Source organism: Bos grunniens, chromosome 2 (genome assembly GCF_055505025.1).
Source record: "Bos grunniens cultivar Pamir isolate PY7600 chromosome 2, Bosgru_T2T1.0, whole genome shotgun sequence".
NCBI classification, from domain to species: Eukaryota; Metazoa; Chordata; class Mammalia; order Artiodactyla; family Bovidae; genus Bos; species Bos grunniens.
In genome coordinates, this window is record NC_141166.1 from 118,435,124 (window position 1) to 118,536,353 (window position 101,230).

At 39.4% G+C, this 101,230-nt stretch overlaps 4 protein-coding genes and 1 pseudogene across 14 annotated transcripts; 2 read left to right on the forward strand and 3 right to left on the reverse strand.

Moving 5' to 3' along the window:
• The first annotated feature begins 579 nt into the window (after nt 1-579).
• Nucleotides 580-44,740, forward strand: PJVK (pejvakin). 4 transcript variants are annotated; one of them, XM_086360258.1, is made up of 7 exons: nt 36,551-37,032; nt 38,555-38,622; nt 39,354-39,549; nt 40,070-40,211; nt 41,294-41,411; nt 44,041-44,139; nt 44,328-44,740. In XM_086360258.1, exons 4-7 carry the CDS (start codon nt 40,140-40,142, stop codon nt 44,618-44,620), a joined length of 582 nt encoding a protein of 193 aa, XP_086216384.1. In that variant the 5' UTR covers nt 36,551-37,032; nt 38,555-38,622; nt 39,354-39,549; nt 40,070-40,139; the 3' UTR covers nt 44,621-44,740. The 4 variants fall into 4 exon arrangements, with proteins under 4 accessions (XP_086216366.1, XP_086216377.1, XP_086216356.1 ...); XM_086360240.1 differs by lacking the exons at nt 36,551-37,032; nt 38,555-38,622 and adding an exon at nt 580-828; XM_086360251.1 differs by having other exon boundaries at nt 36,541-38,622; nt 44,041-44,184.
• PRKRA (protein activator of interferon induced protein kinase EIF2AK2) lies at nt 19,484-36,460 on the reverse strand. 3 transcript variants are annotated; one of them, XR_015148239.1, is made up of 9 exons: nt 36,250-36,460; nt 35,544-35,713; nt 32,109-32,190; nt 29,606-29,684; nt 28,449-28,566; nt 26,849-26,943; nt 23,831-23,980; nt 23,060-23,234; nt 19,484-20,150 (listed from the first exon to the last, which is right to left on the reverse strand). XR_015148239.1 is itself a non-coding variant. In XM_086360269.1 (8 exons), exons 1-8 carry the CDS (start codon nt 36,312-36,314, stop codon nt 19,993-19,995), a joined length of 942 nt encoding a protein of 313 aa, XP_086216395.1. In that variant the 5' UTR covers nt 36,315-36,460; the 3' UTR covers nt 19,484-19,992. The 3 variants fall into 3 exon arrangements, 2 of the variants coding, with proteins under 2 accessions (XP_086216395.1, XP_086216402.1); XM_086360269.1 differs by lacking the exon at nt 23,831-23,980; XM_086360276.1 differs by lacking the exons at nt 23,060-23,234; nt 23,831-23,980.
• A 3,150-nt stretch (nt 44,741-47,890) lies between the features above and the next one.
• FKBP7 (FKBP prolyl isomerase 7) lies at nt 47,891-55,649 on the reverse strand. 5 transcript variants are annotated; one of them, XR_015148269.1, is made up of 5 exons: nt 55,333-55,649; nt 53,851-54,002; nt 50,731-50,846; nt 49,361-49,491; nt 47,891-48,227 (listed from the first exon to the last, which is right to left on the reverse strand). XR_015148269.1 is itself a non-coding variant. In XM_086360316.1 (4 exons), the coding sequence occupies exons 1-4, from the start codon at nt 55,539-55,541 to the stop codon at nt 48,066-48,068; spliced, it is 654 nt and encodes a 217-aa protein (XP_086216442.1). In that variant the 5' UTR covers nt 55,542-55,649; the 3' UTR covers nt 47,891-48,065. The 5 variants fall into 5 exon arrangements, 3 of the variants coding, with proteins under 3 accessions (XP_086216442.1, XP_086216436.1, XP_086216447.1); XR_015148267.1 differs by having other exon boundaries at nt 49,361-49,494; XM_086360316.1 differs by lacking the exon at nt 50,731-50,846.
• Nucleotides 55,650-58,943: 3,294 nt separating this feature from the next.
• Nucleotides 58,944-87,362, forward strand: PLEKHA3 (pleckstrin homology domain containing A3). Of its 2 annotated transcripts, none has more exons than XM_086360290.1 (8): nt 58,944-59,383; nt 64,839-64,955; nt 70,270-70,425; nt 72,799-72,935; nt 74,438-74,602; nt 79,740-79,783; nt 81,402-81,517; nt 85,281-87,362. In XM_086360290.1, the coding sequence occupies exons 1-8, from the start codon at nt 59,344-59,346 to the stop codon at nt 85,406-85,408; spliced, it is 903 nt and encodes a 300-aa protein (XP_086216416.1). In that variant the 5' UTR covers nt 58,944-59,343; the 3' UTR covers nt 85,409-87,362. The 2 variants fall into 2 exon arrangements, with proteins under 2 accessions (XP_086216416.1, XP_086216423.1); XM_086360297.1 differs by having other exon boundaries at nt 58,963-59,383; nt 81,402-81,566.
• LOC147378644 (small ribosomal subunit protein eS26 pseudogene) lies at nt 65,695-66,171 on the reverse strand (annotated as a pseudogene).
• Nucleotides 87,363-101,230: the final 13,868 nt, after the last annotated feature.

Below are 101,230 nucleotides of genomic sequence, written 5' to 3' on the forward strand. Positions count from 1 at the left end.
GTTCTGCATGTGGCTCAGTAGCTGTGGCCTGCGGGCTCCAGAGCTCAGACTCAGTATCTGTTGCACATGGGCTTAGTTGCCCAGAGACATGTGGGATCGTCCCAGAACAGGGCTCCAACTTCTGTCCCTTGCATTGCAAGGCAGATTTTTGACCACTGGGCCACCAGGGAAGCCCCTGCACTAGCTTTTAGATTGTGTACATTTTCTTCTAGGAGGTGGTACCTAGATATGCAGGCACCTACCTAGGTGACCACACAGGACGATGGCATTCCCAGCAAAGCTGCTTCAGTCAGTAATTTTCAGACTCAGTATCAGTCCCAAGAGGTCAAAGTTATCTTCTAAATTCCTCACAGTTTTGCCGAATATAGTTACCAATACTTAATGAAACATTCTGAACTTTTAAGTTTTGTTCATTGAACAAGATATTTTTCCACAGTCTAGCTGAATTGGCCCAAGTGCTTATATCTAGCGTTAGGTGAGAATCTGTCTTATCTGGCTGTTCAAGATGGCTTGGGTGCGCTCAGTACTTCTCAGTGCCTGCTTCACCTAAATTCAATTCACATGATTAATACTCATTTCCTACATACTTGCCCCAGGCCCCAGCTGGTAATTGTTTTCTTCAAAACATCTCCACCTGGATAGTTATGGAAGGCTTAGTGAGAGGCACGTCCCTCTGCTAGTTCCCCTGGTAATCAATGAGCCAACCAGAAGTCAAGTCTCCTGTAAGGGGTAACCTCGGCCTCCTTTTCTGGGAGCAAGGATGCCCATCATCTCCTAGCCAGCTGTGCACACAGTGGGGTGTCCATTTAAGGACCTTGGTTCAGACAGGTAAGCTTCCCCCAACCCCACCCCAGCTCTCTCTTCTTCCCTGGCAAGTACAGGGCTTGCAAGCCTGCGAGGTGCAGCACAACAGAAGCCCTTAGGTTATAAATTTTAATGTTTTATCTCTAATTTGTTAGTATCTGGGACAAATCCTGACAATGTATCAGTGCAGCTATTTTTTTGCACTTCAAATCTGACAGATTCTGGAAAAGCCGGTCTCCAAAGTGCCATGTCACATGATACCACCTTCTCAGTAGATTGGAGGACCCACAGGCAAAACTTTTACTTTTTTCTAGTCAGTGGGGTAAATTTGCAAAACTGCTAACTCGTGGATGATACTAGCGCCTTTAGTTACACCCTGAGTCCACTTGTGTAAGTTACAGTTATACTCAAAACCTAGGCCTATACCTGTATCAGTTTCTTTTTAAAAAATTGTTTTTTGGCTGTACCAGTCTTAGGTGTGGCAGGTGGGATCCTCGGTCTTCATTGCAGCGTGCAGTCTCTCCAGTTGTGGCGTGTGGACTGTCTAACTGTGTGGGATCTAGTTTCCAGAGGAGGGATCGAACCCAAGCCCCCTGCATTAGGTGCACAGAGTCTTAGCCACTGGACCATCAAGGAAGTCCCTTTTATTAGTTTCCTGTTGGTGCCTTAACAAGTTGTTATTCAGTCGCTAAGGCATTTCTGACTCTTTTTGATCTCATGAACTGCAGCACACCCAGAGTCCTTGTCCTTCACTATCTCCTGGAGTTTGCCCAGACTCATGTGCATTAAGTCAGTGATGGCCATCCAACCATCACTCTGTCACCCCCTTCTCCTCCTACCCTCAATCTTTCCCAGTATCAGGGTCTTTTCCAATGAGTTGGCTCTTCACATTAGGTGGCCAAAGTATTGGAACTTCAGCTTCAGCATCAGTCCTTCCAATGAGTATTCAGGGTTGATTTCCTTTAGGATGGACTGGTTTGATCTCCTTGCTATCCATGGGACTCTCAAAAATCTTCTCCAGCACCACCTTTCAAAAGCATCAATTCTACTGCGCTCAGACTTTTTATGGTCCTGAGAGGGCAACAGGCAGGAAGGCCAGGGGTCTCCAAAGGGAGGAAATAGGCTGCAAGTGTCAGACATTTTTTATCTCTGTCTTAAGTGGCAGGAGGAAACAAACGTTAGATATTTTCCCCTTGTCTATACAAATTTAAAAAGAGGGTTCTCTTAAAATTCTGTGTTGCTGTGATGACACCTGGTTCCACCTAAACTTTTCTGAAACCTTGAGCTAACCAATGCATTTTTCTTACGGAAATGTTTGTCTTAAGCTATGTTAATGAACTGTGTATTTACCCTGGACTCTGTTTTCCTTCTAGTCAGCTCCACTTAAGACTCAGAGCTGATGAGGGCTCAACAAGCCAGTATGTTTTACTCATACATTGTTCTCCTAATCTATGTTAATGAAACTATATATTTACTTGGAAACCTGCCCCTCTTCAAGATTCATGTCAATTGTCTTATGGCCTGGGATGACTCACTGGTGCCAATGTTATCTCAAAATGCATGTTGTAGGTGAGGGGCCCGGTGCCATTCTGAGTTTTGAGACATCTTTCTATAATTAACAGTTTGCTAGTAGCTATATAACATCTGACTAAAGACTTCTGCCCGCTTCTGATGTCTATGTCAGAAGCTTTCTATATCTCTTTTATACTTTAATAAAACTTTATTACACAAAAGCTCTGAGTGATCAAGCCTTGTCACTGGCCCCAGATTGAATTCTTCTCCTCCAGAGGCCAAGAATCCTGGTGTCTTTCGTGGTTCAGCAATAATCTTTCAGTCCAACACATGTCCGTACATGACTACTGGAAAAATCGTAGCTTTGACTATACAAATCTTTGTGGGCAAAGTGATGTCTCTGCTATTTAGTATACTGTCTAAGTTGGTCATAGCTTCTCTTCCAAGGAACAAATGTCTTAATTTTGTGGCTGCAGTCACCATCCACAGTGATTTTGAAGCCCAAGGAAATAAAATCCGTCATTGTTACCACTTTCTCCCCATGTATTTGCCATGAAGTGATGGGACCAGATGCCATGATCTTCATTTTTGGAATGTTGAGTTTTAAGCCAGATGTTTTAACTGTCCTCTTTCACCTTCATCAAGACGTTCTTTACTTCCTCTTTGCTTTCTGCCATTTAAGTGGTGTTACCTGCATATTTCTCCTGGCAATCTTGATTCCAGCTTGTGCTTCATCCAGCCCAGCATTCTGCATGATGTACTCTGCATAGACATTAAATAAGCAGGGTGACAATAAACAGCCTTATAGTGCTCCTCTGCCAATTTTGAACCGGTCAGTTGTTTCATGTCCAGTTCTGTTTCTTCTTGACCCACATACGTGTTTCTCAGGAGACAGTTAAGATGGTCTGGTATTCCCATCTCTTTAAGAATTTTCTGCAGTTGTGATCCACACAGCCAAAGGCTATGCGGTCCCTACCATCAAGAGTAGAAATCTGAACACTTTTGCCAGTGCAAATGGGTTTTGTTTTGATGACCTGTTCGTGAAACAAATAAAAATGATGATGTTTAAAAGATAATGGGTTTTTATTTTTTCCTTTGCACATTTTCCTTTGGGAAAAATACAAGCAAGGTGAGAGACTTCAAAAAGCATTTCTAAATGATATCAGAGAATGTAGAGCTGTACATTTTGTTGTGCACACTGCCTTTACCACTCTGTATATTACTGCTCAGAGCGATTGTACTAATGCATTTCTCATTGAGCGCTCTTTATTCCAAGTGATTATCTTTCCTTCAGGAGAAGTCAAAACATGAATAGGAATTTTCAGGAATGTTACTTAAAGAGACAGATTCTTCAGGTTTTGTTGTGACTACTTATCAATGTTTAGAGAAATTAAGAGGTACTATTCCATACCAGGAAGAAAATTTTACTATTGGGTGCACAATCACTCACAGAATTCAAAGATTGATAGGAAAGAATTTGTAAAGCAGTAACTAGCACTGAAAGTTAAGTACCAAATTTCTGTTTCTCAGGAAAGTTGATGAAGAATAAGTAACACACAAAATGTTATCAACCATTTATCATCCACCATTGGTAATATTATCCACCAGGAAATCAGTGACCACACTGTGGAAATGAGTGAAAACCATCCACATGAGCACACAAGCTGTTTATTCAGAGCTTGCTGTAGCAAAGGAGCCACCATCGCTTGGCTTTGGCAGAAATCCAAAGACAGATAGGGGAGTGGGAATGTTGTATAGTGAAAAAACTTTTCTGATATGCTTGGATTGGAAACTGTTGACATGAGGAAGATGGAGGCCGGCTAACTAGAAGTACTCTGTCTCACATGCTTAACTTGGAAAGTGTATTTGGCTTTCTCTGGTTGGTCTGAGTTGGAAACCAAGGCAAAAATAGGCAAGTTGGCAGCCATTGACTAAGTCCTGACAGTTTTGGGCCAATTGCTGCAGAGGTTGTGGACGAGAGTTCTGTTCTCATAAAGGGTATGGCTGTTGCCTGTTTGTCCATTCCGTCTCTCAACGTGAAAATCAGAATATGAAAACCACAAAAAGTCAGATGATTCAAATCTGCTGAAAAGGCAACATACACTTGAAAAGCTGATTGTTACTTTAAGAATGTCATGCCTGAAGACGATTTCATACTCGGCAGCAGAAGGCGCATTTTCACATCACTCTGAGAAGCATTACTTTTATTCAGGTCATGTGCATCTATTTCTAAAGTACTTTTACTCATGTTGAGTCCAGATATCTTACCTGCACACTAGCATGTAGCCACAGCTCTCAGTGTGTTGGCTCTATTAGCAAAAGAATTTTGCAGATAATTAAATTAACGTCAATTTTTTAAAACTGAAGTATAGTTGATTTACAGTGATTCAGTATGCAACAAATTTAATCAGTTATCCATCTATCTATATCTGTTTTTCAGATTCTTTTCCATTATAGGTTATTACAAGATATTGAATATAGCTCCCTCTGCTATCCTTGTTCCCTCTGCTATCCAGTAGGTCCTTGTTGTTTATCTATTTTATTTATACCAGGTTGGCTATGTTAATCCCAATCTCCTAAACTATCTCTCCCCCTGACATTTCCTCTTTGGTAACCATAAGTTTGTTTTCTATATCTATGAAGATATTTGGGGTTTTTTTAAATTAATTTTTACTGCAGTATAGGTCATATACAATATTGCATTTTTGCTGTACAGCAAAGTGAATCAGTTATAACATCTGACCCCATTTTTGTGAATAATATTATAAATTCAGTCTAAAAATTCAACTTTGCTATGAAAATGAAAATATTGGTGAGTACGGTACTGTGATAAAAATAAAGTTCTGAATAAGTTATGAAACCTCCAGAATAGAAATATGCAAAGAATTGGCTATTGTACAATCTAATTTATAACTGTGTTCAAGCAAGCTGACAAATCAAGATTTGTCTTACCAATTTAAGTTATCAAATTTAACAAATATTTTTATATACTCAAAATACCAAAATTACAAAATTTTTGTAACAAAACTGATGTTGAATAAAAAATTCACAGTTTTCAGATGGTTATATGCTATTTTCACTAGCATCAATTGAATTTTAAAATGTTTGAGTAGTACTTTGAAGTACTACTTTGTAAATCATTCTAAGTATCTTGGCAATGGTATCAAACATTTTTACAACAAGTTCTCTAAATTTTGGCTTCACTTTGCTCAAAGTTAATTGGAAGTTGTTAATTTAAATATTCAGTGCACTGGGACGACCCAGAGGGAGGGGAGGGGAGGGGAGGGAGGAGGGAGGAGGGTTCAGGATGGGGAACGTGGGTATACCTGTGGTGGATTCATTTCGATATTTGGCAAAACTAATACAATATTGTAAAGTTTAAAAATAAAATTAAAAAAAAAATTCAACAAGTAGAAAGTGCCAAAAACTTCCAGCTTTTGAAGTTTTTAGTGAATTGCAATTATTGAAAACAAAATTTCCAAACAGGAAGACAATTTTATCCCTCCAAGCACAAGAAAGGAACTGACCAAATTGAATGCTGAGAGTTCACACAAAGTAGATGTAATCTTTAAATTCTCTGAGCTTTTGGAAATCTGGACATATAAGAAGAGCCTTTTGATGGCACTCCTATTAATATTTTTTAATTGGATAAATTTACATTCTTTATTTGAATGGAATGAACAAGAACAACCAATGGTTTTACAGTATTTAAATTTGGCAAAATATTAAAAGTAATTATAGAGACCATTTATTAGAGCATTGGATGAACCTTGGGGACATTGTGCTAAGTGATCTGAAACAGTCACAAAAAGACAAATATTGTAATTCTACTTACATCAGTCATCTATACAGTTAATAGAAACAGAAAGTACAGAGTGGTCCCCAGAGACTGGGGGAGAGAGGAATGGGGAGTTAGTGTTTAATGGGTATGAAATTGCAGTTTTGCAAGGTGAAAGAGTTCTCGAGATTGGCTGCACAACAGTGTGAAAGTACTTAACACTACTCAACTGTACACCTAAACATGGTAAAGTGGTGAATTTTATGTTGCTTAGACTTTAAAAGTTGCATAAATGAGCTGTATATACATGTTGTACTGTTGTAGCCACACATTCTGGGAAACAAACTCACTCAGAAGGACAATGCAGATAGTGGAGTGCGGTTTATTACACCAGGGGCCCAAGGCAGAGTCTCCTCTTAGCCAAGGACCCTGACCAGTTTTTCTGAAAACCTGATATACCCTAAGTGTACATGCCCAAACCCACCTCCCCAAATTCCCTGAAACTAGTCTGAACAAAGGAAAAGAAAGATACAATCAAAGTTAACCCATGATTCATATGCCTTAAGCCTAGGTAGTTGCTGCTACTGTTGCTGCTAAGTCACTTCAGTTGTGTCCGACTCTGTGTGACCCCATAGACGGCAGCCCACCAGGCTCCTCTATCCCTGGGATTCTCCAGGCAAGAACACTGGAGTGGGTTGCCATTGCCTTCTCCAATGCATGAAAGTGAAAAGTGAAAGTGAAGTCGCTCAGTCGTGTAGGATTCTTAGCGACCCCATGGACTGCAGCCTACCAGGCTCCTCCGCCCATGGGATTTTCCAGGCAAGAGTACTTGGTGGGGTGCCAAAGCCTAGGTAGTTAACAGTGGACAATTATCAATAGGCCTGTGGTCATATCCCAATAAGCATAATAGAATTTATGATTCTATCTGGTTACACAGATAATTAGAGTATTCTTTTAGGCAACAGAGAGTCTAGGTACGAGCCCTGGGGCTCTTCCATCCAGAGGGCCTGGTTTTCCAGTCGATATGTCGTTTCCATAGATACTGGGCATCTAGCTCAAAGTCCACCCAAGTCTGGCCCAAGATGGAGTCCTGCTGTCAAGATGGAGCCTGTTCTGTTTCCTCCTTCAGTACCATTATTAATTTCCTTGTTCTGATAATGTATTATATTTATGTAAGATGTAATCATTTAGAGACACTGAGTTAAAGGTACAGGGGACCTCTCTGTACTATCTTTGCAACTTCCTGTGAATGTTTTATTGCTTCAAAGAAAAGTTTTTAAAAATTATATTCTTGTGTTTAAAAAAAATAAGGAATTTAGAGACTGCCAATTCAATCTCTTGGACTAGGATAATAGAACTTCATGAAGACAGAGATTAAAGTGTTTAAACACAGCTTACCCAGGGACATAACTTTGATCAGAAAAAAGCTTACACACTGAGACCCAGCAGGACCAAGTAACCCATGTAATGACTATTACGAGTTATTAGCCGCCAAGGGAAATTGCATTAACAAGCTCTCCTTTTGGCATTGGGACCTTGATAATGGCTTCCTATTGAGCAAAGTTCTCAACAATATTTCCCCACATGTCAAATGCCCAATATTGCCCAAAAGTAAACCATAAAATGTAATTCAGATTCTCTCCATGCATATCATCCAGTGTCACATGAGGGCATTGCTGTTTTTGTTCAGTCGCTCAGTCATATCCAGCCCTTTGCAATACCACGGACTGCAGCATGCCAGGCTCCCCTGTCCTTTGCTATCTCCCAGAGTTTACTCAAACTCATGTTCATTGAGTCAATGATGCCATCCAACCATCTCATCCTCTGTGGTCCCCTTCTCCTCCTGCCCTCAGTCTTTCCTAGCATATCACCCAGAGGGCATAGCTATAGTAATGCCTCTGACCAAGGACAACTTGCAGCAGCAGGCTTTTACCTCCAAATTGAGACACAAGATTTAACCTTACCTTGGGAAAAAGCTATTGCTGTACAATTGTTCATGTTGATTTACTCTTTCTTAGAATTTGCTGTATCTGAAATTATTTCCCCCTTTTTATTATACATTTTGCTTCTTGCCATTTTTTCTCTTCAGGCTGGTTTGTTTGCTGTTTTCTCTAAAATTCTGCCAGAGGTCTGTGTAGCAGGCTTGTCTATGGTTTTATTAATGAACCCCAATGTTTTGCTCCCTCCGGGGCCCTTAGCTTATTGTTCTCGGCTTGGTCATTCTTGCATGAGCTCCACCTTGCCTGATTCCTGTCTGAGCACACTGACCACAAGAGGGCAAAGCAGAAGGTAGCTGATACCTTCTACCTAAGACGGGGTATCGTTTGTGAATGGGTGAAGTAAACAGTGATGGGTTCAGTGGATTGGAGGAGGCCCATTTGGGGTGGCCCACATGCGGTGTGTCTCCCCTAAGTGACCAGTGTGGTACAGTTCCTCTGGTAAAAGGCAGTTGCTGTCTACAGCTGATTCATGTTGAGGTTTGACAGAAAACAACAAAATTCTGGAAAGCAATTATCCTTCAATTAAAAAATAAATACATTTTGGGAAAAAAGGATAGTTGCTATATTCTAAGTTATTGACAACAAGGTAATACTCACCAGTATGAACACACCCTGTGTGTATAGCAACAATTCTAGAAACTTGACATATGAAAAGATACGACACACTATACAGATACCCAGGAGTAAGACTAGATCTTAGGAGTAAGGCTAGGAAAGAAATGCAATCAAAATGTGCACATACTGTGTCAAAACTGTGTTATGAGCTAATAAGAATTATAAAAACTTAGAGAATGAGGTAAGAGAGTGTTTTCCAAAGTGTCTGTTCCTCTCAGCTAATCTGACAGGGTGTTTAAAGAACTCTGGCATCAAAATAAATTTGGAAAATTCTCCCAGCTGTGATATTTTTTAAAGGACCTGATAAATAAGTTTGTTTAACCCAAAGTTTACCAGATGTATTTATATGTGGAATCTACATATGTGGATTCTTTTAAAAAGTATTATTATTAGTAGTAATAGTAGTATAAAATCTATTAAACCTAAGCTGTGGAACAGGCTTTCTGAAACACAGTTCTAGAATTACCATTGTATATGGCAGTAAGAAGCTCAGTGAGTGACCCTGAGGAAAACTGTGAGAATGGTGGGATTAAACTGTTATTAAGATGAAAGAATAAGGTGAGGAAATAACAGTGATTATAACCTGTAGGCTGGAGTTCCCAATGAAAGAAAGAGATGAGACAGAAATTAAAGGGGATGTAATGGTTAATTCTTATGTGTCAACTTGGCTGAGCCATGGTATCTAGCTATTTGGTCAAATATGATTCTGAGCCTTTCTGTGAAGGTATGGATACTTTTTGGAAGAGATTAACATTTAAATCTGTAGACTTTGAGTCAAGCAGATTGTGCTCTGTGGTGTGGGTGGGTCTCATCCAATCAGTTAAAGCCCTTCACAGAGCAAGGTCTGACTTCTCCAAGAAAAAAGGAATTCTGCCAGCACACTGCTTTTAAACTATGCGATTCTTCCTTGAGTTCCCAAGCCTGTTGGCCCAACCCCATCAGATTTTGCATTCAGGAAGTCTCTCAGTCTAATGAGCCAATATCTTAAAATAAATCTACCCCCCCTAACTCCACCCCACCCATATTTATTGGGTGTTTGTTGTGGGGTTTTGCTTCTTGTGTGTGTGGCTTAGAAATTTTTTGTGAATGTCTCACATGTAATTAAGAAGAATATATATCCTTTCTTATGAAATGTATATGTATCATCTATCTCCTGTTGTTAATTCAGTTTTTATGGAGAACCCTGACTAACACAAGGCAGTGTTGTATCGGGTCAGAAGAGAACTAACTAACCCAGCTAATGGGAGAAAGAAGAATTGATGATTCGGACGAGAAATGGACTTACTGATGCCACAAGGTCCATGAGGGAAGAGTAGGATGCAGAGTCAACATTGCAATTAGAGTATTTAACCAGATTCCTCTGAGACATGAGCAAAGGAAGAGTGACTAGGAGAAAGTATAAAGTTTGAGGTGGTATAAGAAATGTAAGTAACTGGAGCCATCCGCGTATTGCCAAGGGTGACAGCTTAACATGTTGATTCTAAGACATCTCATTAATACTACAACTAAATGCTTTCCTAGAGCAATATACTGTGGTGGGAAAGAGTCCATCCAGAATCTCAATCTTCTCTGTGATAATAGAAGCATCTGTCTGCAATTAAGTGTTATTTGGGGTCCTAAACAACACAGGAAAATTCTGTAGGAGCAGTTGCACAAACTCCTTTGGAAGTAGTGAAGGCTGAATAAGAGGAAGTCAGGTGGGGCTAGTGGTAGACTTAAGAGATGCAGGTTCGACCACTGGGTTGGGAAGATCCCCTGGAGGAGGGCATGGCAACCCACTCCAGTATTCCTGCCTGGAGAATCCCAGGGACAGAAGAGCCTGGTGGGTTGCAGTCCATGGGATTGCACAGAGTGGAACACGACTGAAGCAGCTTAGCACAGCACACAGGAGCGGGGCATAGGAGGCCTGCCTCCAGGGAACTGGCATTTCCGTGTGAGAGGTGAGCCTTAGTTGCCCTGTAGTCTAGTCACTTCTTACATGGGACTGTTGAGCGCTTGAAATGTGGTTAGATTGAACAGACATGTGCAGTAAATGTAAATTACAGGGCAGATTTCAGCAACTTAGTATATAAAAATGTAACAGTTTAGATCAGCAGCATTGTCCCCCCAAAAAAGCCATATTACAAATCACATATGTAAATGTTCTAGTAGACACATATTAAAGAAAATAAACAGGTGAAATTAACGTTAATATTTGTATTTAATCCCAGTTGAAATAATAATATTTTATATATATGTGGGGTTAAGTAAAAAATGTTAACGTTAATTTCACCTGTTTATTTTCTCTAGTAATGTGTCTGCTAGAACATTTACATAAGTGATTTGTAATATGGCTTTTTTGGGGGCCAGTGCTGATCTAAACTGTTAAATAGCAACCAAAGTGCTCGGTATCATTTAAAGAAAAAGGCCAATCATCAGACAGTACAGTGCAGATTCTAAGAAGAGGAGGTGCTGCAGAGAATCAGACAATGCTATAAACAAACTTGGGTCCTATCTTTGGGCCAGACTTTTTAATGTATTCTCTGCTGATCTCATAAGCATATACCTCAAGGCTTGCTGAAATGTTATAGAAGGAATTTGTTTGAGTGAGTCACCCCAATTTTATAACTTTGTAAAGAGAATGCTTTATACTGTGTGTATCTTCAAGGTTTTCAAAGTACTTGCACATTCATTATTTCATCTTTTTAATGATCTGGGAGGAAGGTAGAACTGGTTATCTCTATTTTGATGAGGAAATTGAGCCTCGAAGAGTCAGTGTGATGCAAAGAACATTGGAATCAAGGATGCTGCAGGACAGTGACTGAGAGTGACCAAATATTACGAGGTCCTAGAAAAAACACTGGATTTGGAGTCAGAAAGTTCAGTTCTTCCCAGATAGATGGCTTTAAACAGATATTCTTAGCAAAGTTTCATTTATTCAAGTGTAAAATGGGATAACCAGAGTACCTGCTTCAGAGAATTGTTGTTCAGTTGCTAAGTAGTGTCTGACTCTTTGAGAGCCTGTGGAGAGCAGCACACCAGGCTTCCCTGTCCTTCACCACATCCCGGAGTTTGCTCAAATTCATGTCCATTGAATCAGTGATGCCATCCAGCCATCTCATCCTTTGTTATCCCCTTCTTCTTCTGCCCTCAATCTTTCCCAACATCAAGGTCTTTTCCGATCAGTCGGCTCTTTGCATCAGGTGGCCAAAGGATTGGAGCTTCAGCATCAGTCCGTCCAATGAATATTCAGGGTTGATCTCCTTTAGGATTGACTGGTTTGATCTCCTTACTGTCCAAGGGACTCTCAAGAGTCTTCTCCAGCATCACAGTTCGAAAACATCAGTTCTTCAGCACAGCCTTCTTTACGGTCCAACCCTCACATCTGTACATGACTACTGGCTGTGTAGTCATGCACCATGTGGACGTGCACCTATGCACCATAGCTGTGACTTTATGGACCTTTGTCAGCAAAGTGATGCCTCTGTTTTTTAATACGCTGTCTAGGTTTGTCATACCTTTTCTTCCAAGGAGCAGGTATCTTTTAATTTCACGGCTGCCGTCACCGTCTGCAGAGATTTTTGAGCCTAAGAAAATAAAATCTGTCACTGTTTCCATTGTTTCCCCATCTATTTGCCATGAAGTAATGAGACCAGATGCCACGATCTTAGTTTTTTGAACTTTGAGTTTTAAGCCAGCTTTTTCACTCTCCTGTTTCACCTTCATCAAGAGGCTCTTTAGTTCCTCTTTGCCTTATGCCATTAGGGTGGTGTCATCTGCATATCTGTGGTTGTTGATATTTCTCCCAGGAATCTTGATTCCAGCTCGCGATTCATTCAGCCCAGCATTTTGCGTGATGTACTCTGCATATAAGTTAAATAAGCAGGGTGACAGTATACAGCCTTGATGTACCTCTTTCCCAGTTTTGACAACCAGTCTGTTGTTCCATGTTCAGTTTTAATGGTTGCTTCTTGACCTGCATACAGGTTTCTCAGGAGGCAGATAATGTGGTCTGATATTCCCATCTCTTTAAGAATTTTCCACAGAGGGCTGAGGTGAGCATTAATTGAGATAATCCATGTAAAACATTTGACATAGCAACTAAATCCCAGGAAACTCTTGGTCATTTAACTATTAGTATTATGTAGCATGAAGTTCAGAGAGGCAATGGCACCCCACTCCAGTACTCTTGCCTGGAAAATCCCATGGATGGAGGAGCCTGGTTGGCTGCAGTCCATGGGGTCGCTAAGAGTCGGACATGATTTAACTTTCACTTTCACTTTTCATTTTCATGGGTTGGAGAAGGAATGACAACCCACTCCAGTGTTCTTGCCTGGAGAATCCCAGGGACGGGGGAGCCTGGTGGGCTGCCGTCTATGGGGTTGCACAGAATCAGACATGACTGAAGCGACTTAGCAGCAGCAGCAGCAGCATGAAGTTATATTTTAGTGTCATCCAAATTAAGGATAAATACATGGGTGTAGCTAGGTTCTAGTACTATTCTTTAGTGTTTCAGTCCAGGAGGTAATCCTTCTAAATGCTTTCCAAAACTGTTCTGCAGATCCCCTTATCTGATAGCAAAATTTCCATTCAGAATTACTTTGCAAGCATGACAATAGGATTCAGAGAATTATAAACGAATATGCCTCCTTTTCCAAATAAGGAAATAGAAGTTAAGATAAATTATCTAATACTTGGATATGAGACCAAAAAAAAAAAAAAGTGAGTGGCACATCCTTCCAGTGACATGGAGGTGAAGGCTCCTCCAGGATTAGCCGGGATGGTGTACTTCAGCTTGCTATTTATTCTCTTTCTTCGGCTGCACTAGGTCTTCGTTGCTGCGCAGGATTTCTCTCGTGGGGCGAGCGGGGGCTACTCTCTCGTTGCTTTGTGCAGGCTTCTCTTGCTGTGGCTTCTCTTGCTGTGGAGCACAGGCTCCGGGGCACTGGGACTTCAGTAGTTGAGGCACACAGGGGCTTAGCTGCCCCTCGGCATGTGGAATCTTAGTTCTTAGATCAGGGATCAAGCCCATATTCCCTGCAGTGGCAGGTGGACTTCTAACCACTGCACCACCAGGAAGGTCCCTTGTTACTTATTCTTGATGTAAGGTTCCAGACTTAGTGATGATGCATGTTAACTTGTAGACTTTTTTTCCTGATAAAAGTGCAGATTTCCATCTAGTGGAACAGACAGCCCCAAGTTATGCTTTCAACAGTTTTGTATCTCACCCCCCAATCTCATTCTCCCATAAAGAAATACCCTAGCTCTACAAATGCTCTTTGAACTGGGCAGGGCATCTTCCTAGCCCCTCCTTACTGAATAAGTTGAAAATCTTCTACATGCACCGTCTCGAATGTGCCCCTGGGTTCACTGCATCTGTTTTGCCTCTCTCAGGTTCACAGTCTGTGCAGATGTCCAGTGTCTGAGAGACCTGCCTTGTGTCTTTTGTCCACTTTCATAGTTATTTACTGAGGGAGCACTGACCTGGATCTGTTACTCTTTCATATTGGAAACAGAAGTCAATTATTTTTGTATTAGAGATGAGAAAACTGAGGGATGCAAACATTTAGCGACTTGTCCAAAATCGCACAGCATTTCAAACCTAGGTAGTCTGATTTCAGAACTCCTCACTTAATTACTGTACCATGTGGCTTCTCAGAAAAATGGTTTTATGTATATACAGGTGTAAAATGTTTTGTCTAGTGTCAGGAAACACAGTAAGTCTGGGTATTTTATCCTTTAAAATTCTAAAGGTCAGTATAAATGTTTTCTTAGCACAGTGTTTAGAAGCAGGAAAGAGTGGATAGGACAGAAACACCTCCACAGGAGTTGGTATTCTTGATGAGTACTAAACGTTATCATTTTCCTACCACTAGTGAAAAAAGGGCATTTACTTAAGTCCTTTACTGCTCAAGCACTATTTATTTACAGGAAATATTAAATCCTTACTATGCTTTCTTTTGGGGCTTCCCCGGTGACTCAGTTGGTAAAGAATCCACCTGCAATACAGGAGACCCAGGTTCAATTCCTGGGTGGGGAAGATCCCTTGGAGAAGGAAATGGCAACCCACTCCAGTATTCTTGGCTGGAAAATCTCATGGACAGGGGAGCCTGGTGAGATACAGTCCATGGGGTCACAAAGAGTCGGACACAGCTGAGCATCTGAGCAGAGGCTTTCTTTTGCCATTGAAACCAATCTTTATTCGTTAGAAATATAGAGCAAAAAATAAAATGCTCCAAGCAACCAGGCTTAGGTGATACTCCTATCAATTTTTGAAGTTCAAATCAATAAATACTGTATAGTAACACACCCATCTGGCCATGAAGGAGATTGCAGTGGAATGAAGGTACAAGCTCATGAATAGGAACACAAATATCTGTAATAGCATCCAGCACCGAATCTACTGTTTAATTCTTAATGTTTAATCTACCCTATGTGTGCTCTAACTTTTCATCTAAAAAAATGTATAATGGAGATGTCATTAAGCCCGGGCCTTTCTTTGGTTTTAGCCCGTGTACTTGAAAATAGTTTGCGTCTGTCTTGTGCTATTTTTTCCCCCCCTGAGATACATGCAAATTTTTTCCAAATTTCAGTTATATCTACTAGCAAAAAAATGCAACAAACACTTTGCAGTTGTCCATTCACTCTGATTAGCACAGGAAGGAGAACTAGCTTATTCTGGGCTTCTTTCCATGGTGCCCCCTCTTGCCTCAGATCAGACAAGCCCACAGGCATACGCATCCATCAACTTTGACCTCTCTAAATAGGAGCTGCCAGATCTTCACTGCACATTGTTCTCCGTAGATGGTTAGAATTGATAAGTTCGAACCTAAACAAATTTACAAAGGGAAATGCAAAAATCAGGAAATGGTAGATTAAGTAAAATAAATGTAAGACTAGGTTTATTAACTTCCCACAAGCCCAAACTTCCCTTTTCTGGGATCAGCTTTATCTGTGGTGGAAAATCATCATTATCTCCTATCTGTCAATAGTTCTCAGATGTCCAGTTAGTAAAACGTTCAAGTAAACTGTACTTTAATGCATTAAATTTATTGTTTCTACTCTATTAATATTACTCTATTAGCTCTCATGTGCTAAGTCACTTCAGTCATGTCCAAATTTTTGCAACCCTATGGAGCCTGCCAGGCTCCTCTGTCCATGGGATTTTCCAGGCAAGAATACTGGAGTGGGTTGCCATTTCCTCCTCCAGGGTATCTTCCCGACCTAGGGATTGAACCCACGTCTCCTGTGTCTCCTGCATTGACAGAGGGATTTTCCAGGCAAGAATACTGGAGTGGGTTGCCATTTCCTCCTCCAGGGTATCTTCCCGACCCAGGGATTGAACCTGCGTCTCCTGTGTCTCCTGCATTGACAGATGGTTCTTTACCATTAACGCCACCTAGGAAGCCCTTAGTTCCAATACTGACAAGCTTCCAGAATTGGTGTCTCTCTCTACTTTTTAGAACTCATATGGACTCTTCCATGATTTTTAACTGTCCTTTGACTCTTTAAGTGTAGTGTTAATCTAGATGTAGCCTTACTCATAGTAGGCTTTGTTCTCAAATTAGGATTCTATTTCATTTCCTATATATCCTTTTGGATGTAAAGAAGAGTCTTTTCAAAATCCAAGTATACCCTGCCACTGAAGTAATACATACACCAACCACACAGATCTGCAAAAAAAAAAAAAAAAAAAAAGTAATGAAAAGCTAAAGATACATAATCCAAAGAGAAAAGTAAGAGTTGTAATTTTACATATAAATAACATGATTGATCTTATTTTCCTATTATTATCTTTTCACCTTGAACTCAACTGTGTATTTCAGGTTGGGCTCTGTAGGGAGCAGACTCTGAGGAAGAGACAGTGGCAGAGGCTTCTTTAGGGGATTCTTTGGGAACCACCATCTGTGGAAGGGATAATAAACTGGGATTGGACAGGAGGAGAAGTTGGATTGTGATACAGTCTCAACAAAGTGGTCAGCTGAACTCCTAGGAAACTCTGAAGCTGGTGGGCCCTTTGGAATTGTTGCAGATTGGAGCAAGAGGATGAGGTTTTTGTTGACCGGTCAAAGGAAGCAGGCTGCCCAGAAAAGGGGATGTGACCTTGGATGCAGTGGCTCTTGTCAAGTGAAGCCACTCTGAAGAGGGTTGATCGCCAGAATTGGCTTCATATACATGCAATTCATGTAGTCACACAGGACCCCACACTTAGTTTAGCACTCTGCTGCCTCTGTCTTGAAATTCTTGACTTTTGGCCAAGGAGCCCTATATTTTCATCTGGCACTGGGCGCTACACATTTTGTAATCAGTTCTGCTGGCAGCTGAGGGCCACAGCACACACTATAACTGGGGTAAGTCCTTCAGCCCTAAAGTGGCATCTGCGTGACAGACCAGTATTCACTACAGCCCATACCTTGCATGGCTTGAATCCACTTATCCTTAGAAGAAAGCAGAATAAATTACAGTCCCTAACACTGAAACTGGTTTTGGGGCTACAACTGAAAATCATCATCTCTCTCCTGATACCACTGTGAGGCAACATGCCACCAAGTGACTGATGGGTTTCCTCAAGGACTGGGGACTCAGCACTGGTCTCTGTTACTGGTAGGATGAACATTCAGCAGTGAGTGAAACTAGATCAGCCTTGGTAGGTGGGCACCCATCCCACTGGGTCCACTCCAATCCTGCTACGTGGCTCTTCACCCCAGACGCTGATGTCATTTTGTCGACTTGGCTGTTCGGGGCCTCTTCCATTGTGGATTCCTTACGGTATGGATCACATGTAGGACCAAGCTCTCCCCTCTTTGTGCCTGTCCACATACCTTTATCTCAGATCTACTGGTGCCCAATCTTCCAGTCTATTTCTTTTCAGGCTCCAGGCCAACTGGTCATGCCAGTTGCCACTGCCCAAGTGTATTCTAATCTTGGGCCACCTTCCACACGAATAGATGGCAAGGTGTACTGCCTGAAACTCTGTGCTTTTTAGAGGATTTCAGCTCATCTCTAATTTTCAAGGCCACCCCTTTGTGGGCTGTAGTATAACCATCATGTATTTTTGCTTTGTACCATGTACAGCCTTACCTACCCATCAGTCATATTCAGGCATTTTTCTCTTCCATCAGTTGGCCGTAGAGGATCCTTGGCAACAGGTGTGAACTGAGGGAGAGCTATTGGTGCGACAGTGGTGGGTGACATGGGAGTCCAGCCTGCCTGCTTGCCCTCTGGCCATACTTGTGTTTGATCCTAGATGTAGCTTCTATTTTACAATGGATTGCAGCATGACTCAACCCAACCTTATGACTTGATGGGACAGATAGAACCCAGCTCATTATTGGTGGTTTTGGTTACATGGTTACCAAGTATCCCATCATCAAGTGCTCCATTTCTGCCAGGGCACACTAGCACATCACAACTGTTTGTTGAAAGGTGTTCATTTCTCCACTATAGATGGCATGATCTTCATCCAGAATGGCATCCACATTGTGACTTTCCCATTGGAACTTGGCATAAACTCCACACGACGTCTCCCCACTACTGATACATCTAATACAACAGGCATAGTTGCCTGTGTCAGCCTATTTCAGTCACTCACCTAACATGGCTAATGGTGATTGGCTAAGAGCCTTGACAAAATGCAGTTAATAGCACCGGATGGTGCAGCTAACTCCTTAGAACACTGGACGGTCTGACAGAGGTGACATTTGAATGCTATCTTGAAGAATGCTTGCTTCCTCCAGAGCGAGAAGCAGAGAAATCATAGCAGAAGGAAGGGCATGACTTCTGGGTAACTTACACAGATCTCGTTTTATCAATACATTTGACTGTTTAGAACTCAACTACATTGTTCTTTCCCCAGTTGCACCTCATCCTCTTCATCTTACGAAAACTCTTTCATGAAAACTCTCCCCAACCTGTTCTCTCTACAATGAGCATTTTCCTGCGCAGGAGTCTGAAGTTATCTCTAGAGTGAGTTCATTGTGCTCTCTCTATATTCCAGAACATTGATGACCACCCAAGGCTAATTCAGTCTTAATGACCCATAAGCTCTGCTGTATGGATAAACTTTGTCTCCAGTCTGTGTGTTCCTGTGTGTAACCTCACCCCCCAAAATGCCTAAAACCCTTTGATTTAACTGATTTAACTGATGTATAAGGCTTATAATTTGAAGTGAAATGCTCTTTAGAGCTTTAAATAAGTTACACATACTGCTTTCCCTTTATTAGATAGCTTATTATTCTCAAAGGATTGCACTCAGGATAGGATTTTTTTTTTCCCCCAGACAGAAAAACACTTGTTACGTACTTCCCGCTAGATTAACACCTGAGATTATCAAAAGCTACCTTCATCACTGAGAGCTCTCTTCCTCTCTGAGGTTTTCCCTGATCTACGGAGGTAGCACTACCAGCTGGTACTGACAGATGCCAGACTTGAGTTGTTGGGCGATATATGAAAACATGAGAGGCAAAATTAAAATGGGCTCATGAAACTCATTTCCTAACCTTTTAGGGACTCAGTTTTGTTTGAAACATTCTTGTAACTGAACTGAACACACTGGAAAGTTTTGTTTTAGTAATACTAATGCTTTTTCAACTACGCATTCATCTATGAATGGTTATATCAAAAGACAGTACTGTGTATGACTAGAGAAAATATGGACGTGATTCATCACATATTATATATTTGTCAAGTTTTGCTTGTTTTTTTGGTCTACATTATAACGTTACTCATAGGAATGGCTGAAAAGAGCAGGGCCACAGTCAAGTCAGTAGTACTTTAATAAAATGAACAGAACCCATTATAACAACAGCTCTTTATTACATGGATTCAAATACACAGACCAATCATATTCTCTGATATTTAACAACTGCATTCAATTAAAACCTGTTAGTGCATTCCTCAACACTAATTCTAAGGGGCTTCCTTTGAAATCCCTTTACAAAGCCTTGTGCAAAGAGGTTAAGCACCAGTAGTAAAGACTGTTGCTAGCAGTTTTATTTCACCATCATCATCAACAACAAACATGCAGTTTTTCCCTTCTATGTACATGGCATTGGAAAATGGGTGCTACACTCTGCCTATGGTACAAAGTTTATAAATACAATATACCAGTACAAAGTTGATGCCATTAAAAACACCTTAGTAACAACGACTGGGAGATAATTAAATCTGGAGTGTTGATGGAATCTATGAAGAGATTTAAAACCAACACACAAACTCAAACATTATAATACATGTTTTCCTTGGGAAGAGGTGAAAGGGGAACTTCTTAGGTGCTACTGAAGGGTTTTCTCAGTTGTTCCAAGTTTACTTTCTTTCTGCTATTATCTTTAAATACTGCAAAGCATTGTGGGCTGCATCACTCTGCGCACTGCTGCAGGAGATCCCCGAGCCATGACAGACCGTAATGGGACTGGTGGACAGTTCAGCAAGACACTGGTACTGTCCGTTGGCACTCAGTTCTTCTGCAATGACACATTCAAACATGATGATTAAGGCCGCATGCAGAGAAAGCAGATTTTTTTTTGTAAAAACAATTTTTGTTACTGTCCCTCTCCCCAAGCACCTTTTTATTTGCTACTTCACATATCAGGTGCTAGTCTCTATTCATAGGAACCACTTAGTTCTTAAAATTAGTAAGAAGCGTTTCAAAGTCATCATTAATTTATTATCTAAAAATCATCTCAGGTTTCCTTTTCCCAAATTCATAAATATTTTTGAATGCATGGTCTCTTCATCAACCACCTTTCCTGATCATCTTTCTGCATTCATCCTCAGGTTCTGCATCATTCCCAGTATATTAAGACACTGCACCTGACTCATTATTCAATCCCGAAGTAGCAGACAAAATCAAAAGTTCCTTCAGCCCCTAAATACCCTATTTTCTCAGTAGTAGTAGCTCTGATGAGCTAGGTTCCCCCCAGGTCACTGGGGCTGGGCTGCTGCTGCTAAGTCACTTCAGTCGTGTCCGACTCTGTGTGACCCCATAGACGGCAGCCCACCAGGCTCCCCCATCCCTGGGATTCTCCAGGCAAGAACACTGGAGTGGGTTGCCATTTCCTTCTCCAATGCATAAAAGTGCAAAGTGAAAGTGAAGTTGCTCAGTTGTGTCCGAGGCTGGGCTAAGGGATACCAAATTCCTCACATACAATACTGATGTTAAATCAAGATACCAAACACACACATGAACACACAAATTAGCCAGTTATCCACTGCATTAAAAGAAAATCCACGCTGACTTGCTTTCCAATATGTCCACATTTGTCTATCTGAATGATCATGGGCTAGAAAAAATATAGAAGTTGACAGCTGGAATGAGATAAAGTTGTAAACTGTCCCCATTTATCTACCAGAACTGGAACACAGTGATAAGTGGAGAGAAGATGTCTGGCCCAGCCGCCACAGACTTGGTATTTGTTTTAGAAAGGTGGGTACCTTTTTATTTGTCAAGCTGTCCATCAGGGCTAGTTTAACAGATATACCGGCAGGGACTCTTCTTCTAACCTGGCTCTACTGACCAGCTATGTCATCTCAGACAAGTTTCTCAACCTTTCTTTGTCTTACTTTCTTCACTTATACCTAAGATAATAGAAATTCCAGATGTTCAAGCTGGATTTTGAAAAGCCAGAGGAACTAGAGATCAAACTGCTAATATCTGTTGGATCATTGAGAAAGCAAGAGAGTTCCAGAAAAATATCCACTTCTGCTTTATTGACTATGCCAAAGCCTTTGACTGTGTGTATCACAAAAAACTGTGGAAGATTCTTAAATAGATAGGAAATACTACCACCTAACCTGCCTCCTGAGAAATTTGTATCCAGGTCAAGAAGCAACAGTTAGAACTGGGCATGGAACTACAGACTGCCTCCAAATCAAGAAAGGAGTACGTCAAGACTGTATATTGTCACCCTGCTTATTTAACTTATATGCAGAGTACATTATGCGAAATGCCAGGCTGGATGAAGCACAAGCTGGAATCAAGACTGCCGGGAGAAATATCAATAACTTAGATATGCAGACGACACCAGCCTTATGGCAGAAAGTGAAGAGGAACTAAAGAGCCTCTTGTTGCAAGTGAAAGAGGAGTGAAAAAGTTGGCTTAAAGCTCAACATTCAGAAAACCAAGATCATGGCATCTGGTCCCATCACTTCATGGCAAACAGATGGGGAAACAATGGAAACAGAGACAGACTTTACTTTTTGGGGGGTCCAAAATCACTGCAGATGATGACTGCAGCCATGAAATAAAAGATGCTTGCTCCTTGGAAAAAAAGTTATGACCAACCTGCTGCTGCTGCTAAGTCACTTCAGTCGTGTCCGACTCTGTGTGATCCCACAGACGGCAGCCACCAGGCTCCCCAGTCCCTGGGATTCTCCAGGCAAGAACACTGGAGTGGGTTGCCATTTCCTTCTCCAATGCATGAAAGTGAAAAGTGAAAGGGAAGTTGCTCAATCGTGTCCGACTCTTAGCGACCCCATGGACTGCAGCCTACCAGGCTCCTCCGCCCATGGGATTTTCCAGGCAAAAGTACTGGAGTGGGGTGCCATTGTCTTCTCCGATGACCAACCTAGACACATATTAAGAAGCAGAGACATTACTTTGCCAACAAAGGTCTGTCTAGTCAAAGCTATGGTTTTTCCAGTAGTCATGTATGGATGTGAGAGTTGGACTATAAAGAAAGCTGAAGGCCGAAGAATTGATACTTTTGAACTGTGGTGTTGCAGAAGACTCTTGAGAGTCCCTTGGATGGCAAGGAGATCCAACCAGTCAATCCTAAAGGAAATCAGTCCTGAATATTCATTGGAAGGACTGATGCTGAAGCTGAAACTCCAATACTTTGGCCACCTGATGCGAAGAACTGACTGCTTTGAAAAGACCCTGATTCTGGGCAAGATTGAAGGCAGGAGAAGCAGATGACAGAGGATGAGATGGTTGGATAGCATCACCGATTCGATGGACATGAGTTTGAGCAAGCTCCGGGAGTGGGTGATGGACAGGGAAGCCTGGCATGCTGCAGTCCATAGGGTCGCCAAGAGTTGGACATGACTGAGTGACTGAACTGAAGATAACAGAATGTACTTCATAGGATTAGTTTGAGGATTCTATGGTTTGAAATATGTAATGTCCCTAGAACGGTGCCTGGCACACACTAACTCTATAAACCTTCACTATTGTTGTTTATTATTACAACTGTACAGATATTATCTCTCTTTTTATTATTTATAAGAATGGGATACCTCAGTGATATATATTACCACTCTGGTAACTGTATATAGTCAGAATCCTCTATTATAATAGACGTTTTGTTTGTCAAACATATTTTGAAAAGAAACAACAGGTTTTGGGACAAGCCAAAGGAAAAAAAAATCATACCTATATCCAAATATGTTATATTAAAACCTTGTTCCTTTGCAATTTCACTAAGCAGCTGGATGTAATCTGTATTTGGAATACTGAGGAGGCTTCTTTTCAGTAAGTTGATCTTTTCACCAGGAGAATTCCTTAAGGAATGCCACGTACAACCTAAAGAATGCCCTACCATATTTGTCTGAAAAACACAGATTAACATTAAGACTCTTAGTTTGGGTTCCAATGCTACTATGAGTATTAATTAAGCAATCAGCACTTTATAGAGCATATTTAAATGAATACCATTTGGTTAACTTTCCAATTTAAACTAGGCAGCACTAATACGCTCACACATTTATCAAACAACACAATATTAAAGAAAAAAGAATGTGCAATGAAATACTGGAAGTATTTCAAAATACTTTTACATAGCATAACGTTCTTGTTAATACGTATAACATATTTAAGAGCATGATAAACAAATCTGCAAATACAGCTGACCCTTGAACAATGTCACAGACTATCTTCCTATATATGGATTGGCATTTATACTTATCCTCTATTCCAATACAAATTTCAATATTATCAAGCTGAATAAATTTTGTTATTCAAAATAATACACAGATAACAAAAACTCAAGTAATACAGAATTATAAAAGCAACAATCCCCACACCTACCTTTAGTCCCCTTTCCAGAAGCAATATCAACTTTTTAGTTTTAATTATTCTGGTGGTTACCTTTGTAACAGAAATGAGAAAGCTATTGATCTTGTGTATTAACTTTTGGTCAGTTACCTTGATGAATTCTCTTATTATTTCTAGTAGTTTTTCTCTAGGGCTTTATAGGGATACAATTATATTATTTGTAGTTAACGATCATTTTTATCTCCTCTTATTTCCAACCTCTTATTGTTTTCTCTTCTCTGGTTACGCTGGTTGATACTTCTAGAACAAGGTTTAAAAAAATGGTATCAGTGGGCATCCTTGCCTTATTTCTGAAATTAATGGGAATGGATATAACATATAAACATGTACCCAAGATTTTGATTTTTTTTTCTGAGGTATATATTTAATTTTTAAAAAATATTTATTTATCTGTGCCAGGTCTTAGTTGCAGCACCTAGGATCCTCAATTTTGTAGCGGCATGCAGGATCTTAGTCGCAACATATAAAACCTAGTTCCCCAACCAGGGATCGAACACCTGATCCATATTTTAAATCACAATAGGGATATTTTTGAAGCATTTATCAGTAGTGACTACCCAATATTTTTTTGGCATCTACTGAGAGGATTATGTTTTCCTTCTTTGACCCGTTAATGTAATTCATTATAGCAATAGATTTACCAATGTTGAAACACCCCTGCGTTCCTAAATGAATTTATATAGAAATTTCTCTCACATAATATATATTGCCTGGAAGAGTTTAAACAGCACTGAAGATTATCTCTTCCTTGAAGATTTAACAGAACTCACCAGCAACCTAACTGTTTTGTGACTGTGGTGTCATCTCTGATCCAGTCTTAAAAGAAATGAATGCAATGTTTTATATTTTTTCTATTAAAAAAGTGAAACCAAAATTATATTACTTACCTAGATATAGTTGTTTCTTCCTAGAACAAGCCCTTTTTATAAATCATAAGCTTAGGACACTCCTATAGTCTTCACTTCTCATTTCATACCTAACATCCTATTCTCAGATAATGGACCATCATACATACCTACCTACATTTTGTGTAGCCCAATCTCTTATGCTCTCTATCTGAATGCCCAGTTGCCTACTCAATTTCTTCACTTAGCTACTCCACAAACACTTCAAATTCAATATATCTCACATTTAACTCATTATCTGCTCCCCACTTAGACCCTACTCACCTTCTGTGTTCCCCATATCACTGAATGGTACCACCATCTAGGTAGCTGCCAAGCTAAAACTGTTTACTTCTTCCTTTTTCCCTATTCTCTACATCCAGTTATTATGCCCCCATTCACTTCAGTTTTCTAAGTAAGTTTTAAATTGACCATTTCAATTGCTACTACCTTTGTCTAGGTCACCATCACGTCTCATCTGCTCTTCTGTAACAGCATTATAGCAGGTTTCTATGACTCTAATATTCATTCATCCACCATAATGCAGCTAGTCATTCCCTTCTAATGTATAAATTAGATTCTCTCCTTCCTATATTAAATTTATTTAATGACTTTATGCTACCTTCAGGATAAAGTTCAATCTCCTGAACACAGTACTTCCTGCAAGATTCAACCCCTCTTTACCTTTTCTGCCTCACTGTTTGAGACTCCCTCCCACCAAATTCAATGCTCCAGCCATCCACAATTACTCTGGATAACATAAAATGTTTCACTCCTGGCCTTTGTACATGGTCCTCCTTCTCTCTGGAATTCTTTTCACTGCTGTCATCCTATAGGTCTCAGCTCAGATATGACTTTCTCCAGTCAAGTCTTCCTGAAACCCTATCTTGGTTGGATTCTTCATCTATGTTCCCAAGAAGCCCTTGTAAGGCCTAGTCTGTAGGGTTCTTTTCTTTCTCAGTAGGCTGGCTGCAAACTCCTTAGGGCCAGAGACTATCTTATTCACTATATGCCAGTATCTGGCCATCAGTTTAGTTCAGTTCAGTTCAGTCGCTCAGTCGTGTCCGACTCTTTGCGACCCCATGAATCGCAGCACGCCAGGCCTCCCTGTCCATCACCATCTCCCGGAGTTCACACAAACTCACATCCATAGAGTTGGTGATGCCATCCAGCCATCTCATCCTCTGTCATCCCCTCTTCCTCCTGCCTCCAATCCCTTCCAGCATCAGAGTCTTTTCCAATGAGTCAACTCTTCACATGAGGTGGTCAAAGTACTGGAGTTTCAGCTTTAGCATCATTCCTTCCAAAGAAATCCCAGGGCTGATCTCCTTTAGAATGGACTGGTTGGATCTCCTTGCAGTCCAAGGGACTCTCAAGAGTCTTCTCCAACACCACAGTTCAAAAGCATCAATTCTTCGGCACTCAGCCTTCTTCACAGTCCAACTCTTACATCCATACATGACCACTGGAGAAACCATAGCCTTGACAAGACAGACCTTTGTTGGCAAAGTAATGTCTCTGCTTTTCAATATGCTATCTAGGTTGGTCATAACTTTCCTTCCAAGGAGTAAGCATCTTTTAATTTCATGGCTGCAGTCACCATCTGCAGTGATTTTGGAGCCCAAAAAAACAAAGTCTGACACTGTTTCCCCATCTATTTCCCATGAAGTGATGGGACCGGATGCCATGATCTTCGTTTTCTGAATGTTGAGTTTTAAGCCGACTTTTTCACTCTTCTTTCACTTTCATCAAGAGGCTTTTTAGTTCCTTTTCACTTTCTGCCATAAGGGTGGTGTCATCTGCATATCTGAGGTTATTGATATTTCTCCCGGCAATCTTGATTCTGGCATAAATCTGGGCAAATATTATCACTTTCCTAAATGTTTGCTGAGTGGATAAATGAATGGACATCAAGCGATGGGAGTGAAATGTCAATCTGAAGGCAAAAACAGCACTACTGACCTACCATCTTTAGAAACCATCATATTATTCTGAATTTGACTGTGCTTCCCAAGCTCTCTTTCTTGGCCACCCCTGTGATTCTGGCTCACATATAGCAAGCAGCTAAAAACTGGGGTAGTGTATTACTCAACAGTTGAGAGATTTTTGAAAAACCATGACTCTGTAGTATACCTATACAAAATGAAATCTACAATCACATGTTGTTCTGACAGCAACACATGTTTAATCACATTAACATGACAGACCTCTGATCATTACTCACCAAAGAAATGTGGTTCTCTGGAGAAATATTACTGAATTTTGCAAGAAATTTCTCAGCAGCATTTCTCTTGGCTTGTTTCTTTGATGCCCCCTTTCCTAAATAAAGAAAAAAAAAGTGCAGTAGCTTAGAAAATAAATTAGTGTCCATAGAGAATGACCAAATATTTAAAGTACTATGTTTGATCAGAGAACTATCTCATGGTTTTTATATACTATTCTTTTACTGACCTGACATCTTTACTTGTTCTGCTTCATGCAATTATTAATTGTTACATTTTTGAAGGCATTTCTTTAGCAGTTTATCTTTAATAGTTAAACTTTCTGTTTTTCTTCAACAGATGTATCTCCCTATGTCTAGCTTTAATGAACCGTATTTGGTTTAATTCTGATGAAATATTCAAATTTACCAAGGCAGATTTGAATTACATCTCCCATCTTTCAACCTCTACTCCTGGCTTATAATCTCCTGCACACTGATAACTATGTGGAATTTCTTCAACATGAATAAGAAGGGCATAGGAGAGGCTGGAGTTGAAAGATACCATAAATATAATCTATTTCCATGTTTAGAGATTTAAAAACTCAGGCCTAGGCATGGAGATTAAGCAATTTGCCTAACCTTGCAAATCAAGGACTGCATCAAGAACAGAGGTGAGGTTTCTGCTTCTGGCTCAGGGCTTCCTGCACTGACCCACACTACCTCTTGGGGGGCAAACAGCTTCTTAGTACTTCAGACTAATATCTAAGCAACTTAAAATTTCATTTCAAGCCACTTTTAAAATGATAAAAACTGCTCAAGAAATTAAAATAGAAATCCTTAGGAGTACTTTATTAAGTGACTTTTTTTCTCGTAATTTGTGGCCTTTACAACATCAAAGTTGCTATAAGACAAAAGGTTAATTTCTACTTTATTTTTATTTCACTATCAGCCTCTTTGGAGAAGGAAATGGCAACCCATTCCAGTATTCTTGCCTAGAGAATTTCGTGGACAGAGGAGCCTGGGGGGTGGGGGTCGCACCAGAGTTGGACACGACTGAAGCGACTTAGCATGCATGCATGCATTGGAGAAGGAAATGGCAACCCACTCCAGGATTCTTGCCTGGAGAATCCCAGGGACACAGGAGCCTGGTAGGCTGCCGTCTATGGGGTCACACAGAGTTGGATATGACTGAAGACACTTAGCACCAGCAGCAGCCTCTTATCGATTATCTTGTTTTTAAATGTAATCTTCTCCTAGTCCTTCCATCTTCTGAAACAGCTACTGAAGCTCCAAGAGATTTACTACTGCTTTTTTCTCCAAAATGATGTTTAAGTCCCTATTATATCAATGAAGACTGTTTAAAGAGTCAATTATTTATCTGTATTTCCATTACCAACCCATGATTTTTTTAAAAAAATCAAATTAAGAAGTATTCTTAAGCCAACTATTTATACTTATTAATTAACTCAACAGCAGAAAGTTAGAGACAGTAGACTAGTAGTGTGTCAATTTTTTTTTCCCCCAAAGAAGTATTTGAGACAAAATCACAGCAGAAATTTTTTCATCCTCTCAAAATATTTCAAAGGTCTTCAACTGTATCAGAGTAGAAAGAAACAAATACCAGTTTCCATGAATGACTCAAGCCTGCAAATTGTAGTGTATTCTCTCTTATGAGCAGGTCCTCCCTCCTGGGAAAGGGTATATTCAGGCAGTCTCCAGCCATGATGAATAGCCAATTCCTAGAAAATCGAGATGAGCCTTTAGTAGTAATTTTTACTATGCAATGGCTCAATCACATTAATGATATTCTCTCATGGTTTTGATCCCACTTCTATTTATATGTTTGCAGAGAACAATGATATTCTGCAGTATTTAAGATAAGGTCCTCTATCCCCCCCAGATATTCCTGCATTTTACATCTTATAAGCCCACGACACCAAAACTGAAGCAGTTTCCTGCTGTGAATGGTGCTCTTCCGTTAAGCTATAGTGAGCTGGTTATCAAAGAGGTCAGGCAGAAGGATAAGCTCCTCTCACCCTCTTTGGGAACATGGGAGAGGACATTACTGGTCTCATGGCCATCAGTCCCCAGAGTCTCTTCCTAACTAACCTTCTATACCCATGGCTGCCTAACTGACTGCATTCGATCAAGAGCAGGTGAGGAGCAGAGAGCAAACACACGCACTGGATGAGACTGAGGAAAGACGGGGACGAAAACTACAGAAAAACTCATGGAGCAGGAAAGAGACCAAATGACTGGCTGGATAACAGGGAGGGGAGTTGTCCAGCAGAGCACATGGATAATCTGCAAGAAGGATATTCTCACATAGAAATTCAAAGCTGAATATATTTTTTGGTAGAATAAGCAAGTAAGTGGATGACTTCCCTTGTCCTGTGTTAGGTAAATCAATTTCGGTTCTTTATAGTCTTCTGTCTCAACAGAAGTAGAAAGAGATTTGTCACAAGAGTGGCAAGAAATATTCTTAAAATATAAAACACTCTACCCATATGCACTGAGGTCCTGTTGATCTCAAATTAGAATTCCACAAACCAAAGGCAGATACTGTATATGGAAGAAAATCCAAAACATAAATAATTATGAAAATAACTTCAAGTTAGCACTTTAATATCTAATGATTGTAACTTGGAACACAAAATGTTGTACCACCTAATCTTTAAAATATTAATTCCTTCTCTTAGCCCTTATGATATAATCAACATTTATGACATTTTTTTCCAGTAGACACAAAGTTAAGTATGGAAAAACTGTGCCATTTACCTGTAATGAGCCAATAGGATTAAGCTGGTTCTTTGGTTGCTTGGAAGGGTCAGGCATTAAGGGATCAGGAACTGCAAAGCTGAACATTTTTATAAAGGGTTATAAAACAAAATAATCTTCCCCAAATTATTACACAAAGGATAAGCATTTTCTATTTAGCTCTCCATGCCTTTGCTCTTGCATTCCTTCCACATGGAATACCCTTTTCACCCACCTCTTCTATGGGAATCTGATCTATACCTCAGCCAAGGTACACCTCAGCCAAGGTACACCTCAAATGCAACTTTCTCTCAGAAGCCTATTCTTTTACCCCAATGGGACATAATTTTTCCCTTCTTTGAACCATTGTAATATTTGGTTTGATACTTTCTTAAGCAATTATTTTACCATTAAGCTGTATACTCTTACAAATACATGCTATTTGTCTATCCATCACCATACCACTCTCCTGTTCAGACTGTAAAATCCTTGATGGTAGGGCCTATGTATTACTTACCTTCATAAGCTTTGCTGTGCTTTATATAAAACAGATGCTCAATAAAAAATGTATTTAAATAAACACACTACTGTTACAACCACATGAAAAGGGAAGACTAACAGGATGTTTATAGCTCGGCAGTGTAAACCATACACATCATAAATGTAGCTTTTTCATCCAGATAATTATAGAAGAAAGACTTGGCTTGATCTACCATCTGCTCTTCGCTAGGACAATCTTCCTAAAGTTTACGCATGTGTGCTCAGTTGCTAAGTTGAGTCCAACTCTTTGCAACCCCATGGACTGTAGCCTGTCAGGCTCCTCTGTCCGTGGGATTTCCCAGGCAAGAATCCCGGAGGGGGTTGCCATTCCCTATTGCAGAGGATCTTCCTGACCCAGTGATCAAATCCGCATCTCCTGCATTGCAGGTGGTTTTTTTTTTTTGATGGCTGGCATGAATCTGATTTGAACATGTAGGGACTGTGATTAAGGAAAAACAGAACAATCTCTTCTGAGTAGTGTGAGCTTACTAGTTATGTGGATGATGGGTGTCTAACGTGGAACAAGATGCATTTCAAGATTATTGCCACCTTGGCAGCTAGAGTCATTTCTTCCATACTTAAGTTTCTTTTCTATCTGCCAGAATTTCAAGCTTTACATAGGCTGATGAGATACGAACATTCATTTACAATGCTGTACACTGAAGCTACCCAAATAATTATGATGGAGGAGTGAGAAAGTCTCTTTATCCCATCAGGCCACTTTAGGCCTGATTTATAGCTTAGTATTTCCATCTTATCTGTCAAGAAGCACAAATACATAGTAAAGTTTATTAGCCTTTTTTTGCAGACAAAGTGCCTGCGTGCAGAAAGGACACTCTGTATGTTCATTTCTACAAATATATGCAACACTCTGAGTTGACCTTTGGGTTGCATAAAAATGGCATGGCCATCACCAGCAAGCAGAAAATCTAAAACCCACCATGCCATCTGGCATGTCCAGAAAACTAGCATAAACCAGTTTTAATGTATGACCCTAGAGAATCAAAAATCATGTTATGAGATCCAAGGCTTTCACTGGTTGGTTCTAAACTACCTGAACAGTTTAGAACTACTAAGTACACAGGAAGAACACTGCAGGAGAACCTAAACATATCCCTAAACAGAAAGTTTTTCTAGGACTGGGAAACAAAAAAACCCATCCTAAATTCTCATAGGCCTCTGCTGTCAGCTATAAACAGACACACCAGAATGCACTCCCAAGTATACTTGAATGCATGTAAAGTGAAGAATGTGAAGGCAAAACATGCTCCTCTTGGATATGCCCAATAGAAACCAAAAGACACCACTTAACGATACAAGAGATGCTCCAGGGCCAGTGCTCCTTCCAAAAACAAATAATGTGATAACAAGTTTATTTTGGAAAGATATGTCAAGAATAAACATCCCATTTAACATCCTCCTATATTTGGTATACGTTCTCTAGTAGAAGGAAATCTCTTTGTCTCCTTACAAATTCAAATTTCTAAAAGAGTACTTTTAGCTGATATTTTTCTGTCTCACACTTTGTTTTCTTCAGTGTAGAAACAAAACTTAATACAATAAGATATTTGTCAGAAGCACTCTGGTTTTCTACTCCTGTACCTCATCTGGAAAAAAGAAAAAAACCTAGTTTATGAGAGCCTTCATCTAATAATATTGTTGTTTAGTTGCTAAATCATGTCTGACTCTTGCAACCCCCTGGACTGTAGCCCACCAGGCTCCTGTGTCCGTGGGATTTCCCAGGCAAGAATGCTGGAGTGGGGTGCCACTTCCTTCTTTGTCATCTAATAAAAGCTGGATTTAATTTCTTACGGATAAAGTGTCTTTAGGGGATGACAGGTCTTCACAAGGAGATAGAATTTTATTAATAGAGCTAGACACTATCAACTGTTTACTTTGTTGCTTTTGTGAGCACGTTCAAACTTTTAATCTTACCTCAGCCATGATATTTTTGAGCTGCAGAATACAAAGAAATTTAGCTCACCAAATACTTGCATTGGCTTTCAAAATGTTTATGGCAGCCTCTGCAGCTCTATGTTTCGCCAGCTTCTTACTTGTACCTTCACCTGAATTAAGGTTAAAAAAAAACAACAAAAACAACTCTTTACATGCTGAAAAAATGTGAGGCTTGCATAGAGGTTTGCATAGTACAAAACAAAGTCACTACATGTATTATATATACACACTAGGTATACACACTGGGTAATAAAAACATACACTGCATACAGTTATACATTGAAATAAAATATCATAAAAATTAATATATTAAAAATCCCTTTGATTTTAAAAGTGCTAAGTATTTAATTCTAAGTATGCTTATATAAAAATCTTTATTATGTCTACTTTGTACATGTTTATTACATAAAATGATAATACAGTAGACTGTCGCTATGTATGCTAATGAAAGGCAACTTACTTCCATTATTCCTAGAGAGGAAATTCTTCTACAGGAAGAAATTTTCTTTAAAAGAGGCACTTAGAGCAACATTATTGAATGGCAAAATGTACACATTTTACTCTAACAGCCCCTCCTATACTGGATGAAACCCCTCTGCTTGGCTAAGCAGTCACTGGCTACCTGTTGGATACAGCAGGGGAAGGTGTATATAGGGAATGTGAGAGATTACATTGTTACGGTCTTTCATACAATCTGTATCCCTTACATGAGTAGCTAAGGGGGTAGAAGAGACCAGGCCTGACTAATAATCACTGAGACTGACGCCTAATATCAGTAAGCAACCACACAAGTAAATTATAAATTCAGTCTTTTTCCTTCTGAGTTCAAAGTAGGTGTTGAGAACCTGTCCAAAGTTGTGTCAGAAAGGCAATATTCATTCCTCTGATGCAGAGTAAAGAAAAGGCACATGGAACAAATGTCAGGTGTGGTTCTCAAGCATCAGAGAACACAGTAACCACACTCATTTATCCATTCACATAGGTATTATGGATACTGTATTCCTTTGAAAAATGTGGGCATTAGGAGCACTGAGGCTCTGCACTGAAATATATGGGAATTAGGGGCACCGACCCTCTGCACTGAAAATTCATGCATAATTTACAGTCAGCCCTCCATATCTGTGGTTCCTCCATCTCTAGCTTCCTCGGTATCTGTAGATTCAACAAACTGTGGATTGTGTGGTCTTGTAGTACTTACTACTGAAAAAGATTGACATCTAAGTGGACCTGTGCAATTCAAACCGTGTTGTTCAAGAGCTAACTGTAGTAGAGAACTAAGCAGAGTCCCTGTCCTTCAAGAGCATACAGCCTAATGTGTGAGATTTTGTCTATAAGAACGATGTCTGAAATATGAAGCATCAGTCGGCCTCAGTGCAGGTTGTTGGGTAGCCTACAGAAGGGGTAGCTCCCCTACTTACTAAGGACTCAGAAAGGTTTCATGAAGGAGGAGATAACTAAACCAGGATCTGAAAGACCAGTAAGTCAGTGAGGTAAGCAGAGCTGGGGGACAGGAAGAGCACTGGAGGCAGAGAAAGAGCCACTGTGAAGGCTCAGATGCAACACAGAGCACGTGTTCTCAAGCCCCAAGTTGCTGGGACAGTACGAGCTTGAAGGAGGGACCTTCGAGATAAAAGGTCAGAGAGCTGAAGGGCAGAAGGAGAGTTCAAAGAACAGTCTCCTCAACTGTGCTTCTCTAACTTTAGGACTTGCCTGGGAATTTTCTTAGAACACATACTAAGAGTAGGTGTGCCTGGGTGATAGCAAGGCTGCTGTTGACCACACTGTGTGAAGTAAGGTTGTCAGTCATGTTAAGAAATTTGTATTCATCCAGAGGGTGATGGAAACACCACTGAATGGGTTATAAGAGTTTTAATACTTCAGATGAACAGATCTGAATGCCAGAAAAAATACTCTGTTTTTTCGTGTGGAAAGTGGATACCACAAGACAGAAGCTAAAAGAGCAGCTACAAGACTGCAGCTATATTCCAAGTGGCTCAGACAATAGCAACAGGAAGAGGAGAGAAGCAGACAGATTCAAGAGATATTTAGAAGTAGGATCTGGTGGCATAATGGACAGCACAAAGAGGGAAGAGAAGGAATCCAGAAGGTGAAACTCCAATCTCCACTGTGAGCAAATGAATGATGGTGGTGCCTATACTGAACTGGGGAATGCAGGGGAAATGGATTTGAGAGAGAAGATGGATTCAGTCTGGGACAATGAGAGATGGAGGTGTCTTTGGGTCATCCAAGCAAAAATGTCTAGCAAACTCAGGCTGATGCATTGTTTTGTAACTGCGCCTGGGCTAAAGACAGAGATTTCAGAATTATTAGCCATTAGATAGTATCTGAAACCATGGAGGTAGATAAGCTTGCACAGAAAGACAGGCCAGCCTGAGAAGAGGAGGGGGACTAAGCAGTTGCCACAGGTTGTTAATCTTTCACATAAAACACACTGAGAGGGGGAAAATGCTACTTTTTCTTGAATTTTCACTGAACACTTAAAGACAGACCAGCTAAAGCAGTAGTGCAATGTTGAGTCTGTCATTCATATGAGAAACTTCCAGCTAGAATCTAACTACAATCCACCTGCCCCACATAGACAAAAAAGCTTCAAAATTTTCTTAAAGGGACTTCAATGAAAATAGCGGACTCCATATTTTTGTGGACACAAATGATGCCTTCAGGCTACCAGATGGTGGAACTTCAGCCTTCTTACTGAATTTCTTTCTTGGCATTCTTCCAAATTAAATTTAGTATTCAATATTTCATGTTTGCAATTAAATAGATACATAAGAAGTAAAATGTCTACATTTACAAATGGGCTACTTCAGTTATCATTTGCTGAAGCTCAGTGACCATAATCTGAATTTTGAAACTTCGCTGCCATGTGACCTTGGGCATGTTTCTTATAATCTCTCTGGACCTATTTCCTCATATATAATAAAGGCGATAACATCTTATTAAAATATCTGTATAGTGTCAGGAACTAGAAGCTACTCTGCAATACGGTGTAGTTGAGCCTTCCGCCTTCCTCATTTTGCTTGGATACAGGACCAAGTGTGGTACTGTGGATCCAGAGTGCCAAACGAGTCCGTACAAAGAGGGGAGCAGGTCAGAAAATTCTGGGGTCGTGCCTCCTGGCATCTACTATAACCTATGGAATCTGACAGCACCTTCTGATTCAGCTATGGTTGCTCCAAGAACCTTTCCTGCTTCTCCCTAATTCTTGGAAGAACCTTAGGAGGATCTTAGGGTATGTTCCTGAGCTTCTCTTGATATCTAGGGAAGAGAAAATTAGGGAGAGAATCAGAAAGTTGCAAAATCCAAATAACCTGAGAAAGGCATCAGTTTCAAGAGACTGCTCCTCACTGACGTCTCTGGCAAAAAGGGCACTTTTTCCGAACTGAGAAGCAATACCCAAGTCTGGACCACCAGCCCACATGGTCATGGGGTTAATACAGACCTGTGCAGGTTATGTCACCAACGGTTACTCTGAAGGTGAAAGTGGGCACGTGTATTTGCACATCGGATCTTTCACATTCATAAACCGGGATGTTCTTGGTCTTCATGCCGTATTCGTGTAATACCTGAATTGGTGTTTTCCCTGGCTTAGCTGTAATCATCTTCCCCAAACTGCAAAAATCAGAAAAAGCTGTGCGTTGCATGTCAAAGCGGGGAGGGAAGCAGAAGCAAGCAGAGACTAGTTTTAACAGCCATCACCGGTGACGCCGGAGGCACCGAGCCTCTGGTCGGACAGGGTTAGAGCTGGCGAGGCGCGCCAGTCTCCGGGCCCCGCTGCGGAGGTCTTAAAGAAGATAACTTGAATGCGGGTAGGAGGGATTCGCAGGGGAATCGAGAGGTACGGCTGATGCTGCAACCTCCCAGGTCCAGCCTGCAAATCCCTTTCCCTCCGCGGCAGCCGCTCACCACCTCCGTCCAGCCGGCGCTGCCCGAGGCCGCAGGGGGGGCGGGGTCCCCGGCCGGCTGGCGGCCGAGAGGACGGGGTGGAGCGCTCGCTGGTCCGCCCGCCCGCCTTCTTGCTGCCGCTAGGACGCGAGCGCCGGGAAGGGGCTTTACCCAGAATGCTGCTGGATAGCCGGCTCCCCCGCCCCCTGCTGCCCACCACTCCGGGCCCTGCCCGGCTCGGTCCCGACCGCTCAGAAACTGACCTGAAGGTTCCGCTGTCCTCGCGCTCCATCGGCGGAGCCGCGGCGCGATGCCTGCTCTGAGACATGGCGAGAAGGGACAGCTTTGCGGGAGCAAGAGCAGTGCAGAGCGACGTCCTCGCTTCCCCGGTGGGCTGGTGCCCGAGAGGAGGGATGCAACGCCGACGCCGCTACCTCCTCCCCTCTCCTCACTGCTTGAGTTCCTCCCGGGGACGGGCGGGGCTGGAGGCGGAGCCTCGGTGCGGCAGCGCAGGTCCCGCTCCCGGCCACGCCCCCTGCTGTCCCTGCTCGGCCGCGTTCCTTAGCGGCCCCGCCCACCGGCTCGCCGGGCTCCTTGGCGCCGGGTCCCTCCCTCTCTCCTAGTCCGGGCTTCCTCGGCTGCAACTGGTGCCCAGCCTTCGGCCCACCGGCTCGGGGAGACCGCGGTTCTGTGTCCTTAAAAGGAGGCCATTCCCTGGCCAGAAAGAGGCTTGTCGCCAGGCAGGCAGGCTTGAGTCTTTGAGGCCTTAAGCTCAGCCTTTTTTTTTTTTGGCCAGGTTATGGGGACTGGGGAGAGGAGGGGTACGTCACTTTAAGAAAATAATTTCAAAATTCCAAGTGCAGAATTGCTGGAGAGCCTCCCCGGGCCTGGGCCCGAAGCCTAAAACTCGCAGTATATCCGCTCCTGAGGGCTCGGGTGGGTCCTCCTGTCCTGGAGCCCCGCGTTTAGGTGCTCCCGGGGACGTCCGGAGACCCGCGCCTCTCACCCGGGGTGGGCTCCATTGTCTTCTAGGCTTTCGTCGCCTGGTGAATGCTGGGCCAGCGGATCCCAGCAAGGCACGTTAGGAGTAAACGAAGGATTTTCTGTGGAACTGTTTCTAATTAATGCTGTTTCTGAACACCTATGTTGGTTGTGATGGCATATGCCTGGGATGTACCACCTTTGTTGGGGATCAGACAGCGACATTAAGTGTCCTATGGCTTCTAGGGGTTTTGCTTGCCACGTGCAGAAATGACTCCTTGTGTCTTCTCATTTCTGGAGATTGCCTCGCACAATTCTATTCACACGAAGGGACATTATTAGAAACTTTTTGTTTGTTACTCTGGAACCCTGGATACTAGAGATCAAATGAAAAAAAAATTATCCGGAATCTAATCAAGCTGATTGAGGCTTGAATTAAGCCTGTTTTTGTCTTCCTCCACCTCCCCCTTGTATAGATGTTAGTTTATCAATTGCTTTTCATTGATATATTTTAATGAATATCTTACTTTAAATACCACGTAGCCACTATTTCAGAATGTTAACATCCACGTAGCTGTGGCAGTACATTATTTCAGCACTCAGATTTGTTTATAAAATTTATTTTTAGCCATAAAATTCCTTAAGAACAAGCCTCAACTTTATACTGCTCTCCTTAAATGTTGAGTAACTGGGATAATAATGGTGAAACAAAAAGAAAATAAATGCAGCAGGACTGTATTTCAAAGAGATACTATGTAATAGCTTAAGATAAGAAACCCCTGTCAGAGTTGATGCAGTTACATTAAATATGTTTCATTTAGTATTTTATAAAGTTCTGCATGCATTTGTTTCCTTATATTCTGTGAATTTATTTTTATATTAATCACTTGGTTTTGTAAACATACAAGGAAAATGAATGAAATGTTCAAAGAATAAACTGGACTATAACAGAAACAGTACTTTTCTGTTGCCAATATTGGCATGATGGATTCGTGAAGGACTCCCCTTTGGACTAGGTCCACTGTAGATGGTGTCCAGGGCTAATATTAGTGGCTAAATTGTATTGTTCCCCAAAGGGCTATTTGCTTCCTTCAAACCTGGCAAACCACTATCAACTGTGAGCCTCATCAAGGACATTGGTGATATTTAAAGATTACTAGTTTTCTGTGTATATTTTAGTATTATAGACTGCAATTCCAAATTGACTTGCTTTTAGTGTATCGTTTTACACTGTTAATCTATAATTCATTGCCTGAGCATACCAGGGAGGCAGTGTTGTGAATTGTATAGTGGTAAGCTACTTGCTGAGACCATGCTTTGTATTTTTTACGTGTACAATTATATTTAAAATCAAGCAAGGCTTAGTTTTATGCCCGATTTTCTTTGAAAATATGGATTTGTTATCTGAGGGTTGCAGTGGATGACATTTTGATTCAGTATTAATATGTTTGCTGCTGCTACCAAGAGCTTTGTCAAACAGGTTGGAGATGGAGGGAGATTAGTTCCTGTTCCAAGCCTCAGTGAGGCTGACAAATACCAACCTCTAAGTCTAGTGGTAAAAAAGAAGCGATGTTTTCTGTTTCCTAGATATAAATTTACCTCAACACCTTTTACACTGAAAGATATTCTTCTAGGAGACAGAGAAATTTCAGCTGGTAAGTTTCAATGTTTGTTTGGGAGTGATTTCTCATTCATGTATATTATTCATAATCTAAATGAAGGTGGTCTGTGCTACTTATGTTCGTAATATTTACACATTTTCATTGATGAAAGCAACTTTTATTACTGTAGCAGTAATAATGTTAACAATGCTTAGTGTTTGTATAGTAGCAAATCTCTTATTGATTGAATAATTTCAAATGTATTTTATAAGTATTGTATAATTTAATTTTAGTTATTTTATAAGTTGTTTTAATCAGATCAGTTTAGAATATGGCATAATAATATATTTCTTCATTTATAAAATGGGGCTGCTCTTCAGTCTTACCTGTCTCACATGGTTAAATGAGATTAAATTAATTTGTGTTTATTTTTTAATTCTCTTATTATGGTTGGTAAGCTGAAATGTATTAACAGGCTAGTTTAGAAAGTAAATTGACATTTTGCCAAACTTTTCTTATAAACACTTGTTTTTCTTTCAACTAGTCATTGGATCTTGATGCTTAAGTGTTCTGTTGGCTGAAAGAAAATTTGAGTTCGTTTAAAGTACTCTGGATATTTATTTCTCTTGTCAAATTAATTGAATTGCTCTTTTTCATCTTGATTTGAGATGGTACCATTCTAAACATTTGGGTAATCAAGTTTTAAATGATAAATTAATGTATTACTCTATATTTACATTAGATGAATTCGAGACATTTAAAATATTGATTTCTTTTTTTTAAAGGTATTTCATCTTATCAGCTACTGAATTATGAAGATGAATCAGACGTTTCACTCTATGGAAGACGAGGCAACCATATTGTGAATGATGTTGGGATTAACATTACTGGATCAGATTCCATTGCTGTAAAAGCTTCATTTGGTGTAGTAACCAAACATGAAGTGGAAGTATCAACGTTACTCAAGGAAATTACTACACGGTCAGTATAATAATCCTTAATAGACTTCCATGTTTTCTTTAAACATTTTAATTGTATAAACTTCATGACAAAGTGTTTAAAACATTCCAGTTATATTTTACTAGAGTAATTTGTTTGATTTATTTGAAATTCTACAAATTAGTCATACACTCATACTTTGGATAAGTGTAGATATCCAGAATCATTTGGTTTAAACAAAATTTAATTGTTCTGCAAGATCGCTTCGACTCTGCACACATTTGCTAAATTATGAGATTACAAGACTTCAAGAATCTGCTTGCAACAAATACACTAAAAGTTTCCTCCAACAGACTCCTCTAGTACACATGTTTTAACAAAATAGGAGAGGCAGATTATTAAATTTCTTTTGAGCATACTTTCTGATTTGTATTAGGACTGCCTTGATTTACTTTTAATTAAGGTGGATCATGAATAGTAACACATGTTAAGCAAAAGTGTACTTGATTATACATAGTTAGATGACACAGATTCTTGTGAATGTCTGTCTTCTTGATTTTAGAAAAATTAATTTTGACCACAGTTTGATACGTCAGTCAAGGAGCAGCAGAAAGGCAGTGTTGTGTGTGGTCATGGAAAGCATCCGAACCACACGGCAGTGCTCACTGTCTGTGCACGCTGGAATTCGTGGGGAAGCCATGAGGGTAAACCATTAGATGCCTTGGATTTCTCGTACTCAAAAGCTGCAATGGGAATTTAAGTATTCAAGAGCCTTGTATATTTTGTCAAATGTTGAAATTAAAGAGCTGCAATTGTATATAGGATTTTGCACGCTAATGGTTTTGTTTTAGAATATGAAGAAAGGAATCCAAGAAAATTTGAATTATAAACATGTAAAGTAATGTAAAAAAACACTAATCTTTGTGAAATAATGTGCACAATGGAGTCCCTCAGGGTACTGTTTAAATGCTATTTTAAGAATACAGACTGAGTGTGTTTATGCAACTCTTCGATTTTATTTTTAAGTGATAGAGTTTATACTTGAATTTTAAAAGTTGAGTTTATATTTTTATATTAATTTCTAAAATAACATTGTCAATGGCCAAACATGCTTCATTCAATGTTAAGTCCTTTAAAAAATCTTGGAAAGTTATTTGTGTTTTAATTTTTAGCTCAATTATGACATTATTTGTCATTGCCATTCACCTAATAATGACACATAATGATGATTTGTTCTATTAAAATGAATTATTAGAAAGATAGAATACAGTGATAATCTTTTCAAGTCTTTGCAAATGAAGTGGCTACATTTAAGTGCCCACCAAATTGTTTAATATTGGATCGTTTTGGGGGCATGAACTGAATGAAAAACACTTAATTGTTGGTGATTGCTTTGGAAAGCTGCAGACAGCTCTGGGGGCTTTGAAACAGTGGATACAATAGGCTAAAAACAAATGTAGCCCTTAAAGGCAGTGGATTTACCTTGAAAGGAAAAGGTTCCTATGACCCAAAGCATCACCCTTGTGGTAGCACTAGTCATTGGCTTGGATACAAAGCAAATGAGAAAGTGGTAAGTATTTCCTAATATAGATCAGGAGTCCCCATTGAATCATTTATTTGAACCTCTGCTATAAACAGTTGAATTCAAGTAGGATAGTTCTTTACTTGGAGGGGTGGAAGAGTTTGTTTGTTTTTGGTAGGATTGTAGGGAATGTTTTGTTTTTCCAAAAATATATCCTTTACATGTTATACTCCTTAACAATGTTGTTTAATTTATTTAATATAGTTTCATTTTATGGATGAACAGAATCCCAAGGGAAGGGACAAAGCTATTGTTTTTCCAGCACATACAACCATAGCTTTCAGTGTTTTTGAACTCTTCATTTACTTGGATGGTGCCTTTGGTGAGTGAATGATTTACGTGAAACACTGAAATTATTGTAGTGAAAATCTCTGTCTCTATCTCTCCCTGAGTGTCTAGTGATGCAGAGTGATGCTGTCAGCACTGTCGATATTATGCTTGGGTGAAATGACTGGGAAAGACCCAACAGTCCCTCCTTCCCTATAACTTCATTCCTGTTTCTTGGGGAAAGCTGTAGACTTCCCAACACCCCACTTCCAGTTATAGTTGAGAGCTAGAATGCAATCCACTGGCAAAGTATTTCCTTGACTAACATGGGAAAATAAAAAAAATAACCTTCTAAAAGGTAGTTTTTGGGCTTTTCAGGTGGCATTAGTGGTAAAGAACCTGCCTAACATTGCAGGAGACATTAAGAGACACGGGTTTGATCCTCGGGTCAGGAAGATCCCCTGGAGGAGGGCATGGCCACCCAGTCCATTATCTGGCCTGGAGACTACCGTGGACAGAGGAGCTTGGCAAGCTACAGTCCATGAGGTCGCAAAAAGTCGAACACAACTGAAGTGATTTAGGACTCACGCAGGTAGTTATTGAAGATGGCAAATAGAGGAGGTATACACAGTAGGAAAGTGTCAGGGCACCCAAGCTAGCATAAGACAACCTTTCTTCAGGTTTTCTTTTCATAGACCCAGCTCTCCTGACCCTGGACTACCTAAAACCTTAAACCGTCATCGTATATGATGCCGCAGTTCAGGTCACTTTAAATTTCTACATTGCATCAAGTTTTAGTATTAGGAGACCAATCAGCTCAAGTCTAGGTATAACCCAAGGATTAGGCAAGGCCATTTATAAACATTTTTGTTGTTTTTTATTTCCTTTAAACTTTTGATTTTGTATTGGAGTATAGCTGATAACTATAACAATACTATACTATAACAATGTTTCGATACGGACAGTTTCAGGTGGACAGCAAAAGGACACAGCCATACATATTCATGTATCCATTCTCCCCTAAACTCCCCTCCCATCCTGTCTGTCACAGGACACTGAGAAGTGTTCCCTGTGCTATGCAGGAGGATCTTGTTGGTAATTCGTTCTAAATACGGCAGAGTATACATGTCCATCCCAGACTGTCTTAACTATCCTTCCTCCCATTCTTCCCCACCCCTCCCCTGGCAACCATAAGTCCGTATAAACACTTTTATAAACATTTTTAGGCCTGTTTTTGTTTTTGCAGTTCTGTTGGAAGAGAGAATGTGGAGTCAAAAAAACAAAACAAAACATGTTAAGTAAATTTTGTTTGGGACACTAAAGGGTGTAGGTTTTTACAATTATATTGATCATTAGAGTATAAACTGATACAATTGATAATGTCCATCAGAATCTAAAATTACATATATTTTAGTCTTATTTAAACTTTTAGGAATTTATCCTACACATATACTTACACATATGTGAAATGACGTGTATAAAGATAGTTCGTAATAGTAGAAGCTTGGAAATAACCTTAAGATGGAGGGATTGAAACAAAAAATTAAAAAGCTTAATGTCTAAGATTTACAAAACTAAATGAGTTTAGAAGAAATTCAAGTAAACTATCAAGTAATGTTTTGCCAGTTTGTAGCATTTCTACTTCGGCAGCAGCAGCCTGGGGTATCCAAGCACAGTGTATTAAAGTTTAAAATTGCACTGAGTCTTTTGAGACACCTTCTATTTCATTACCTGCTTATTAATTCCTAGATCACCATGTTGGCTGGAATTATGAAAATATCCTTTAACACAGGTATTTAACATAGAGGTAACTCATCAGAAAATGAAAGCACCGTTAAAGTTAATAAAAAATGCGGCACAGACCCAATAGAAGTAGATAATAATGTACTTGCTCTGTTTATGACCCCAGACATGCTAATATGCTAATAAGTAATGCTTGCAAAGAATTGGAATGACACGTGTTTTTCAGCAGCTTTTTGGTTTAAATTGATTGCCAGTAATGACAGTGATATAGTAGCGAGGAAGAATCCTTCAAAACCTGACAATGTTACAGCAGTCTGTTCCTCAGTATAAATTTCACATGTGTGTACATATGTCTATAGGATAAATTCCTAGAAGTGTAAATAAGACTAAAATATATGTAATTTTAAATTCTGATGACTGTATCAATTCTATCAGTTTATACTTCTAATGATCAGTATAATTGTAAAAACCTGTTCCCTTTAGTGAACTAAGGTACTTCCACACAATAGAATACTGTGAAGCTGTTAAGAATTAGCACTAAAGATACTACTGACATGGAATAATCTCTATGATATTTTAAAGAGATGTATATCTATTAATCTTGGAACCTAAAATTTTATATATGTACATACTTACATACATAGGTACATAGCCTTTATGCCTGTGAAATACGGAGTATTTCTGTAAGTACACACAACAGTAGTTACCCCTGGGGTATAAAGCTGAAGCTGGGGTCAGTGAAGAGACTTATTTATCGTTGTATCCTCTTTTTGTACTCTTTGAATTTTGTACCATGTAAAATGCTACCTTTTCTAAAAATATGTGAAATTTAACTTAAAAAATAAAGTGAATGGCATGTGCCAGAATTCAACCACAATTAAAACTCCCAATAAAATATGAGTTGTTCAGATTATAACATCTTCTAAAATTTTTTTTTATAGACCTTTGTGTCACTTCAGTGTCAAAAGGAGGATTTGAAAGGGAAGAAACAGCAACATTTGCACTGCTCTACAGATTGAGAAATATACTATTTGAAAGAAGTATGTCCATTGAAGATTTTGTTCCTTCTCAGATTAACACTTGAGGTTCTCTTTATTAATCTTGTCTTTAAAAATTTTAAAGCCAAATTTCACGACTGATTGTTTAGATTTACACATAGTTATAAATGCAGTCTGGCTATACATTTTTTTATTTGACTTTTAACACATGTCTGTTTTTATCCTTTTAGATAGAAGAGTGATGGATGCCATTTCTCGTTCACAGCTTTACTTAGATGATCTTTTTTCTGACTATTATGACAAACCTCTCAGCATGAGTGATATTTCACTCAAAGAAGGTACTCACATCCGTGTTAACTTACTTAATCACAACATTCCAAAAGGACCTTGCATACTCTGTGGAATGGGGAACTTTAAAAGGGAGACAGTTTACGGGTGTTTTCAGTGCTCTGTTGATGGGCAGAAGTACGTGCGACTTCATGCAGTTCCTTGTTTTGATATTTGGCACAAGAGAATGAAATAAAATGGAAAATGAATGTACCTTGCTGGTGTTTTGGGTGCAACTGTGCCACACACCTTTCCAAAATTATCTTGGTTCACTTTGATGAATTGTAGCAAATTAAAGAGGAAGAGGAATGAGAAATTAACCTGTCTGGGCATCATTTTTCCCATTTATAACACGGAGATGATAATAGTGTCTACCTCAGAAATTGTCATGAAGATTAATAATATTGTTTATATTGCAAAGGCTTACATATAAAATTCAGAATATAGACATTCCTTCATAAAATCTGCCAGTTGCATATACTTTGGAACTTAGTCTACCATTTTACATATAAAACTTTTGAGATATGTGTTATTTTTAATCGACTTTTAATTCAATATTTGAGGATGACAGGAAGGCACAAGTGGCAACTTTTTGATGCTTTAACTATTGCCCTAGGTCTGGTAAAATGAGAAAAATGTGTTAATAATTTAATGTAATCCTAAATGTTTAATTGTGGTATCAAATTAAAAGCACACTGAGCTCAGTATGGGGTTTTGTGTACATAGTTAAGTGTGACTGATAGTAGTAATGGGCTGCCATTCAGTGATGTAGGTATATATGTGCGCACCAGCTTTGTCTTTATAAGAACTCACTATGAAAAAAAAAAAAAAAAGAACTCACTATGGTCATTTTAAAGTTAAGGCAGCTGGGACACATTTACTTCTCTTCTATGAAAGTGTTTAAAACATTTAACATACTTGGTTCTCAGAGACCTTTTTCATCTAGTCTGTAAGACGTATGAAATTTTTTCATACACAAACCTAAATAATTGGCTCAGCTGGTAAAGAATCTGCCTGCAGTGCGGGAGATCTGGGTTCTATCCCTGGGTTGAGAAGATCCCCTGGAGAAGGGAAAAGTTACCCACTCTAGTATTCTGGCCTGGAGAATTTCATGGACTCTATAGTCCATGGGGTCAGAGAGACTCAGACACAACTGAGTGACTTGCACTTGCACTTACTTGCATTATTAAAATAATTACAGAAGTACTGTTAAAATTCCAGAACTCAAAGTATATAGTACAGCAGTCACTACTAGGCATATGCCAATGAAGGTGTTAGGCAATTGTGTAAATATGAAATGTTTACTTGTTTACTGTATGTATGTAGAAGGGTTAAAATTTTATTTATTTAAACGTGAATAGTTTTCAAGTAAATTTCCATATTCATATGACATCATCTATGATTTTTTAAAACCTAAAAGTACTTGGTATGAAAACAATGGGATAGAAAGGTTAGAATTAGAAACATTATCATAGGATAGTTTCCAGTGTAGCTTTCATGATATTTTCATTTTGTAGAGTATATAATTCAGATGCAAATATGAGTATACTGATCAAAAAAGACTCTAGTGACTTTTTTTTTATATGAATATTGACATGGGGACAGTTTCTAAACCAAAGTATAATATTGTGTTGTCAACCTAAGTTTACTACTGAGCAGGGTTTTCTGAGGAAAATAAAGGGATGAAAGTCGACGATTAAGTGAGGAGGAGGTATAAAACTGGGTTATGGGAATGAAGAAATATTGGGAGACAGGAAAAGATAGTAAATGTTTTTATTTTTTGAAGTGTCCAGCTCTGTGCTACACATGTGAGATTCACTAACCTAGTGGGATTTGTGTTGCCCTTATGCTGTAAGACTTTTTTTTTGATGTGGAGTATTTTTGAAGTCTATATTGAATTTGTTACAATATTGTTTCTGTTTTTTTTGACCAGGAAGTGGGATTTTAGGTCCCCGATCAAGGATCAAACCCCCACACTCTCCATTGGAAGGCAAAATTCTAACCACTGAATGGCCAGGAAAGTCCCCTTATACTTTTAAATTGTAGGATTTCTAGCTGTATATATAAAGAGGTTAAAAGATAATCAGTAAACAGTGGTTTAGAAGGAGTATAAGTTTCATAAAATGGAAAAAACTGTTTTAAACTTACTTGTTTTGAATAGAGCTATTTACTACCTAAGCACACTTTTCTATGGGCTTCCCTGGTGGCTCAGATGCTAAAGAGTCTGCCTGCAATGCGGGACACCTGGGTTTGATCCCTGGGTCAGGAAGATCCCCTGGAGAAGGAAATGGAAACCCACTCCAGTATTCTTGCTGGAGAATTCCATGGACAGGGAGCCTGGTGGGCTACACCCCATGGGGTCACAAAGAGTCGGACACGACTGAGCGACTAACACGCACACACACACGATTTTCTACATACACAGTAGGCAAATCTTACTTGATCCAATAAATATGTGTCCTTTCTTGGGTACCAGCATGATCTTCTACAGCATCTCTTACCTCTTATTCTCAACATGTTGGACCACAATGATTTGATGATGACACAAAATTGCCATGGCACTTTATATCCTCAGTAGATATCCTCATGTATCCTTCATGTGTAAAATAAGTTCTACACATCTACCAAAAATTTGATGGCATACCAGTTTGTGCTGTTCGCTCATGGTTAATAATAAGAACATTGTGAAATGAAATGACATCGGATAGAAAAACCCAGAGAAAGGGAGACTTGAGAAATGCCATAGCATCAATTTAAAACTATCAAGACAAAAAGTTAGGGATGGTAGATATAAAGGCCTACGAGAAGGAAGCGGTGTAGCACATTCATAATGATGTCTGAGGGAGTGCACAAGTCAGAGCAGCGCAGACTTCATGACGCATGCTCTAAGACAGAGGCACAGAGCCTTTGGTCTGATCAAGTCTCTTTCAAACATTAGCCACTGGAACAAATACCCAAGGCCAGAAGCTTGCACCATAAAGTACAGACACTGTGTTGAGGCTCGCTGTGGGACATATTATTATAACTAGTACTTTCCTGCACGCATCCTAAAGGAAGATTCCTGGGTCATATGATTTTACTTTTGGCTGTGCCATGTGAAATGTGAACCCATTTCCCCTGTAGTGGAAGCTCAGAGTTTTAACCACTGGTCACCAGGGAAGCCTGGTAGATTTTTATATCTTACTGTCTGTAATGCTATGAAATGTATAAAACAAGTGAAATGTTAATTCTTGGGTTCCTATTAAATATGTTTAAAATATGGGGTACTTTAAATATTAAAGATTGAGTATTTACGTATCTATACATGCTGTTAAGGTTAGAGTTGGGAAGAACTTGTAAATTATGACAGAGGTGTCTTCCTATAACTTGAAGGGGAAAAAATTGCCTAATACGATGCAGAGGTCGATTTCATGGTACTGCAATTCATGTTAACAGAATAAAGCAATAGGAAACACAATCATGCCTATTTGAAAGTTAAATTTTGCAAAAAAGCCTCACATTTATTATTCCAATATTACATGTATTGAAGGATCAAAATATGTTCATGAGGGAAAAACAGAAAATACAATGCAGAGAAAAGTGACTTTGTTTTATATATAAAATACAGTAAATAGCTAAGAAAATTTAGAAATAAAAATATGCTATAGTTCATCATGTTGATAGACATTGTATTCCTTAGAAGAAATGAAGCCATCACCATCATGGTCGTTCTTCTTAAAAAAATCCTCTAAAACTGCAGTCTGATATGACTGGTCACGTGGCTTCTCATCTTTTTCAAATTCCTTTTTCAGGTAATGACTTATCTAGAGGGCCAAAATAATGTTGCTTTAATAAAAAAGACACCACAATAAATTTCCAGAAACTCTGAGAAAACTTTCAAGAAACATATCTCAGACTACTTATTATACGTGATACAAAAATTTAAAAGGCTATTTGAGGTTTTATTTTTTTCAACCTTTGAAGCAATTTTCTGAAGAGAAACAGATCTTCAAATTAGCTTCCCCTGAGGTTATAGATGGTTAATGGTACATACTCAGAGATTAACATCTGAATGTTAATGGCAACCTGTTCCACTGTACTTGCCTGGAGAATTCCATGGACAGAGGAGCCTGGCGGGCTACAGTCCATGGGGTCAGAGTCAAACATGACTGAGCAACTGAGCATGCATGCACACACATGCTGTACAATAGGTCCTTGTTTATTTTATATATAGTAGTGTGGATCTGTTAATCCCAAATTCCCAGTTTATCCTTTCCCTCTTCCTTTCCCCTTTGGTAACCATAGTTTGTTTTCTATGTCTGTGAGTCTGTTTCTATTTTGTATCATTTTTTTAGATTCCATAGGTAAGTGATACCATATGATATTTGTCTTTCAGCTCATTTAGTATGATAATCTCTATGTCCACTTACGTTGCTGCAAATGGCATTATTTCATTCTTTTTTATGGCTAAGTAATATTCTATTGTATGTATGTATGTATACCACATCTTTATCCATTTGTCTGCCAGTGGACATTTAGGGTGCTTCTGTGTCTTGGATATTGTAAATAGTGCTGCAATGAACAGGGGTGCCTGTTAGCTTTTCAAATTATAGGTTTGTCTGTATCTATGTCCAGGAATGGGATTGCTGGGTCACATGACTCTATTTTTAGAGTCATGATGCCTGTAGAGATTAGTTTGGTATTTTAATGACCCTCTTGCAGGGAAGAAAGGAAATTAAACAGGTTGACTCCCTTTCAACTTTTATATTAAACAAGAACAACAACAAAAAAATAAGAACATTTTCTTCTTAGAATTTAATATTTCTGTAATTAGCTCTATGAAAGCAAATTAATTAGCCCATGCTAGATAGAAGTAAACATAATAGCTTTAACACAGATGTATCTAAATGGGAATAACAATTTAGAGTACTGTCCATATGAAATCTGTTTGAATTACCTCAATTTTAGAAAGTTGCCTGTCATTGTCCGTGTCTATCTGTTTAAACGTTTCAACGCTTCGTGGTCCTTTGGTCACAGCATAAAGTTCAATCTCAAAAATCAATGTTGCATCAGGTGGAATCTTGCCTTCTGCTAAAGGTATGAATTTTAACAGTTTAACTTTCATGAGGATAATGGTCAAATATTTATTTACAAATAGCCATGATAGCATTATGATTGTATTATTTCATATTTATAAAAATTGCTTTCTAAATATTTCTTAGGAACACTTTTCTCATATGTTTTCAAAACAAGTAAGTTCTAAAGACTTAGGGGACCATTTCCTGATTAAATTTAAATAAATATAATTCATGTAATTTTTAATAATATACTCCAGCATTATACAAGAAAGAGCTAGCGCAGAGAAGAAATTCACAGTCAGAAATATTTCAAAGATCAGTATCTTTTAGAAAATGATTTTGTTCAGTTATTTGGAAATATGAATAAAATATATGTCTTAATATACCTGTTTGTCAGATTTGTCATATAGACAAAAAATACTGCAATAACAGAACAAACTAGTAACAATTTCATGAAGAAAATTCTAATCACAAAAAAACTCTTTTAAGTATTAAGTTAAATAGTTCCCTTTAATAAAGTTAGCCAATTAAGTAATGTCACAGATGATTTTAGCAAGCTATGGCCTCTTCAGATGGCCATTCATAAAAGTGACTGGCAGTGGGTGGCTTTTGTCACCACTCAAATATATAGGTACTCAAAAATATAGTTACTCAAATATTTGTTGAATGAATGGTGTCTATCACTTATCTTAAAAAATGGCTGTTTGTTCTTCAATGAAAACTAATTTTTTAATGAAAAAGTGGAGGATTCTTGCTAAAATATTTATATAATTCAAAGAAAAAAGCTCGAAAGTTACAGCCAAAGGAAGTACTGGAGTGGGGTGCCATCGCCTTCTCTGGAAGTAGATCAGTCATCTCCAAACCAGGACACACAAAAATCTACCCATATATCACATGACTAATGTGACCATCCCAACCAACATACATTACCTAACTTTTAGAGTAAAAGATTGAGTCAATGATAATTTTACAAGATCCATCCCCATTCTGTCTCATTAAGATCTCTTTATGACAGAAGAAAAACTTTTCCTGACAATAATTAAAAACAAATTCAAAATTCTTAAGGAAAACTATTACAAGTTGAAGTTCCCCCCAAATTCAACTGTAAACATAGAATAAATTGCCAGTTAGTTTTATCTTACTAAAAAAATGATAGTATAAAGAAGAGAAAAACATGCATTTACTATAGAATTACTTGTATTTAGAAGATCAGAAGACTTAGGAGTTAATGTAAAGAATCTATACATACCACATGTACTGTTAGTTAAAGCACTAACAAATCACATGCATTTCAAGACATGCAGAGGTGCTCTGTGACATTAGGCAAGAATATTGTGCAGAAGAAAAGACTTCTTCAAGTACTACCTAAAATAAAGTTACAGCTTAGGTTAGGTCTTAATAACTATTTATTTAGAAAAGCTTATTCAATCAAGATATTGTGTGTTAAGCAGTTGCTTATGGTCTGCACAGCAGCTTTTAAAATTATTGAATTCAAGCTATTAGTAATTTATTATAAATAATACAGGTAAACTAGCAGTTAGCTACATTCCAAAGAACACAGTTTTGTTGGGCTTCAGTTTCCTTACATGTAAGATGGAGGTTTTGGTGACATTGTTATACTAGTGAGGTTCATTATATTTATTGAAGACACCTCAAACTGAGTATGAACTAGCTTCTTCACGTCAAATTTATACATTTTTGCTACAAGGGTCTAGCTTATTAATAGCTTAGGTTGCCTGGGTAGTCATTCATATATAAGCATAAATTAGTTTACAATAAGGATAAAATTAGTAATCATTTGCCATGTGGTAACAGGACCTAGTATGAGCACCAGTTGACAAGAGATGTGGGTGCTCTTGTAGCAGGTAGAATGCTCTCTTGTCTACAAGACAGCAAGAGAAACTCTGAAAATGAGATTTAAGGAGGCTGAAAGGCGAACTCTGCCTGTATTAGTTTATCTAGAATTGGGCTCAGTCTATGACACCGTTTTTAGGACAAGATTACATTCAATTTAACTTATCTTCAATTCTCTCTCTCCTAGGCTCCTTTACAACTAAAAATAGGATACCTTAATTATGGTTTTGTGGGAGCTATTTTGATGGAATCAAATGAGTGGCAAAAAACTTTGAAAGTGAAGATGTAGTTATCTGGACTGTCTCTTTAGGAGTTTTAAATCTGAGTCTGATTTGTATCACTAACATCCCTCCAGTCCAATTTGGGGGCAGTGATCCTTGTTCCTGCTGGAAAGAATAGGCAAGGGAACCAGCTCTTCTAATGAGTAAAACAACAGCCTTAAAGAGGGCCTGCCATTTCAATGAAATATTAGGGTGTAAAGACAATATTTCATTTAGAAACCCTTAATTACTTTATATACTAAATATTTCAAATAGCTGGGGTTAAGAAGGACTCAAACTAAAATGAGGTGGTAAAAATTCTTTAGGGAATTCTCTGGAGGTCCAGTGTTTAAGATCCTGTGTTTCTACTGCAGGGAGCACAGGGTTTGATCCCTCGTCCGGGAGCTAAGATTCCTGCAGACCACAGGGCACAGCCAAAAAAAAAATCTTTCTAGTTTTCACACAGTAAAAGGAAGAAAGGACCCAACTGAGAATGCTAGAGACCAGCTCTCTGCCATACCACCCATACCACCCATTTTCCCCTCTTAAAAATTTTTTTCTGTTCTGCTCCACTTTTGTGTTTGGTAGTCGGTTAGTTGTGTCTGACTCTTTGTGACCCATGGACTGTAGCCCACCAGGCTCCTCTGTCCATGGAATTCTTCAGGCAAGAATACTGGAGTGGGTTGCCATTTCCTTCCCCAGGGGATCTTCCCAACCCAGGCATCGAACCCAGGTCTCCTGCACTGCAGGCAGACTCTTTACCATTTGGAGCCACCTGGGAAGCCCCACTTTAGTGATTTTTAAAAATTTAATTTTGGAAAAATTAATACATGCCTTTGTCTGTCTGGTTTATTTTCAGTTAGCATAATACCCTTTAGGTCCATCCATGTGGTTGCACATGGCAAGATTTCTTTCCTCTTTATGGCTGAGAAATATTCCATTGTGTGTGTGTGTGTGTGTGTGGTGTGTGTATCTATAGCACATCTTTATCCACTCATTTATATTTTTTGGTGAGTGGGCCACTTGTTTATGAAGTTGCCTATTTCTAGGACAGGTCATCATATATGTTTATACATGCTGCAAACATTTTCCTCATTTATCTGCTTAACCTAGGTTCTCATAGCTTACTCAAGGATTTTAAAAATAGCAATATATTGAAAGAAGCTGTTCATTTTTCTATATTTCAAGGCTTCTCCTGAATTTGGATAGTAGTGACTAATAGCTTGTTATGTTTCAGATGTTCTTTCTACAATGTTCCAGTGCTGTCCTTTTACTTTAAAATCATAAGTTCCAGTTTCCTGAGTTTTATGAATTTGACTTTGGTACTCCTTACAAAAAGTTTTTTCTATAGACATTTATATAATAATTAATAAAATAACATACTTAAATGACTAAGGTAGAGTTGATAAAATATACACTGTAATTATGAATATTGCCTCTGTGGGGAGTAAAGAACTCTGGCCAGAGACTTGTATTGGGACAATGGCTTAATTTCTCGATATGTAAAAAGAGAGAACTGGGCTGGACTGGATTCCATATAGCTAAAGTTTATTGGACCCTATCAGATCAGATCAGATCAGATCAGTTGCTCAGTTGTGTCTGACTCTTTGTGACCCATGAATCACAGCACGCCAGGCCTCCCTGTTATGATTTTTCATTTTTTTAGTGATTCAAAACTTTTAATTGTGGGAAAACACAATTAAAATAAAATTTATCATTGTAACCATTTTAAGTGTAGAATTAGTTCAGTGGTGGTAAGTATATCCACATTGCACCCAGTCTCTAGAACTATTTCATCTTGCAGAACTGAAACTCTACACCTATTAAATAACAACTGCCTATATTCCACCCTCTCTCCCTTGGCTCTGGCAACCACCCTGGTCTTCCTGGCTCTATGAATTTGACTATTCTAGGTACTTTATATAAGTGGGATCATACAGTATTGGTTTTGTGTTTGGCTTATTTCACTTAGCATAATGTATTCAAGGTTCATCCATGTTGTAGCATATATCCGAATTTCTTTTGTTTTTGAGGCTGAATAATATTCCACTGAATGTATATACCACATTTTGTTTATCCATTCTTATGCCAATCGACATCTGGGTTATTTTCAGTTTTTGGCTATTTTGACTAATGCTGCTGTGAACATAGTTGTAACGATGAGTTACTCATAGTAACTTTGAGAGTCTGCTTTCAATTTTTTTGACTATATACCCAGAAGTGTATGATTTATTTTTACCATATTTTTACCTTACCATAGCCTTCCTTTCCATATGCAAATGAAGGAGGTATAATCAATTTTCGCTTCTCTCCAGGACACATATCCATCATCCCAATGTCTAGGCCTTTTATGACTTGTCCAACACCAAGAACAAACCATTTGGGGTGGCCTTCATTTTGTGTCCGGCTGTAATTAAAAACAGCAACCAGGTAAGTTGATTTGAAGGAAAATAAAATCAAACTTTAAAATACAGCTGAATATTTAGTTCCTATGTAAAACTGGAAACCTCTCTAACCATGTCTTTTCCTATATTAAGACTCATTCGGAATCCCATTGTGGGGTCTTTGGCTCAAACTTTCCTCATAATAGCCAGACAGAGGTTTGATTTGCCCAAAGCTAGTCATTAGGAGCGGAGAAGGCAATGGCACCCCACTCCAGTACTTTTGCCTAGAAAATCCCATGGACGGAGGAGCCTGGTAGGCTGCAGTCCATGGGGTCGCTAGAGTCAGACAGGACTGAGCGACTTCACTTTCACTTTTCAATTTCATGCATTTAAGGAGGAGGTGGCAACCCACTCCAGTGTTCTTGCCTGGAGAATCCCAGGGACGGGGAAGCCTGGTGGGCTGCCGTCTATGGGGTCGCACAGAGTCGGACACAACTGAAGTGACTTAGCAGCAGCAGCAGTCATTAGGAGTCATCTCATTTTCTTTTTTCTTGTCATCTTTACAAAAACTACTCAACAGTTAACTTTTTAATGGGTCTCCTGCCCCTAACTGCATAGTTTGTCCAAATTACGTATTTAACCATTCTGTATTTATTCCAAAAAAAAATGGATGGTCCAGGTTTAGCCTCAAAAAGTCATTTGAATCACGATTAAAATTTGTATCTTCTTAATAAATCTCTCTATTTTCTTCTAAATGGAAAGAATTAACTTTCCCCAATCTTATTTTTATAGGGAAGTAGCACAGAAGGAGAAAAGACATTCTATCTCTGAGTAATAAAACATCAATTAAATCAGAGTAAGTAGTGGTGGGACGAAGGGGCAGGGCACAGAGACACAGGGTCTGAAAATCACCAGAGAAAAGTCATTGTAGTGGCTTCTAGTAGTGGAAAGCGGCCTCCAGTCAGTAAATATTGTGCTTCTGAAGGCCAGATAAACTATTCTACATAATCCTCTGTAAGGAGACTCCAACCCACAGCAAAGGAAAAGTGTGAACATTCTTAAAAACAGTACCTTGACTTACTACGATAGGCAGTGGTGAGGAGAGCGTATAGATGTAGTGTATTTTTAATAATTTCTTGGGCCAACATTTTCCGTAATTTAAAAAATAATATTCCACATAATAGGGAAATACTGTGTCAAATCCTATTTTCCTCCTAGAAAGTTCAGAAAGGCTGAACTCTTACTGTTCAAAATCAACCTCAAACAACCCAGTAAATTAGGCTTCTGGTTGGTGGAGGGAGGTTAGATTTAGTGCATCAACTGGACTCGGGAGCTGTTCTCATCATATCCTACCTGCAGTAGAATTTCGAGCCGTCTTTAGCCAAGAAGCCGTCGTAATGGGCATTTAGCAGGTCTCCCTTTTTGCTTGTCTTAGAACAATTTTCTGGACGATGCAAAACTTCTATTTTCACTTCCTCTGTGGTCTCCTCTGCCTTTTGTCCCTGAGCAGTAAAAATGCCCCACACGTAAAAGAAAAGGATTAATCTGAATAAGAAATGCATGATTCCTGGATTCACCCCCCAGATGATCACTGCGTTCCCGCAAGCGTGTCAGTTGCAGGCGGGTGGTAGCAGCTGTAGCCCATTTCCGACGCGTGGCAGGCGAGCATTGTCCTACGTCACAAAGGGCCAGGAGCGGGGTGAAGCGTAGCACCGCCCCTTCCCCCTGCGGCGAGCCCAACCCTTGGAATTTGTGTCAGTTGGCTGCTGGCTGCACCCCTGTGGTACCCCGCGCTTTCACGGACGGTTCTCAGTCCCTAAGGCAACACTGTACTTTTGCATTGCATCTCCTTTCCAAGTCCTCATATTTACAGCCAGTTTCCTCAGGGTTCGATAGTAAAGTTCTCTCTTTTATTTTTTTGAAACTGGCGAAAAACGAAATAAAAAGACTACGGTGGGAGGTTGTAATCAGGAATACACGATTGGCTGTGAAAGGCTTCTCCTCAGATTCCTAGAGAACTAGTGCGCATCGGGAGAGGCAATCTTGTTTTGGGGGTTTCCCTGAAGCGCCTTCTTAAGGTCAGAGTCATACATTAAGAGGTTTCAGGCTAAGCCACATACTAGTAAACAGGTGCCCCTGCTCCCTCTGGTTAAAAGCCTTTCCGCAGAGCTGACTAGCGATTTGGGACCGGCTACAGGTTTGCATTTTCCTTCCTTCCCCACTTGGGGTCGCCCTTGATTTGAGGGCTGTGAAAGTGCAGCACTCAATATGCCAGCAAATTTGGAAAACTCAGCAGGGGCCACAGGACTGGAAAAAAATCAGTTTTCATGCCAATCCCAAAGAAAGGCAATGCTAAAGAATGCTCAAACTACCGCACATTTGCACTTATCTCACACGCTAGCAAAGTAATGCTGAAAACTCTCCAAGCCAGGCTTCAACAGTTCGTGAACTGTGAACTTCCACATGTTCAAGCTGGATTTAGAAAAGGCAGAGGAACCAGAGATCAAATAGAAAACATCTGTTGGATCTTCGAAAAAACGAGAAAGTTCCAGAAAAACATCTGCTTTATTGACTATGCCAAAGCCTTTGACTCTGTGGATCACAACAAGCTGTGGAAAATTCTGAAAGAGATGGGAACACCAGACCACCTGACCTGGCTCTTGAGAAATCTGTATGCAGGTCAAGAAGCAACAGTTAGAACTGGACATGAAACAACAGATGGTTCCAAATTGGGAAATGAGTATGTCAAGTCTGTATATTGTCACCCTGCTTATTTAACTTATATCATGAGAAATGCTGGGCTGGATGAAGCACAAGCTGGAATCAAGGTTGCTGGGAGAAATATCAATAACCCCAGATATGCAGATGACACCACCCTTATGGCAGAAAGCGAAGAACTAAACAGCCTCTTAATGAAAGTGAAAGAGGACAGTCAAAAAGTTGGCTTAAAACTTAACATTAAAAAAACTAAGCATCTGGTCCCATCGTGGCAGATCAATGGGGAAACAATAGAAACAGTGACAGACTTTATGTTCTTGGGTTCCAAAATCACTGCAGATGGTGACTGCAGCCAGGAAATTAAAAGACACTTGCTCCTTGGAAGAAAAGTTATGACCAACCTAGACAGCATATTAAAAAGCAGAGATATTACTTTGCCAACAAAGGTCAGTCTAGTCAAAACTTTGGTTTTTCCAGTAGTCATGTATGGATGTAAGAATTGGACTATAAAGAAAGCTGAGCGCTGAAGAATTGATGCCTTTGAACTGTGGTGTTGGAGAAGACCCTTGAGAGTCCCTTGGACAGCAAGCAGATTCAACCAGTCCATCCTAAAAGAAATCAGTCCTGAATATTCATTGGAAGGACTGATGCTGAAACAAACTCCAGTCCTTTGGTCACCTGATGTGAAGAACTGACTCACTTGAAAAGACCCTGATGCTGGGAATGATTGAAGGTGGGAGGAGAAGGGGACAATAGAGGATGAGATGGTTGGATAGCATCACCGACTCAATGGACATGAGTTTGAGTAAGCTATGGGAGATGATGGACAGGGAAGCCTGGTGTACTGCAGTCCATGGGGTTGTGTAGAGTCAGACACAACTGAGCGACTGAACTGAACTGAGGTGCGGGTAAATTTCATGCTGTTGCTTTTCTTACCAACTCTTTGAGATGTCATTATCCACGTTCCACAGACGAGAAAACGAGGTAATTTGAGTCTTGGGCATTCTATTTTAATCTCACACAGTTAATACGCAGCAGGGATATGACCAAGTCTGACACAAAAGTCGTATATGAGTTTTTGAGTCGTATATGCTCACCTTCGACATTTTAGTAGAAAAACTTTATAATATATACAATGAATTTTACTATCCCATCACCGCGGTCTTAAACCCACTACTTGTATATTATCATATCCATCTGGCCATCTAACCATCAATTCACTGTATTTCCAGGCGAATACTCTTACCCAAACTAGGACTTCAGCTAAAGCCTGGTTCTCCAATGGGAGATATTACCTACCTCGGTGATGCTAAGAAAAGCAGCATCAGTGAGGCTGCTTTAAGCTTTAAAGTGTGCAAAATTCCATACATCTGAAAATTATTGTCAGTTATACATGGGGATAGGGCTCCAGATGTGGGTTCGATCCCTGGGTCGCGAAGATAACCCTGGAGAAGGAATGGCAACCCACTCCAGTATTTTTGCCTGGGAAATCCTGTGGACAGAAGAGCTTGGCGGGCTATAATCCATGGGTCGCAAAGAGTTGACACAGTTTAAGATTAAACAGCAGCAGCAGCATACATAAGGATGGTCATTTCCAAATAGAATTTTAAAAAATCCTAAAAGCGAGGGGAGACTTTCATTTTTTAAATAAACTCCAAAGCTTGCTCCCATGTTTTATGTTCTAAATGAAGTAGTGGCTAAGATATATTGCGTGGTGACAATTCCTTGGGGCCCCTCTCTGTTCCCTGCCGGAAGACTCTCAGAGGCACACCACCTTCCTAGGAGATAATTTCTCAGATCCCCCGAATGTGAAGAAGATGCAAAGTTAACATAAATAGGAAATCTTTAATTTTTTTAAAAGCAACCACCGGAGGGACCGGAGGCTCAATAACGGGAAAACCTGAGAGACCTAAATCAGCGCCTGACTGACGAATGCGCTGGGGGCTAGTCCTCGGGTTGGTTCAGGGGCTGCGAGCACAGTGGAGTCTGCGTGCGCTAGTTCTGGGCCCTGAGGCTTAGGCCCCAGAATACCGGGGAGCGGTCGGCCCAGGACTCAGCGTCCGGGATGAGAGTGGGATCCCGTAAGACGCCAGCCAAGGGTCTGTAGGAGAATGAGGAGGAGTCAGGACTCTGGCCCGCCCTCTTCGCGTAGCCTCTGGCTCGGTGAAGGGGCTGTAGGCCGCGCCCGCTCCTCCAGCCCCGCCGCCGGGGAGGGGTTTCCCGGGACGCGCCGGCCCCTTTCATCCAGGAAGTGAAAGCGACGTCGGGGTCAATGAAAATAAACGGGCAACCCGGGGTGGAAGGAAGGCGGGCTAGAAGGAGGGAGCGCTCGGCAGCGGAAACGCGAACGGAAGGCCGGCCGGGGTCGCGATTTTGCCGCCGCCTCCTCGGGGGCTAGCCCGGGGATGCCTGAGCCCACGTCTCGCGGCTCCCGAGCTCCACGCAGCGGCCGCCGTCCGGGCCTTTGAGGGCCGCCACGTCCCTGCGGCGCGCGCGGCCTGAGGGCGGCTTGGTGCCGGCTGGGGGCGCTGGGGGCGCCGGGGGCGGGGCCCGGGCGGGCGGGGAGGGGTTGCCCAGGCTCTGCGTTTCCCGCATCACTTCGGCTGGCGCTGGGCCAGGAGGATGCTCGGCGCAGGGCTGTGAAGCATGGAGGGGGTTCTGTACAAGTGGACCAACTATCTGACGGGTATGATGGGGTCGGGTGTCCCGGGGGGCGGCGGGGGGCTCCGGCGGGCAGGCTGAGGAGAAGGCGGGTCAGGGACTCCTCCTTCCTTTGCCTGCCAGGGGGAACCCCACAGCGAAACCGGCTGTTTGGTTTCCGGGTTTAATCCCTCTCTCTGTCCCTTGTAAGTACCCATTTGGCTTCTTGAGGGGATAGTTCGAGACTGCGCACCATCCTCCTGACGGTGGGAAGTGCACCTGACCACTTCTTTGCCTGTGTAATAATACTTCTCTTTCCTCCTCTAGCTTCCGGAACCATTCTTACTCTACATATGTTGATGCAATCTCTGTCTTTACTCGCACTTAATGCAGTATTCTGTTAATAACTGAGTTGTTGGGACATAGGACTGGAATGAACCCTTTAAGATCAAGTTTTCGTTTTAAGAAATCTTTTCACTATATCTTTTAATTTTGTTTAGCAACACGGTTTATTTTAAAAGTTCTCTTGTTGAAGTCGTTCGAGCATAACAAGCAAGATTTTGGAAGCTTTTCCAAGATCATATTCTCTTAGAGGTTGATTGTCAATGAGTTATGCTTGTGCTTTGGAATTCAGTTAAGTGTGCGAGAAATTGTGGGAGAAAGTACAGGAAAGAAGGTGGAGCCGGCAAGTCAGTTTCACTCGTGAGGTGGATTGAAAGGAATAATTCCAAAAAGCTAGGTGTTTCTGCAGCAATGAGAGACCAGCCGGGAAGGGCTCTTTTCCGTAACACCAACAGTCTGGCTTATTAAAAGAGACTTAAATCTGAGTTGTAGTCCCATCCCTGCCATCAACTAATGGTAAGAACAAATCATTTTTTCTCTCAAGATCTGAGACTGATAGTGCCAGGGTGATCAACTATCAACTAGTTTATCCTGAAGGTGTTTTTCAACTCCAGAATTCTATGATCTCACTAAATTAGAGGAAAAGGAATGGATTTAAAATATGGTTAAATGGCAAACAGGTATCTTGGTTTAGTGTAATAGGCCAGTATTTGCTGCCTGCTTGTTCACTCAGCCAAAAGCAATTGTATGGTACGTTCATCTTGTGTACATCTAAACTTGTGCAAAATCTGCACATGAACACTTTTTAAGACATAAGCACTGAGCTACAATTGTCTCTTTTTTTTATTAATTGGAATGCTAAAAACAGATTTATAGCAGCAAATGCTTTATATGATACATAGATGTTTTGTTGCATTAAAATGTCAAACACTTTATTTCTATAACATGTTTTAAGGAAAAACATTAGAAAAATGATGCAAATTTTTTTTTATTACGAATTTTCACATGGGCAGTTGTGAGAACAGATATACTGTTGAGTTTAACTTTGAGACCCTAGCTACTATGTTTTGAGATGCAAATGAATCATCTCATTGCAAATATGCATAAGCACAGTGTCTTGGGAGTTCATGTGAGGAACCTCTTATGTGTAGCCCAGAGCAATGGGTGATTACTAAGATAAGTCATAATTTATTCCAGGAACGAAGTGTAGTCTAGTGACCCTCCAGCTAGTTGTGCTTTTAACCTTGTGTGCTTGAAGTTTTTATCTTTGTAGAGCATTTAAGTTCACTGCTAGTATGGCGCATAGGAGTTTGATAAAATGAAATCTTTTATTTGGAAGAGCTCTTCTTAATATTTAAATTTGGCTCAGTGGCATGCTTATTATTACTTTTAGTTCATCTTAGGTCAGAAGGATGAGTGACTGTTCATACTGTGATCTTTAAGGAACCTTCCAGTTCCATGACAGTGTTCTTTGAGAATCCTTTGTAGAGAATAAGAATTTCAGTAACATTTAATAGTTTGAGATTAAAAAACATGTGTTTTAAAAAGGTAGTAAAAAAGGGAATACCTATGAATCTTTTTTGCAGATATAGTCCTCATATATATGTGTGAATCAGTTGAGATGATTTTATTAATTATTTCTTCAAAGAGGTATGTAGAGAAGGTCAATAGCAGTCTTTACCATTTGAGCCACCAGGGACGCTCTTAATAGCAGTCTTAATTAGATTAATATATTTAACTATAGTCACCTCTCAAGTTGGTATAAATTCTAAATGAATCATTCTGCTCAATATTTATTTGAAAGAGATTCTGAATCACAATAACGCAAGCTTACAAAATCACAATGTGTTCCATAAAGACAATGGACCTGGGGTAGAGGAGTGCATTTTCACCGTACGCTGCTTACAGTTTGTCAGGCTGAATTAATGTTTGGAAAGAAACCATTTTCATCATTTCTATGCATGCCCAGTACAGTATACTCTCGTGGATAAACTGCATATCTCTGCTCTCATATGTGCGCTCAGTCGCTCAGTTGTGTCTGACTCTTCAACTCCATGGACCACCAGGCCCCTCTGTCCATGGAATTTTCCAGGCAGGAGTACTAGAGTAGGTAGCCATTTCCTCCTCCAGGGGATCTTCCCAACCCAGGGATTGAACCCACCTCTCCTGCATTACAGGTGGGTTCTTTACCACTGAGCCACCTGGGAAGCCCCATACTCTCATGGGTAACAGGCAATATCTTAATTTTCTAGTATTTAATTATTCATTCACTCAATCACATTTTTTTTTTTTTTTTAAAGCACCTGGTATCTGCCAGGCATCTTTCCTACGTTCTGGGAATGTAGTGATGAACAAGATAAAGTTCATGTACCAATTTGCTAGGCCTCATTAAGGAATATAGTGTTTCATAAAAAGAATTTTCCAAGCATCTGAAACTTGGTTTTGGATATCCATCCCTCTGAACGATATTACCATGTTCTCTACTGTGAAATTTAATCTTTTTATGATAACTCAGCATTGTCATTTCGAAAGCGTAACCGGTAAAACCTTTTGGGGAGGTAAATCCTGAGTCTATATCAGGGTTTAAGAATGAATTCCCTATCTGTCTCTGTCTTGGTACTATTTGACCCATAAAAACTGAACTGATTAATCATATAGCAGTCAGTGTCTAAAGTGACCAGGCTGAATGGTGATTTAATAGTCACAGAAAGAACAAGGGCAGTCATACTGCCTCCAGCATGGTCACCCTGTTATTAATCAGTGAACCGTTGTAAATCAGTGCATGCTTGATAAGATTTCAGGGAACACTTGAGTTTGATTGCAAAGAGTAGAAGTTAAGCTTCAAGGAAAGCCCTCATCCTCATCCCCACCGTTGCATTGGAGCCAAATCTGTGATAAGTTGTGTTCTGTAGCACTGAATAAACACTAATTAAATGAATTATTTTCAGTGTCTAGCACTTCTGCCTGTGCTGTGTAAGCAGGGCAAAGAGAAAGGAGTGATGGGAACCCATGCTCTCACCACAGGGTATGCAACTTCTCTGTAAGAGACTGGAATTCTTTTGGCACTCACTGTGTGCAAGGGGGTTGGTGGTGGTGTTCTGGCTGTTGTTCAGTTGCTAAGTTGTATCCAACTCTTTGCAACCCCTGGACTGCAGCATGCCTGGCTCCCTTCTCCTTCACTGTCTCCTGGAGTTTGCTCAAACTCATGTCCATTGAGTCGGTGATGCTCTCTACCATTTCATCCTCTGTCTCCATCCCCTTCTCCTGCCCTCAGTCTTTCCCAGCATCAGAGTCTTCTCCAGTGAGTCAGCTCTTCGCATCAGTTGGCTGAAGTATTGGAGTTTCAGCTTCACATTCAGTCCATCCAGTGAATATTCAGGGTTGATTTCCTTTAGGATTGGGACTCTCAAGAGTCTTCTCCAACACCACAATTTGAAAGCATCAGTTCTCTGATGCTCAGCCTTCTTTTTGGTCCGACTCTCACATCTGTACATGACTACTGGAAAAACCGTAGCTTTGACTGTACCTTTGTCGGCAAAGTGATGTCTCTGCTTTTTAATATACTGTTGAAGTTTGTCATAGCTTTCCTTCCAAGGAGCAAATGTCTTTTAAATTTCATGGCTGAAGTCACCTTCTACAGTAATTTTGGAGCCCAAGAAAATAAAGTCTGTCACTGCTTCCACTTTTTCCCCATCTATTTGCCATGAAGTGATGGGACCAGATGCCATGATCTTAGTTTTTTTGAATGTTGAGTTTTAAGCCAGCTGTTTCACTCTCCTCTTTCACCTTTATGAAGAGACTCTGTAGTTCCTCTTCACTTTCTGCCATTAAGGTGGTGTCATCTGCATATCTGAGGTTATTGCTATTTCTCCCAGTAATCTATATTCCAGCCTGTGATTCATCCAGCCTGGCATTTCATGTGATGTACTCTGCATATAAGTTAAATAAGCAGAGTGACAATATACAGTCTTGTCATACTCCTTTCCCAGTTTTGAACCAGTCTGTTGTTCCATATCCAATTCTAACTGTTGCTTCTTGATCTGCGTACAAGTTTCTCAGGAGACAGGTGCGGTGGTGGTTTGGTATTCACATCTCTTTAAGATTTTCCACAGTTTGTTGTGATCCACACAGTCAAAGGCTTTCGTGTAGTCAATGAAGCAGATGTTTTTCTGGAATTCTCTTGCTTTCTCTATGATCCAATGAATGTTGGCAGTTTGATCTCAGGCAGTTTCCTCTGCCTTTTCTAAACCCAGCTTGTACATCTGGAAGTTCTTGGCTCATGTTCTGCTGAAGCCTAACTTGAAGGATTTTGAGCATTACCTTTCTATCATGTGAAATGAGTGCAAGTGTACCATAGTTTGAAGTTCTTAGGAGTTTGCTTAGGCAAAGTGTTTTATAGAAGAGAGGAAGATCACATTGCAGAATTAGACAGCTGGATGGCACCTGAGAGGACTTCTTGTTCAATCCACTTATTTTGAAGATTGGAAATTTTTGATATTTATTAGATGAAAAGATTTTTCCCAGGTTATTCAACTAAAGGGCTTCCCAGGTGGCTCAAGAATCCGCTTGCTAAGGCAGGAGACGTTGGTTCAATCTCTGGCTTGGGAAGATCCCCTGGAGAAGGAAATGGCAACCCTCTCCAGTTTTATTGCTTGGGAAATTCCATGGACAGAGGAGCCTGGCGGGCTGCTGTCCATGGGGTTGCAGAAGAGTTGGACATGACTTAACAACTAAACAACAACAGCAACTCAACTGAAAAATGAAAGTAGAACTGGAACTAGCATCCATGTCTTCTGTTGCTTTTTCCATTACATCATAACTCGTTCCATTAGAAAAAATGAGCAGTTTGTGTTGCACTCTGTATGTAGAGCGATTATTAAAGATAGATCTGATGGGTTGTTGATGAGAGGATTGTGAGGCAGGATAAAGGTGTCGTTCCCCATATTTATGCTGCTCTAGAGGTTTCTCCAGAAATCTCTCCCAACAAAATGGAGATTGATGCAAAAGTATTTCGGGCAGATCTTGGCAGTTAAAAATTTCATTGTTAGAATGTTATTTTAGAATCAAGAAATGACGTGGATAGTAAATTTTGCAATCCTAGTTTTCAGTGTGAGGAATGTAACTTTTTATCAATCTTTTGTTGTTTATGATCTTTGTAGGTTGGCAGCCTCGTTGGTTTGTTTTAGATAATGGAATCCTGTCCTACTATGATTCTCAAGATGACGTTTGCAAAGGAAGCAAAGGAAGTATAAAGATGGCAGTTTGTGAAATTAAAGGTAAGTGAATATATTGAACTAGATGAATCTGAAGTTAGGTAATTGATAGTTTCTTCAGCATACTGCAAAAAGAGGAGAAAACCAGGTAGGTATTTTCTAGTGCCATTTATCTCCATAGCATTCAGAAATGGTACTTAGTGTTGTTAAGCACGAGTTTTTTATGTTTCTCCCTCTATAAAAATACTTAGACATGAAATTCAAAGTACAAGTGTTAGTCTTCCAATTTGGACTTGAATAACAGTTTCTTGTGGATGCCACTTTGAGCGTCCATGCTAAGTCTACAAGTGTTTTTTGTTTTTTTTTTCTCATTCTCATTGAAAGGTATTGTAAAGATTGGGAGCTCAACTCAAAGAAGATGAGGCCAGCGAAGTAGATTTGTGAAGTATGAACTCAGAGTTGTAAACTCTGGTTTTTTGCTAAACTGCAGATAAGCTCTTCTGGGTTATAGAGATGTTTTCCTTTTCTTCTTTTTTTATGATCTTGAGAGTTTCCAGGAGTACTATCAGGAATATTGTAGGAAGTCCCTTTATTGGAATTTGTCTGATGTTTCCCGCATGATTAGACTGGGCTTCTGGGTTTTAGGGAGGAAGATCACAGAGGTAAAGTGCCCTTCTCATCACATTGTACCAGGAGTACTTGCTATCAACATGATAGCCCACTTTTTTTCCCCAAAGTATAATTTCTATTTTAATTTTTTTGGAGAGGATGGTTTTTCTTCAGTGTATAAGGACCTAGCTCCTTACATGGGCTTTGGTGGAGGTCATGGGGCAGCTCCTGCAGGTCTAAACTGGGGTCGGGGTGTTTGGTCCATCTGGGCTTCACGAGAATGAGTCCTGTGCCTCTGACTGGCACAACTCATGCAGGAATGTAGTTTCAACATAAGTACAGCTGGGGAAGCACATAGGCATAGAACACTTGCTTCTGAAATGTCCCTGATGGCTGTGGCCTCTACTGTGTTTTCAGTGATGAACTTTTGAATGGCCTTAATGGTGTCGTTGGGCACACAATGGGCAGAGCTGGTGCAGTGAATAGGCTGCACGTGGCTATAGCCCTTTTAGGAACGGCTATTGTTCCTTCTCTTTTGGTCATCTTGGTAGTTAGGACCTGAGAGAGCTGACACATTACTCTTGACATTAACCTTGACCACCTGGCTAAAGCAGTGTCTATCAGATTTCTCTACTGTAAAGTTACCCTCCCCATTTTTTTTTTTCCCCATACTGTGCTTTTTCAAAAGGGGAGAAATAAAGCAGTTTAAGTCCTGCTGTAATTTTCATAAAGGAAGGTTTTGTGGACCATTGATTCATTTGTGTGCATAGTTGGGGTATGTGGGGTACAGGCAGGTAGGAGAGAGCAGAGAAAATGATAATGAAAAGTATTGAATTCTTTAAAGAGAATTGAAGGAAAAGATAAAGCACTAGAGCAAGGAGTGTTAAACCACACAGGGGTTCATGGCTACGTAAGATATAGGAACACTTCACCCTGGTGGGCCTGTTACATGCGTAGTCCCTGAACTATATGAGGTTTATCCCTGAACTAATTTTGTTTATTTTTATAAATCACACAAGAAAAGCACATTCAAAGCATGAATTTTTATTTTTAAAATGATGGTTTTATTTAATCTTATTCCTCAGATTTGATTCCAAATGAGATACTGACTCTTGTCATAAATCAAATTGCATTCAAAGTTCAAAGATTTGACAACCTTGAGGATATTTAAAGACTATTAGTGGCAGAATTCTAAGGCAACTCTAGAACTTTTTCAAGCCATGGCAGCATTTTTATTGTCCTTGTTTGTTTAAAGAGTAAGATACAGAAGTGGGCATAAATCTTCCAATATTCAGCCTTATGAATGCCAAAATACTGAATATAATCATGTAATTACAGTCCAAATCAAGAATTAGAATATTGTCAGCATTCCAGATGCGGGGATAATAATCATGTTCCCTGAGCCACTAATCTCTCTAAAAGGTTACCATTAATCTGACTTTTACCACCATAGATAAAGTATTGTCTGCTCTTGAGCATTTTATAAATGGAATAGATCAGTATTTTTTTGTGTGTCCAGCTTCTTTAACTAAATATTATGTTTGTGAAAGCCATCTAAATTGTTCTGTGTAACAGTCACCATTCTTATTGATATGTAATATTTTTATTGTGTGATTAGCTCTCCATTCTAGTATTGATGGGTGTTTTTTCAGTTTAGGGACTGTAATAAGTAAAGCTGCCATAAGCATTCTCATGTATTTGTTTTGTTGAACATATATCTGTGTTTCTGTTCAGTATATATCTAGAACTGGAGTGGAGTTGCTGAGGGAGGCATTTCTTATTCATACATTCAACATTAATGGATATTAAAGAAACTGTCCTTTTTTTGGCTCCTCCATGAGTCATGTGGGATCTTGGTTCCCAGACCAGGGATTGAACCTGTGTCCTCTGCATTGGGAATGTGGAGTCTTAACCCCTGGACTGCCAGGAGGTTCTAGAAAAGATTATTCTTGACCTTTGTTAAAATAGTAAGGTACAAGGAAGCAGACTTAGAGATGTAGAAAGCAAGCTAGTGGTTACCACTGGGGAGCAGGGAGAGAGAAGGAATAAAACAGGGGTAAGGGATTAAGGGGTACAGACTACTGTGTATGAAATAAATAAGTTACAAGGATATATTGTACAGCCAGGGGACGTAGCCAATATTTTATAAAACTATAAGGGAAGTAGAGGAACTGAAAGGCCTCTTGATGGGGGTAAAAGAGGAGTGAAAAAGCTGGCTTAAGACTCAGCATTCAAAAACGAAGATCATGGCATCCAGACCCATCACTTCATGGCAAATAGATGGGGAAAAAGTGGAAGCAGTAACAGATTTTATTTTCTTGGGCTCCAAAATCACTGTGGCAATGACTGCAGCCATGATATTAAAAGGTGCTTGCTCCTTGGAAGAATACCTATCACAAACCTAAACAATTTATTAAAAAGCAGAGATATCACTTTCCTGACAAAGGTCCGTATAGTCAAAACTGTGATTTTTCCAGTAGTCATGTACGGATGTGAGAGTTGGACCATAAAGAAGGCTGAACTCCAAATAATTGATGCTTTTGAATTGTGAATTGTGCTGAAGAAGACTCTTGAGAGTCCCTTGGACAGCAAGGAGATCAAATCAGTCAGTCCTAAAGGAAATCAACCTTGAATATTCATTGGAAGAACTGATGCTTGGCTGAAGCTCCAGTACTTTGGCCACTTGATGGGAGGAACTGACTGATTGGAAAAGATCTTGATGCTGAGAAAGATTGAGAGCAGGAGAAGGGGGTGACAGAGGATGAGATGGTTGGATGGCATCACTGACTCAATGGACATGAGTTTGAGGAAACTTGGGAGATAGTGAAGGACAGGGAAGACTGGTGTGCTGCATTCCATGGGGTCACAAAGAGTCGGACATGAGTTAGTGACCAACAACAAAATACCCAAGAATGGTTTTTATAAGTAGAATAATAGGATAACAGAGCTTTTGTGGTACTTATTTGCCATTGTACACTGAGCATCTGGTCAGTATTTTCAGTAATTGATCATCTAAGTTAGGGCTTCTGCCAAACTTTCTGGGCTCCTCATCATTTGACTCCACCCAGCTTGTTTATTCATGAATGTATCATTTTGTAATCCAACACAAGGCTCTATTTAGGCCTATCTCCTGATACCCTCAGTACATATTGTGTTCAGTTCGTTATCTAGGCCTTTTCTTGTGCTATTTTTCTCTTAACCAAGTTCTGCTGTCATCAGATCCTTAAACTTTTTTGCTTTCTGCTGCTTCTTACCTTTCGTTGTAATCACACATGATGTCTCTGTACCAAAGAGTTCAACATTTCAGTGCTTTATTTTTAGTGTATTAGTTTGTTGCCTGGATAAAATTATTTCCTCTGTTAGAGCAAAGACACCTTTTTTTCCCCTCTTCTATCTTCCTCTCTACAAGCACTGCTCTGAGCAGAGTAAATATTTGTTGATTAATGACAATATAACAGAAATTAATCTTACAGCAAAGATTGAGGATTGGCTCAGTATAATTCTTGGTTAGCTTTCTTTTGTCTGAGATCCAGGGTGGGGGTAGTGTAGGAGAGGAGGAGGAGGGTGGAGAGGAAGAGGAGATCTTCAAAATGCTCATGTTTTCCCGGTTATTATGAGATGCTCATTGCTTGAGGACTATTGTTCTGATGGAAGGTTACTTTACTTAACCATTTATTGCACTTTATGCCAAGCAAAGCTCAACATTCAGAAAATTAAGATCATGGCATCTGGTCCCATCACTTCATGGGAAATAGATGGGGAAACAGTGTAAACAGTGCCAGACTTTATTTTTTGGTGCTCCTATTTTTTGGTGCTCCAAAATCACTGCAGATGGTGATTGCAGTCATGAAATTAAAAGACGCTTACTCCTTGGAAGGAAAGTTATGACCAACCTAGATAGCATATTCAAAAGCAGAGCTATTACTTTGCCAACAAAGGTCCGTCTAGTCAAGGCTATGGTTTTTCTAGTGGTCATGTATGGATGTGAGAGTTGGACTGTGAAGAAGGCTGAGCACTGAAGAATTGATGCTTTTGAACTGTGGTGTTGGAGAAGACTCTTGAGAGTCCCTTGGACTGCCAGGAGATCCAACTAGTCCATCCTAAAGGAGACCAGTCCTGGGTGTTCATTGGAAGGATCGATGCTGAGGCTGAAACTCCAGTACTTTGGCCACCTCATGTGAAGAGTTAACTCATTGGAAAAGACTCTGATGCTGGGAGGGATTGGGGGCAAGAGGAGAAGGGGATGACAGAGGATGAGATGGCTGGATGGCATCACTGACTCTATACACATGAGTTTGGGTGAACTCCAGGAGTTGGTGATGGACAGGGAGGCCTGGCGCGCTGTGATTCATGGGGTCGCAAAGAGGGACGCGACTGAACTGAATTGAATTGATCCTAGGTTTGGGTGGGGGGTGGGGAGTGTTCCAAAACACAAACTGCTTTCAGAGAAATTAGTAAAAAGTATGGGAAGTGTGGCAGTGGTACAGGTGGCCCCAAGGGAGGGAGTTCTTAGATCTCGCATTCAGTAGTTAATTTGTTGGCTGTTTTCTCTTCATGTGCTACCACCACTTGACTGCCCATCTGGGTATATGTGAGAATGGTGGCTTGGAGGGTGCCCCTGGATAGCCCCTTAGGGAGGTGGTACTGCCTGCATCTTGAATCAAAGTTTGTTGTTTTAGGTCTCAAATTTCTAACAGTAAGTGATGATTTGATTTTCCCCAAATTACTTAAGTCCGTGACTGTATCTCGCCTTTGTTTATCATCATAGTCCATTCAGCTGACAACACGAGAATGGAATTAATCATTCCAGGAGAGCAGCATTTCTACATGAAGGCGGTGAATGCAGCTGAGAGACAGAGGTGGCTGGTTGCTCTGGGGAGCTCCAAAGCCTGTTTGACTGATACAAGGACTAAAAAAGAAAAAGGTAACTATACATTTTTCCTTCATGGTGGAAATATTTCTTAAACATAAATGTTTAAAAAACATTTTTTAAAAAACACTTTAAAAAAAAAAACATAAATGTAAATTGTTATGTTCATTTATAGTAATTCATTCCAGATAAATAATCAGAAATGTTGATCTGTGTACATAAGTGTTCATTATAATGAAAAATTTCTAAATATTGCCAAGGTTTAAATTTAGGGGAAAGGTTCAGTAAACGATATAGTGCTTCTGTAGGCTGATATATTTTGTAGCCTGTAAAATGTTTAGGAGGGATTTTGATGATGTGAGGAAATGCCCAAAGTCATATGATAATTAATTAAAAAGAGCAATATTCAAAATTACATAGCCATTCCTTGGCCAGCTCAGGAAAAATATGTAAGTATTGGTCAAGTTCTTACCTTTTCAAAGGGAATTTGTAGAAGAAGACTCACTTTTCACTTTATACCCTGTGGCTGTACCTTTTGACTTTACCATGTTCACATATTGCCAATTCAAAAGCCAAGCAAGGGAATTCCATTGCAGTCCAGTGGCTAGGGCTTGCTGCTTTCACTGCCGTGGCCCCAAGTTCAAGCCCTGGTCAGGAAACCAAGATCCCCCAAGCCTCGCAGCAAGGCCAAAAAGAAAAATAAAAAGCCAAGCAAATACTTTATGGTATTGGTTCAGTTATGTGCAAATATAATGTGAAAATAATAACAGTATTTATATCTTGGTTGTGAGATTGCAGGGTTTTTTTCTATGTATTTTTTATTATATATTTTTCGATTTTCAAAAATTTTCAGAGTATGTATTATTTCTATAATTAAAAACAGAAGTTATTTAAATTAGTGAAAGCAACTAAATATGGATATTGCAAAATGAAGGCTAAGGGTTGAATGTAAACACTTTTCAAATATATGGAAGAACATCATGGATAAAGTATGGTTAAGGGTAGGATAAGAGAGAATGAGTAGTCAAAATAGCCACAAGATAGAAACAACCCAAATGTTTATAGTTGGGTGAATGGGTAAGCACAATATGATATTACATACAGTGGAATATTATTCAGCCTTGTAAAGGAAGGAAATTCCCATGAATCCTACATTGATGAGTGTTGAATATATGCTAAATGAAATAAGCCAGTCACAAAAGGACAAATATTGTATAATTCTACACCTGTGTCTTTGTTTCATAGAGACAGAAAGAATGGTGATTTCTAGGGATTAAGGGAGGGGGGAAAGGGGAGTTAGTGTTTAACGTGTGTAGAGTTTCAGTTGGGAAAATGAAAACGTTTTGCAGATGGATGGTAGTAATGGTTGTGTAATAATGTGCATGGTCTTAATGCCATTGAATTGTATATTTAAAAATGGTTAAAATAGTGAATTTTGTTATATATGTATGTGTGTGTGTGTATATATAATATAACTACAATAAAAAAGAAAAAATGGCCTTAAACTTGGGTAGAAATTAACTTACGTTAGGTTAAATGGGCAGCCAGATCTGAGCTGCTGTGGTCCAGTCTGGCTACAGGGGCTTTGTGGCTCGCACCAAAGCAGTGCCACTGGCTCCAGGAATATGCAGAAGCACCAGGATCCACTGTGTGCACTACTTTTCCTTTCTCTGCTGCCCACACATCTATTTAGAAGGTATTGCTAAGTGAGTGGCCAAGATTATGGCTGATGTTTAGTGTGTCTGGAGATAATAAAGAAAAGTAGGTTCTTAGTTAAAACAGATTCTTAAAACAATATTATGTGAAAATAAAGCTGTGAAAGGAACAAAAGAAAATAAATAAATGCTTACATAGAGCAGTTTAACAACATGAAAGTTAAAAACTCCTATATACCGAAATACAATAAAGAAAAGTGAAAGACAGCTGAAAGATCTTGAAAAATATCTGTAGTATTTTGAATGGATGAAAGATTGCTATTATTAATGCATAAGCACTTTTACAGATTTTCAATTTATTTATTATTAAGAGAAAAACAAAAATCAGAACTGGAAAAAGGACTGTAAAGGACAATTATAAAGGACAAGAAAAGCCAATTTACAAAAAAAGAAATACAATCACTTATTAAATGAAAGATGAATAACGGAATGGAAATATCCTGTATAAGGCATTCATTGTCATCAACTCCTCTCTGGAAATTAATCTACCTAAACTTCGTGTCAGATATATGACTGCCAGCTTTTTCTAGTTATCCAAAAAGATGATGTTTCCTCTAAAGGGAAAAACTTTACATTCTATTTTCAAGATCTCATACCTCCTAAGCTATAGGTACTTATATCTATTGCCTTACTTTTTAATGATTCCATTTTGTTGCTTAGCCCCTAAAATATGAAAATGGTCTGTTTGAATGTTTGCACATGTTCCTTTCAGAAATAAGTGAAACCAGTGAGTCTCTGAAAACCAAAATGTCTGAACTTCGCCTCTACTGTGACCTCCTAATGAAGCAAGTTCATACGATCCAAGAGTTTGTTCACCACGATGAGAGTCATTCATCGCTCAGCATAGAGGTACATCCAAGACGGCCCTTTCCTGTCTGGTTGTGCTTTCCTGACACACGGTGGGTGAGCACCTTCACGTAAGGTGACCGAGGAGCACTTTCAAGACAAGTTATTCTCAGCTTCAGACCTCTTGTACTGTAGACTCTCTGGAAACATGTATGATCTTTTAGATTTGGTCTGTAGAACCAGAATAAAGCAGCAGGCAGCACATTTCTCCAAGGAATCAAGGTCTGTCTTTGTAGCCAGTTGATAATTTGATAGGTGGGGTGGGGAAGAAGCATTACAGGCTCTGTTCCCTAGACTGACTGCGTGAGTTCACTGGACAGCTGCTATGTTCTTTCTTTTGTAATAAGGTTCTAGCTTAGCTATTGAGGGTTAATAATTTGGCTTTATAAAAGAACTTGAAAAAAAATCCTCTTATCCTCTTAGAACAGTGATGTAAGAATCAAAATTCAGATTTATGAGACCTGTCTATGAAATAGTCTCATTCTTTCTGATAAAGTAGGACAGTGAGCCTTATTGCTTGCTCTCTGGGTGAAAGGCCAGCATGGTTCCCAGTCCCCTTTTGCCTGACTTGGGAGAAGTGGAACACGAAACCTTTCTGCTTCTACTGTGGCCTTCTACTGGGGAAGGATCATGGCAGTTGTCTCTGGATGTAGGTATGTTAAACTTAAAGCTACTTGCTGTTTCATTGCAGGCTCTCCAGTGGCAGGTGCCCTCGCATCTGCTCCAGTGGCTCAGGGACAGTGTCAGGGACCCAGTCTTGTTCCTTCCTTCCATTCTGCCGTTCTTGGTGTGTTGGTTTTTTCTCCTCATGCTGAGCCTTCTATGCTACTGCAAGGTCTCATAGAAGCAGGAGGCAGTGGGTGGCCATAGTAGAGAGAGAGTCTCTCTACCTTGGCTTTTATCAGAGGATGAAAATTCCAGAACCCCAGCAGACTTCTCATTATCTTTTTGGTCTGAGTCAGTGGAAACTAGGAAAAATGAGTATTTGACAAAGGATCGTGGAATCGACGTGACTGACTTATACCAGTCTATATTCATCCCCCAGGAGCAGGGCACTCTGCTGTCTTACAAAAAACCTTGGGAGTTTGTATTCTACCAAGAGGGAAATGGTATGATAATGTGCGTGGGGGAGACATGAATTCTGCCTGCCTCTTCAGTCATTGTCTCCACTACGGTGATCACCTTCGGAATTCTGATGCTTAGAGGCTTACAGTCTAGGTTAGGTTTTTTTAAGATAAATTTTTGTACACGGTTTTTCAATATGATGCTTGGTTTAAGTGTAAGAGTTATTTTTTCATGGAGTCTAATTTCATATATTGTTTGCCTGAGAGAATTTTTATTCGTTCACTGATTTAGTTTTCTAAGGTAATGTATTTTAAATAGATTTGAACATAATCTAATAAGGTGTCTATTGAAGGTAATGATTATTACTTGATTATAAGATGGTATATGAATCCACGTAATTGTGTATGAGTCTGTTAAACTCTTGGCATATTATTTTTCAGAACATGAATGAAGCCTCTTCTCTACTTAGTGCCACGTGTAATACATTCATCACGACGCTTGAGGAATGTGTGAAGATAGCAAATGCCAAGTTTAAACCCGAGATGTTTCAGCTGTGCCATCCGGACCCCTTGGTTTCTCCTGTGTCACCTTCCCCTGTTCAAATGGTTAGGACTTGTGGTTTTTCTTCCAATGATACTGCATGTAGCTTTGTTTTTGTGTTTATTTTTAAGGCTGGAAACCGGCAGTGGGAGGGAAAGAGTCAACAGGTTGAACTTCTTTTGACTGTACTCAGATTTTGTATGGGGGCCTCTCAGTTGACAGGCTCCGTGTGTGCCAGGGTCCTGACCCCCTCTCCTTGGAAGGGCTGTGCCATTTACCCCAGCATACCAGGAAAATATAGAACTCTGGGCAGCTGTGACATTAAAGATTGGGAAGCATGCTTCTGTCTGGTAAAAGCACTGCAAGAGGGTGACGACTTACTCATAAGGGGTTAAAATTAAGCAGATCTTTAAAGGAGTTGTAAGAGTTTGAAACACCATGTTACAGGGGACACAGTATTTTGTAGTTGGCATTTGGATTTGAACCTTCCAAAGGGGCAAGGTACTTAATCTCTCTGGACTTTATTTTTCTCATCTCTAAAATACATGTGTTATTTTTACATCAGAGGAGATCTAACCTGTTTAAATGTTAGGTTAAACATTAGGTTCTTACTCCGAACAGCAAGTACTCTTTTTGCCAAGGGTGGTGGCTTCATTGAGCTTTTCAAGGTAATAAACTTACTCGAGCATGCTGTGGGGGAACTTGGAGATGAGATAAGTTTTGATGAAACCTTACATTTTTTCAAATCAAACTATTTTCATGAGCCCTTTTTTAGGAGGAAGAATGCCACCTGGCTTATATTTTAGTAGTTACCTGAAGGCTTAATTGTTGGCAGAAATAATAGGGTACAACTTATTCCAAGATTTTCTTACCCACCACAGCAAATTTAATGATATGAGAATTAGTAACGATTATTACTTACATTTATTTAGATCGTGGGTGCATACTAAGTGTCCAACTCTTTGCAACCCTGTGGACTGTAGCCCACCAGGCTTCTGTGTCCATGGGATTCTCCAATCAAGACTATGGGAGTAGTATTATGCGTTACCATGTCCTTCTCCAGGGGATCCTCCCAACCCAGGGATTGAACCCGCATCTCTCAGTCTCCTGCATTAGCAGGCAGGTTCTTTACCAGGAGTGCCACCTGGGAAGCCCCACTTAGATCATAGTTTTCTAATTAATTTATGGTGGACTAACAGCATCCTCTGAGATAAATGTACCATGAAAGTGAGTTTTATGGCCAGATTAGTCTGGGAGTGCTAGGTTAAGTTAAATTGGGTTTCTCTGTCATAGGACTTCTTCAGTTCAGTTCAGTTCAGTCGCTCAGTCATGTCCGACTCTTTGCGACCCCATGAATCACAGCACACCAGGCCTCCCTGTCCATAACCAACTCCTGGAGTTTATCCAAACTCAAGTCCATCGAGTCGGTGATGCCATCCAGCCATCTCATCCTCTGTCGTCCCCCTTCTCCTCCTGCCTCCAATCCCTCCCAGCATCAGGGTCTTTTCCAATGAGTCAACCCTTCACATGAGGTGGCCAAAGTATTGGAGTTTCAGCTTCAGCATCAGTCCTTCCAATGAACACCCAGGACTGATCTCCTTTAGAATGGACTGGTTGAGTCTCCTTGCAGTCCAAGGGACTCTCAAGAGTCTTCTCCAATACCACAGTTCAAAAGCATCAAATCTATGGCACTCAGCTTTCTTCACAGTCCAACTCTCACATCCATACATGACCACTGGAAAAACCATAGCCTTGACTAGACAGACCTTTGTTGGCAAAGTAATGTCCCTGCTTTTGAATATGCTATCTAGGTTGGTCATAACTTTCCTTCCAAGGAGTAAGCGTCTTTTAATTTCATGGCTGCAATCACCATCTGCAGTGATTTTGGAGCCCAAAAATATAAAGTCTGACACTGTTTCCACTGTTTCCCCATCTATTTGCCATGAAGTGATGGGACCAGATGCCATGATCTTCGTTTTCTGAATGTTGAGCTTTAAGCCAACTTTTTCACTCTCCTCTTTCACTTTCAAGAGGCTTTTTAGTTCCTCTTCACTTTTTGCCATAAGGGTGGTATCATCTGCATATCTGAGGTTATTGATATCTTTCCCGGCAATCTTGATTCCAGCTTGTGCTTCTTCCAGCCCAGCGTTTCTCATAATGTACTCTGCATATAAGTTAAGTAAGCAGGGTGACAATATACAGCCTTGACGTACTCCTTTTCCTATTTGGAACCAGTCTGTTGTTTCATGTCTAGTTCTAACTGTTGCTTCCTGACCTGCATATAGGTTTCTCAAGAGGCAGGTCAGGTGGTCTGGTATTCCCATCTCTTTCAGAATTTTCCACAGTTTATTGTGATCCACACAGTCAAAGGCTTTGGCATAGTCAATAAAGCAGAAATAGATGCTTTTCTGGAACTCTTGCTTTTTCGATGATCCAGAGGATGTTGGCAATTTGATCTCTGGTTCCTCTCCCTTTTCTAAAACCAGCTTGAACATCTGGAAGTTCACAGTTCACATATTGCTGAAGCCTGGCTTGGAGAATTTTGAGCATTACTTTACTAGCATGTGAGATGAGTGCAATTGTGTGGTAGTTTGAGCATTCTTTAGCATCGCCTTTCTTTGGGATTGGAATGAAAACTGACCTTTTCCAGTCCTGTGGCCACTGCTGAGTTTTCCAAATTTGCTGGCATATTGAGTGCAGCACTTTCACAGCATCATCTTTCAGGATTTGGAATAGCTCAACTGGAATTCCATCACCTCCACTAGCTTTGTTCCTAGTGATGCTTTCTAAGGCCCACTTGACTTCACATTCCAGGATGTCTGGCTCTAGGTGAGTGATCACACCATTGTGATTATCTGGGTTGTGAAGATCTTTTTGGTACAGTTCTTTTGTGTATTCTTGCCCCCTCTTCTTAATATCTTCTGCTTCTGTTAGGTCCGTACCATTTCTGTCCTTTATTGAGCCCATCTTTGCATGAAATGTTCCCTTGGTATCTCTCATTTTCTTGAAGAGATCTTTAGTCTTTCACATTCTATTGTTTTCCTCTGTTTCTTTGCATTGATCACTGAGGAAGGCTTTCTTACCTCTCCTTGCTATTCTTTGGAACTCTAGAACCTCTTTTATGCTCAAATGCATGTGACTCTCTGAGGAGAGGTGACTCTCTGAGGAGAGGTGGTGTGTTTCTGAAATTTATTTGATGGTTGAACCCTTCTGTATATTTTTAAATAACAACCCACAGGATTGTGGCATTTGATAGAATGCAGTTTGACAGTGTTGCTTTTTAGAGCAATTTTAGGTATACTGTGAACTGCTAAATAACATTATAATTGAACAGAAAACCCTAATCTTTTGGGATGGATGTAGTGTGTTCCTGAGCTTGATATACAAGGGGTACACAGTACTTTTTTTAAGGTGTCAATTATTTTTGTATAAGGTATTTTGTTTTATAGAGTCAAATATAATGAAAACACCTCAGACCTACCTGATTTCTGCATCAAACTTCTGAGGAAAATGCTTTCTGTTAGAAATATTCTATAGTCCAGAGAAGTCATATGTGTATTTTATGTAAACCATAATAACTGTCTCTTTTAAACTAAAGTCCTTTATCAGTGGAAACATTACAAAAAATCCAATAAGTAATCTAGAAAGTGTTGGTTAGAGGTTACTTATTTTTCCTCACTGTGCCATTTTACTTCATTCTTAAAGCAAAAATTGTGGCTTATGGTAAATAGTTCTGGAGACACATAGCATAGAAAGTAAGGTCAGATAGTCTTCAAGGGGAATTTTTCTTTTTTTTTTTTTAATGACATGAGTAAACGAAAAAGCTGAAAGATCTGAGAATTCAAAAATTAACTTGATCTTTGTAACTGCTTAGCATAGTTAATCTCATGTCTCTCTTTAAATTAGCTTGCATTCAGTTATATCTCAAATCATCATGGAGGTTTAAACACTTGTCATTTTTGATCCATAAATTGAGTGATAATTGTAGTGGGAGTGTTGCTGGGTGAGTAATCCTAAAGGAAATGATTTCTCTTAAAGCAGCTGTTAATATCCAGTTGAATCTTTATTTTAATCATATTAAGTATCCCTGGACTACAAATTGGATGGGTCTTAATTCTCATTTCAACAGGGATTTCTCAGAGCAACTGTAGAAGGCCTTTATGTAACACAACTGTTAGACTTGAACTTACTTCTAAGACTTTTGAGCTCCTGTATTTAAAGGAAGTATCCTTAATTTTAGTAAAAAGTTTGCTTTTCTGCTACCTCGCCAAGCATTGAAATAATCCACTTAGCTGCTTCTGTCTTCTGGGGGGAGTAGTTAAATTGTGTTTTGTATTTTTCATAATAACTTTCTGATGAATCAGATTTTATTTATTTATATTTTAAGTATATGATTTTAGAAACCTAGTCAAGGCTTAGGGTTTCTCTTCTGGTTTCTTTAAAGGCTTGAATTATTAATGCTGTTTTCCATGAAAACCACCCACACTTTAGAACATCTGTGTAATAGCTACGTGAATAATGAATGGCGAGGAGAAGCTCTGCCTTTTAAAAAAGAGACAGAGAGAGACATTTATTAGACTGTTTTCTTTTCTGACTTTCTAAATACTTCTTTTCATCATAAATAGTGTGATTTTCTTTGAGGGGTCTAGTTAGGTATACTGTTTTATATATATTTATATATATACGTGTGTGTGTGTGTGCGCGCACGCGTGCGTGCATGCATGCTAAGTTGCTTCAGTCGTGTCCGACTCTTTGCAACCCTATGGACCGTAGCCAGCCAGGCTCCTCTGTCCATGGGATTCTCCAGGCAAGAATACTGAAGTGGGTTGCCGTACCCTCCTCTAGGGAATTTTCCTGATCCAGGGGTTGAATCCGTGTCTGTTATGTCTGCTGCATTGGCAGGCGGGTTCTTTACCACTGATGCCACCTAGATACATATATAAAATAAAATTTGGTTTTTAATATTGAGAAAATAATCCAGCATGTTTTTGTATGCTTTGAGAAAGATTTCAGTTATTAGTTACTAGGGAGAAAGCTTTATCTTGTGCTAATGTTACTTGAGTCTGTAAAAAAACAAATTTTTTGGCCAGCTATCTTTTCCTTGAGTAAATTTATGTTAATTATCATCACCATAAAAATATATTAGAGCTGTCTTGTTCTACTTGACCTGTGATTAAGCTTATTTTCTTTTAAAATTTCTAGATGAAGCGTTCTGTCAGCCATCCTGGTTCTTGCAGTACAGAGAGGTAAAATAACCTTTTCTTTTGACCAAATTCTCTCAAAATTCTACCTACTTAGGGAAATTTTTTTTGTCTTTCATAAAATGGAATATAAACTCTGTATGGGCAGAGTCTTGTTCTGATTTGCTCATCACTGTTTCTCTTACTGCTTAGTATAGAGCCTGGCCCCACTAGATAGTCAGTAAAGAACAATAATGAGTGAATAAAATTGCCAGTAAGGTAAGCAACTTGGCAGCTATCATACTTTTTTTAAGCTGTAAATTATAACAAGTGACAGTTAATGGAAATCCATTTTCAATGTATTAAGGCTTCAAACTTAGGCTTATTTTACTATAGTTTATTATAGAATCATATATTTGTTCTGAGCTGTTTTATTTGGAGCTAAGGCTGTTACTGAAAAGAGAGAAAAAGCAATTGATATTTTAAAGTATATATTCATATCAACACATGTAAAAAATTTACCTTTTTGATCTTGCCAGGATATCCCATGCTGTTTATCTTAGCAGGTAATATTCTTTCGAGTTGCTATGGTTGTCTTATTGGTTCTTTGGAAAGTGATGAAATTATAGTGACATTAGCATTTATGTCTCTACATTAATATGGGGTAGAGGCAAAAAATGGTTATTATAGGATTATATGAAGTCATGTATGTGAAACTTTAGAAATTTGTAAAGTATTATAGAATTTAATGAATCTTTCTTTCAGTAAATGTCTACTGAGTGGCTACCAAAAAAAAGAATAAAAGCTGAGACCCCTTATTATTTTGTCACTATTTTTTACCCTCTCATGATTATGTTATTGATTGAACTATTATGTGCTCATAGGAGTCCAGTATTGTATCTAATTCTATCAGGAAATGAAATATTTCACCAACTGAATTTTCCAGAAAAATAAAAGCTTGATTCCTTTAACAAAGTTTTAATTTTTTCAAATTTTTATCTTAATGATCGAATTTTTTGACCTGTATTTTATCCATTTTGCCTTATTAAATAAGCTACAATATGAGTCTTTAAACTTTATTTTTTCTTGGTGAATCAAGTTTGTCATTAAGAACAGTAATGTTGGGCTGTCATCCAGTGATAATGCTGTTGAGGGGTGGTGATTTGCTTCTGCGTTGAATTTTTTAGTTTAATTTTTCTAGTTTTCTGGTTTTCCAGATTGATTTGTGAAAACTAGTTTTTCTAGCCTTCACTTACTGCTGTCAGTGAGTTGGCTCCTAGCACACTCCCATACTGCTGGCCCATCCCCTTTGCTCTGCTGTTTTAGATTGGGTATGAGTGACACCAGATACATGTACTTGTGAAGCCGGTAACTTTTAGTTTTCAAGTACTTGTTAACCATAAGACATGTTACTCTCTAGCTGGACCTTCCTCTATAAGTAGTCACTTCATTGTACCTCTTTTCCTTTCAGTTTGGCTCAGAGGCTATATTCCCCAGCTTACCAGCTGGGTTCTAAGTGCTTTGATTTGTTTATGGTCTGACCTCTGAAGGAGTAGAATGTTGCTGAAATAGAACTTTGAGTATAAAAACAGTTCCTCTTTCATTTAAAGAGAAGTCACTGAAAACTGCAGTTGAGGGTGTTTTCATTTGTTGGAAGTCCTTAATGCTTTTAATTTATTTACAGGAGTAGCCACTCTATAAAAGAACCAGTGTCTGCACTTCACCGACTCTCCCAGCGACGCCGAAGAACCTACTCCGATACAGACTCTTGTAATGATGTTCCTCTTGAAGACCCAGATAGTAAGTTAGAAGGGGTATGACTCTCCCTTTGGCCTGTTCAGCAAAATAGGTAAGGGGCTCTGTAATTGTTGAAATGAAGAATACTGGCAGTGAATAGGGTCAGTACTGCTGCTGTTGCTGCCAAGTCGCTTCAGTCGTGTCCAACTCTGTGCAACCCCATGGACAGCAGCCCACCAGGCTCCCCCGTCCCTGGGATTCTCCAGGCAAGAACATTGGAGTGGGTTGCCATTTCCTTCTCCAATGCATGAAAGTGAAAAGTGCAAGTGAAGTCGCTCAGTCATGTTCGACTCCTAGTGACCCCATGGACTGCAGCCCACCAGGCTCCTCCATCCATGGGATTTTCCAGGCAATAGTACCGGAGTGGGGTGCCATTTCCTTCTCCAAGGGTCAGTACTAAGAAGTACTAAATATCTCTTTGTAAATACTGTATCTTAGATTTACATATGTAATATCAACATTTTTATTCCCATTGCATTTTAGTAATTTCTTATTAATCTTATATTCCCACTATATTTGCATTTAAAAAACATTTTAGAAGGAAGCATAAATTGTGAGTTGGATTCTAGGGAAAGATAAAGGCAAGTTCTAAGTTCAGAGAAAAATAAATCAGCTGCTACTGCTGCTAAGTCCCTTCAGTCATGTCCAACTCTGTGCGACCCCATGGACAGCAGCCCACCAGGCTCCCCCGTCCCTGGGATTCTCCAGGCAAGGACACTGGAGTGGGTTGCCATTTCCTTCTCCAATGCATGAAAGTGAAAAGTGAAGTCGCTCAGTCGGGTCCAACTCTTAGCGACCCCATGGACTGCAGCCTTCCGGGCTCCTCCGTCCATGGGATTTTCCAGGCAAGAGTACTGGAGTGGGGTGCCATTGCCTTCTCCAAATAAATCAGCATTGTTACTTAAATAATTTGAAATGGCCAAGGTAAATAATTATTTTCTGGTGGTGATGGTGAATTATACTAACATTTATTCCTGTGCCTTTTTCTTCCTTCTTATTAAAGAGACAGCATACTATGATTGAATAGGAAAGATTTTGTGATTTCTGTTGATTATTTTTTTCTTCAGAGGAGAAGCTTTGAAAGTCTGTCAGAACATATACTTAGACAGTAGTGACCATGATTTCCAGTGAATGCAAATATGGTATTATTATTACAACTCCATTAATAGACTTTTGCTTTCCAAAGTCTTTACTATTTTTCCACGAAACATGTGGGGTAGAAATTACATATTATTCTCAGTTAAGGAACAGGTTGTGTTCCAAGGGTTTATTTGTAAGTCAGCTGCTTGGAATAAGATTTTATTTCCCTTATGGAAATGAAATGGTGAATGGTAGTTAGATTCTTTAGACTGCATGGAGGAGCCCAGCTAATTTGTAGTGTGGCTGAAATGAGATGAAACAATAGTGTTGGATTTCTAGTATTTGATTATATTGAAAACATTCATTAATATAGAGTTGTTTGACTTAATCAGAACATTAAACAGGTTTAAGTAGAGGGGAATGTGAAGTTCATGAACATGGTTGAGATTCTAGAAGGAACTGCTGCTCACTTTCAGATCTCAAGAAGTTGTTGGCATCTTTTTTTCTTAATGCCCATTTTTCTTACAGAACTAATCTATTTATTGATGTAGAACATTACTGTGTACTCATTATCATTTTGAATTTATGTTGGGGCAACAAGTGAATAAACAAAAGAAGGAAATGGATTGAGTAGGGGAAGGGTATGGGAGAAAGAAACTTTCCTAGGCCAATTTAGTACATCTTTGAAGTGATAAGAACAAGAGAGAGATGGTTAAAGAGGTTAAGTATGGGGAAAAAAATGTCACCTGAGGCAGGTTCTATACATTGCAATTTACCTCTGCCTTTAAAAATACATGACCCTTTTCATCTAGAGCTTATGAAGCAGTTTTGTACTGCCTTGTACTTTTTTTTTTAAATGCCATTTCTCTTTTTTAAGGGTGTCAATTTCATTTGTGATAGCTAAATTAATTTTTTAAGCCAGCCATTTTCCTTAGCTGTCTTTTCTTTTAGAGCCTCTGGTTCTGAATTGTTGAAAACTGTTTTCATAAGATCTAAGTGTAAATGGCCTATTCCATTTAACAATTTAGCTGTTAAGGAGTGTAACATAATTAGTTATACACCCGTGTATGCACACTCACACACATACCTGCATTAATATGTGCACATGCATTAATCTTTATATCCATACATATATCTCAACTCTTTAAAACTTTTTAAAGTTGGCAAGTATAGGATAGGTCAATTTTAGCCTTAGATTTCCTTCTTTTTACCCTAAAATTAGTGTCCCAGTTAGCTGACAAAGCAGAGACTGTATTAGTTCTGTTTCTTAGAAAGTGTGGGCTTCCCTGATACTCAGTTGGTAGAGAATCTGCATGCAATGCAGGAGACCCAGATTCAATTCCTGGGTCCAGAAGATCCCCTGGAGAAGGGATAGGCTACCCACTCCAGTGATCTTGGGCTTCCCTTATGGCTCAGCTGTAAAGAATCCACCTGTAATGTGGGAGACTCTGGGTTCAATTCCCGGGTTGGGAAGATCCCCTAGAGAAGGGAACGGCTACCCACTCCAGTACTCTGACCTGGAGAATTCCATGGACTGCATAGTCTGTGGGGTTGCAAAGAGTTGGACGTGACTAAGCGACTTTCACTTTTTAGAAAGTGTACTGGGCAAATAGACAAGTCTTAGTTGAAAGTCTTTATGTCAGCACATACTTTCCTTTGAGAGATGCAGCTGCTGCTTCTGCTGCTAAGTCGCTTCAGTTGTATCCGACTCTGTGTGACCCCATAGACGGCAGCCCACCAGGCTTCCCCGTCCCTGGGATTCTCCAGGCAAGAACACTGGAGTGGGTTGCCATTGCCTTCTCCAATGCATGAAAGTGAAAAGTGAAAGTGAAGTCGCTCAGTTGTGTCCGACTCTTAGCGACCCCATGGTCTGCAGCCTACCAGGTTCCTCCGTCCATGGGATTTTCCAGGCAAGAGTACTGGAATGGTGTGTCATTGCCTTCTCTGAAAAATTTATAAATTTTATATTAAATTAAAAATATATTCATGTGAAAATGAACAGGACCATGCCAGTGTGTTTCATGTGCTCGCTTGGAGCTGCAGTTCTAGTTTTGTGAGCTGCATCCCAAATGGAGATGTGAGAACTTGCAGTGTGAGGTACCTGGTCAACTTTGCTCAGAAAGTCTTGTGATGCTTTGCTGTATACCTGAAACTAACAAAACATGATACATTAACTATACGCCAATAAAATCAAAATATTAAGGAAAACAAAGTCTTGTGATGAAAAGACCAAGACCTGAGTTAGTCCAAGTTCTGTTGTTACCAACTGTGTGATCTTGGGTTAGGCCTGTGATCTTTTCAGAACTTGGTTTCTTTGCCTAGAAAATCAGGAGGATGCCAGCAGCATTAAAACGATAAGGCTGAAAAAGCAATAGTTAATGAAGACTAAATTCAAATTCAGCAAATCCTTATTCATTACTCCATTATTTGTGAACCTTGGTTCTAGCAATGAACAAAACAAGTATCTCTACTACTTCAGATAGTTTCATAACTTCTCATGAATTTTTCGGTTTCTCCTTAAAACTGCCAGTATTATAAAAGTTAGATTTTTACTCTTTTAAGCAAACCATCAAAAGCTTGGCAGGAAGCTACAGTGATTTCATGTCCCTGAATAGAAAATGTTCTTTTACAGAGGACTGGAGTTATACTGGTAGGATGTTTACCTTTTTAATCAATTTCTTAATAGGACCTGTTCACTGTTCAAGAAATACGCTTAATGGAGATTTGGCATCAGCAACCATTCCTGAAGAAAGCAGATTTATGGCCAAAAAGAAATCTGAATCAGAAGATCCTCTTCTATCCTTCTCTTCCTGAGGAAACGGAAGTGTCCAACTTCCGCTAAGTATTGCTATGCAAAAGCTGCTGTAATTAAACTATGTTATAGGGAGTAGTTTTTCCCTTAGGATTTCTCTGCACTTTATAGAATATTGTAAAACAAACAAAAAAACAACCCACATACCTTTGAAGTGTATTTTATCTTTATATAGTTTATTTGCAAGAGTATTTTCCTAATAACTTCACAGTATGAATGTGCATCTTTTTTTTTTTTTTTTTTAAACAAATGATGGTGTAACATTTTGACATCCATAAGGACAAATGTAGATATTTTTCTAAAAAACTGTGAGGGACTGACAGCTTAGTCAGTGTGTATTGTAGCTTATAAACATGAAATCTTATAAACCTAAGGTTTCAGTTTGACAGAAGTGTGATATATATATAACTTGTGCCATGGACCAAATGGTCACTTTACCCCAGCTGAAATGAGTTACGATTGCAGCTTGATGGTGTTTGTATTATATTCCTTTAAGCAAAAAGGAAACATTTAATATTCTAGATATTTTTACCCCAAATACTATGACATTGAGGATTTTTAAAAAACCAGACTGTGCTGTCCTTCGTATATGAAGTTGACACTACTGACTTATCAATACCAAATGTTGTGTTAAAGTATTTAATTTTTACTTATTTATTTTTCTGTTGCATCAAAAAAAAAAAAAGATTGCATCCTAACTTTTATGACCTACCAAATTTAAGATGTGTGTGCATTGTTATTTACATTGTTCTAGAAAGAAGTTAATGTTGTAGTGACCTTGCTCACTTCACCAGAGAAATAAACGACTTGCAATGGAAGAGGATTTTAGTGCTTTTTTCCCAGAATAGACGTTATTAAGCTACTGTTGTAAGGTATTGATATTTGCAGCTCTTTAGAATATCTAGACTTTTTTATTTATGAATATTTATAAAAAGAGGAATCTGTCAAGGTGACTGCCCTACGTAACTTGAGAATGGCATTATTTAAAGAACAAATAGCATTTTCTGGTAGCACCTGTCCACGCCGTCAGTGTTTGCCTTGTAAACTGTTTTTTCAATTCACTTTGGAGTGACGGTTTTGTCCAAGGTTTTAGATGAGGAGCACTTTAAAACAAACTGGTTTGGTGTTTTTAAGTTAATCATATGTTTAATAAATATGTGGTTTTTGCATTCAAACTCATCATATAATACATTGTATTTTTTACATTTATTGGTAGTTTGTCTAATCTTTATCAAATGGTAATAATATTCTTTATTGCTTTGATTTTGTTTGTATATTTAGATCTCATAGTAAATACACAAGTAAGGCATATTTTTAGCTTTTTTGCCTGTGAGCTTAGAATGTTATGTCCTATTTCATTTTAAATTTCTCTTGTAAGTTTATGTGGGAATTGTTTTAAAAGATTTGTTTAAAATATTTTTTAAACAAATTAAAAAAAATTTGTTATTTCCTTATTAAAATAAGTGTAGTTATAGGCTTTCTTAAGTTTAAAATGGACATAAACAATCTATACACATTAATATACATTTTAGATAAACTGTATGCTACTTAAAGTATTTGAAATTTTAAATAGCACACAGGTCATTAGACTATATTAGGAGGAATCTTTTCTGCTCATGTTGTACTTCATATGTCTAGTTTGAGAAAAATGAAGTTTGATAATATAGTAAGCTTTCATGTTGAGTGAGTTATCAGGTTTTTGGTTTCTTTTTTTATTTTTTGTAATAGGAATGAGTAGTGATAAGACCATGGAGATCAAGGTGCTACTACTGAGTGTGGGAGTTTTTCTAGTAGTTTTTTTTTTTTAATCAATAGGTTTATAATGGAAACACTATAACAAAGCTTTTGAACTCATGGAAAATAAATCCATTTTATATTGCTTTATCCAAAAATATGAGTTCCTGAACAGTTTTCTGTAAATATTTTTAAAAATAAAATACAGTTATTTCTGGCTCATATCATTTTTTTCTCCTTGAAGTAGGTGCTTTGAACAAGTTTGCTATATTCCTAAATATGGATTTTTATTGTGACTGGAATCACCTTTTTTCCCTTAGGAATCAACTCATTTGTGAAATCTTTTTTTTTTTTAGGGAATATCAGTGTATCTGGAATTACACCTGGGTTTTGACCAGTGAGTTGGTATCATGAAGCAAAGCTTCAGGGAACCTTGCATTTTGAGGAGCCCAGTGTATTTTCAAGGGTGCCTGACTTTTCTGAATCTTAAGAAAAAGATGAACCAAATAAGAAAAATTTCATAAGAATTTTGGTTTGTTATGATTTTTGTAGTGTCTAATTATTGGTTGTTCTTGTTTTACTTTATCTAGGCCTTGGGGTTGAGAAATTTGGAGACTCTTGGTATATCAATGATCTAAGCAGAACCAGTGCTTGCTTTCTGTTGTGTGGGAATCCAAGGCTTCTATGCTTAAAACAACTCTGATGAGAGTTCTTTTGTAAGTGGACCAAATTTGAACTTTGTTACATTACACTGAATTATTGTGTTATCTTCAGTCAGGACAAGTCCAGAAATGGATGCTATTTAAACTTAAATTCCAAGGCAAGAGATAAAGCATCTTCATTTTGACAATCTCCATGGAACCTTTCACCTTGAATTGTAGGTTTTCTCTGTATGTTATTATAATTAGTGTTTAGAAGTTATCATAAGATCTCAGGAAATACAGTCTTGTAATATGTGACTCCGTGCATGTTATTAATTTGGACTCCACCAATTCTTGACTTACTACATGAAGTGCCTCTGGGTCTGTCCTTTGAACCTTGCTCCTGCCTCTTGGTGCAGAGGGTATGTGCTGGCCTGTAAAAAAGCCTGGTTAGGCTGCAGGAGCTCCTTGGAGGAGGTCTCTCTGAATAGCCCTGATCAGGTAAGTAACTGGAGCTGGTAGATGGGGCTTCCTTCTCATGCTTTCCACTTCCACAGTCCTCCTTTCTTTGAATTCATACTGAGTTTGTAAATTTGAATTATTTTTTTAAATTAGCTTTTTTGTTTTTTAAGTAATTCATGCACATAGTTAAAAAAAATCAAATAGAAGCTAGAAGGCTTGGAGTGAAAAGAAGTAATTCCTCCTCTTAGTGCCCTAGAGGCAAGTACTTCTAGCTCTCAGTGGTTGGTTCTAGTATTTACCTTCCTATTTTAAAATACGTTTTATTACTCTTTCTTGATTTGTCGATTTTTGAAATGTTTTTTAAATTCCTTTTATGGCAGGCAGGCAGGATTACTTTGCTTATATCCTCACCTCCCCTATACCCCCAGTGTAGATTAATCACAACTATTTGTTAAATCTATGGATATAAATATTGTTTATTGATCATTATCAGTTTTTCCTATCATTATTTACTTTCTACTCAGTTCAGTTCAGTCTCTCAGTCATGTCCGACTCTTTGCGATCCCATGGACTGCAGCACCCAGGCCTCCCTGTCCATCACCAACTCCCAGAGTTTACTCAAACTCATGTCCATTAAGTTGGTGATACCATCCAACCATCTCATCTTCTGTTGTCCCCTTCTCCCGCCTTCAATCTTTCCCAGCATCAGGGTCTTTTTAAATGAGTCAGTTCTTCACATCAGGTGGCCAGAGTATTGAAGTTTCAGCTTTAGCATCAGTCCTTCTGATGAATATTCAGGACTGATCTCCTTTAGGATGGACTGGTTGAATCTTCTTGCTGTCCAGGGGACTCTCAAGGATCTTCTCCAACACCACAGTTCAGAAGCATCAATTCTTCGGCGCTCAGCTTTCTTTATAGTTCAACTCTCACATCCATACATGACTACTGGAAAAACCAAAGCTTTGAGTAGACCGACCTTTGTTGACAAAGTAATATCTCTGCTCTTTAATATGCCATCTAGGTTGGTCATAACTTTTCTTCTAAGGAGCAAGCGTCTTTTAATTTCCTGGCTGCAGTCACCATCTGCAGTGATTTTGGAGCCCCCCAAAATAAAGTCTGTCACTGTTTCCACTGTTTCCCCATCTATTTGCCATGAAGTGATGGGACCAGATGCCGTGATCTTAGTTTTCTGAATGTTGAGCTTTAAGCCAACTTTTTCACGCTCCTCTTTCACTTTGAACAAGAGGCTCTTAAGTTCTTTGCTGTCTGCCATAAAGGTGGTGTCATCTGCGTATCTGAAGTTATTGATATTTCTCCTGGCAATCTTGATTCCAGCTTGTGCTTCATCCAGCCTGGCATTTCACATTATGTACTCTGCATATAAGTTAAATAAGCAGGGTGATAATATACAGCCTTGATGTACTCCTTTCTCGATTTGGAAGCAGTCTGTAGTTCCATGTCCAGTTCTAACTGTTGCTTCTTGACCTGGATACAGATTTCTCAGGAGGCAGGTCAGGTGGTCTGGTATTCCCATCTCTTTCAGAATTTTCCAGTTTGTTGTGATCCACACAGTCAAAGGCTTTGGCATAGTCAGTAAAGCAGAAGTAGGTATTTTTCTGGAACTCTGTTGCTTTTTCGATGATCCAGAGGATGTTGACAATTTGATCTCTGGTTCCTTTCTACTAGAATCTTATTTTTCCTTTAATTGATAATTGCCTACTTTTAAAATGTGCTTAGTTTTTTTATGTATCTGTTACAATGATTATCCAAAGGCTTAAATGGTAAAAAAAAAAAAAAAAAATCAGATGATCTGTCAATTTCTTTTTTTCTTTTCCCTGTGGGGACATTTTTTCCACAGTCCTTCATCTTCTCCCATCCAGACAATTGCCCTCCAGACCCGTGCGTGATTTGGTGGTCATTCTGGGGTCATTTTGTTTTTCAGTCTTATGTTGGATCTCTTGTTCATTGGATCTTTATTGAGATTTGCTTTACTTTTTTTTGCCAAAGCATATCCACTACCAAAAGCTTCCTGGGGAAAGGTGGATGAGAGGCAAAGATTTTTAAGGCTTTACAGGTCTGAGTATGTCTCTTGTCTCGATTGTTTGGTAGTTTTGAGTCTCTGTTGAAAATAAATTTTCTCTTAGAGTGTTGAAGGCAGTGCTCCATTGTCTTAAAGCCTTCATGATGCCTGTGAAAATGCTGGTACCATTCTCTTATTCAGGACCTGTTTTTACACTGTGGAAGCTTTTAAGAACGTCTCTTTACCTCCCACATTTCATGAGGATGCATGGATCTTTATTCATTCTTGTTGATGGTACTTAACTTTATAGTACATAACTTTAAATTTGTAGACTTGTCAACTTCATTTCTGGAGGGAAGTTTTTTCTGTTATCTTTTTGATAATTTTAATAATCTTTTAGTAGAATTCCTGTTGTTTGAATGTTGAACCTCCCAGATTGATCCTTTAATTTTAAAAATCTTTCCTAAGTTATATTGTAATTGTCCTTTTTCTATTCATCTAGCTGTATCTTTTAATTTCTAAGGTATCTTTCTTGTCTGTTCTGTTTTCATAAGGATGATTATGGTTTTCCCCCCATGTCTTATTTCCTGCATCATTTCCTGTTGTATTCATTTGTTTTGGATTGTGTCTTCCATTCTAAAGGCTCTCAGAAAAATATTTTTTTATGTGTGGGCTGGGTTTATCAGTTGTCTGCTTTTAGGAGCGAGCTGGCCTTTTTTCTTGGAGTTCCCTAAATTTCAGAGTAGGTCTTTTCTTTGGAGTTGTTCATTTTCTCTAGAAAAGATTCCTGGTTTCTAGCAGCAGGATATGAAGAAAAGGCTGAGGACCTTATAGTTTGTATGTTGGTATTTACTTTAAAATCTTTCTATTTTTGGCCTTTCCATGCCCTGCCCTACCCCACTTCAGTCATCTTCTGTGTTTTCCAACCCTCAGGTTCAGTTTCTTCTGTGGAGTTTGGGGTGAGTGGGTTGTCTGGCTGTGGAGAGTGGGGAGAGGACTTAGGGTCCAGTTGCTCTTTTTAACAGATGTCTAGTCCTGATTTCAGCCCTAAACCTTTTTCTGCAGTAGCTGTTACTTCCAAGTCCTGAGCTTGTTAGGTGTTTGGTTGAGTATATTTGTTGGCTCCTTCCTTCTGGGTACATAAGGTTTTAACCTCCTCTACTCTGCTTGGTTAGTTATCACACCCCTTCCTGATTCTTATTTTTATTAAACTTTGTTGAAATCTCATACCTATGTAGTCTGTTCTGACAAGTTGATCAGTCTACCATATTTAACTGGAAGTCTCGGCTGAAATCATAGTAATGTGTAGAAAGTAAAATTTCTTTAGTATTATTCTATAATTCTTCTTTCCACACTCTAATGGTTTTCAGTTAATATGGTTTTACTGTACGACCTACCTCATAGGGTTGTTATGAGGATTAGAACAGTCAATACATATGAAGTACTTAGAACAGTGCCTGACACATAGTATGTGTTAATAAGTATTAGCTATTAATATTGTTACCATTATTACTGTCACTCTTAATTCAATATCCATTTAGACTTGAATAAAGATGTTTTCACCAAAGGAAAAATTATTGATATATGGGAAAATCTAGTGTTTGCTACTACTCTACATTTAACTAGACTTCATATGAAATGTTCAAGTATTAAATGTTATCTAAGACACATTAAAGCCTTAAAAATTCAATCGGTAATAGTTACTGTTTTTAAAACATATAATAGCAATTTTGATGTGCTTTTTAAGCTTTATTGGTATTGCGTTGTGTTTGGTTTTTTTTTGCTACACTGTGCGGCATGTGGAATCTTAGTTCCCTGACCAGGGATTAAAGCCAAAGCCCCTGCATTGGAAACATGGAGTCTTAACCTCTGGTCTGTGAGGGAAATCCCTGTATTGTGTTTTATTTTAGTCATCTAAATATGAAGTATAGAAAACAAAATTATGGAGATGAGGTTTTTATGGCCGGTATATGAGATACTCTTTGAATGTATATAGAAATAAACAGTGGACTCTAGTCATCGCGCCTCTGACCTAGTGAATGTTTATATACTTTTCAGAAAATATTGTGAACTTATATGAAGCAGAATATCTGCATTTACTCAGTTATTTTAAGTATTGCCTTTGTGTCTGGATTAAGAGTGTATGTGATAAAACTGAATTCTGATTCTTGGAGGTGAAATGTGAGTAGGTGCTCATGTTACTCCTCTTACAGATAGTGAGTTGCCTATATTGGGGAAGGGAATTTTTTTTGTAAGGAGGTTTGCATTCTCTCTCACTAAAGTAGAGTCTCATGGTTGGGATGAATGGCTGTAACTATCAATACCACTAGAGATGCTAGAAATTTTTCTGCAAAAAGAATGGTCAGTTGCTGAGTGTGAGTAAACTTCTTTACATATATTACCAGGATGACTTTGGTAGGATAGATGAAATGGGTAGCCATGGCCAGTGTCAAACAGTGCCTGCTGTTACAGCTTGATGCTGGCATTTCCCGGTCCCTAGATGTGAATATCGTTTCTTTATTGTGTCCCCTTATTATTTGCTTTGGTATTTCATCTCTGGAACTTTAACGTCTACATCTTTAGAGCCCTTATGCTCCCTCTTTTCCAAATACATCAACTACTCTGGTGTGTTTTCACAGGATGGCATTTCCCCTTTGTGTCCTGTACTGTGCTCTTTCCCTCAAATAGTCTGCTGTTGATGTCTTTGAGAAGGAAACACTTAACCTGGGCCAGTAGCTTTACCTCATTTTCACTTCATAACAAAGATGTTAAAGTACAAGGATACAGGAGCAACCAGGAGAAACAGAACCAGGATTAACTCACATGGGATTGACTGGAATGATAAATACTTTGTTTCTATATCCTGAAACACCCAAGTGTTTAAATTACCTCTTCATTTAGTATTTTAGTTCATATGTTGCTGGACTAAGGTTAGTTGCTGAACAAATAACTAATCCAGAATTTATGAAATCCAGAATTTATTGAAGGGAAGATTACATTTTGATTAATTTTGATAGATAAAACGAATTAATGCACAGGAATAGTAACAAATTTAGCAATTCCTTTAACATCAGTTGTTATTTAGTCCTTAAGTCATGTCCGAGTCTTTTGCAACCTGGTGGACTATAGCCCACCAGGCTCCTCTGTCCATTGGACTTCCCAGGCGAGAATACTGGGGTGGTTGCCATTTCCTTTTCCAGGTGATCTTCCTGACCCAGGGATCGAACCCCTATCTCCTGCTTGGCAGGAGGATTGTTTACCACTGAGCCAACATCAGTAAGGGGTACTATATTCAGAACACCAAAGAATAAAATGTATGATTGAAATGAATTTCCTTGCTAGTGTCCAGAGTGAGAGGAGGACATTGTTGACAGCTGTGGTTTTGAAAGCTGTCACAAAAATGGTTTCACTCACTTGAATCTCAGTGTAAAGTGTATTGCCAGATTTGGGGACAGTTAAGAACAAAGGAGAGAGAGCAGTGTGGTGAAAGGATCAGTAGCTGTCAGGAGCTGGGCGCACACGCTCTTTTCTTTCCCACCCTCTTGGTATTAGTAGGCAGAGGTGGTCATTTTGGATGAGAGGCAGCAGTTTAGGAATGAAGATAATGAAGAATACTTATGTGTAATGAAAAGGAGGGCTTCTAGGAGAATAGGCCCCTCAGGGCTATCATTTCTCTCTCACGGCACTCTGAGCTTCAGACTCAGAGAGCTGTGTTCTTTCCCCTCTTTGTCTCATTCATTTTAAAGTAGTACCTGAATATATTTACTTTATTTAAATATGTTCAGTTACTGTGACTGTATATAAAATAATCATTTAGACAGTGTGAATAAAGTGAAGGTTTGCCTTGAAACCCCCTGCTCTCCCAGGGATAACCACCCTTCTGGCATGTGTCCCCCAGGCCTCTCCTCTGTACACTGACTTTTGTGTAAGTGTAAGTGACTTTTAGGCAGTCATTCAGATCAGCTCATTGAAAGCAAGGTGGTTAAGTACATGGTGGCACATGTGTGTGGTACAACTGGCAATAGAGGAGGAGATGACTCTACTTATCTTGTTAAGTACTTCTTGTGTATGACAGAATAATTCTGACCTCTGCCCTTTTTGACCTGACATTCTAATTCCTTTATTTTCTTTTTAATCATTCTGTGCAAAGAACTGCTTTTTCTGTGTAGCTAGAATGAGGCCATTTCCTTTTGAAAGACCATCCTGGGGTTTCTAGTGCTTTTCTTTAATCCTGTGTGTGTGTGTGTGTGTGTGTGTATGTGTATACAGTTCTGTATGCATGATTTTTTGCTTGTGGACAGTGCAACTTGGAACCATTTTGTTTTGAGATACATTTAGTCATTTATGTTTAGTTTTACAATTGATTTTATAAGTTGAGTTACAAAGAATATAGTAAGTTTGCGCTAGAAGCTACCATGACTCAGTCTAAAAAGAGTTGTGTTCTTTGGCAGCAATCAAAAGTGTGATCTAGAGACAGTAAGAGTTAAACATCCAGATTTCTGTCTTGGAATGTGTACGTGATTTAAAATCTTCATTTGACAAATTTATATGGTAAATGAGCTTACAGCAGATACGTTTTAAGTCTCCCCTGCGAGTCAGACCGCGTACTTGAATTAGGTAGGAAATCTCCATGCTTGCCCTTTCCCTTGGTGTCTGTGGACACTAGGTTATACAAGTGTTTCGGCGTGCCTGCAGAGCTGGCGTGCCCAGCCAGCGTTTAGAGCCCCTTGCTGGGACACCCCGTTTTGGATGATGCCTTGGAATGTAAGTCACATGTACAAGTGTAATTTGACTTTATTATTTTGTTTTTCTTGTTTTGCGGTTGTTGACCAGAGGGAAGTGAGTGGCAGCAAACACATGTGATTTAATGTACCTGACATTGGCATACTGTCCTTTTGTTTTTTTCCTTCTGTGCCAATTCTGTTCCAGTCAGTTGTGGCTTCTGGGGATTCTGAATTTGAGGCTAAGATCAGCAGAGAGTGACCTGCTTGCTGTGGGCTTGGTGGGGAAAGTGCAGGAACGGTAGCAAGGATATTCTGTTGTCCAGAATATGGGGCAATGATTATGGTCTGACTTTGCAGAAATTTGCTAGATTACTTTTTTAATCACTCACAATAAACAAAGTTGAACAACTCATAATTGATTCCCTGTTTTCAGGTTCCACTATCACACAGGGGGAATTTAATCAAATGTATATATTTTTCAATGGAAACAAAAATAACCTGTCATCTCCCTCTTCAGGCCATGTGTTTATGTGTGCATGAGCAATGCACACCATTAACTTACTAGCATGCCTTTGTGAATTTGAAGACCTTTGCAACCTTGATATGGTGCTTGGGGGAAAATTAAAAAAAAACAGTGCCCTTCTTTAAAACCTTTTTTAAAGTATGAGTTTAGGAAGTGGAATTCTATAGCATGCTTTCTCACACGTCACCTTTTGTGTTTAAACCACCCTTAGCCATCACTTGAGAGAAGAGTTTGAGTTCATTTGTGGTTTTGAGTAACAAACCTCCTTCGGCAAATTGCCCTTTTTCTTTGCTGTGTTTTAAAAATGCAGGCTGTGACTTTTTTGGGGGAAATGTACAGGTTGTAAGTTTTCTTTCTTGATTTTGCAAATCAGGCTATGTTGTCCACACAGTGTCGTTAACTGGCATGAATCATGAGGCTTAGCAAAATGTACCGACCAATGACCTGTTGTTTTTTGTCTTCGTAACAGTCTCTGAGGGACACATGGCTTCCTCAGCTGTAGTGTCTGCACCTGTCACTTTCAGATTGACACCTGCAGGTGTTTTTCTTTCTTTTGGAAGGGGAGAATGGAGAAGGGGAGTAGGGGAATGGATATAATATTTTAGATGGTATTTTTAAGTTCAGGTTCATGGTTAGCTTGCTCTAGAGACAGTAAAAGACTCATTATGTGGGTTTTTTTTTTTTATCGTCTGTCAAAATTCTATATATTTCCTCAGCCTTTCAATTGGCTCTGAAGAAATCATGGCTGTATGTTATAAAAGTCATGGTTGAGTGTTAAAATTATGGTTGAATGTTACAAGTAAGTTTCTAAGAACTTTCCAGTATTATCTGTGATTAGCCAAAGAGAAAGTCATGTGAACTTTTCCAATTCTAATTTTCCTTTTTTTTTTCCTTTGTATTTACTTTTTTCCTCTCTTCTTTTAACGGCTCAAACAAAACAGAAAAATTTTTTTTAGGTATAATTGATGTATATAGCATCAATTAGTTGCAGGTGTAAAATAGTCAATATTTGTAATTTTTTGATTGATGCTATATTAGGTTGGTGCAAAGTAATTGCAGTTTCAGACCATGAATTTTAAATAATTATGACTAGACTCAAACACATCTTTATTAATCAAAATAGGAACCACTACAATCAACACATTTTTGCCAGTGAGAAATAAGTTTGTTTATTCCTGTAGTGTAAAAATCTGTGCCTCAGGATTCAGTGAACTCTTGGAAAGCATTTTCTGTATCCTGCCTGTTGTGGAAGGATTTTCCGCCCAAAAAGTTGGTGAGATAATTGAAGAAGTGGTAGTCAGTTGGCAAGAGGTCAGGTAAATATGGCAGATAACGCAAAACTTCCTAGCCCAATTCGTTCAACTTTTGAACCTTTTTTTGTGCAAAATGCAGTCAGGCGTTGTCGTGCAGAATTGAGCCCATTCTGTTGACCAGTGCTGGCTATAGGTGTTGCGGTTTTTGGTGCATCTTATTAATTTGCTGAGCATATTTCTCAGATGTAACGGCTTCCCTGAGATTCAGAAAACTGTAGTGGATCAGGCCAACAGCAGATCACCAGGCTGTGACCATGACCTTATTCTTATGCGAATTTGGCTTTGGGAAGTGCTTTGGAGCTTCTTTTTGGTCCAAGCACTAAATTGGTCGTCACCGGTTGTTGTATACAGTCCACTTTTTGTCACACATCATGATCCTATTGAGAAATGGTTCATTGCTGTTTTGTAGAATAAGAAGATGACACTTCAAAATGACAGTTTCTTTGGATTTGCTCTAATGTCACTTCCCTAGTCTAAAATAAATATAAAATAAGCAGCAAGTAATAAGTCATTAACAAAGAAACATAGAGTGAGAAACACAATTAAAATTATGTATAACCACATTTATTTAAGATATTACATTACAATATCAAACAGCAAAAGTCAACAACGCAAAAATCGTAATTATTTTTGCACCAACCTAACAGAGCCACCCTCCCCTCTCCCCCAAATAGTCTTCTCAGTATCTCCATATTTGGTGGACTGTTTTGGAAAATGAATCATTTTGAAAGTGTGGAAAATTATAGTTGGCATGTACATTTAGGATAGGTCCTATATTTATTCACCCCTTCAAAAAATTTTATTCAGTCAGTATTGTCTAGTTACTGAGTTCTGTGTTGCTAGTATTAATTTTTACCTTCTAATTATCCAGTGTACTTAAAATTTACTGTTTTATTTTTAATCGTTTAGATAAATTGACTATCTTAACTATAGTTGGATTTCCTTAAATTTTCACTTTTTTAGTTAACTAGTTGAATGGTATTAATTATTCACATTTGCACACTAACATAAATAAGCAAGCATTGGAAAATATGATTGTTCTAAAATAGTTTTTTCTTTGTGTGTATACACATTTTTTTTTTTTTGCCTTTTAAATGTCTTTATTTTTGGTTAGTTTTAACTAATACATATGCTTCTTTCAATAAGAATTTGCTGCTGCTGCTGCTAAGTCGCTTCAGTCGTGTCTGACTCTGTGCGACCCCAGAGATGGCAGCCCACCAGGCTCTGCTGTCCCTGGGATTCTCCAGGCCAGAACACTGGAGTGGGTTGCCATTTCCTTCTCCACAACAAGAGTTTATGGGTATTTAAATGAATAGTTTGTAAATTTAGAAGTTAAATAAATGGAAATATTAAAATTGATAGAAAAGCTAGTCTCTAAATAAACCTAGTAACCTAATAGCAAAACTGGCTTTAGATTGATATAACTAAGCACTTTAATTTTGAAACATTTTCAGAATAGGATTTTTATTCCCAGGGGAAAAATAAATTTCATTTAAAAATATATAATTATTTTGTGAGTATTCTTTTTTCCTTCCAAATGCCAAAAGGTGTACTCTATATTTTTTTAATGAAAATCCTGGTTGTTTAAAGTATTGTAGCAATTTTATGAATCAGTAAAACTGAGCTATGTCAACAATGTGGGAGAAAATGTAATAAATTTGCCATGTCACTAAGAAAAATTTTGAAAGATTAAGGAAGGGTAACCTTTGCTTTTTTTAAGAAAAAGACAACTGGTTTGCTGCACACTTAGACGTAAAATCAGATTGGCTAATAGTGCTGTGATATGAGGAAAGATGTCAGGAGAATAACAGTTAACCTTTAAGTGAAAACATTGTTTGATCTGGGGTTGCTCACCTTGGCTGCACATTAGAAACCTCCAGGAGCATTTAAACTTCTGGATGCTCAGGTTGCCCAAGAATAATTACAGCAAAATCTCTGGGAGATTGTCAGTATTTTTAAAGTTCCTCAGTAGTTCCAGTGGGTAGCCAGGATTGAAGACCACTGAACTACGTGACTTGAGTTTAAGAAGAGGTGTATGCTGTTGATGCTTTTTAAGTTGCTTCAGTCGTGTCTGACTCTGTGCGACCCCATAGACAGCATCCCACCAGGCTCCCATGTCCCTGGGATTCTTCAGGCAAAAACACTGGAGTGGGTTGCCATTTCCTTCTCCAATGCGTGAAAGTGAAAAGTGCAAGTGAAGTCGCTCAGTCGTGTCCGACTCTTCGAGACCCCATGGGCTGCAGCCTACCAGACTCCTCCTTCTATGGGATTTTCCAGGCAAGAGCACTGGAGTTGGGTGCCATTGCCTTCTCCCAAGAAGAGGTGTATAGGGAGCATTAAAGTTTGGGGCCATCATCTAACAGATGGAAAGGCCAAACATTTTTCTGTATCATTCTTAGCATGGTCTGAGGATCATCAGCATTGTCTTCACTTGGGAGCATGTTAGAAATGCAGACCCTTAGGTCCCCACCCCAGGTCTGCCCAAGAAGATTCTGCATTTGAACTAGTGCAGGTAATCCCCATACACTTCAGAGATTGAGAAGCTCTGTTGGAGGCGGCTTTTAGGGCAAGGTTGATCTTGATATACCTGTGCTTTTTTTCTATCTCTGTTTTTCTGTCTTAAGTCAAGACATTTTCACACAGGGTTGGAAAATGAAATTAGTACTGTGTGCTCATGTCAGCAGGTTGATAAGTAGAGATGATTTTCTGATCAAGACCACATGTGAAGGAAACAGCCATCACTATCACCGTCACCATCAAATTCTCCTCTCTTTACTGTGGGAAAAGAGAATGGAGCTCAAAAAATGGTCACCAGGCTGAAGGCCATGATATCCTGGGTCAGAAAATCACCCTATTTCCTAGCTATGTTGCAAATGCCAATAAAAGGTTAAGCGTTTCTGGCTTTAGCTTTCTGAGAATAGAAATGGACTATGTGGGGCCTTTTTATAGGGAGTAACCTGAAAGGATTTTGTTGTCTACCCTGCCCTGGAAGAACCCTCTTCTTAAACATTTTGTCTTGCTGTCTCACCCTCTGGCAATTTTGATTTTTGAAGCTGTGAAGCAGTGGCAAGACCACAGTGATACGTGGAGACCTGAATCCAGGTCTGCTACTAGCTGTGTGAATTTGGGCGTGTTATTCAAAGCCCCTGGATCTCAGGTTTCTTCCTTTTCTTTTTTCCTACTGGTGGATCTCTCCAGGAGGCCTCATTCTCTTCCTTGTGGTGGCCCTCCTACTTATCAGGACAGGGCTTCTCGCTCTCCCTCCCGGCCTTGGCCTGAAGGGTTTGCTTCAACTTCTTTGGGTTGTTGGAGGAAGGGAAGTGGGAGTAGAGTGGGGGCAGCCAGCCTCCCTTAGAGATGTGGACCAGGGTTCTCAGCATGTAGCGGAGCAAAGAGGCGCGTGTCCTGACTAAAAATCCCCAAAACCAGTTGCAGTGATGTCAGATGATCTGGCAGCTGTCAACAAGCTGACTTCATTCTTGTGTTAAAATTGCAGCAAAGAATTCTGCCCCCATGTTCTTGCTGAGGCTGGGGCTGGTGTCAGACCAGCTTCCCTCAACATCTCTGAGATTTCCCCTATAAACTCAGGGAATTTTTGTGCTGATTATTCCTTAGCAAGGAGCATTTATCTCTGCTGCCTCAGGAGTGCTTTTAGGTAAGTGCGATTGGCCTTCTATATCCACAGGTTCCATTCAGTTCAGTTCATTTCAGTTGCTCAGTCATGTCCGACTCTTTGCGACTCCATAAACTGCAGCACGCCAGGCCTCCCTGTCCATCACCAACTCCCGGAGTTCACTCAGACTCAGGTCCATCGAGTCAGTGATGCCATCCAGCCATCTCATCCTCTGTCGTCCCCTTCTCCTCCTGCCCCCAATCCCTCCCAGCATCAGAGTCTTTTCCAATGAGTCAACTCTTCGCATGAGGTGGCCAAAGTACTGGAGTTTCAGCTTCAGCATCATTCCCTCCAAAGAAATCCCAGGGCTGATCTCCTTCAGAATGGACTGGTTGGATCTCCTTGCAGTCCAAGGGACTCTCAAGAGTCTTCTCCAACACCACAGTTCAAAAGCATCAATTCTTTGGCACTCAGCTTTCTTCACAGTCCAACTCTCACATCCGTACATGACCACTGGAAAAACCATAGCCTTGACTTTGTTGGCAAAGTAATGTTGGCAAAGCCTTTGTTGGCAAAGCAATGTCTCTGCTTTTCAATATGCTATCTAGGTTGGTCATAACTTTCCTTCCAAGGAGTAAGTGTCTTTTAATTTCATGGCTGCAGTCACCATCTGCAGTGATTTTTGGAGCCCCCCAAAACAGTCTGACACTGTTTCCACTGTTTCTCCATCTATTTCCCATGAAGTGATGGGACCAGATGCCATGATCTTAGTTTTCTGAATGTTGAGCTTTAAG

Coding starts and splice junctions, on each gene's coding strand:
- PRKRA (XM_086360269.1), bottom strand. CDS start 36,314: ATGTCTCAGAGCAGGCATCGCGCCGCGGCTCCGCCGATGGAGCGCGAG. Junction 35,714..36,249: donor GAGGACAGCGGAACCTTCAG/GTCAGTTTCTGA, acceptor TGATTTTTGCAG/TTTGGGGAAGATGATTACAG. Junction 28,567..29,605: donor ATCCTATTGGCTCATTACAG/GTAAATGGCACA, acceptor TCGATTTTCTAG/GAATTGGCTATTCATCATGG.
- PJVK (XM_086360230.1), top strand. CDS start 38,412: ATGTTTGCTGCTGCTACCAAGAGCTTTGTCAAACAGGTTGGAGATGGA. Junction 38,623..39,353: donor AGACAGAGAAATTTCAGCTG/GTAAGTTTCAAT, acceptor TTTTTTTTAAAG/GTATTTCATCTTATCAGCTA. Junction 41,412..44,040: donor TTACTTGGATGGTGCCTTTG/GTGAGTGAATGA, acceptor TTTTTTTTATAG/ACCTTTGTGTCACTTCAGTG.
- FKBP7 (XM_086360310.1), bottom strand. CDS start 55,541: ATGCATTTCTTATTCAGATTAATCCTTTTCTTTTACGTGTGGGGCATT. Junction 49,495..53,850: donor ATATGGAAAGGAAGGCTATG/GTAAGGTAAAAA, acceptor TCATACCTTTAG/CAGAAGGCAAGATTCCACCT. Junction 48,228..49,360: donor GGCAACTTTCTAAAATTGAG/GTAATTCAAACA, acceptor TTGGCCCTCTAG/ATAAGTCATTACCTGAAAAA.
- PLEKHA3 (XM_086360290.1), top strand. CDS start 59,344: ATGGAGGGGGTTCTGTACAAGTGGACCAACTATCTGACGG. Junction 59,384..64,838: donor GTGGACCAACTATCTGACGG/GTATGATGGGGT, acceptor TGATCTTTGTAG/GTTGGCAGCCTCGTTGGTTT. Junction 70,426..72,798: donor AAGGACTAAAAAAGAAAAAG/GTAACTATACAT, acceptor TGTTCCTTTCAG/AAATAAGTGAAACCAGTGAG.